This window comes from Tiliqua scincoides, chromosome 9 (assembly GCF_035046505.1).
Source record: "Tiliqua scincoides isolate rTilSci1 chromosome 9, rTilSci1.hap2, whole genome shotgun sequence".
Lineage (NCBI taxonomy): Eukaryota > Metazoa > Chordata > Lepidosauria > Squamata > Scincidae > Tiliqua > Tiliqua scincoides.
This window is the reverse complement of record NC_089829.1, coordinates 712,910-854,882: the sequence shown is the minus strand read 5'-3', so window position 1 is coordinate 854,882 and position 141,973 is coordinate 712,910. Positions and strand designations below refer to the sequence as shown.

Here is a 141,973-nt window from a genome sequence, read left to right as displayed (position 1 = left end):
ATCCTGGAGTTCAATTTCGGGACTCCAGTCACACATAGTAGGAACACTTGTTGCATGTGCAGTGCCCCACAATGGCAGCGTGTTCATGTGGGGAGGGGGAACCAATGGCTGAGCCCCAGATTTTGCTGTGGGAGTGGGAGTCAAAAGCACCGACCTGGACGGACCAACAAATGGTCATCCCTGGCCTGATTGCAGAAACAAAGGATTCTCTCCCCTACGCTGGTGGAGATGCACTTCACAAGCAGCAGCAGCTCCAGCTGATGAGCAGGACTTGGAAGTGTCACCACACAGCCTCCGTTGCGGCCTCAGGTTGTGGCCTCAGGGCTGCCGCCGCAACCACCACTCTGAGTTTTGAAGCTCAGGACTGGGCTGGCGGCCTGTGCGAGATGAACCCCATCAGAAACGTGGACTTCCATTGTTTGGCCAGGTCCCCTAAACCAGGATGGGTCCCCCCACCGCGGCACTCCCACTTTCTTGGCCTCCCCTCATGGCCCCCCCTCACAGAACTCAGGACAGACTTTTCCCAGCCCCCCACCCCTGGGTGCCCCTCCTCCTCTTCCAGGTGGCCTTGAAGGAAAGAGTGAGCAGGAGACACGTGAGCAGCACAGAACCTGAGGCCACGGACCTGCCTGCCCCTTTCCCACTGGAAGGTGAGTACCCTGTTCCAAGTGGAGGTGTGCGCTGCTTCCTGACAAGACCAGGCAGTGTGCTGGATTCGAGCCAAAACCTGGAGGTGTCTGGGGGCAGGGCTGGACCACACCAGGTGACATGGGGGGGTGACACCTCTAGTGGCCAAAATTGTGGAAACCTTTTGGAAAATTTGTATGTATTGTATTGGCAACCTTCAGTCTTGAAAGACTCTGGTATCGCGCTCTGAAAGGTGGTTCCGGCACAGCGTCTAGTGTGGTTGAAAAGGCCAATCCGGGAGTGACAATCCCTTCCACCCCTGGAGCAAGTGCAGTCTGACCCTGGTCTGTCTCCCTGGCTGTGGGCCTTCCTTCTTTGCCTCTTTGCCTCAGACTGTTGGCCAAGTGTCTCTTCAAACTGGGAAAGGCCATGCTGCACAGCCTGCCTCCAAGCGGGCCGCTCAGAGGCCAGGGTTTCCCACTTGTTGAGGTCCACTCCTAAGGCCTTCAGATCCCTCTTGCAGATGTCCTTGTATCGCAGCTGTGGTCTACCTGTAGGGCGCTTTCCTTGCACGAGTTCTCCATAGAGGAGATCCTTTGGGATCCGGCCATCATCCATTCTCACGACATGACCGAGCCAACGCAGGCGTCTCTGTTTCAGCAGTGCATACATGCTAGGGATTCCAGCTCGTTCCAGGACTGTGTTGTTAGGAACTTTGTCCTGCCAGGTGATGCCGAGGATGCGTCGGAGGCAGCGCATGTGGAAAGCAATTGGTTTCCTCTCCTGTTGTGAGCAGAGAGTCCATGACTCGCTGCAGTACAGAAGTGTATTCAGGATGTTTTACAGGAGGATCATTAGAAAGGCAATTTAATGCAGAATGTAGTGAAAGAAACTGGAATGCAGTGGGGTAGCCCAGGTCACACGGATGCCGCCCCCCCCCCCAGCTGCCCTGCAAGTAATTGCGGTGATGTGGTAACGTCACTGCAGTCACTTCCAGAACGCTTAGAGTGAGGGCTTTGCTCCGAGCATGACCATGGGGTGGTGGACAGGAGAACCTGCCTGTTGCCTCCGCAGACAGTCGTCTCACTGGGAGCGAAGACAGCCGTTTTGGAAGGCGCAGCCACCTTCACTCCCAGCAACAACACCTCAGAGCAATGCAGCCACTTCTTCTGAAGCAGGCAGTGTCGCTTCCAGGGCGACCGTGCTGAGACTGGCTGTAGCAGAGGAGGAAGCTGCAGCTGGTCTTGGGGCAATTGTGCACCTCGCAGCTATGCTGCCCACTTTCTCGGAAGCGGGCAGCATAATTCCAAGCAACTGCCTGCGGGACAGGAGGCAGACAGATCCCATCGCCTGCTGCTCAGTGACCAAAGGTTCAGTGGGCCAAAATGCTGGGGGTGGGGGCGGTGGGAGGGAGAACCTGCCATCCCGCCAGAAGAGACCCAATGTGCCACCTGATACCATGTGGTACCGTGCAGCTCTATGAAGCTACGCCACTGGTTGAACTGTGTTCTATCAAAAGCTATAGCCAATTAACCAGAAAAGAAAACACAACTGCCTTATGTAACAAAAAGTGGATTTGCTTAACTCAAAAATGACCAATGAGACTAATTGTTAAAATATGCAACTTGTCCTTCAAAATGGCCACAGTGCCAGAAGAGTGGAGGACAGCAAATGTCACACCAATCTTTAAAAAGGGAAGGAGGGGGGACCCGGGAAACTAGAGGCCAGTCAGCCTAACATCTATACCGGGTAAGATGGTGGAATGCCTCATCAAAAATAGAATCTCAAAACACATAGGCCTTGCTAAGGGAGAATCAGCCTGGCTTCTGTAAGGGCAAGTCTTGCCTCACAAACCTTACAGAATTCTTTGAAAAGGTCAACAGGCATGTGGATGCGGGAGAACCCATGGACATTATATATCTGGACTTTCAGAAGGCGTTTGACACGGTCCCTCACCAAAGGCTACTGAAAAAACTCCACAGTCAGGGAATTAGAGGACAGGTCCTCTCATGGATTGGAAACTGGTTGAAGACCAGGAAACAGAGAGTGGGTGTCAATGGACAATTTTCACAATGGAGAGAGGTGAAAAGCAGAGTGCCCCAAGGATCTGTCCTGGGACCTGTACTTTTCAACCTCTTCATAACTGACCTGGAGACAGGGTTGAGCAGTGAAGTGGCTAAGTTTGCAGACGACACCAAACTTTTCCAAGTGGTGAAGACCAGAAGTAATTGTGAGATTACTGGAGATCTCTCCAGACTGGCAGAATTCTGGAGATCTCTCCAGACTGGCAGAATGGGCAGCAAAATGGCAGATGCGCTTCAATGTCAGTAAGTGTAAAGTCATGCACATTGGGGCAAAAAATCAAAACTTTAGATATAGGCTGATGGGTTCTGAGCTGTCTGTGACAGATCAGGAGAGAGATCTTGGGGTGGTGGACAGGTCGATGGAAGTGTCGACCCAATGTGCGGCGGCAGTGAAGAAGGCCAATTCTATGCTTGGGATCATTAGGAAGGGTATTGAGAACAAAACGGCTAGTATTATAATGCCATTGTACAAATCTATGGTAAGGCCACCCCTGGAGTATTGTGTCCAGTTCTGGTTGCCGCATCTCAAAAAAGACATAGTGGAAATGGAAAAGGTGCAAAAGAGAGCGACTAAGATGATTATGGGGCTGGGGCACCTTCCTTATGAGGAAAGGCTACGGCGTTTGGGCCTCTTCAGCCTAGAAAAGAGACGCCTGAGGGGGGACATGATTGAGACATACAAAATTATGCATGGGATGGACAGAGTGGTTAGGGAGATGCTCTTTACACTCTCACATAATACCAGAACCAGGGGACATCCACTAAAATTGAGTGTTGGGCAGGTTAGGACAGACAAAAGAAAATATTTCTTTACTCAGCGTTTGGTCGGTCTGTGTAACTCCTTGACACAGGATGTGGTGCTGGCGTCTAGCCTAGATGCCTTTAAAAGGGGATTGGACAAGTTTCTGGAGGAAAAATCCATTATGGGGTACAAGCCATGATGTGTATGCACAACCTCCTGATTTTAGAAATGGGTTATGTCAGAATGCCAGATGCAAGGGAGGGCACCAGGATGAGGTCTCTTGTTATCTGGTGTGCTCCCTGGGGCATTTGGTGGGCTGCTGTGAGATACAGGAAGCTGGACTAGATGGGCCTGTGTCCTGATCCAGTGGGGCTGTTCTTATGTTCTTAACTACAATTCCCAGGAAGCCTTGCAGGTCTCTTGTTATCTGGTGTGCTCCCTGGGGCATTTGGTGGGCCGCTGTGAGATACAGGAAGCTGGACTAGATGGGCCTATGGCCTGATCCAGTGGGGCTGTCCTTATGTCCTTATGTTCCAAGAGCCAATGAATTGTTATTTTGACACAGCAGGGAACCAATAAGGTGTTAGTATCAGCTCTCATTTCCATGGATCAGAGTAACACGAGAACTCTTATTCAGTTGTGTGAATGTCATCAAGTTGGTCGCTGGTTTTTTGTTGGTTACTGATTTGTCGGGTGTTGGGTGAATAATAAATAAACATTTATTTATTGTAGTTATTTATTATTGTTGCATTTATGAGGAGGTCCATTGGGGGGACACCATGAGATACTGAGCAGGTGACACCAACCCTGCTCCAGAGTTGTGGTCCTCAAAGCATGCAGGGCAGAGGGACACAACCCAGGCAGACATACAACACCAATCTCTGCATAAATCAAAAGAGCCCCACGCTCCGTAGCCTGGGTTCTGACTGAGAACAAACTGACACGCGCATCTCAGACCCAGACGTCCGTGTCAACACTGATCGAATTTTAGCCTGTAATGGAGATCATAAGACCGTAAGAAAACCCTCGTGGATCAGGGCAGGTAAGGGGCCTGTCTAGTCCAGCAGCCTGTTTCCCAGAAGCCGGCCAGATGGGGCAGTCTTCTCTCCCACCTGCTCCCCTGCAACTAATAGTCAAAGGCACCAAAACCAGAGACAGCATGTAGCTATGATGGCGAGAAGCTGCACACAGATCACTAGTGGTCCTTGTGTGCAACTTGGCCAAGCTAGTGGCCATGAGCTCAGCTTGTGTCAGCAAGTTCCACAGACAAATCAGGTGCTGGGTGAAGAAACCCTTCCTTTTCTCTGTCCTGCAGTTCCCCCCAACCAGTTTCAAAGGGTGACTCCTAGGCCTAGCATTGTGCCACAGACAGAACCACTTTCCAGCTGCTGCTTCCACACTATGCAGAATGTTTACAAGCCCATCTCGTGTGCCCTATTTTGCTCAGCCTCTTTTTATTTAAATAAAAGAGCCACAAATATTGCAGCATCTCCTCGAAAGGAAGCAGAAGGCAGCCGAGGTAAGAGGCAGCGTCTTCTATCCAACCCAGGGTAAAAGGAGTGGCCTGCGAGATGTAAGCCGCCACCCCCATCTCAGAGCACTGAGCTGGGTGGATGCATGCATTGGGGAGTCAGGAAGAACTTCCTCTGAACTTCTCAAGTGTGGGCCTGGTGCAGCTCCACACAGCAGGAGGGTTTTGTTTTGCCAGCTTTCTTGCCACTTGCAGAAAGCAACCAGGCTGCCAAAGATCAGGCTGGAATACTTTTGCATTAAAGCATGCCATGATCAATTTATCTCCGTATCGACATGGAGGAGTCTATTATCGTAGGCTGTGGGCCTGCATAAAATAAAGGCATTTTTTGCGTAATAAGGAAAATGCGGCCAAGAAAGGCTGGGGGGGGGGGGAGAGCACAACAGAACTAGCTGTGTGTTTGGTTAGAAAAATATGACTGTCATCAGAAAAAAAATATCAACTTACTCAGTTGGGCAAAGTGAGATGCACCATTTCAGAGGGTGGGTTTGGGGATCAGACAGCAAAATAGTGACTCTTCAACTAGTTATTGTTTATCAATATGTACCACTGAAATTCTTTTGCCCCCAGCACCAAAATGCCTTGAACCATCTCCAGGCAATTCAAAAGCTCCAAATCAGGCTCAAGCCCTGGCCTCCCCACATGGTTTAGCCCTGCAAGTGCCTTCACTTGCCAAAGACCTTTGAGCCTCCAATGGTGAAAGATCCGGCCTCAAAAAGTCACCGAGGGGCAACTGGGACAAATATTTGTAAGCAGGAAAAAATCTGCAGCAGGGACTGCCCCCTTCACGCACACCCAAATGAAGTGCCGCTTAATAATGTGGGGACTGGTGTTGTCACAAGGCAGGCAAACCTTGAAGAACAAGAAAAACCTTGGCATATGTTGGGCAGAAAAGGGACAAAAGTGATCATTAAAGGGGCAGTGCCAACAGGAAAGAGGTGGAGTTCAGCTTTGGCAGAACAAGGGCCTACCAGTGGCATAATTAAGGGGGCACGGGGTACATTGCCCTGGGTACCATGTCTTGAGAGTATGTAAACCCCACCCCCAGTTGTGGACCTGAGGTGAAAAAGTGGTCTTATGAGGCTCAGGGGGACCATGCGCAGTCTCCCCAAACCTCAGAAGGCCTCCTAGAGGTCTTAGAAAGGTACTTCTGGTTTTTGTGAAAATCGGAAGTGCCTTTCTAAGGCCTCCAGAAGTACTTCTGGCGGTTTGGTAGGCGATTTGACTCCGGGGGCTACATTGGCTGCCCATTCGTTTCCAGGCCCAATTCAAGGTGCTGGTTTTGACCTTTAAAGCCCTATACTGCTCTGGGCCAGGGTATCTTAGAGACTGCCTACTCCCGTACAATCCGGCTCGCCCTCTCAGGTCATCAGAGAAGGCCTTTTTGCAAGTGCCGCCACCCAAGGAGGTCCGGGGGGCGGCTGCAAGAAATAGGGCCTTCTCGGTAGTGGCACCAACGCTATGGAACTCCCTTTCCCTTGACTTGAGAATGGCTTCCTCTCTTGAGAGTTTTCGGCGAGGCCTGAAAACACTGCTGTTTATACAAGCCTTTTGATTTTTGGCCTTCTTAACATTTTTATACATCTTTTAGTTTTTTACAGGCTTGATTCCTCTGTGACTTGCTCTTTTTATTCTGTCTTTTAATCTGACTACTGTTTTTATGGCCTCTGTTAATGTGTTTTTAAATGTTTTTATCTGCTATTGTGTTAATTTATTTTTTTTTACATGTTGTTAGCTGCCCTGGGTCCCTTTAGGGAGAAGGGCGGGATACAAATAAAGTTTATTATTATTATTATTCTGGTTTTCACAAAACCTGGATGTGGGATTTCGCAAAAACCACCTCCTGGATGCGTGTGTGTGTGTGTGTGTGTGTGTGTGTGTGTGTGTGTGTGTGTGTGTGTGAGAAACACCCTGGAGGTATTAACATGGGGGTGTTAAATATTTTTGTACCCCTGGGTGCAGATGGCTCAGTTGCCCCAGTACAACTCATCTTTTTTACCCACTTCAAGCTGGAGAAAGAGGTCCTGGGTGGCCAGCATGCAACCCTGACCACACGCTCCCTCCTCCGGTGGCTAACCCAATACTGTCAGGAGCCCCCAGGGTGATGGGTGGGAGCCCTCGTCCAACTGTCTTGCATCTTGAGTCACCGGCACTGTCAGCTGGAACCTACCTGAACAGTGAATGCTCCTTTGGCTCCAGGCTGCCCCTGTCCACCCAGGCTGCTCAGGCAGGAAGAGCTGCGGAGGGCTTCCCCTGCGCATAGTCAGCCCACCATCAATTCCCTTGGCAATCTGTTCCACTGCGGAACCACCCTCGCCATCAAGAATTTTTTCCTGATGTCCAATCGGATTCAGATTTCAGATTCAGGAACATTTTATTGGCATCAATGTCCAATCGGAATCTCTTCCCTTGCAGTCTGTACCCGTTGGTTGTAGTTCTACTTTCAGAGGCAGCTGAGAATAAATTTGTCCTTTCCTCCATATGACATCCCCTTAGAAGAGCACTGCCATATCAACTCTCACCCTTCTCTTCTAGCTGAACGTACCAAATTCCCTCAACCTTTCTTCATAGGGCTTGTCCAACAGCCCCCTGATCATCCTCATCGCCCTCCTCTGAACCTGCTCCAGTCTGGCTGCATCTTTCTTAAAGTGAGGCACAGTAGTCCAGGTGAGGTCTAACCAGTTCTTAGGTGCTTCCAAAATTATTACTTTTGTATCCATCGTGTTGTGTTGGAAACTGGATGCTAGAAGCTGGACTAGATGATGATGATGATGATGATGATGATGATGATGATGATGATGATAATAATAATAACAATAATAATAACAATAACAATAACGATAACAATAATAACAGGTATTTATATACTGCCTTTCTTGGTCTTTATTCAAGATTTTATTCAAGGCGGTTTACATAGGCAGGCTTTATTTAAATCCCTTATTATATAGGGATTTTTACAATTTGAAAGAAGGTTCTTTCTTTCAAGAACCACTACATTCAGGTGTTTCATTCCGATCTGGCTTCACATTCTGGCCTCCATCCTCCCACGCTCAGAGCAGATGGAATAGCTCGGCTTCAGCTTGTCAGCTGCTTCAAGGTCGCACGGTGCCGGTGGCCTCGAACTGGCGACCTTGTGGATGTTATCTTCAGGCAGACGGAGGTTCTACCCTCTAGACCAGGGGTGCTCAAACTTTCAACTTTAGGGATGCTGGACCTTTAACAAGTGTATAGAAGAGAGAATTTCAGCAGGTGCAGCTTGTCATCTGCTGCAGTCATGGGATGACATGACTGCACCTGCTGAAATTCTCTCTTCTATACACTTGTTAAAGGTCCAACATCCCTAAAGTTGAAAGTTTGAGCATCCCTGCTCTAGACCAGACCTCCTGCCAAAGATGGCTTCTTCTCTTTCTTTCCTCATTTACCATAATTGTTGGAAGCAGAACTTCCATGTACAGAAGCAGCCTACCTCAGAACACTGGGTGGTGGAGATGCAACAGCAGAAGAAAACTATTACCTTCAAGCTCCCCAGGGGTACCTGATTCTTTTTTTAGAAAGCAGCGGGCTGAGACACTTGGTTCGACTCAGAATCTCACGCTTCTGTGACAGATCAGTGGAACTCACTGTGTCCAGAGGTCATTGCCTTGGCGCGTACAGTCCTGGGAGCAAACAGCAGAAGGCAATGATCATTGGTGCCCTGTCTCTGACAGCATTTGGCTGGACACTGCTGGAAACAGAAAGCTGGGTTAGATCTTTGGGCCTCTGATGTTCTCAGAGAGAATCGCTGCCGGGTGCTGTGCAAGTCTGCTTTCAGGGCCCTCATCCCATTGGCTTTGCTATCCGTAACAAGACTTCACGAAGAGGGGCTTTCTGTACTGCCCAGCCCCTGATTCAGTTTCCAATTGTCTTCAAAATGCATCCCGACTAATTACTTGTATTAGCAGATATGGGTTTACCACGAAATAACCAAGAGGAGGAGGAGGAGGTAGAAGGGGGAGAGAAGAGGAAGAGGGAGCGAGAGAAAGAAAGAAAGTGTGTGTGGGAGGGGAGAAGGAACACAAACGAAAACCACAAGAAACTCCCCACATTTCCCGAGATGTCCACAAAGCTTTTATGAATATAACTGCATTTGCAACAAGCTATTGCAGGCTGATAGAAGGCACTCAGACAAGGAGACAATTTTACTAGATAATAGCCTATCACGCAGGATACAATTTAAATTAAAAAATGCAATTTTCACCTTGAAATGAACAAATGATTACAATTTCTATACAAATTAAGGCATTCAGACTTTCTTTCAGTAGTGGCACCAGCCCATGAAATATGACATAATTGCCATGAAATACATTTTCAAATATTTTCGTTTTCTTTGTGTGTGCGCGTATGTGTGCCGCTTTTTTAAACACACACACGCACACCGAAAGAAAGAAAGAAAGAAGACAAACACAGTCCTGCTTGTGTGTATATGCAGTTCCTGAATCATCCCACTTTCTGGGGGGGAAAAAACCACATTAAGAAGAAAAGGAAACTACCCAAAGATTAAGCTCCATTCTCGGTCTCCATTCTCCCCTCCTCCCCTCACTCTTCTCCCTCCCACCTCTTCTCAACTTGCAAGATAAAAATGAAAATATATATATATATATATTTCAGACCGACAGAAAGGGGCTGTGCGGAGCTTGGTAATGCCTCCAGATTTATCTAATCTAAATTACTACGCTTATCTGCAAAAATCACATCTGTTGGTTATCTACCAGCTCCGCAGATCTCCCTCCTCATCCCCCCTCCCCTCGTCTTCAAAATGATTATATTTTTTTTTCTGTCCCTCAGTCTTTTATTTTTTAATTATTTTTCCATTATGTCCTTTTTCATATAAAGCCGGAGTTACAAGGCTAATCGAGGGGATTATTACACAAGGATCAGAAAGGCGAAAAAACTTTTTGTAAAAAAAAAAAAGAAGAAGAAGAAGAAAGAAAAAAGAAAGAAAAGAAAAAAATACATTATCTGTTGGGAAACAAGGAGAGAGAGAGAGAGAGAGCAATGTGGCAGCCATCTTGCAGAGCCATATTGAACCCCCCCACCTCCACACACACACACACACACACACACACACACACACTGTTTGGGTTCTGTGCTGGTTCATGCCCCCACTCTTATTTCAAGGATCTCACATTGGGCAGCCAGCTTTTTCACAGGGTCTTGCTCCTGGGCTGTGAATTGGTGCAGACCAAGGTGCTGTTTACAGGCTTAGGAGCAGTTGAGTTCACTTTTTGCCCATGCCAGGCTTGTTCCAGATATGGCTCCCCCTGTTCCTGCCTGACACAGCACAAGTCCGAATCAGGGAATCAGTAGCAACCCTCCCAGCCTCTCTGGCTGATACGAACAGAGAAAGCATCTGTCTGCTGAGTCCAGCCAGTGGACCATCCAGCCCAGTGGTCTCCATGGACTGGTGGTTGCCCTCTAGGGCTTCCAACAGAGAAGGGCCATTCCCAGTTGAGATACCCAGGGTGCTGCCTGTCGTGAATATGTACAGTTTAGGCCTAGTAGCATGTAGAGCCTGAACCAAACTAAACCAGGAACAGAGAAGTGGCTTGCAGTTCCTAGCTGCAAGGGTGTGAGTAACAACAGCCAATGAAATTAACAACTCAATGGAAGGTGATAATGTAGCACCTATGCAGACAGAAAGGTGCCCATCAAGGATGGAATGCAGGTGGCTCTCCAGTGGGGAGGGAAAGAACTAAGAGGGCTAGCATCCAGCCCCACTTCAGGAAGATTCTGTCCCCAAGAGCTTCTGATTGGACAGTTTAAATAAGTACAGAGTCATCTCCATCCTGTTAGCCTGAGAAGTATAAGAACAAAGCCCAAGGGGTGTGTCTGAGTCTTTGGTGGAAAAGGTTGTGGGTGCAACATCCTGCAGGTGGAGAGCCTGGTCCACCTGGGCCATGTGGCCTCAGAGGTAACCTGGAGCTGAAAGATCTACAAAAGAAAGCTGACCCAGGTGAGAGTTAGGGAATAATAGAGATAGCCAGTTAGCTTTGTTATTTCAATGCCGAGACGTTTGCTAGATGTTTTGTGCCTCTAGTATTTGCTGCCTTCTGTAACTTTATGTACTTAATGAAGTAAAAATCATTTTATTAAGTTGTTTCATTGTCTGTTGGGGACAAGGTTCAGAATCCTGCCTAGCCATTCAGCAAACTACCAAATACTCATTGAGGACTAGTAACTTGAGGACTGAGGCTTTAATTAAAGAAAGTGCTCAGTGCCTGCAAGGGATAGAATTAAGCCTAGAGGGTCTCAGTGTCCCTGGACTGAGACACTGGCACATACAGGGTGGTGGCAGTACTACCAAACCTTGAGTCCTTGAGGGCTCTAGGGTTCGAGAACCAAGAACTCTGAGCACCCCAAACCCCTGGAGTTTACGGCACTGCCAGGGATGGAGTTTGGGACCTTCTTCTTCTTGTTGGCATCCTTCAGTCTCGGAAGACTATGGTATCGCACTCTGAACAGTGTTCTGGAACAGAGTGTCCTCTCCAGTGCGCGATGCCTGGGTAAGGTAGATATGGAGGATAGACTGTTACCCATGCAGCAAATCCCCCCTCTCCACATCGCTGAAATGGTCCAATGGAAAGGCAGAAGCCAATACAGTTGGTTCCAGCGACGTTGCAGGAGTTGCCAGAACGTGACTGTGTTCAGCCGTGAACTGCCTCAGCGGCTCCGGATTTTGCCCCGAGGTTGACTCCTGAAGCCTTTTCCATAACTGGATGTAGCCACAAGGCAGTGGAGGTTTGGGGTCAGAGTTTTCCTTCTCTCAGATGAGCTGCCTTCCCAGGCTGACGAGTCCCATCTACCTTCTACAGACACAACATGAGCTGCTCTGCCTTCCACAAACAGGATGACTCTGTCAGGAAAGAAATCCTCCTCCCCAGCACCTCTGGATTACAACCTGCCTTTCTAGAGAGCACTCCACTCTCTGGACTGCTGAAGCTGTCAGGAGGCCTCCCAGAGGTGCCTTCCATTGGCCTCCTAGTGGTTCCCAACAGGTGGGGGCAGACTCAGAAGTGGGTCATGCCCCGGATCAGAGGCTGCAGCCCTTTGTGTTGAGGTTCAGAATGATAATGGTTTGAATAAGGAAACGAGGATATTCCTGGTGCTGGGGAAGCAGAGAACAGCTCCAGTTCCCCAATGCCATTTTCATGTTGTGGCGGCAACCACTTCATGAACTTCACTGCTGAAAAGTGGCCTACAGAGATCTTTAATAATAGTATGTGTTCTTTTGAAACCATCAAGAAGGGGAATACTCTTCAGAGCAGGGACATGCAGTGGGAAGGAGGGAGGTGGGAGTAGTAACTTTTCACCTCTCTCAACAAATACAACTTGGGTCATGGCAAATTAGACTTTGAAATTTGATTAGCCCAGCCTTTGCAGCGCAGCGCAGTACCTGCCCCTCCCCACCACACTGGAGACTGTCAAGGAGAGGCGATAGATGGACACACGGACAGTTGTGCTTTTCCCAACACTGATATGTGGAGGCAGAAGGGAGCCTGGCTGAGAATGAAAGAAGATCCCTGCTGGGCTCAGAGCACACCAGCAGACGGTTTCCAGTGTGGCCAAGTCCGTACTTTCAGGAAGCCCATTTGAGACAGTTGCCCTGCACCACTGTTGACCCCAAAAACCAGTTTTCAGAGGCATCCTGCTCCTGAACCTGGAGGCTCGACCTTTATAGACTTCTCTGCCTTTATCTGACCCCCTCTTAAGGCCATCTAAGGTAGCAGCTGTCACCTGTTCATAAGACTGCAAATTCTATAACTCAAATTGCACTGTATGAAAAAGAATTGTCTTTCATTGTTCCTGAAACTCCTGCCAATCATTTCACCTGGGTATGGGGTTCCTCATACCACAAGAGATATGCATTGCTCCCTTTCTGCTTTGTCCACATTGTACATGGTTTTAGAGGCTTCGGTCAGCATCACAGATGCACACACATTGGTGTCTCACCACGAACACCTGATTTGTTTATTTAAATAAAGGATTTCTACCTCACCTTTCTACCCAAGGCAGCTTACGGCAATAAAAACCATACAAGGTAAAAGATTAAGGGCGCAATCCAAAGTGCGTCTTATTCTGGCCCAAGTCCTTTGGGCCGGCATAAGAGGGTTGCAAACGTGCCATAAAGCACGTTTGCATCTCCTCGCAGGGAAGCCAGGCTGGCGCTCCGAGAAGCGCCGGCCTGCGGATGCTGGCAGAAGCCTCCGTCGCGGCTTCCCTGCAGCCAGCAGCCACTTGTGTCAGCGTGCTCACGCCGGCACAAGCAGCAAAGGTAGGCCTGGGGGGGCAAGAAGGAGTAGGGAAGAAGGTGTTTCTGGGTGGGGGAGGGCGGGTGATGGGCGGCCCCGGGGGCGGGCATGCGGGGAGCCAGAGGCGGGGCTGGGACCCGGATCCCAACCCCTGTCCCCGTGGAGAACGGAGCGGCTTCAAGCCAGCGGCTTCACCTTCAGAGGTGGCGCGGGTCTGAGGAGACCCATTGGGGCCAGCAGCCCTTACCCAGGGGTAAGGGGAAGAGTTTCCCCTTGCCTCTGACTGAGCCGCTGCTGGCCAGAAACCTGCCTTGGATGCAGCGCAAGCCTCCTGGCTTGCCTGCTCCAGCTCAGGTTTGGATTGCTCCCTAAGGCTGCAATCCTAACCACAGTGTCCTGAGAGTAAGCCCCACTAAACAAAATAGGACTTACTTCTGAGTAGACCTGGTTAGGATTGTGCCCTAAGGGTGCAATCCTAACCAACTTTCCAGCACTGGCATAGTTATGCCAGTGGGGCATGTGCTGCACCCTGCAGTTGGGGGGGCAGTTACGGAGGCCTCCCCAAGGTATGGCATTGTTTGTTCCCTTACCTCGAAGTAGCATTGCCCTTATGTCCGTGTGGGAAAATGGGTTAGGATTGCACCCTAAAACAATTCTAAACTGTTAAAACAAGAGAATTAAAACAATAAAACAGATCAGACTCCAATGGATCACACAACCATTAAAATTGCATTCATTTAAAAGTACCAGCCTGTCATGTCAACAATTATTATATTGGCAACCTTCAGTCTCGAAAGACTCTGGTATCGCTCCAACCACGATCCAACCACGCTCTGAAAGGTGGTTCTGGCACAGCGTCTAGTGTGGCTGAAAAGGCCGATTCGGGAGTGACAATCCCTTCCACACCAGGAGCAAGTGCAGTCTGACCCTGGTCTGTCTCCCTGGCTATGGGCCTTCCTTCTTTGCCTCTTTGCCTCAGTCTGTTGGCCAAGTATCTCTTCAAACTGGGAAAGGCCATGCTGCACAGCCTGCCTCCAAGCAGGCCGCTCAGAGGCCAGGGTTTCCCACCTGTTGAGGTCCATCCCTAAGGCCTTCAGATCCCTCTTGCAGATGTCCTTGTATCGCAGCTGTGGTCTACCTGTAGGACGCTTTCCTTGCACGAGTTCTCCATAGAGGAGATCCTTTGGGATCCGGCCATCATCCATTCTCACAACATGACCGAGCAAAAAAGTCTTAATGCCCTGCCAAAAGGTCTCCAGAAAGGGAAGTGTTCTTAATTCCAGGCGGAGGGAATTTCACAACCAAGGAGCCACCACCAAGAAGGCCCTATTTCTGGTGGTGGCACAGTCAGAAGGGCCTCCTCTGATGACCAGAGAGCACAGGTAGGATTATGTGGAAGCCGATGTGACCCTACAGTTGCACTAAGCTCCCCGAGAGATTGTGATCCCTTCAGGTACTCCCTTTGAGGAGGACATATCGCATCTGTTTCATGGCACCATATAGATAGGGCTGTATGGATTAAATATAATTGCTGAAAGTGAAATCCAACGGAAATTTGAAATCTCTTCCTCAAAGGGAGCACTTTAAGAATCAGAATCATTTCTCTGCCCTTTTTCCCAGGGGGATCAATACCCTCAGATATGACTTAATCCAAGGAAAATGTAGAACCCCCTTCACAACTTTTGCTTCAACACTTTAGGTCTTTAACACTTTAGGTCACACACTTCAGGTCCCCTCAAAACCTTCTGCAGATTTTTCATCTGAGGTGGAACTGCCGTTTTGCATTGAAGAGGGCTTGGAGCAAAGTTTTGACGACGCATTGCCAAACTCTGGAGACCCCTCCCCCCCCCAGCAAAAAGCCTCACCTTCAAGATGACATCAGGCAGCATGGAGACTAGGTCTGTAACACATGTCCTGCATCAATCATTCTGGGCCTGCAGCTTCCCGCTCAGTGTGGAAGTCACCAAATGCTGGAGGTGCCTTGTGAACTTGTCCTTGTACTCAGCTCTGACCAGGGCCACTCCACGCTTCTTGGGCTCCTAGTTCAGCGCCTTCAGGCTGCGACTGGGCCTCAGCCCAGACCCCTCCTCACTGACCCGTGTCGTTGGCCATAACTAATTCAGTGGGACCAAAAAAAAGAAAGAAAGAAATGGAAAACAACAAGGTAAAGGAGGCATATGGAATAAGTTACCGGCACAAGCGAGTGGAGCAGGGGACACAAATGAATTCAAGAGACACCTCGATTTCTTTCCCGCTCTGCCCCCACCTTCTCCCCAAATAAAAGTATTGAAGGAGACTGGTGCAGAAAAGGAAAAAAGCAGGAATTCAGGATTACGATCAGCCTGACGGACACTTCCTGTTCTTATCGGAGTGCGAGGAATTACCGAATTCGTTCTAGCAAAAAGTCCCGCTGGAGCCCAGTTCACGCAGGTCACCAAGAGACCCCTTGGAGCAGTCCACTTCCCCAAGGGAGATGCGGTTCCCTTGCAATGGGTGCTTAGCCCTTTCCGACAAGGTGGCTTAGCCCTAAGGGTCCAGGGGGATTATTCCCACTTGGGGGTGCAAGAGGTCACTGGTTTGGGGGTGCCATAGCCCCAAGGGGTGGCATAGGACTGCTTTGCATGAGGAAATTTGCAGGTTCAATCACTTGCCGTATCTCCTGTTCAGATAATCTCCAGCAGCAAAGCTGGGAAAGGCCTTGAGCAAGACAAACCCATGAGCAGACTCGACGTGTGGAAGCTTCATGTGTTTGCACTTAAGGTAGCTGGGCTATGAAAGAGTCTCTTGAAGAATCCTGGCTAACAGATAATACAGGGTGATCTTAATCCAGTGGCATAGCTAAGGGGAGCAGGGGGTGCATGCCTTGAGGAGTCGCACCCCTGCCAGGGGTCTGAGGCAAAAAAAATGTCTAAGGAAACAGGAAGTGCCTTTCTAAGGCCTCCTGGAGGCCTTTCTAAAAGGCTTCCGGCACCTGGGTGAAAACCTTTTGTGCCTTAGCTACCCCACTGTCTTGACCAGGGGTGTCAAATATAAGACCCACACGTCAGAGGCGGCCCTCAGAAGCAATTTCTCCAGTCCCCATTAAAATTGGGCTCTCCCAATTTGATAATTAGGCTCCCTCATATCTTGAAATTTTGAACAGGATTTGCACATTTTCTCTTCTGTCATTTGCAGCTAATGAGTTTCTGTGTGAGAACAAAGTGCTTATTTCTGGCCATCATCTGCTTCATAGTGTCACTTCTGGCCCTCAGCAGAAGTGAGGGTGCCCATTATATGAAATGCCTTTGACACCCTTGGTTTGGACCAATGGCGCTTTGTAAAGTTCCTTTGTACATTCATGCCCCTTTTTACTGCATGCAGGGCAACCTCTTTTAGGAGAGGCATTCCCACTTCACTCTCACGTGGAACCACTCCAAGATGCCTAGGCTGCAGCAGATCCAGGCACCAAAATCAACTCGCTTTTCTCTTCCCATCTACCAATGTAATTATTTGATGAGCCAAGTGTTCCCTTCAGTTGTGCAATTAAAGAAAAAAACAACCCCTGTGAGAATGTCTCTACTAAGACAGCCACCTGCAGCTAGAGTAGCTACAACACAATGGAAAATTTGTGTGTGTGTTGCCCAATTAATGGGGGATCTTTTTCAGTTATGAATAAAGGTTTTTAATCAATTCATCAATGAAAGGCTGCAGCCCTTGACTTTTCATGCACAGCATTCAAAGCAATTCCTATGACTGTTCATCAGAACGTATTTGACTCGATAACTGGCCAACAGTGTCAAACATCTGGATGCCAAAACAGCCCCCTTTTTGCTGCCAAAACAGCATTCTGTATTAGTAACATCCCTGCAGGCAGGGCAAGTGCCAACTTGCTGAGGTCTGAGCAAAAGCCCTGCCCCACAGCACCTGCAAATGTCCCCTGATGGTGCATTGGGGCCTAACCACTATCACCACTATTGGAGCTTCAGAGTTGGCCCAGTCAGGTGGGCCCTCTGATGGTTGGGGAGGGGGGGCCTCAACCAGTTCCCAACCTGCCCAACCCCTAATTGCATCCTGCTTGCATGCCAGGGGGTTCACCTCTGTGGAAGTGCCTTTGCATACTGGGAGGGTCTGTGCTGCTGAAACCTGAAACAGAGTTACTCAGAAGGTGTCCCATGGACTATTGCAGAGTTTACTTCCTGGTAAATGGCCTTTCTTCCTGCCACACAATTAGAGCAAAGGGGGGGGGGTACCAATTTCAACAGATTCCTTCAGAGTTGACCCCAGCTGGGGTTGCCAAGGGGTAGTTAAGACGCGGCCAAATTGAGCTCCTGCCGCCGGCCCAGATGCCGAGCAAAGCAGCATCTTATGTATTCATGAGCCTCACGGAAGAGAAATAAAAGCATTCATTACCACACAAAACTGTTACTAATGACATCTACCTGGCGCCAGCACCTCTGGAAATCTAATGTGACACACTTGGGGAGAAAATGTATTCGCTTATTCAGGGGACCGGCTGCGAATGGAAAATTTCCCTTCCTTGGCCCAGCCTCATTCTGCATTCACTCAAAGAAACATTTACAATTCTTCTGCCATTATGTCCTACCAAGCCCTCTGTGCTGCTGCCACGACCTTGATATTAGCTGAAAATTGGAAATTCGATGGCGTGGCGGAGGGAGGGGGAGAGGGCGGGAATGCTCACTCCTCCCTCCCGGTTAGCCCTGCCAAAGAAGGGGAGAGAGAGAGAGAGAGAGATCTTCATGCGTACCAAGCAAAAACTGTGGCCTAACATAGATCTCGACACGTAATTCATCCTGCATTAATTATGCTTCTCATTTGTATAAAACTTTTGGAACGATATTGCACAGGTATCACCTTGATGTGGCCCTTACCCCAACTCTGCAAGTGCAAGCCGAGGCATGTTTACTTTGAAGCGGTTCCCACGGCCACCAATAGCACAAGAAGATTGCGCAGCCAGTATCAGTGCCTCCACGTTGCAGGTCGAAGGACTGAGGCCAAGAGGGGCGGGCTGGAGAGCCCAGCTGGGCCAGGTGCCATCCAACGGTCATCCTAAATCAGTTCAGGAATCTGAATCAAGCCATTCCAAGGGGACTGACTTTTGCAGGACTTTTGTATCCAGAGACTCAAGTTCACAATATTGCTGCAGACTTAGCAGTTTTCAGCCGTTTGCAAATTACCACCTTCCCATCTCTCACTTTCAAAAGAGCCAATCTCTGCTCCAAACGCAAACCTTGACTCTCAAAAGTTATTTTCTTTCCTCCCTTATTTCTGATCTGTGATCTTTCCTCCCTTGACGTGACTGTGTGTGGCTGCCCTTTCTGTCGCTGCTTCTTGCACTTGAAACTGCCTCTCAGAGCTCCTGCGCCTTTAAATGACTGCCTTTTCCCCTTTGAACACCTTGGAAGAGGCCTTCCCCGTCCTTCTTGCATGAGAAGGAATTCCAATCACGGAAGAGACATTCCCCTTTCCCACACAGAGCGGAATTCTCTTCTGAGGTGCCCCCTGCAATTTTTAGAAAGACTTGCATTTTACAAAACAAACTACAAATAAATAAATACAAGTTACAAAACAAAAATATTTGTTTTTCAAACTGCTACTACCTTTCTAAGTTGGTAGTAGAGGTCATGGAGTGCTGCCTGGAGGCAGTGGAGATCTGGATGAGGGCTAAAAAGCTGAGATTAAATCCAGACAAGCGAGAAGTTCTTCTGGTTCAAAATCTATGAGCATCATCCTGCACTGAATGGGCTCGCACTCCCTCGGAGGGAGAAGGTCTGCAGCTTGGGGGGTCTGCCTGGACTCACAGCTGCTCCTGGATATCCAGGTGGTGGCTGTGGCCATCGGGGACTTTGTTCAGCTTTGGCTGATGCGCCAGCTGTGGTCGTACTTGGATTGTGCAGACCTGGTCATGGTGAGGCATGCCAAGGTGACATTGTGGTTAGATGATTGTAATGGGCTCTATGTGGGCCTGCCCTTGAAGACAATTCAGAAACTGAAAGTAGTGCAGAATGCAGCAGCCTGTGTAGTCACTCTGATCCCAAACCTCCACTGCCTTGTGGCTACATCCAATTATGGCTTCAGGAGTCAACCTTGAGGCAAAATCCAGAGCCGGAGTCCCTGAAGCAGTTCATGGCTGAACATAGTCACATTCTGGCAACTCCTGCGATGCCACTGGAACCAACCGTATTGGCTTCTGCCTTTCCACTGGACCATTCCAGCAACGTGGAGAGGGGGGATTTGCTGCATGGGAAACAGTCTATCCTCCATATCTACTTTACCCAGGCTTCACGCACTAGAGAGGACACTCTGTTCCAGAACCACTATTCAGAGCGTGATACCATAGTCTTCCAAGACTGAAGGATGCCAACAACCGTGTAGTCACTGGAAGTAGACAGTTCAACTTCTCCAACTGCTCCACTGGCTGCCAATTCATTTCTGGGCCCAATTCAAGGTGCTGGTTTTGCTCTTTAAAGCTCTATGGTTCAGGGCCAGGATATCTGAGAACTGCATTCTTCCAAATAATCCAGTTCATCCCCTCAAGTCATTGGAGAAGGCCCTTTTATGAGTGCTGCTACTTAGGGAGGTGTGAGAGGTGGTGGAGAGAAATAGGGACTTCTCAGTAGTGGCACCAACTTTATGGAACTCAGTTCCTCTTGATTTACGAATTGCAGTGGCGTCACTAGGATTTGCATCACCCGGTGCGGGAGGCCTGCACAGCACCCCATGCAGTGGGCGGGGCAACACCCCAGGTGGTGGGCGTGGTGATGTACCATTGCCCCACCCCCACTGATTTTTTTGGCTAGATAGAACAAAGATAGAGCACATTCTGCATGAAATTACGCATTGATTGATGTATAACATGATGGTATTTTCCTCCAAACTCTGATTTTAGTGATTTTGAAAACTTGTAGAGTCTCTCTCACACACACACGCCTGTGTCAACTTACTAATACTTTATTGCAGCAGTTCTCAGACTTTTAGCACCGGGACCCACTTTTTAGAATGACAATCTGTCCAGGACCCATTGGAAATGATGTCATGGCCAGAAGTGACAACGTCAAGTAAATTAAAATAAATAATTATAAATAATTAAATTTAAATAATTAAATAAGGAGGAGCCAGTTCTGTTCCACCAAGTGAATTTTCTCTGTAGTCTACCTGCAATGACACCCCCCCCCAAAAGAATCAATGAGATTTTCAACCCTCGCCAGTGCCCAGTTTAACGTTCTTCTATTTCAAGCATATCAAGATAAAGACCCACCTGGTTTTACAAGTGCAAAATAGAAAACATTCCCCTTGCCAGTTCAAGTCTCTGTTTTGATCCTTTTTAGTAGGGGGGGGGAGGCTGCCTTCTGGAGCATTTGTTGCGCTCCAGTTCCATCGGATCGTGACCATTCTGGTGTCCTCACATTCCCTTTTGCCTGGCCTGATCACAAGCCAAGGCATGTCTGCCTACTCATGAGTAAATGCGATTGTGAGACTGTTTTGCTTTCCATAGGGCTCAATACACTCACAGCTGGGAGGGAGGGACCTCCTTCTTGGGTGTTTTTGGGGGGCTGCATTCATTGGATCAGGACCATTCTGTTGTTGTTGGAGTCCTCTCAGCCTGCCCTTTCTGACAGACTATGGCAAATACGCCTACTTGCAAGTAAACGCGCGATACGGCTCGGCTTCACTTTCCATAGGGCTCCATGCATTTTTTCTTTCCGGTTTTTTTGGCCATAACTTTTGAAAGAAAGGAGCTATTTCACTCTGGTTTTTTGCATTGCATTCCACTGGAGATTCCACATTCAACGGTGTATGGCATGATGGGGTTGCTCCTAAACTCGCAATTTTAGCATGTCATCCCCCCAGTGGGTGTCACGCCACCTGTTGCGGCCTCCACTCCCCGCACCGCCCTAGCAAGGCCACTGATGAACTGCTCCCTCCTTAGAGACTTTCCAGCAAGGCCTGAAGACTTTTCTTTTCAGACAAGCCTTCTGAGTTCTTGGCCTTTTTAACAACATCTGGCTTTTATAGGCTTGGGGTTAGGATAAGATGCTGCTGCTGCTCTCATGTTTTATTGTATGAATGTTTTATTGCTGCTTTAAGATGTTCTTAATTGTTATGGGGCTTTAATGTATAATTTATGTTTTAAGTGTGATTTTATGCTGTATTTTTTGTAAATGTTTTGTAAGCTGCCTTTGGGGAGAAAGATGGGGTAGAAATAGTGTAAATAAATTAATAAATATAGGTCATATATATATGAGTAAAAAATAGTTTCACTCCATTCACCTAAGCAAGTAAATAGATGAAATAGCCGTAAATAAATTCTTCTTCGTGAATTGATTCTTCTTACTATGGTTAGCAAAGCTGAAAGTGATCAATACTAATGTTCAGCAAAGTTATCATCTTGCAAAGCAGCTGAGGTCTTGCAAGGCGCTTCATTCTGACCAAGCCACTCAGGATCCTTCACAAGTATGGCAAAACCGAGACCAGAAGGGTAAGCCCAGGCTCCTGTCAACTGCATACGCCTGCTCTCAGATTCTGCAGCTGAACCACATCGCAACCTCCTTGGCAGCGTCACAACTGCAACTCACGGAAAGGGGTGGTCCCTCCAGCCCCTGAACCATATCTGCAGGTTTCCCAGGACCACCATTTTGTGCCAGGCACTTTATGACCCCTCCACACCTGGTGTGTGGCACACTCCAGAGCCAGGACTGCGACGGTGCCGGATGACAAACAAGGCAGAACAGCGTATCTGACATCCTACGAATTAATGAAGAGCGCGGGGGCCCCAGTGCCAGGCAAACAAGGAGTAAAGTGGTGTCTTTCCAGCCTTGATTAAATTAGAAGGTTCTCCAACTAATACAAAAACCAACCCTCGGTAAACAAGCAGGAACAGGCCTAATGAAGTGGAGATGAGATGGGCTGACAAAACGCTGCTGGCTGGATAGAGGAGAAAGGGAGGGGGAAACTACCTAGAGCAGGGGGGGGGGAGAGAAGCGCTGGTGCCCAGCAAGAGAAAAGGGGCAGGCAAGGAAATAAGGGGGTGGGAGGAAGGCAAAAGGGGTGCACCCGAGTGACACACCTACCCACCTGTCCTCCGATCTGTTCACTCTGCACAGATGCAAAATGAAGCCCGCAGAAAAAGAAGAGATACCGAATGCACCACCTTTGGCAAAGAATTCCCCCTACACAGTCTAGAGGTGTTGGAGGTGTTATGACCAAGGCGGGGGGGGCGTATTTGGGGATTCTGCAGCAGCACAGAATTGCACCCCAGGTTCAGAACAGAACCAACTCCCTGGCCGTTCTTTCTTCAAAGCCCAGCTTTGTGGCTTTCAGAGTTTGTTTTTTTTCCAGAAAGTCTGGCATGCAGCAGGTAGCAAAAACCTGAGGATTTTTGTGCATCTTGTGGGGAATCTACCAGGCCCCACTTCAGTTTCATTGGTTGGCCCAGTTTGGTTTTTGTGTTGCCGGTGACAGGAAAAGTCTGTTCTCCGTCCACTGTTGGTTCTCCCTGTCTCCTTTTCCCCACATCTCAACCTCAAAAAGGCTGCCCACTCTGGAAATTATGCCATGGGATATGGTAACCTTTCAATGCAACATGATTTCCTCCTCCTGCAGATTGCTTCCTCCCCCGCCGTCCCCCCGCGGTGCTCCCAAGGAAACCTAAAACCAATTTTGATTTCACTTTCTAGAGGGCCTATTCTAATGTTTGGTGGGCCCAAGAGAAACACAGGGCTTCTGCTACTGTTCCTGATTCTTTGGTGTAAATTCAATTAGCTGGGATGTGTGAAAAGGAAGAGCATGAAGCCTTTTCTACCCGAATCACCTTTCCAAGCGGGGCTGGGGGGACATCAGAGCTCCAGTTTCCCCTGACATATTTCACACCTTCTTAACTGATGGGGAAGCAGCAGGAAGGAGAGAGGGGAAAAAACTGGTCAGGACAAGAGAAGAAACCTGCCCGTTTTAAATCCCTCATCTGCACAGATCATGCCAGGTTGCCGAGGGCTTTGTTTAAAACATTTACACTTCAATTTTCACCAAGACAAGCCTGAGAAATAGCCATGTGTCACAGATTAAAATAGGGATGTGTATAAGATCCTGATTCTCATAGCCTGACGTGCTGCCCAAAGCCTCCTCCTCCAAGTTTTTTTTTGGGGGGGAGGGTGGAACTACAAGTGGGGAGCCACGACTGAGAAGGCCCCGTTGCCACCCACATAAACCTCCCAGGGCATGTGGCAAACTGTGTCCTACTGAGTCAAGCCCTGGGTCTGTCTTGCTGAGCTTGGTCCATCTAGCCAACTTTATTATCACCAAAGATATTCCTGAACCCCTGTGTGGTGACTCACCGCATTGTGCACTGAGATGGGGGGTTTCCATTCTACAGCCAGAGGGCTCCCTCTGTTGAATCCCACTCTTTTGACAATTAGCCTCCAGGCAAGCAGAGAAACAAAAAATAAATAATATAATAAAATTTGATTGTATTATAAGGTCCTTGAGGCTGAGATCTTAATTATCTCATCAAGTACCTCCCAGAGACTTGGTGTCTAAGGATACCAGTAAGAAAACCCTGTTGTGAATAGATACCAACATTCAGAAGGATTCCTGAAACAGTTGGACTCTGCCATCTGCTCAGTGCTCTGCCCCTTCCCGGGCTCCACTCCAGCACCAGAATTGTTGATTTCTGGGGCAGGGGGGCTCCCTATCAACAATCCAGCAGGTCCTGTGCTGGCTATAGCTCTTCCAGACCCCTACCCAATGATTATTTGTGGGTCACTTGCAACCTTGCACACTCCTTCACCAACAGGCATTGATGGAAAGAGGGGGAGCTCCCTATTTTGGGAAAAGGGGCCAAGATGACACCGCTTCACAAGGAGATGTTGCCTCACAGCTTGGCCCGCAACGAAGATGAGGAAACATCCCAAGAACACCAACTGCACAGCACCCGACACAGGCAAAGAGGATGTTTGACAAGACCCTGACCCCCTCTCTGTGCCACTCACTGCCCAGCCCTGCCCAGCCATTTTTCAAATCAGCCACCGGCAGTGCAGGAGGGACCAGACCCGAACGAAGCCTCTCAGTCAGAGACAATGACAAGGAACAGCCCACCACGTCTTGTAGCCACAATATTGGGCTGCAGTGCAACATTTCTCCAAATTTCCCTTCCCAGAAAGCATCTCTCCATTGCCTTCCATTCAGTGACACTCAGGCAGAGACGAGGCAGCACTCCTTTTCTGGGTATGCCTGTCCACAAGCCCATGCAATCCAAGCAGTGGACACTTGGACCCCCTGAGCTCTCCCCCAGATCTCTCCTGGGCACCCATCCAATGACAGCAAAGAAGCAACTGGAAGGAAACATTTCATTAATCCCATCCAAAAGGCCTGTGCCAAGCGCCCCCCCCCCCCATGCAAGGTACCAGCTGGAGACTGTTGGAGGCAGTCCCGGCCTGGCTGCTCCTTGCCATGGCCAGATGTGCCGTTCCGAGAAGCTCCAGCTCAGATCTGAGCAACTTTCTTTGCCAGGAAAACGAGGGGGAGGAAGAAGATTTCCTGGGATCAAACCCACTTTGGCAAGGGTAGCATGAAAGACTGACCCCCTCTGCAGGCCGCTCCTTCCTTCCTGGTGCCCCTGCTGAGGCTGTGGAAAAAAGAGGGGGGGCCCTGATGAAAGTGGGAGGCTTCACACCAGGGAGGTGCTGCTTCCTCCCTCCACCCCCTTGTTTAACAAGTGGATTTGCCAAACAGACCCACCATGCCCACAAGAGCCCTTCACCGAATAGTTGTCAGCTGGAAACAAGCCCAGACCCCCTTCCCCGTGCCCCCTTCAGGCCAAACAAGGCTTGACCCTGAAGATTCCACCCATGCAGAGTTGCAAGCAAAGCGGCCTGGTGCCCTCCTTCCAAGGCAGCCCTCTGCACTTCCAAGCAGACTGACAGCACCTCCCAGAACATCAGGCTCAGGGTTGCAGTTCCCTCCTTAAACATGGCCAGGTCCTGTGCACTGGTGGGTTTGAGGGGCTCATATCTGGATTGGGTCCACAGCATGGGGGACATGCAGATTTAAGCTTTTCCCCAACATGATTCCGGTCCATTCCTGGGACCGGTGTGGGGGCTTACATCATGCTTACATGGTGTGCAGCAATTGCAGCATAGAGGGAACAGCCTCAACGGGGGGGGGGGGCTGCCACTCTCATGGATACTTATAATTCATTTAAAAGATTTAAACCCAGGGACACTCAGGGCAGCTGACAATGTTCATTAAAATACAAAGGTAAAGCATAAGGCAGTAAAAAAGAATAGGCCCTCAATTTGGCTGTACTTGTCGTTGGAGGTGACTAAACAGCCGCCAGGTAGATGGGACTCGTCAGCCTGGGAAGGCAGCTCCTCTGAGAGAAGGAAAACTCTGATCCCAAACCTCCACTGCCCTGTGGCTACATCCAGTTAAGGAAAAGGCTTCAGGAGTCAACCTGGAGGCAAAATCCGGAGCCGGAGTCCCTGAGGCAGTTCATGGCTGCACACAGTCACGTTCTGGCAACTCCTGCGACGCCGCTGGAACCAACCGTATTGGCCTTTCCATTGGACCATTTCAGCGACGTGGAGAGGGGGGATTTGCTGCATGGGTAACAGCCTATCCTCCATACCTACTTTACCCAGGCTTCGCGCACTGGAGAGGACACTCTGTTCCAGAACCACCATTCAGAGCGCAGTACCCTAGTCTTCCAAGACTGAAGGATGCCAACAGTAAAAAAGAAAAGAAAAACATAAATAAGAAGACAAGTATATTTTTAAAAATTGTGATAAATTATGACCATTTCTTTGAAACTGCACCATATATCTACATGTATATACCTAGTGACTTTGCAGAGGGGTAATCACATCAATTGTTACCCTGCAGATGCCTGATCTTGTCTGATCTAGGAAGCTAAGCAGGGTTAGGCCTGGTTAGTACTTGGATGGGAGACCGCTTGGGAATACCAGGTGCTGTAGGTGTATACCATAGTCTTTCGAGACTGAAGGTTGCCAACCAATCACATCAATCTGTTGCAGCAAAAAAGAACTTAGAATCTTGTGACACCAAAAGAAAAAGAATTCTGGTCGCAGAAACATTTTTCATTTACTAGAATATTGGAAGAGGTGAGTTTTGGTTCATAAGGTTTACACAACAACCAGAATTCTTTAAGGTGCCACAAGGCATGTACAGAGAGAGAGAGAGAGAGAGAGAGAGAGAGAGAGAGAGAGAGAGAGAGAGAGAGAGAGCAGCCCCTTTACCAAATTTTCATTTCTCTTGCAGCCTAAGTGGCTTTGAGAGTGTTTTGTTGTATCGAAAAGTACTTTTTAGCTTACTATTGCTATATTAACATAGTATAAATAATTCATATTTATCATAAAAATGATGCTTATGATCATTGTTTGGCAAATTCAAAACAGAGAAAAAAACAGGCAGCTAAACTAGACCACCTTTTCTTGTGGCAATGAATTCCATAAGTTACGTTGTTGCAAAGCAGCAGATTGTGATTACACAGAGACTTTGCATCTCTTTTTGTCTTTAGAACCCTTTGAAGATCCCACTAACAGGAATCTCAAAACAGTTGGGGAAGTGTGTGTGTGTGTGTGTGTGTTTGTGTGTGTGTGTGTGTGTGTGTGTGTGTGTGTCTGAGAGAGAGAGAGAGAGAGAGAGAGAGAGAGAGGCTGGCCACTCCAATTTCAGTATCTGGTGGGGTGGGGTGGGGTGGGCTGAGCATGAGTCCCAGAGTATTTTCCCAGGCTGCGCAAAAGCCTCGCAGCTGGCTCTCATCCCACCCGGGAAGGCGTGGAACCCTGAAGCCTCGCCAAAAGTGCTGGGTGTTTTGTAATGAAGATAAGGAGGGGTTGGGAGGTGAGCAAAGGGGGTCTCCCGGCCTGGGCGAGAAAGACGAAACTTTCCCCCTGTGCAGCTGCTGTCCACATTGGCAACTAAAGGAGCAATGCTGGAGGCAGCAGAGCCTGCCCTCCCCACGGCTGAGCTCTGAGCTACAAGGAAGGAAAGGGCAGCAGTTGGAAGGGGCAGAAACAGTGCTCCCTGGTGAGCCCCCCACACAGGTGTCACAAAGGAATGAGCACCAGTTCCTGGGTGTGAATAATGGAGGCTGCATCCGCAGTGGCAGGAAGGAATGTTCCAGAAAGAGAAAAGGTGGTCGACCTCTGGGTGGAAGCCAGCAGCAGCCAACAGGCAGGCCTTGCTCGCAACTGCAGGCCTCCCCAGAACCCACATCAGGCACATCCCATGTCCCTGCTATTGGTCCCCAGCCCAAACCACTTCAGAGGGTTGCTAAAATGATAAATGGGGGGGGGGGCACACAGTCTGCTCCAGGCTCCTTGGAGGATGCAAGTACTTGGGATTCAATATACAAGGAAGATCCACAAAGTGTCAGGCAGACAATTCTCACCTAGTCCTCCATTGTATTGGCAACCTTCAGTCTCGAAAGACTCTGGTATCGCGCTCTGAAAGGTGGTTCTGGCACAGCGTCTAGTGTGGCTGAAAAGGCCAATCCGGGAGTGACAATCCCTTCCACAACGGGAGCAAGTGCAGTCTGTCCCTGGTCTGTCTCCCTGGCTATGGGCCTTCCTTCTTCGCCTCTTTGCCTCAGACTGTTGGCCAAGTGTCTCTTCAAACTGGGAAAGGCCATGCTGCACAGCCTGCCTCCAAGCGGGCTGCTCAGAGACCTTGGGTTTCCCACTTGTTGAGGTCCACTCCTAAGGCCTTCAGATCCCTCTTGCAGATGTCCTTGTATCGCAGCTGTGGTCTACCTGTAGGGCGCTTTCCTTGCACGAGTTCTCCATAGAGGAGATCCTTTGGGATCCGGCCATCATCCATTCTCACGACATGACCAAGCCAACGCAGGCGTCTCTGTTTCAGCAGTGAATACATGCTAGGGATTCCAGCACGTTCCAGGACTGTGTTGTTTGGAACTTTGTCCTGCCAGGTGATGCCGAGGATGCATCGGAGGCAGCGCATGTGGAAAGCGCTCAGTTTCCTCTCCTGTTGTGAGCGAAGAGTCCATGACTCGCTGCAGTACAGAAGTGTACTCAGGATGCAAGCTCTGTAGACCTGGATCTTGGTATGTTCCATCAGCTTCTTGTTGGACCAGACTCTCTTTGTGAGTCTGGAAAACGTGGTAGCTGCTTTACCGATGCGCTTGTTTAGCTCGGTATCGAGAGAAAGAGTGTCGGAGATCGTTGAGCCAAGGTACACAAAGTCATGGACAACCTCCAGTTCATGCTCAGAGATTGTAATGCAGGGAGGTGAGTCCACATCCTGAACCATGACCTGTGTTTTCTTCAGGCTGATTGTCAGTCCAAAATCTTGGCAGGCCTTGCTAAAACGATCCATGAGCTGCTGGAGATCCTCCATTGACTCATCGCCATTTCCCTCCCTTTCCTCTGCTGATTCTCTCATGTGCGATTTTCTAGACTGTAAGCATGTTTGGGCAGTGACCCACACTCTCATGCTTTGTAAATGGTGCACTATAAATTAACATCAGCACATCAGGCACTTTCTTGCATGACTGCACGTGCCTGATCTCGTCTGATCTCGGAAGCTAAGCAGGGTCAGGCCTGGTTAGTACTTGGATGGGAGACCGCCTGGGAAAATGGTGCTGTAGGCTTATGCCACAGTCTTTCGAGACTGAAGGTTGCCAACCTTTTTCCAGGGCCACACGCTAAGCAAGTGAGGGAGTGCTGTTCAGTGAGTGTGGCAGGCAAGACTCACTCACATTTCACTAGCATGAAGAGGAGGAAGGAGATGATCCCCATAGGCTACTGTTACGGTCATTAGACATTCTTGCTGGATGAATGAAGAAATTGTTTTTGCTGGAGAATGTTCTGCTGGTTGCCTGATGTCAAACACTGAATACAAGATGCCCTAAAGATGATCACTGATGGCTGAATGGCACTGAATAAGCCCCAGACGATCAGGATGACTTTACTGATTACCTTTAAGGAGTTGGCAGGTTAGGAGAACTCTGAGACTTGGTTGAGGGTCACCAGGAGCAGCGGGTGACCTTCTGAAACAACCTGAATCCAAGGCGATCTCACTTGGACCTTCTGTCTATGCCCTCACCAGTTGATTGAAAGTCTCTCTCTTAGATCTGTTCTTCGTCCACAACTGCACATCCTCGCTGTGACTGAAGGATGCTTGTGGGCTTCCAGGGCACCAGGGCCAGCTGGAGAGGGGATGCTGGACCAGACAAGCCCCTCTGAGCTGAGCCAGCAGCCCCTTCTTATGTTCTTTCTCAAAGTCCCCCATCTGCTTGAATTTCGCAACCAACGTGAGGAGTCTTCAGCTTGTCAAGGACTGAGACACACCTCAGACCCCAACCTGCAACCTGGGACCTGCCAATAAAGCCAGGCAGGTGGGAGACATGGGCAGAGACTGCCCCCTCTTTCCTTCCAAGTCAGCTAGCAGGAGAGGAGGGGCAGAGCATGGAAGAGCAAGACATGTGCGCTCAGCTTGGAAGGTGGACAGAAAGGAAGAGCCAGGCAGAGAGCAGGGGGTGTGGCCTGGCAAGGGGCAACAGGCAGGTGGGTAGGAGGCCAAGGGGGTGTGTGTGGAAGATGGGAGGCTTGGCCAAAGTTTCCAGTGGGATTTGCCTCTTCCATGATCCCCAGCCCTGGATGCTCTTCCAGTATTGCAGGCCTGGAGCCCCAGAACAAGATGGCAGCTTCTGCACTGCCACAGCCCCGCCGAAGTTAGGCTGAGACCCACTTCTGAATCCTGGCCCAGCTGCCAGAGGCTGCTGGCTTAGCCAACCTGTGGCAGGCAAGTGCACAAACGCAACTTGTTCAAGACCTGCAACCTTCACAAAGATGCAGAATCAAATCAGTCCAGAGGACAGAAGAGTCGAGTTACTTCCCCCCAGATGAGAGGCTGCTGATTTCATCTGTGGGCTCCCACCTCCTGATAGCGCAGCAACGGCTCAATTTCATTCCACCGCGCCTGTTCAATTTATTCAGCTGGTGGATTTTATTATTCATTTCTAAATCTGCTGTTTACTGGCAAATGCAGATGGTCTGCTGGTCAGGTCAGGCAGCCCACAGAAGCAAGCCAGACAAGGAAGGGTATTCTGCAAGAGCTCAAAGCGGGAGTCAACATCAGTGTTCCAGCGCAAGAGGATTCCTCTTTCAGGTAAGGTTGCAGAGGGGCTTCTTCCAAGCTGAAGATGCAGCAGAAACATCCACCTGAATCCCAACCCTTCAAACAACTGTGTACACTCAGCATTACTTTACTCCCTACTTTGCAGTTGTGGAGCTGAGGCTGGGAAACTTTCCTAAGGCTACCTAGTGAGTCAGAGGGAGAGGTAAGATTCAGCCAGGGAAGTTCTGATTCATAGTTCAGTCTGCCTCCACTTATAAATCCCCAGTCAATTAACCCACTTTGAAAGGCCAACATATGTGTGAGCACAGATGCGGCCTCCAAGTCCACAGAGCAGAGTCACCTGCAACCCGGCACCTCTCCCTGACAAGGTGCAGTGCCAGGATACTGCAGTGGTGGAAAGGATCCCCCAGGCCCGGAAGCAGCAAGATGTTCTCCAGTTGCTCGGTTCTTCAGCCTACGGGGTCAGCAGGGAGCACAGAAGAGACGCAAGGCAGATGTCCCAGCGAAGCATTGCAAAGTCTTGAAGCACTGCCAGGTGGCTGGAATGCGCAGCAAGGAGGTAGGCCAGGCCTCTGTGCTTCCCCTTGCTCCGGAGCCACAGCTGCCTTCTCGTGCGAGGGCCAGGCGGGATCCATTCGTAGCGTGTGCCCACTGCATACCCACGGAATTTGTCACAGCCAGGCAGCTTCTCAGCTGGCAGGCACAAGATGGCAGGAGGCTGAGAACAAGGGAACAGAAAGGGAACAGGAGGAAGCAGAGCCAGGACACAGGGGTCTTCCAACTAAATTGATGGGGGGCGGACTCCACGTGGGCAGAAGACCCTCCTAACACATTCACTGGGGAACTTCATTGTCCCCAGAGGTGATGACAGCCACAAATGCAGATAGCCTGAAAAAAAGGATGAGACCAATTTATGGAAGAGGAGAGGGCTGTCAAAGAACATTAGAACCTCCATGTGCAGAAGCTCTCTACCACTGAGTAGCAGCAAAGGAGGGCTGTTGCTTTTGTGACCTCCTTAAAGGCTACCCAGGGGCATTTGAATGGTCCACTATGGGAGAAGCATAGGCTGGCACCTCACCAGGCAGCGGGAGGAGGGGCAGCGTTTGTCCTAGTGCCTCAAGTGCCAAGAGGGGCCAGCCCTGCCTGGGTCCTGTCCACACCGAAGATACTTCAAACCCATTTCAAATCACAAACCGGGAGTGGGGTGCGATTGCAGAGGGTTGCGCAGGGCTTCCTGCACCCTTGGGAGGCTGCTGCAGGCACTGGTAAGCGTATGCCAGCTCCTGTGCTCCCCTTAGCGACGCAGTCCTGGGGGTCGCAGTGGTGCCTTCCCCCTGCCCCCGTCCCTTAAGTGGGCAGAGTCCAGGGTCCTCAGGCTGGGGCGTCACGACACCCCGGTTTGAGAACCACTGATGTAGACTGATTTTATGCTGCTATGTCTGCTTACCTATGCATTTATATTCCACAGTTTCTACAGTTGCAAGGGCAGGACAACACAACACAGTCCCCCAAACATCCAGAGGAGCAGGTTCATTTCATCTCCTTTCTATCCTGCTTCTCACCAAAGAGTCTCCAGACAGCAGGCAGATGAGAACGACGGTGGCAACAAACCAGTCAATCATTGACAGCACAGGTTGGAGCCAGAGATAGATCGTCCTGCGCATGGGCTGGCCAAGCCTTGCTCAGTGTTGGTCCACAGACCAGAACATAGCCTGGCCATCTCGGCATCCAGGGCAGAAGGTGACTCTTCTCAAACCATGCAGAGCTCTGAATTGGAGCCTGAAAGAGATGGAAAGCCAGTTTCATCTGTGCAGGAGTGGGGGGAACTGCTCTCCCTATGTGGCCTCCATTAGCACCAGTCTGCCCCCATTGCAGTCACAAGCTCCTGCCAATTGCCCGGAGGACACCTCAAAATTTAGATCCACACCTGCAGCTTGCTGTTCAGTAGCCAGAGACATTGGAAGTCCACATGCGGCACCCTTGGTCAAACCCTGGATCTCACTGCTGACACTGATCAGCAACTCTAGGAAGATCAGGTCCCTTGGTCATTTTGTTGGTAACCACTGCCTCCTCCCCCACAAGGTGCCTAGTGCAATGTTCTTTCAGGGCATTGAGGGGCTAAACAGTAGCCCCTCCCCCATACTTTCCCCCTCTCCCAATACTTTGAAATGACACCGACATTGGAGGGCATGTTCCAGAAGTATTGGCAACCTTCAGTCTCGAAAGACTATGGTATCGCGCTCTGAAAGGTGGTTCTGGCACAGCGTCTAGTGTGGCTGAAAAGGCCAATCCGGGAGTGACAATCCCTTCCACACCGGGAGCAAGTGCAGTCTGTCCCTGGTCTGTCTCCCCGGCTATGGGCCTTCCTTCTTTGTCTCTTAGCCTCAGACTGTTGGCCAAGTGTCTCTTCAAACTGGGAAAGGCCATGCTGCACAGCCTGCCTCCAAGCGGGACGCTCAGAGGCCAGGGTTTCCCACTTGTTGAGGTCCACTCCTAAGGCCTTCAGATCCCTCTTGCAGATGTCCTTGTATCGCAGCTGTGGTCTACCTGTAGGGCACTTTCCTTGCACGAGTTCTCCATAGAGGAGATCCTTTGGGATCCGGCCATCATCCATTCTCACGACATGACCGAGCCAACGCAGGCATCTCTGTTTCAGCAGTGAATACATGCTAGGGATTCCAGCACGTTCCAGGACTGTGTTGTTTGGAACCAGAAGGACCCCCCTCTATTCTGAGAAGTTCTCAAGACCCTTGGGGGGACAGCCATAGAGGAGTGGTGGTCTGCTGGAAAGCAGAATGCCCAGGTCCTCAAAACCTGGGCGGTGTAATTGATACACGTTTAGCATTTTCAATTGAGTATTATTTATTTGGTTCATTCTTGAAAGTGCTTTCTTGTTCAATTGCTGTTATTAATTTCCATTTTATAGCAACATTATTATGGACAACTGTGGATAAATTTGACCACCAAGCTGCTCACAAATGTTGCAAGCAAATAAAATGACTTTTTAAAAGTTCTTTCTCATCCCTTGACAATGGTGAATCTGAGTGTGTGTGTGTGTGTGTGTGTGTGTGTGTGTGTGTGTGTGTGTGTGTACCTTTTTAAAAGGAGTGCACTCCTTGCTGCAGTGGGTTCCTGGACTTCATAGCTGGTTTCTGAAGTCAGGGGAGATCGGAAGATGAACAGCTGCCTCCAGGCGTCCCATTACTGCCGTGGGATTGCAGGACAGGGCGGGAGGGGGGCTCAGAACACATTCCTTGGCAAAGTACGTCAGTTTGGCACTGGCTTCCTTCGTTTCCAGATATGCCTTTTGTGCTTCTCATTTGTTTGCTTCCTTTTGCAACCGCAATGCTCTCCCTCACCCCCCTTCTCCAGTGTCAGCTGCAGCATTAGGGAGCCCTGGGTCAAAAGCCCCCCCCCCTGTGTGCACCAACTACCCTCCCCAAGGTGCCCAGGAACCGGGCATGTTGACTAGTGCCGTCTGCTGCTGCTGCCACCCACTAGCCATCCTGCCTTGACAAGCCTCCCCATGGAGCCCCAAACCCTTAGCCGGTTTTCTGGGGAATGAAGGGGGGGCAACCTTGGCACAGAATGTGTAAAACTGCATTGAGGGAAGAAGAGAACTACTGCTTCATGGCAAGTCCAATGGGGAGGGAGAGGCATGGCCAAGCCACAGACTCACCCTGGCAAGACCTTATATATGCTTCCCGGCCAATCAGGAGCCTGGGCAGGCTGGCCAATCAGCAAATGCCAATTGCCTGCCTCAGAGATAGCCATGCAAACCAGGAACCTCCTTGCTACAGCATCTCCTACTGGCCTGAACCTACTATGATACAATGGAGCCCGCAACAGCCTGGCTGGGGGGCATAGTGACACCCAGCATTTCTGACCGAGTCTCCCTGAGCATCTGTCAAGCTGTTTTTCCCTTGCTGATGGCAAGACTGGCTGTGTTGGAAGTCTGGGTCTTTCTCCGCCTTGTTAATACCACAGTAATTCTCAGTAAGCATCACGAGGAAGAGAGCTCTCTTCCCGTGCTCAGGGACCTCGCTCAGAGACGGGGAGGGCGAGACAATTAAACAGGTCCACTCCAACCTCGATAAAATCTTAATTGGTTTTGTTCGTTCATTATTGTCCATTAAAGAAGTCTGTGTAAACCCAGAACGGAAAAGCGATAAAACATGCCGATGCAAGTGTTATTTTTGCCAGAGCATGAACAGATCCTGCACAGAATGCAATGAGACCCACTCGGGATTACAGCACTCGAGAAGAGCGGGAAGGACTGGGGGTGTTAAGAAAACCATTTCAGGAAAGCTTTGCCGGGAATGTGTGTCTTGCATTCAAAGACACAAGGCGTGGGGGAAGGGGCAACACTCTGGCACAAGAGGAGGATTCTGGGGGGTGGCATCGTCTCCTTCTTGTTCTTCTTGCACACTTTGGAGCCAGACTGAGACAACCATCTGGGAATTGCAAATGCAAAATTCCAATTTATCATCACTTCAATTTTTAATTCACTGTTTCTTCATTGTTAGACAAGAAAAAAAGAAAAGGAAAAGAAAAACGGGTCTCCCAGAGCTGATGAAACTTGTATACTTATTAAATGACGGTCCAGTATATGCGTTGCAGGGCACTGTTCATTTCCTTTTGTCAGTTGTAGAAGAGTATGGAAAGAGACTGGAGTAATGTTTATTTGTATGGTCTGTTTGCATTTTAACCTTAAAATTTGTGTGACCTTTATTTTATTTTATTTTCAGTTCTTTATTTCTTTTTATTTTACATCTTGTTCTACTTTGATGACTCATTTGTTGGAACATGAATTAATGCCAATAAAGATTTCTAAATCTAAAGAAAAACAGGCAGGTACTGAATTTCTATATACCCCAGACAGGATTGGCCCACCTGTGAGGTCATCTGAGTATAGTTGCCTCAGGCAAAAGCTTGGCTGGTGCACCTATTGCCCTATCTGGCTGCTGAGTAGTTTCCCTCCTCCCCTTCCTGAGCAGGATAAGAAAGAGGAGGCAAGGAGAAGGGAGGGTTTCTTAACTCTAGGGCAGGGGTGCCCAAATCCCGGCCTGTGAGCCATTTGCAGCCCTCGGGGATGCTGAATCAGGCCCGCAGGAAGCCCCCAGTCTCCAACGAGCCTCTGGCCTGCTGGAGACATGCTGGAGCCTACACTGGCCTGACGTGACTGCCCAGGGCAAGCGGCGGGCTGAGTTTTCTCTCTGTTGCTGCAGAGAAAGCCTGGCCTTGGTTTGTGCAAGGCCTTTTACAGGGCTTGAGCTAGTGTGTTTTTTTAACCCCCCCCCATGTCCCACGTACATCATTGCCTCTGAACAATTTACGTCTCCATATGTTTTATTTCTGGACCAGAGGTGTGTGGTCAGGCCCCCCCCCCTTTTCTGGCTTGGTCCCTATTTTTGGTAAAAGCACACCCCCGATTTTCCCATGTGCATCATTGCCTCAATAATTTTATTCATTCATTCATACAAGTTCTGTCTCTAATGTATTCATTGTACATTTTGTAACGTAAATTTTGAATGTAAATTGATTTTTTTTTTCCTTGCGCCCAACACAGTGTCAGAGAGATGATGTGGCTCTCCTGCCAGAACGTTTGGGCACCCCTGCTCTAGAACGCCACTCACCTCTCCTCCACACCTCCACTGCAATCTCTGCTTCCTTTTCCAGTCCAAGAAGGAGGAGGAGGAGGATCAATTGGGGGCAGCGGGTGGATGGAGATGGGGGCACCCCTCAGCCCCACCAATCAGTGGGGTAAGAGTTCAATGGAGCACTGACTGGTGGGAAAGGGTTTCTGGTAGAAGCAGGCAACAGAGAAATAGTAGGGCAATTAAGGGGCAAGAAGATTGTGGGGTGCTGGGAGGGGGCTCTAGACAGAAGGGGATCAAGGGGAAGTCCCTTGGTCAGACATCAGGCCCTCAGTCCAGCTATGCCAGAACAGCCATCCCAGACTCTGCCCCCTCCCCAAGATTCAGGCCTCTCCCCTGTGGTGCTGCTGGGGAGTCAATCTTCCGTGCAGCTTCCATCCTCCCTCCCTGGCAAGCTGCAGATCTTGTAAATCCCCAATTCTCTCTGTTGAAGGCCCAGGTCGAGAAGAGCTCTGTGGTCTCCCTTCCTTTTCTCCCAATGCTCTGGGGGGAGAAGAAAGCAAAGAAAGACCTGCCACAAGTGCACTTTTTGTGAAACAAGAACAGTTTTGGGGGCCAAAGCTCAGATTTCTCTTTGGCTGAGTTTTGGTCCAGGGGCGAGGAAAACCGGCGACACAGAAGGAGGGAGCGCGGAGCACGAGGAGGGCCAATCTGGAGCCGACCTTACCGACCTGGAAGCCAGAAGGCATGCGTCGAATGTTGGCTTTGGGATCTTAACCACAACCCTGCAGAAGGTCGGGGAGAGAACGAAGAGAGGATTGAGAGGACACGGGGAAGGGGCAGGAGTCCCCGCAAGCAGCAGGTTGAAGGCTGCCATCATCTGCATAATGGAGACCCAAAAATGGAATGAAGGTAGCTGCTGCCGCCTGGAAAAGGAAAAGGAGGGTGCTGCATTTAGTCACGCTTGCAGAGATGACTTATCTCTGGTAATGGAAAACAAGCCCTGAGATGGAACTCCAGATACATTCTAAGTACTCAAAAAAAACAAAAAAAAACAGGACAGGAAAGGGCTGGAGTGACATCTGGAAAAGAGACCAGTTTTGCCAGGGATGCTGCAACCCTGCGGTGTCTCTGGGGTGGCATCACCCAGTACAGAGCTCGGCAGCCCGGAAGCTGACGGTGTCATCATATCGCGCGTCACTGCCAGGTTGCTGAGCTTTCACTGTCAAAGGAGGAGAATCCAGCTGTGGTGTGCCGGGCGCGGGTGCAAGTGTGTGTCAGCTCCGGCCACAGTGAGGGCCACTGGCCCTCCTGCCCTCTACTCTTTGGTGACAACTGAGCCTCTTGCCAACTGGGCTGTGGCATGTCTGAGGCTGGTGCGGCTGCAGCAGGAGCCACACTGGCACCCCCTTGGCACCCACAAATGGCTGGTACTGGGGCGGACCACAGCCTCCGTCCTCCCGTTGCTGTGCCACTGTTTAAACCAGGTTCCTGCTGCCCACCAGTATGTCATCTTGGAGGGGCTGTAGCTTAGTGGCAGAGCCCCTGCTTTGCATGCAGAAGGGCCCAGCAGGTTCAGTCATATGAAGGAGCTGCCCGCAGAGTCAAGCGTTTGGCCTGTTTAACTTGCGATGGCGGATTCTGACAGGTAGCGCCCCTCCCAGTCCTCTCTCATCCCTGCAGTGTCTGCCAATAATTCTATTCTTGGGAGTGTATTTACTTCATCCAGACCATGACTTTACATATGGCCAGTGCTACCTTCCCAGGGCAGACATGGGCTATCAGTTCCCAAGCCAGCTGCTGCCGTGTCAAATGGAGCCCAAAAACTGGTGAGTTCTGAGGAAGAGCCTGGAAATCTCACAAGGGGAGGGGGGGTTGGCACCTGCATAGAGATCAGCGCTAAAGGAGTGGGGTTCAAGTGGGGTCCCCCTCCAGTGAGCTAAAATCATCCTTGCCATCCTCTTCACCACCAGAGGAAATAAATGGAAACCTAAACCATTTTAAGTACTCAAAAAAAAAAAAAAAAAACCAAAACCAGGACAGGAAAGGTCATTTTCGGCTCGCTGGCCGCCATCACTCATGCCCTCCGTCGAGGCCAAGAGCCATGTCCCAGTGCATTGTGGGCTTCTTCCTAGCATGCTGTTCAGGTGCAACCTCAAGGGCATCCTGCAGCCATGCTGACAGAGTGGCCATTTCCAGAGTGGCCAGCCACCTTCCCTTGGATATGTTTTTGGTCTGGCCAGGAGAGGCATCCCTGTCCACTGCCTCCACATCCAGGTCCCCACTGAGCATGAAACCCACTTCAACACGTTAAGGAGTGCAACCAACGCACAGCTGGTGCAGCAAATGCCTTTACGGGGGAACGACACACAGAGGCTTTGACCACTGCGAGGCTTTCTTCTCTAGTCCGAGAAAGCCTGGGCCAGTTTTCCAGCGGTTTCCTTGCCAGTCAGAAGTAGCAACTAGTTCTCCTCCCATCCCTCCCTGCTCCCCCCACACACACACACATGGTTCTGCCATGTGAACCAACCATGAGGACTTGAGACAATCGCAAATAATTTATCTCTTGGGGGGTTTCCCCGGAGAGCCATAAGAGGCCCGCTCTTGAATGTGGAATCTGCAGACAGCAGCACCAACGCCGCTCACCTGTTGTTCTCCTCAAACTTTCCTGGCACCAAATCACGAGTCTCCGGACAAGGCCTCCCTGGAGTACCCTGAGAAATGTGGGGGTAGGTCTGTTCCCTTGCCCCCCCCTCCTTTCCCACTCGCTGTACCACCACGTTTGCACTGAGAAACTTCAGATCTCCGTTCCGGTGGCTGGCACAGAATTGCCTCCCTTGCCCTCAGCCTTTGGTCACCCACCCCGGCTTTTTGGAGGCACAAAATCCCTCACACCACAAACACGTGTCCTGGGTTCACTTCAAATAATGGCCGAGGAGCTTCAAACACAGCCCCTTAGACTCCCAGCACACCAAATGTCATTCCACACGGGGGGGGGGGGGAATTGAGGGCTCAAAATGACAAAAGAACCCATTTCAAAGGCTGCACTACTCCACCTGGCAGGCAGTGAAATCACATGACAGAATGAGCAGATTTTGGTTTCAATCCCCACACATAGGAAACCAGCACCTCAGGAAGAGAATTGGAGTCTAACTCCTCCATCTGACATAATCCTCCACATCTGAACAGTGTTTCATATGTTTTATCCCTACTATTGGCCTGGCAACAACCCTGTAAAGAAAGCAACAGTGCAATCCTTGCATGTTTACTTAGAAGTAAGTCCTATTGAGCTCAATATGCATATCAGTGCATGTAGGACTGCAGCCTATTATTTCTCCCCATATTGCAGGTGGGGAAGTCTGAGGCTGAAAGGTAGCAACTTACCCAAGGCCACTGAGGGCCCAATCCTAGTCTTCGCATGCTGGCGCACACTCTCGCAAATGTGCCATAAGGCACATATGTGGGCCCGAGCACTGGTGCTGGGCTAGCGCCAGTGGACCACTGGAGCTCCGCCACTCAGCAGTTGCATGGATGACTGAGCAGCGGAGAGGTAGGTGGGGGCGTTCTGGGGCGGGGGGGAATTGGAGGGACAGTGGGGAGGTGGTGCAAGGGGAGGGAGCAAGGCGGGAGGGAGGCGGGACCGGTGGAGCTTCACCCCGCTAGATCCAAGACCTCCGTGTCAGGGTGGCCTCCCAACATGGAGGCTCTGAATTCTACGACGACCTTCAGATTTACCCTGCTGGGTTTCCCCGGGTGAAGGGGACAAAAGGAGATGGCAGCGGTGGCTGCCTGGAGCGTGCAGGATGTGGCGGCAGACATTTTTGGTCCGCAGCGGGCAGCTCAGGATTGGGCCGCGAGTCAGTTCATTGCAGAAGTGAGCTTTGGACCAGGGAGGTCTCGAGTCACAGCTCAGTGTCTCGGCCATGACTCCTTGACAGGATTTACTTCTGAGTAGAAAAGATTAGGCTTACTCACGTCACGTAAGGCTGAGCATACCTTGCATAAGCTCCCTCGGCTTCGGCCCTTCCTCTACAACAGGGACAAAGTGGCCTACTTTACATTGTGAGTTTCCAATTTATTGGATTGTTCCATGCTGCAATAGAGAGTTATCCGAATGCAGCAGGCAAGACCTTCCGGAGGTTCACTCTTACCTCTGTCACGGCCTCACTCAGTGGCCTTAGGTGAGTCTCGACAGTCTTTCCTGCCTGCAATAGGGGGACAATCATGTGATTTACTCTTGCCCGTTTGTTGGAAGGGCAACATCACGATTATAACAGCGTAAAATACTTTACACCTTAGAGGAAGGCAAACGTTCAGCTGTGCTTCCATGAGACTGCGGCAGGACGCTGGACACAGGCTGGACTCCTTCTCCAGAACACCCCGGCAGGGGCACAGGAGCCTGGCCTCTCTCTGTAGGCACCTACAGCCTGCCTCTCTCTGCCGAAAACAGCAGACAACCAAACCGTGCCAAGCCGACTGGAGGGTGGGTGAAAGAGCACCATCTGCCGCCTGATTGCAGGACTGACACTCTGCAGCCAAAGCATCCCACCACTGGGGGGTTTTGCCCCCACACGCAGCTGGGGGGGAGCAGGGGCACTGCTGGAATCCAGAGAATATTCCAAGAGCCTCACCAAAAAGGGGGAAAGAGGCAACCAGGCAGAGCTGGGTGGTGGAAGGAGACGGTCCCTTGCACTGTTGGTTAATTGGAAAAGTCAAGGGCCTGACATGGATGGTGCAAAAATGGGTAGCCTTATCTAGTGGTTGGGGAAAACGTTTCCCCCAATTCAGAGTCTATGGATTCTGTGCTATGTCTAAAATAAGGATTAGGGGGGTGGGGGGGTCAAGAAGCGGGAAGTGCATATTTTAGTCATAATAATAGCAGTTGAAGTAATTAAAATCTTTAGCATTGCAAATACGAGGTCTGGCCCATATTGCCCAGGTCTGGCTTCCTGACGTCTCATGGGACCCACGAGTCCAATCAGTGCTCGAGACAGAACACAATCACTGCTAGTGTCACTATTTTCCCCCAGGATTCTTCGATGCAGCCCAAGAGCTGGAGCCCAGGTCTATCAGCAGCACCTAGAAGGACTGGCACATAAATGGCTGTTAGCTGTGATGTTGAAGGGGACCCTGCAAGTAGGGACAGTACACCTCTCTGAGTGTCAGTCCTTGGGGGGGCAAACAACACCAAGTGCTCTTGAATTCCTGCCAGCTGGTGGGCATCTCCTGGGGCACCTGGCTGACCACGATTGGAAACAGGTTACCAGGCCAGCTACACTGCTTGTTCAGTCCAATAGGATTCTGCTTCCATTTTTCTGACCTGGATCTTCCAGCAACTGTTATACATGAGGGACAGGTGAAACCTCCAAACCCCTGAGTATGAGGCACTGGGGGGAGGGACAGGCTAGAGTCAAAGGTCATCAGCTTTGCTCTAAATACTGAGCAGGATGGTCCCAACTGGGTCTGATCCAGCAGGTGCCACTCACATTCCATTCATGTGTACGGGTGCCAGCAGCAGCAGGTCTGACTTGGCAGATGCTGGAGACCAGCATTTCTCAAACTGTAGGTCGAGACCCAATTTCAGGTAGGGCACAAGCCAATTTCAGGTGGGTCTCCATTCATTTCAATGTGTTTTATTTTTAATATATTAGACTTGATGCTACCATGGAATATGGTTGCATTTGGGGAAATGTTACAGATCTGTACTTTTAACAGGCTACTGTGTATATGCTTTTAACAATGATAGTCAATGGGGCTTACCCCCAAGTAACTGTGGATAGGATTGCAGCCTTCGGGGTGTTTGGGGATTTTTTAAAAAACAGATCAGCAACTGCTTGGGAGGGCTCTTCCTTATTTTTAATAAATAATTTTTTTAATGTATATTTATTGTAAACTTTAAATTTACTTGATTGATTGATTGGTTTGATTTTGTTGTATGGGGGGGTGCTAAAAGGTTTGAGAGCCACTGCTGGAGATAAACAGCAGGGGGGGGGGGAATTAGCTTCCTCAGTGTCCTTTCTGGGGGCAGTTACCCACTGTTGGGAAACAGGATGGCAAGGCTAGGTGAATCCATCTTGCTCAGGTTCATTCATTCACTCACACTTTTTATTCTGTTTATCCACAAAGCCGTTCACAGTAAAAGGCTTTAAACAACATTAAAGCAAAGCAGGGAGAGGCGTATGTTCTTCTTGGCCACGACAGTTTGAAACCGAACTTCCACATATGACCTCAATGTCTACCTGGACACCAGGGGCCAAACCACCAGGGAAGGGTATTCTTTCCGTGCCTGCTGGAGCACTTCCCAGAGATATCTGGTTGTGCACTGTGGGGAACTCAATACTGGGCAAGGTGGATTTTCTGTGCTAGCCAGCAGGGCACCTTGTCTTAAATCTTAGAAGTTTGTCTTATGGGACACGTCCCTCCCCCCACCATCGAATCTGTTTTGGTGCAAAGCATGTAAGGAGAAACTCGGCCAACAGGCAGGAAGGCTCAGAGTACTTTGACACTTGTCTGCGTCTCCCACCCGGACAATGGCCACCGCCCAGCGTTGCCAACCAGCTTCTGCGTCCCCCCATGTGGTTCCCATTACCACTTCCAGCAACGTCGTTGACAGGAGGGGCGGAGGGAGAACAGAAACCCCAACTTTGGGCTCCATCCAAGCCATGTCACACATCATCATCTGGCCTGTAATAATAGCTACTTATCTAACAAGGGGCCGTCAGACAGTTTGATTTGCCAATTAGCCTCTCGCAGAGCTGCTAACCGAAAGCAGATGGACTGATCTATTATCGCAGTGTCTCCCCAAAGGAAATTTCTCCTTCTTATGCTAACGTGCCCAAAAAAAGTGGATGTTGGTTTTTTGACCGCAGTAAGTCTTAGTTGGAAGCCCCCTGGAACCTTTCTCCACACAAGTCTCTGTTCTGGGCAAGATCACAGCAGCTACTCATGAAGAGATGCGATAGGCACCCTCCACCTCTATCTAAGCACGGGAGGATTGTTCCACTGCGTCTCTGTGTCAGGAGTGATCAAAGGACGCTTGCAGGACGCTTGCAGAGGATGTTTGAGAAGAAGGAAACAGAGTGAAGGAACCTCGTTCCTGCAAAACCCACAGAGAACAAGTAGATGGTCTCAGGTGCGCAGGCAGTGCAATGCCCTCCAGAGTTCTGCAGGTGCTGCTGCTTCCGGATTCCAACAGGGGCAATGAGGGAGCAAACCAGGGCTGCCATGTTTGGAAGCCAACAAGGGCCTTGCCCCCCCACCCCTTCTCACAGACATTTCAGAAAGTGATTCCTCTAAGTTCACGGCTGCCCACAATACAGCACCCCTGCTCGTTTGACACGTACTTAAATCATCCACTTTATTTGTAAGCAAGCATTTTCAGTACCCATCTGCTCTGGGATGCAGCCTCAACTCTGGGACAGCTGGGCCATTCCAACCACCCTCACAAGGACCCTCTGCCTGGAGCTACAGGGAAGTCTGCACACTTCATCCTTCAGCTATATCTAAATAGCAACATTAATGTTAATGAAAATGAAAACAAAAATCAGAAGCCAGGAAGCAGGTTGTGGAGGCAAGAGCCCCAGGAGCTCCTGTTCACAGATAGACTGCCTCTATAACCTGGAGGTTTTGCCTGGCTCGCATGACTAGTATGCCCCAAGAGACCTTTCCCATTCATAGACGAGCCTAACTACGTTTTGAGAGGCTGCCACCAATTCTTGCCTCAGGAAATATGACAGATCTGCCCTGCTGTCCAAAAGCACAGGAGCTCAGTCCTGACTCAAGTTTGCATGGGGTTGGGGGTCCAGTCCTCCAGGATGAGATGAATCTAAGCAGGTGAGCCGGGAGCAAGTGACAGAAAAATGGCAAGCAGGAACTCACAGGGACTGCTGCAAAGCCATTTTTCTCCACCCATCTCACTTCCCTCCTCTCCCACCATCCCCCCTCCCTCTCTAGCCTTCACACACACATGCAGAATGGCGTTTGCCATCTTCAGGAAAGTAAGAAGGAACTGTTTCAATAGCATTAAGGGGCTGATTTGAAGTTACAAAAGCCATAAAAAATTCAGAGTTGGGTCTCCAAAATCCTCTTGACAGTCTGGCCTCAACTTACAGGAGGAGCATCTGAGCGTGTTAGCCACGCATCCATCCGCCTTGCTGCCTCAAACACGGCTGAGGCTGGGCAAGGTGGCAGGCAGGAGAGGGAGGCCCAGGCCGATGCAGAATATCTGGGCTCTGGGTGAGAATTCTGCTGCAGTTCCATACCCATGTGTCTGGACATGAGTTCCAGTGAACTGCTTCTGAGCAGAGACACATAGGACTGTGCAGCTGGAGGAGCAGGCCTGAGAAAGATCCACACTCACCATGACCATTCAGGAAGGGCTTCTTTCCATAAAGACCATTCTCTCCCTAACAAAGTATGGCTTGGTGATTAAAGCACTGAACAGCGTGGTCTCAAGTTCGCTCGAATCCCTGTCAGACTCCCTTAGCTCAACCTGCCTTGCAGGATCGTTGTCAGAATAAGACAAGATTCACTCCTCCCTACCATGTCCTCTCCTTCAATGTTTGCCTTTGAGGAAGGGTGGAAAATTAGAACAATCAATAACATAAAATAAATAGTAACAGTTACAAATGACTCATAGTGAATATCAAAGCTCTGTAGCTTAGTAGCCAACTGTGAGTGAGTGTTTCTGGTCACCCTGATCTCAGAGAACAAGGTAACTAGTGGGACTCCAAGAGGTGAAATCCCCAAGTGCCCTGCATGCATACAGGACACTCCAGCCATGAAGTGAAGTGATGCAGGTTGCAGCAGCAGCAGCAGATGCAGGGGAGGGCAGCGGGTCTTTGCTCTGCATGTGCTGCTGCTTCCCTTGAGCATGCAGCAGATGCAACCCACACTGCCACAAGCAAGCAGAAAGTGGGTTGCAGGCCCCTTCCCTTGCTCCGGGAGCAGTTCCTTCCAGCACAGAGCGGCAGGACTTCTGGCTTGACTTACAGGGACTGTGCGAACACAGGAGCTCCTGCACTTGCTTGGCCCTTTCCAACCAATTCTACAACTGGAGAGAGAGCAGGAAGCAGCTGCTGGTGGTGTTGTTTTCCCAGAGCTGTGCAGGTGTGGTGGGCCGAAGGAGGCTTTGGGTGGTGTCGGAGTCACACGGCCACTGCAAGCATGGAAATGTTGACCTCTAGCCACTGACTCCCCAGGTTGCAGACAGCGCAGGCACTGCAGGCCTCAGGCAGGGGGGTTGCGCAGGTGCAGAAGCACTGGGCTTTGCTTCCGTTTATGCACATTTTGACTCACGTGCAGACCCCTGGGACCTAAACTGTGCAGGTGCAGTGGAAGCACAAACTGCCATTATTATTAAGTATTAGTGGTGGTAGTATTAACAATACTAATATGCTACAAATCATTGGTAATACTTAACAACATTCATTATAAATTATAATTGTTAAGTAAATATTAATACTTAAGAACAATGGCACTGCAACCCAATTATATGGAACAACCTATCCATGCATGTACTTTCTCCATTCCACTACTAGCTGCTTTGCTCTTTCTGAGATGAGAAGAGGTACACCACGTACACACATATGGTTGGCACCAGAGACTAAGGGAACAAGAGATGGGGTGACAACTCTTGCAAAGTCACACAATCTGGTTCTGTGCAGCAAACAGAAGAAGTCCTTGATTTCTGTCTTTGTTCCCGGTTTGAATTCCCCTCTTCAGAAGATCCATCATGTTTCATTCTCCAGGGCCAACATCCCAATGAGCAGAGTCCAACCGAGTCTGCCTTTCTTGGTGGGGCCTCCAGGTCACTCCTGCCTCATGGTGTAGCTCTGGATGGCGGTCTGGAAGAAGGCAGCCGTGTTGCGCTCCGGGTGGAAGAAGATCACATAGCACTTGGAGCCAAAGTAGCCCAGCAAGATGCCAAACAGATTGGACAGGACAACGGCCGCGTCAACGATGGTCACAATCATCCCCTCAAAGACTGACATGACAAGGATGAGGCCAACCCAGGAGGCGAAATAGGAGGTCATGCAGAGCGTGATGTACTTGGCCTCGTTGTAGTTCTTCGGGAAGGCCCTCCCCATGTAGGCAAAGCAGAAGCAAAGGAAGGACAGGCACATGTCAAAGACTTTGTTCATAACCATGCTGGATCGGTAGCTCTTGTTGCATATCATGATGAGCTCTGCTGGGTCTGTGCCAACCATGTACTCGACTGGTGCGGGATGGTTGGCAGCAATGTCGATGGCCACCAAGAGGACCTTGGCAATGGAGACAGTGGCCACAAAGGCCCGCTGGCCGTGATACTTCATCCAGAACTTGTAGGCCCCGGGCAGGCGGCTGGCCACCTTGAAGACAAAGATGATCTGGAAAGAGCGGACGGTGATGCAGGAAATGCAGACGGAGAAGCAGATGCTGAAGACTGCCTGGCGACAGATGCACTTCAGCTCCGACGGCTGGCCGATGTAGAAGGGAATGCTGCAGAAGCCGACAAGCAGGGAGGTAATCATGAGGAAGCAGAGGCTTCCGCCTGCAGACTTCACCACCGGTGTGTCAGAGTGACGGATGAAGGTGGCCAACACCCCCAGGGAGGCCAAGCAGCCCAGGGCATAGCAGACCAAGAGGACAAAGGAGACAGGCTCTTCCCAGCTCAGGTAGATCACCTGTCGCATAAAACACTCTTCTCGGCCTGGGTGAGACCACATGTCTGGCGGGCATCTCTGGCAGGTGTAATTGTCTGCAAAACAAGACCGTTTGGACCTTTTGCAGGCAAAGTATGAGCTCTAACCACTGAGCTGAGCTGCACCCCCTTTTCACCATTATAAGGTTTGAGGCAGTCACACGCTATTTGTTTTCCACTTGGGATGCGCCCCAGTTCCACTCACCCCTGCTTGCTACAGTGAAAAGCCGCTGCTCTCACTTACACCAGGGGTTCTCAAACCTTTTTGAGGCTCTAGAGCAGTGGCCCCCAAATTGTGAGATGTGGCTCCCCAGGAAGCCACATAAACCAGCCAGGGGAGCTGCAGAATCTTAATGAAAAACCCTGTACAATGTATAGGATTGTTGCCCTAATGGGGAGTCACAGCCAACTGCCCAGTAGGTCAAGAGAGCCACCAGTCAAAAAAAGTTTGGAAACCACTGCTTTACACAATCATTTTGGCACATGGTGAAAAGGGAGCTAGACCCAGAGCCCCTTAACTATTCAGGGGCTCTTCACTTCAAGCTGAACTTTGACTTCTGTTTCACTCATTCATTGCACAAACTCATTCATTGCACAAGACTGAAATGGCCAGATATAGGGTTACAATGTAAGTTTCTTGAAATACACGTGTCGGGGAGAACGACACGTGGTTTTTGCTCTGGGGCAAATGGAAAACAAGACCAACCTTACCACTTTTATTGAGAAAGGTCCCAGCTGCACATTTCACACACTCAAAACAGCAGGGGATCAGGCCAATGGATTTCTTCATTTCCCCTGGTTGACATTGTTCAGAGCAGGTTGACTTCGGGGCCTAAGAAGGAGAAGCGCAAATCATCCTCAAGGACTCCTCTTTGCTCATGGGCCCAAATTGCCCCCCATCAGGCTCCTCCGTGCCTTAATTTGTTCTTCCAGAGGTCAGCGTGCTGCATGTCCAAAACAAAGCTCCTTTCCTCCACAACATGCTTCGTTCGCATTGTTCATTGGTGCCACAAGGTGTTGTTTAAAAAATGAAATAAAATGAAATGCACCCATATGGGGAAACTTTCTGAGAAACAAGGGTCAAGACCTATGCGTGACCAAAGGAGTCAGAGGCCAAGGGCCACTGGGAGTGCTGCCACCAGAGGGCAGGCTTCTCTCCTGCCTGTTCCTTTGCCAAACCCCATTGCAGTTCCAGGCAGACACCAGGTGGCAGCCTGGCACCAGCGCCAGTGGGTCCAGGGACCCGTCTGAAATAGAGCACCAGCTGCCTGAAGATTTGTTTGCACCCTCTCAACCATCAGAAGGCCATTTAAATTTCCAGTTATGGAAAACGACTGACTTTGTTGACTGCACAAATAGACAGTTTGGAGCTGCTCAAGGGATTATAGAATCATAGAGTTGGAAGGGGTCTAATAGGTCATCTAGTCCAACCCACTGCCTTAGGCAGGAAATCCTCTTAAGAGCATCTCCAACAGGTGCTTGTCGAGCCTCTGCTTGAAGGGGACAGGACAGATTCACAAATTGGTGGTTCCCTTCACAAGCTCTCCAAACCCTGGTCTGAATGTGCCTCGTATTATTGATGTGGTGGAAGGGAGGCATCAGTGGGACAAACTGACTGGGAATTTTCTCCTCCACTATCTGTACCTCCCTGGAAGGGGTAGGTGGGGTGTGTTTGCTTTTTGTTTTTCTCACTGGATCCTATTGTTTTCCTGCTGGTTGCAACTGCAAATGTACAACATCTAAATTTAAAAAAATGAAGTTTAAAGGAAGTTAGAGCATTTTTTAGGGGGAAATGCAGTAACAAGAAAACAAGCCCTCCAAGGATTGAAAAGTTACGCTTGGAGAAGGAAAACAGCCTTTGCACTGCATGGTGTTTTGGCAACACCGCAGCTGCCATCCAGAGAACAACACCGTAAAGTAAGTGAGCAATTTTCTCCCCATGCTGCGGATGAGAAAGAACAAGGCCAGGAGAGAGTGGCTGGCCTCAGGTCACCTAGAGAGGGTTCATGGCAGATTAGTCCTTTGGGCAGGATGCTACAGCATGCATGCTCTTCATTTGCTGGGGGGGCAAGGCCTGGGAGCACACACACTCTGCAGCGCATGGGGATTCCGTGTCGGAGCTTGAGCCACCTGGCTCAGCACTGTCTGCACAGACTGGCAGTGGCTGTCTGGGGCCCCTTCTCAGACCTGGTCAGAGGTGCTGCAGAGACCGAAGCTGGGACCCTGCATGCAGAAGAGGCGCTGTGCCCTGGAGCTCACTGGCAGAGAAGCCAATGGAAAAGCAGCCCGCTGACTGGAGAAAGTTTGCGAGGCATAAACCACACACGCTTCATTTTCATTTACTCCGCATGGGGGAGGGGGCCTGTGGGAACTGCTGCTTCTTCTCCTGGGGCAGCTTCCCTATGAAGAAAGGCTACAGTGTTTGGGCCTCTTTAGTCTAGAAAAGAGGCGCCTGAGGGGGGTGACATGATTGCTGGACGAGAAGTTCATTATGGGTTACAAGTCACAGTAGGTCTGTGCAAGCTCTTGGTTTTAGAGGCAGGCTGCCTCTGATTGCCAGATGCAGGGGAGGGCACAGGTTGTGTCTGTTGTCTGGTGTGCTCCCTGGGGCATTTGGTGGGCCACTGTGAGATACAGGAAGCTGGACTAGATAGGCCCTTGGCCTGATCCAGTGGGGCTATTCTTATGTTCTTATGGCAGCCCCCAAAAACACCTGAGAAGGAAGTCCCTCCCTCCAAGCAAACAAATGTATTGAGCCCTATGGTAAGTGAAACTAAGCCTCATGGTCACACTTACTCACGGGTAAGCAAACATGCCTTGGCTGGTGGTCAGGCCAAGCAAAGGGGAAAGTGAAGCCACCAGAATGGTCCTGATCTGATGGAACTGGAGCTCAACAAATGCTCTCCCCCCCCCCCCCACTAAAAAGGATGAAAACAGAGGCATCAGCTGATAAGGTGAACTTTTCGGAGACTTGCAAAGCCAGGTGGACCCTGACAGTGATTTGCTTTAAATAGAAGTTCTTAAATTGAACTGGGCACTGGGTAGGGCTGAAAACCTTTCTGATTTTGGGGGGGGGGGGGTGTTATTGCAGGCAGGCTACAGAGGAAATTCACTTGGTGGAACAGGGCTGCATTCGGCTTATTTAATTATATGTTTTTCTTTAATTATTTATACTTATTTATTTTAATTTGCTTGATGATGTCACTTCCACCATGGCATCACTTCTGGTGGGTCTTGCACAGATTGTCATTCTAAAAAGTGGGTCCCAGTGCTAAAAGTTTGAGAACTGCTGCGATAAGGTGTTAGTAAGTTGACACCCTGGTGGGTGTGTGACACCACTAGTGACCAAAATAACTAAAATCAGTTTGGAGGAATAATACCAGCATGTTATATATCAATCAATGTGTCATCTCATGCAGAATGTGTTCTAGCTTTGTTCTATCGAAAGGTACAGCCAAAAAACTAGTAAGGGTGGAGTGATGGTACCATGCCCACCACCTGGGTGTTGCCCCGCCCACTGCATGGGGGGGTGATGTGCTGGCATCCCGCACCAGGTGATGTGCACCCGAATGACGCCACTGATTCCAATGTTTGCCTCAGTGGTCCGTGGGCTCCTAAAGGTTGGGAACCACTGATCTAAGCTAAGTATTGCCCACCCCAATTAGCAGCAGCTCTCAGGCTTTGAGGGAGGGATCTTCCCCAGACCTCTGTGCCAATGGTAGGACCTGAAGCAAGGCCTCTCTGCACTTGGTTTCCTGGAGATACAGCCCTGTCCTCTATGAACTGTTTGGTGGCCCCATTTCTGCACTCTGAGGGCTCCCAGCTCTGCCAGCAGCTTCCCCCTCAAAAAAACACTAAAACATCCTTACCATGTTATCTGGCGTGTGCCAGACAATGCTTTTCTCATAGACAAGGAGTTTCTTGGTCAGTGAGTCATAGGTTGCAATTCTCTGGAAAGGTTCTTTGGGGACATCCCAGCGCCATTGGATGACTTCGAAGCCATTTGGAGGGTCTCCCTTGTCGTTGAAGTTGATGGTGGTGTTCAGGAGGGTGAAGTTGACCTGGCGCACCTCCTCCAGCAGCTGTGGAACAAAGAGACTTGCTGTGGCACAGACCCCATTGCAAATAGCAAACCTGCCACAGGGTCACTTTTGCAACCCACGTTCAGGTCTGGTTGCCCCATTTCAAAAGGGAGAGTTCCACAGCCAGAAGAGAGAGTGGCTAGCCCTTTTGTCGGTTCACAGGAACGCTGGAGACTCTCTCACTACAGTGCCAGCAGAAGGTCAAGAGCTGCCCCACCCCCCAAGTCACAGACATTGCGGTCTTAATGTGGAACTCACCTGCCAGGGGTAAATAGGTTGCTTGTGGCACCCAGAGTGGCCACAGCGCAGCAGCCGGTGCAAGGCGTGAGCCACCACATAGACTGCCGAGTACACATTGAAGTCGATGCGATGGCCAGTTCCCCGCAAGCTCTTGTCGTACTCCTGAGCCCTTGCAAGGCACTGGTCGCAGTCCTGGTTGCAGGTCTTCCCAAGAGCCTGAGCTCTGGCTTCTTCTGGCTGGCCGGAGGGCATCCTGATTCGGAAGTCATTCAGCCCTGGGATTGGGACGTTCCGCACAGCCACCCCAAAAATGGTGCCCACACTTGATAGGTTGGCAATGCTGTGCACAGACGGGTCGCTAGCCCAGGCTTCGGCCCCGATCCACACTAGGCCTGACACGTTCTGCCGCATGACCTCCCGGAAGAAGCTGAAAAGGGGCAGCTCCAGGCTGAGGACAATCACCACCTGTGCTGTACTCCGGGTGATCTTGCCAACGATGTCCTGGAGCTGTGTGCTGTTTGAATCTTGGCTGATACGCTGGACCGGGATGATCTCCTGGAAGGCGATGCAAGCCCACGAGGCCTGGGCCCGCAACAGCTGCAGGTTCTGCTGGCCGTAGTCGTCGTCGCTGGAGAGGACAATGACCCAGTTCCACCGGAACCATCGCAGCAGGCTCAGCATGACGGTCACCTGCTGCTCAGTGCTTGGGATCGTGCGGAAGGCAGAAGGGAAGAGCCTGGGATTGCTCAGTGCCTCTGTGGTGGCACTATAGGTGATCTGGAGGCAAGGAGAGGTGCACTCGCATGGTCAGATGTGGAGCAGAGAAGCCATAGCAATGAACTAGAGGGTCATGGCCCTGAAATGCAGGCTCCCAGACAAAGGCTCACCTCAATGCAGAAGCACACACAGGGGAGAGAGTTGGCTCTCATGCAACTTAATTACTTCCCAGTTAGATGACAGTAGTGTGTTCCATGGGAGGCTGCCCATGAATGTCTCCTCTAGCCCCTCCTCAAAAACTCTGGTCTTCTCTCATCTTGACCACCAAAATATTCTCTCCTCTGGCCTCCCAATGTCCCACCTTGGCCCCCTCCCCAATACTCAGTACTCTGCTGCCCCCAAATACAATTTGCCTCTCCCATCTCCTACTTCAGCCAGCCCTAAGTCTCCACTTTGGGACCATGCACCCCAAAGAGAGGTGCCAGCTTACCTGTGGAACAAGGAACTGGCTCAAGATGTACGCCGTGGTGACTGAAGCCGGCGATGAGTCCGGGCCGATCACTGCCACCACTTGAGGCTGGTAGCTGGTCCAGTTTGCCCAGATCTTTATCTGGGAGTGGTTGTCAGACAGAAAGTAGAGGATGGGGAGGATTGTGTTTGTGAGGTAACAGACATCTTCCATCTCATAGCCCAATGAAACCCCTGGCAAGAGGACACTGGAGTTGTTGATCTCCTCCACAGCAAAGCGCATGGCCTGGAAATAGCTGTAGCCGACGACTTTTAGAGTATACCTGAGAGAAGGGGAGATGGGTGTCAGCTTTGGGTGGAGGAGACTGGGCAAAGCTGGGGAATTTTGTTTCTTAAATGTCCATGCCCCCTCTCAGGCCATGGGTAAGGGCTCTTGCTCAGCAGAAGGTCCCCCTGGCTGGGCTGATCCTCAGCTGCCCAGAAGCATGACTTGGCCAGAAGTCAACTATGGGGTTGATCAGCACAGTCCCTCAAGTGCACGGACGTATGCCCAGGTAGACCCGCCTGTTGATGCCTCCCCCTCAGGCCCCCAAAAGCTGCTCCCATTTGGCAAGTGGGGAGAGGCTGGGGGGGGTGGGATTCTGGAAAAACCAGAAAGGCATTTTCTGTAACCTACGGCATCTTGGCCGCAGCATGGCCCCCTTCCCATTAAAAAAAGAAATGATCCAAAGCCTTCGCACACAAATTATAGCAGAAATAGTCATCAACCATCGATCGTTATATCTCTTTCTGCTCCACTTTTCATACAAAAATGCCAAGGTCTGATTTTACTTTTCAAAAATAAGACAATATGTTAGTGCAAACAAGAAAAAAAGGTACGCTTTGCATTACTTATGTTGCGGTTATGGTTTAAACGCCTCCCATTACAGTGATGTCATTTACTTCTCTTGCTGTGGGTTACAGGAAAGAGGAAACACAGCCCTTTGAACTCCTAATTGCAGGGGAGGGGGTGGAGAAATAAGTATAACAATAGCAGTTGCAGAATTAGTGCTAAAAGATCTTGGCCCTGAACTATTATCAAAGAACTGCACAGGTGGCGGGGGGACATACGGATCCCATTAACAGTTTACACCCTTGATTTTGCTCCCCCCCCCCGTACTTACTCTTTACAGAGGGGGGCCTCTGAGTAATGGAGGTGGGGCTTGCCCACCACTTCAGCATGCAGAGAGAAGAGGCCCCCCAGGATGTAGTCTCCTGCCAAGTGGAACTGGGACAGGGGTGTTATCAGGGAGACGGCCATGGCTGCAGCCACCAGAGCGCAGACACAAGCAGTCACTAGCCGGGCAAACCTCATGGTTCTATGCTGTCCTCATAGCGGCCAGGTGTGGAGATGGGGGAGCCCTCCAAGCCACCTGTCATCACCTGCCCACAGCTTCTGCCTGTTCATTTGCGTAGGATTCAGGGACCGACCTGCAAGGGGCACACGTCTTCTATTTGTGTGCATTTACATGCCCTTCGCGGTCTACTGCAGCAAAAAGACGCTGGCAGGATGGGCTCAGGTCACAGGCCCCAAAGCACACTCTTCTCCTGCAGCAAAGGTTCAACCTCAATTCCCTCCTGTTCAGGGGCACCTGCCGTTTCCAGGGAGCTATTTTAGCAGGACAAGACCCCTTCCCTGCACACCATGGTTCTGCTCAGAATCAGGGCCCCCTCATGTCAACTTGGGGGTCTGGAGTAGAAGAGTCCTCTGACCCTTACTGTCAACCAGATAACTCCAAAGTGGGGGGGCTGTTTTACATTTTTATTGTCAACCTCCTGGCAAATCCTTTGGATCAAAAAATGGAGGCCAGCAAATAAACTTTACATAAACTAAGAGGCCTCCAGTTTTAATGTCACCTCTCACTGAGGTGACTTGCAATGTGCCTGGTTTGACCCAAAGATAGAAAACCAAGGACAGAGGGAGGAGCAGACAACCTGTCCGTCTGCCAGGAAATCAGGTGCAAGGGGGCATTTGGTGGGCCACTGTGAGATACAGGAAGCTGGACTAGATGGGCCTATGGCCTGATCCAGTGGGGCTGTTCTGATGTTCTTAACTACAATTCCCAGGAAGCCTTGCAGGTCTCTTGTTATCTGGCGTGCTCCCTGGAGCATTTGGTGGGCCGCTGTGAGATACAGGAAGCTGGACTAGATGGGCCTCTGGCCTGATCCAGTGGGGCTGTTCTTATGTTCTTAACTACAATTCCCAGGAGGCCTTGCAGGTCTCTTGTTATCTGGCGTGCTCCCTGGGGCATTTGGTGGGCCGCTGTGAGATACAGGAAGCTGGACGAGATGGGCCTCTGGCCTGTTCCAGTGGGGCTGTTCTTATGTTCTTAACTACAATTCCCAGGAGGCCTTGCAGGTCTCTTGTTATCTGGTGTGCTCCCTGGGGCATTTGGTGGGCCGCTGTGAGATACAGGAAGCTGGACGAGATGGGCCTCTGGCCTGTTCCAGTGGGGCTGTTCTTATGTTCTTAACTACAATTCCCAGGAAGCCTTGCAAGTCTCTTGTTATCTGGTGTGCTCCCTGGGGCATTTGGTGGGCCGCTGTGAGATACAGGAAGCTGGACGAGATGGGCCTCTGGCCTGTTCCAGTGGGGCTGTTCTTATGTTCTTAACTACAATTCCCAGGAAGCCTTGCAGGTCTCTTGTTATCTGGTGTGCTCCCTGGGGCATTTGGTGGGCCGCTGTGAGATACAGGAAGCTGGACGAGATGGGCCTCTGGCCTGTTCCAGTGGGGCTGTTCTTATGTTCTTAACTACAATTCCCAGGAAGCCTTGCAAGTCTCTTGTTATCTGGTGTGCTCCCTGGGGCATTTGGTGGGCCGCTGTGAGATACAGGAAGCTGGACGAGATGGGCCTCTGGCCTGTTCCAGTGGGGCTGTTCTTATGTTCTTAACTACAATTCCCAGGAAGCCTTGCAAGTCTCTTGTTATCTGGTGTGCTCCCTGGGGCATTTGGTGGGCCGCTGTGAGATACAGGAAGCTGGACGAGATGGGCCTCTGGCCTGTTCCAGTGGGGCTGTTCTTATGTTCTTAACTACAATTCCCAGGAAGCCTTGCAGGTCTCTTGTTATCTGGTGTGCTCCCTGGGGCATTTGGTGGGCCGCTGTGAGATACAGGAAGCTGGACGAGATGGGCCTCTGGCCTGTTCCAGTGGGGCTGTTCTTATGTTCTTAACTACAATTCCCAGGAAGCCTTGCAAGTCTCTTGTTATCTGGTGTGCTCCCTGGGGCATTTGGTGGGCCGCTGTGAGATACAGGAAGCTGGACGAGATGGGCCTCTGGCCTGTTCCAGTGGGGCTGTTCTTATGTTCTTAACTACAATTCCCAGGAAGCCTTGCAGGTCTCTTGTTATCTGGTGTGCTCCCTGGGGCATTTGGTGGGCCGCTGTGAGATACAGGAAGCTGGACGAGATGGGCCTCTGGCCTGTTCCAGTGGGGCTGTTCTTATGTTCTTAACTACAATTCCCAGGAAGCCTTGCAGGTCTCTTGTTATCTGGTGTGCTCCCTGGGGCATTTGGTGGGCCGCTGTGAGATACAGGAAGCTGGACGAGATGGGCCTCTGGCCTGTTCCAGTGGGGCTGTTCTTATGTTCTTAACTACAATTCCCAGGAAGCCTTGCAAGTCTCTTGTTATCTGGTGTGCTCCCTGGGGCATTTGGTGGGCCGCTGTGAGATACAGGAAGCTGGACGAGATGGGCCTCTGGCCTGTTCCAGTGGGGCTGTTCTTATGTTCTTAACTACAATTCCCAGGAAGCCTTGCAGGTCTCTTGTTATCTGGTGTGCTCCCTGGGGCATTTGGTGGGCCGCTGTGAGATACAGGAAGCTGGACTAGGTGGGCCTATGGCCTGATCCACTGGGGCTGTTCTTATGCTCTTAAAGTGGACTTGCTTCCACAGATCTTCCTATCAGGAGTTTGGTGCAGCAGAGCAATACCAGCACCCATATGGAGGCATATCACTTCTCAAGGAGTTCATTCCAGAAACCTCAGAACCTTGTGGCCTCTTCAGGTTGCAGCATCAACCCTTCTGAGCAAGACCTTTTCTCCCATGGATGCAAAGCTCTGGGCTGCTCAGGCAAATTGGGCTATGCCTCACATTTGCATGGAACTCCGTTTGCATTTAATGTTAGTACATCCCTCTGTTATGGAAACAGCTTTGTATTGGGGGGGGGGGATTTGACAGACAAGCCAGCATGTAAACTAAGCTTGGTAACATCAGGCATTGGGAAAAATTTGTAGCCAAAACTCCAGGCCCCTTGCTTTGATCCAGCAGGGCTCTCTTCCATGTCTTTGTCTATCAATGGCTATTAGCTAGGATAGTGAATGGAACCTGCAGGTTCTGGGGCAGTCTATGTCTGAATGTTGTGGGATCCCCTCACTGGGGTGGGGCAGCAGAGATGCTCACAATGTTCCTGTTGGCTGTGAGGATGGGGCATAATGAGATTGTGGGGACAGTCCCCAGGACCAAAGGCAGAAGGCTCATCAGCTTGTCCTGCCAATTGGGGTTCACTGTGCCATCTTGGTTGCAGCCAAGGTAGGGCTTCTGCAAGAGGAGGGCATCCCTGCCACACATATAGGCACTTCATTTAAGGATGGGGGGGGAGAAGGAGACAACACAAGGTAGCGTTTGGAGCAGCTCCAGCCAAGAACACTGGAGACCAGGAGGAAATGGGGGGGGGGATAGGTTATAACCACCTCCCCCCAATGTCATCTGAAGGCCAGGGATGGCAACATCACACTTCAATACTGGAGAGTTCCCCAGAAGCCAACTGAAGGGGAAAGGACAAGGAGTCCACATGGACAGCTTCTTAACGGAAATTTTATTTTCTGTCACTGGAATGAGGACTCCGCAGGTGCCAAGAAAGGTACAGAGAACTGCTGGGTTTTTCCATCAACCTCAAAGCAGGAATCTGGCCCATTTGCATGTATTTTCCCTCCTCATCAGCATCCAACCTTCACGTGGAATTGAGAATTTGGAAAGAGAGAGGCAGCAGGTGGCTCACCTTGGAGTCCTTCCATGGGAGACAGGGATGGGCAGAAGGAACCCTACCACACGGCCAGCTCCAGTGAGCCCACGTCTCTGGGGTACCACACACCAGGAGGCCACACACTGGACCACAACACTGGGCTGGATGGACCAGTGGCCAAGGGCTAGACATCTCCCCCAAGCAGCTTCCTAGCCCCCTCGGAGATTTCGGAAAGAGAGCCTGCATGCCAGTTAAGATCTTAATTCCCCTCCCAAGCCCCATGACTCAGTAGAAAATGTGGAGGAGGTAAAAATTACCCACCTCACACTCCAAGAACCAGCTCCAAAAGGACAGACCACAGGAGACAGCCGGTTTTTTTAGAATCTTTTATTAGCAATAAGTAACTCATGAACTGTAACTTCTCCAACCAGCGACAACATCCTTCCTCCATCCACTCACTCCACATTCTCCCAGTGGGACTGTCAAGAGTCACCCATTCAAAACCCCTTCGCATTACAAGGATATGTCCACAGACCAGCAGCATAAAGGGACACATTGTGCAGAGGCAGCAGCATCCAAAGGGCAGAAGGCAGGCCACCGTTTCTCAGCTGTTCTGTGCAATTAAAGTATTCCAAGTGTCTAAAAACACTGAGTGTCAGGGAACAGCTTTTCCCCCTGACATCCTAGCTTTCAATGGGTGGAGAGTTTCAATCAAACAAATGAGCCCCGACTTGTAGTCTGAAACAGTAATGTCCAGACAGAGGGTTACAAGCCCACACTTCGGAAACCAGTGCACTAAGCACTAAAATGGATCAGGGTGACTGGGCAGCAATCCCAAGCCCCCTTGGTTCCCAAGGCACTCAGATATCCTACTGTATCTTTACGCCTTGTACCAAACAACCCCAGATCTTGTACTATTGCTCCACTCAGGGCTGGTCTTAGGAAGTGTGGGGCCAAATTCCGGATGGCCCTTGCAGCCCCCCCATTTGTTTTGTGGGGGGGCTCTGCTGCAAGGCCTCCGACTTACCACGAGTCAAGTGGTGGCAGTCTGAGCCACAAGGTGCCAGTATAGCAACTGGAAGTAGATAGGTAATGACACACTAACACCATCGCATCACCACCAACTGCTTCTGGAGTGGCCTGATTTCAGGGGCAGGTGGCTGTGCCCAATGAGAACTCCACCCACTGCATTGGCTTCCCTCCACATAGAGTGGCAGCTGCAGTTGTGGCAGCCCACCGTGTGGTGCAGTGCAGGACCCCCTTTGACCAAATTGGCCTAAAGCCAGCCCCGGCTCCGCTTTTACATGTTCAAGTAAATTCTTCCTTACTGTAGTTTTAGTTTTCTACGCCAACACAGGTTGATGTCTCATTTCCGTCCTACCAAGACAAATTCTCTGACACTTGACCTGCCCACACTTGAATGTTGAAATCTACAACAGATCCGGGTTAAAAAGCAAGACATCATTGTCCAGAGCTAGAACAGCGAATGCCACATCTGGTCAAAAGAACTGAGTATGGGAAATGCTAGTACCCAGAATTCCACAGGACTTGGAAAAGGAGAAGAAGGTTGTTGTGGGGGGTGGTGTTGCCAAGTGCTGATCTGATGATGTCTGAAATTATTTCTGAATTTGCAGACTCTTTGCCATTCTTTGTTCTACTTGGGGCATTTTCAATGGCTGCAGAGCGAACACTCACTCAGCGCAAAACTCACAGCAAACCCCAAGAAGTGCCTCTCCACAAACCTAAATTTCCTAAGTGTAAGTGCCAGGGAAAAAAAAAATTGTTCCTTGCTCCCCACTCCTAAAGGGGCACAATTTAGGATAAAAAAAGGGTACACTGTATCTTATGAACTTAAATCTGCATTAAAAGTCTTTAGTCCAGCCTTATTTGAAAGCTCACTAGTTTCCTTGACGTGTTAAGATTTGGGGAGGAGGGAAAAAGAGATAGTTTGAGGGGTTTTAAAAAATTAGGATATTTATTTTAGGCAAAACAATTAGTTTGGAGTCAGTTCCCCACCCAAGAGATCCTGTTGGCAAAGCCAACTCCTAGACATGTTTGAGCACTGCGAGAGACGGCAGTTCAGTGATCCCCAGCTTTGTGCATCGGTGACTCAGTGGCGGCTCCGAGTTCAAAGGCACCTCCGCATCTTGTCACTGCATGTACGGGTACCTCCAGTCCCCCAGGGGTGTGTGGGTTTCTTTGATGGCCTGGGGGGACGTCCAGCGCAGGAGGTACTGTGGGCTTCCGGGCTTGTCGTTTGTGCCTGTTTCAAAGGGAAGGAAAAGCTCAGGGCAGTCTGAGAATGAGTCTCCTTTCGAAAAAAAGAACATGCACCAGACAAGTCCCAGACCTCACTGCTGAAGGAGAACACTGTGGAAACCTGGTGTTAAATGGAAGTCACTAACTCAACCTAGCAAGAGCAGAAATGGTGGAGATTGAAAAATGGGGCTTAGTTTCTGCCCTCAAAGGCTACTGCCCTGCATGTCTGTGAAACTACTTCCCTTTCCTTCAAGAAAGTGACCACATAACAAAGAAGTGGGGCGGCAAATTCCACTGAGGAGGCATTTTGCCACTCCTGAATCTTCCCAAATCACCTTCACTGAGTTATATCCTGGCATCTGCACAGGAATAACAGCCTCTCCTGTCTTTGTTCCCTGCATTTGGCATACAGAGAGGAGAACCTGGCATTACGAGTGAAGGAGAAAACTGTTCTCCCCCACTTCCCTCCCTCTGTGGTCTTCCCTTGTGTTAACATCTCAAATGCAAGTTTCTCAGGGCAGCGATCTGGCCTTTCATTCTTGCACATCATAAAAATAATAATCTTGCAGAAATTAACTTCCCTGGCTCCCAGCACAACGTTCTGGTAGGATCTGCTTCCACACACCTGAGATACGGGCACCACCAAACGGCTGCTGTGCCACGACAGAGCCGGTCGATTTGTCGTTGATGTAGAAATTGCCTGCTGCGTTCCTTAGGAGTTTTGTCGCTTCGGCAATGACAGACCTACGAGAGAGAGGCAGAGGCAAAAAATTAAGCAATTTAAAGCCGGGGATGGGATTAAATGCAGATTCTGAGTCTGGAAGAGGTGAGAGGCCCAACACACAAACTCCCTCAGAAACATGCACACAAATTCCAGATCTTTGCGAACAATCATTCACACATGCACCCCACATGTACCCAGCCCCACAGCTGGGGAGAGACCAGGGAGCAAAGAGGCCAGGGCGTACTTATCCTGGGCAAACACTGCCCCCGTGAGGCCATACAGAGAAGTGCTGTCGATCAGCTGGAGGACATCTTTGTACTGCTTCTCAGGGTAGACGTACACTGTGAGGACGGGGCCAAAAATTTCCTGCATGAGGGGAAAAATGAACCAGCAACAGGAAGGAGGGTTAGGAAGTTGATCTGGGAACACTCAAGGGCTGTCTAAGGTGCTGCAGAGCCTGGGGAGATGCTTGTCAGAGATGCGAAGGGATGGGGGGAAAAGACTCTACCTTTCACACTAGTGGAGCCCCTCTGGAGTCAAGCACTGGTTGGCAGCAGACTCCAGGCTTCCTACTGCAGTCTTTCCCAGGCCTGGATGAAGAAGCTGCCAGGGCCTGAATATAGGGTTTTCCACATGCAAAGGAACGCTGAGCTACACTCCCAGCCTGAAGACATACAAACATTCCGACTGGCAGGTGGGTGATGTGGATAGGGCCTTTCCGAAGGCAAGAGCCAGGCAGCAGAACTCCCTGGACTCAGAGGCCCATTCAGCTCCTTCACTGTTGGCATTTTGGTGCCTGGAAAAGATCTTCTCGTTGCAGTGAGCTGACTTGTGCTTCCCTGCTGCTTTTGGTCCTCCTTTAAGCATCATTAAGATTTTGCAATACTTGGTAACTGTTTTTTTAAATTTACTGAGATATAAAAATTGTCTTACATTGTTGTTTGTGAACCAACTTGGGGGCCCCTCTAGGGGTTAAATAAAAATCCTAATAAATACATGATGTTGCTGCCTTGCAGAGTCTGACTCTGTAAGGCAGAACTCTAACTGCATTGTCAACACTGACTAGCAGCAGCTCTCCAGGGCTTTTTTTATAGGGGGGTGGGGTCACTCTTCCCCAGCCTTACCTGGTGATATTAAAGTTTCAACCCACGGTCTTCAACATGCAAAGAATGCGATCTATCACCCAGTTACAGCCTGTCTATTTGTATTGTCTATCCAGACTTAACAGCACAGTTACCAGCTTCTACATGTCTGTGCCCAGCTTGCTTCTCACTTCCTAGAAGGGCCCATCTATAAGCCTACTATGTAAACACCAGAATATCAGTCACAAACAAATCATGTGACATGTGTCAAGTTTGCTTTTGCACCTTTTCAGGATTGCACACATCTGCAGCGCAGCTCTTAACCTCCCGAGGACCCCAGCACAAGTCCCAGAAGGTACCCAACATCCCATTGTGCATTGCAGGGGAAGAGCAGCGATGAAGTTTGAACAGTTCAAAATTCAACAGCGCCTCCCTGACATTGGCTGGAAAGGGTCCTGCAACTTGTCAGACCAGGAGACCTGAGCAGCCAAGAGGGACTTTTCTAGCCCGACATAATTACTGCCTTGAGCCAACAAGCTATGTTCCAAGACTCACCTCTTGCATGATGGGATCTTTGGGGTCTTTGGTCTCAATGATGCACGGCTCGACAAAGTACCCGACTTTATCCTCGCATCTGCCCCCGGCAAGGATGCTGAGGATGGGCGACGTCTCAGCATGTTTGATCCACTTCTTGATGCGCCCAAAAGCCTGGAGGAGGCAAAGAAAGCAGTGTTCCTGTTAATGCCAGACCAGGATGCCTCACACCTGAAAATCTGGCTCCTATGCACACCAATGTCAACTCAACAGAAGAGTAGATTCAGTCCTAGGAGCCTAGCCACACTGTCCAGATACTCTCCAAAAGCAGCCTCATTCACGGCATGTCCAGTCATCCAAGCCCAATGTCAACAAGGCACGGGGAATTGGAAGACCCAGCACCTTTCCTCTTTTGCACCTTAGCCAAACCATCTTAAGAGCCTTGTGTGTCTACTGAAACTGCCCCACTTTTTCGTTCTTTCAAAAAGGCTGATTCAAGCCTATAAGATCTGAACCCTCCTGCTTCAGCTGCAGGATGCTAGACCTGCTACAACACACCCCTCTTCCACTCCCCTCCAGTCTTTCACATCTGCCTGATGAAGGGTTCTGTATAACTCCGAAGCCTGCTAGTTGATGTTTGGTCCTTTTTCTATTTATTCATTCAATTTTTACCCCTCCTTTCTTCTTGTTGGTCCTAATGACTGTTTTAGCTGACTTTGGACTGTGGATTTTTTCTTCCACTGCAGCCACCATACTGTGATGCTGGTAATGTAGGAGGTTAAGAAATTGTAGCACAATGATGGTGAAGTTTCTTGGCTTGGTGTGTCAAAAATTCAGAAAATGCCCAACTTGACTCTGCTGGCATGTCACACACACCCCAAACAAAAGAGAAAATTCTTTACATATTCATTAATTTAAAAAAAAATGCAGTCCAATCCTGTGCAGTGCTATGTATTTTATAAAGAAACATCAAATTATTACAAGAATGAAATACAGGCAGAACAAACTTGGTGGTTGTTGGTGAATGCCAGTGTATTGCCCAAAACATCATGGTGTGTCATCTTGACATGCATGTTATACGTTTGCCATCACTGCAGTAGCAGCTAACAAGTCACTGGGTATATGAGGGTGAGTTTGGTCTAAGTGGGAAAGCTGGAAGAATTGGACACCTATATAGTTTGGCCTGCCTCATGGGGAGGCCAGAGAAAGGACTCTCCAAAGGGACCTCACCATGTCACAAGAAATTTCTCAGGGCAGCAAGGCCAAGCGCACCTCCTCGCCTTCACTGCATTTTGCTATACTGGGCTGGGAGCCCCATTATGTGCATAGAGAGCAATGGATGCTGGGAGCTGAAAGATGGCCAGTGCTTGGTCCCCAAACCCACTGGGCGTGACGGCAAGACAGCAGCTCAATTCAACAGGAGAAGCAGAGAGAAAGACTTCAAAGAAGTCCCAGTTCTGGTCAGGAAGTGTATAGAGGGGACTTGGGGGGGGGGAGAGAGGAGGAGAGACGGAGGTGGTAGCAGAGGGGTTATCATTATTGACAGATGCCTGCTCTTAAGCTGTGAAAATGCGTTCTTAAAGAAAGCATTTGGAGGCTCAGCTGTAATCTCAGCAGGGTTTCTCTCCGCACTGGGAAGCAGCGGAAGCCGAGCTCCTGGGAGGTGGAGATAGCAAGCGATGGGAGAGGAAGAGCCGGTAATATGGAACAGAAAGGCAGGAACCAGGTGGAACGGCACAAGGTGTGGGGGCGCTCGCAGGAGCTGCATTTTGGGCCAGAGGGCCCCTCTACCTGTGTGACAGTTCAGTGTTAGAAAAATCAGTCCCATGTTCTGGGCTGAAATTCTTCAGCAACGGGAAGCCTCAACACCTGCGCGTTTTCCAAAAGCAGAACCACCAGGACTGCCTGCCCTCAACTTCTCACTCAAGAATGAAATCCTGGAATCCCCCTTCAAACTGACACCAGCTTCTGCAAAGCAAATTATTGAATTTTCATTCAAAGTTATATGGAATTGATATTCATTTCAGTTTTACTTTAATGACAGAAAGGCTGAACTAGAGATGGGCATGAAACCTGGGCATGAAACCGTTCAGTATATTCCCTGCAGCTCAGCAGCAGACCAAGGGCCCAATCCTAGCCAACTTTCCAGCACTGATGCAGCCACAAGGTAAGGGAACAAACGTTCCCTTACCTTGAGGAGGCCTCCATGACTGCTCCTCCATGGCAAGATGCAGCACACACCCCATTGGCACAGCTGCATGGGGTGTGCCATGCAGTTGTGCCAACTTATCTTAACAAAATCTTAACAAAAGAGATGGCAACATGCAAAGTGTTCCTCAACATAGGAGCAGATCACTGAGATCAGGTCCACTTGTCTGGAACAAGAACTCAGGCCAGAGCCAGTCCTTCTCACGGGACATTTTTGTCCAAGCTCGTGTGACTAATGGGATGCCAACCGGATAGCACATCTCTGCATTGCCACCGCCTTCCAATTTCTGTTCCAAGCAGGTATGTGCGTATGTTTACACACATACCCCCGAAGCAGAGAGGACTAGTGTGTCGATGCATCTGTGGGTAGGTGTGATGGGGCAGGCCTGACCCTTCAGAAGAGGCCAGGAGAAGAGGAGGGCGCAAGGTGGAGCTCACCGGCAACCACTGAAGAAGCCGTTCTCTTGTGACCAGAACAACTACCTGGAAGTCACCCAGCTCCTGCACACAGCAGAGCTCCCTGGAGGCAGATGGGTCTGCAAAGGGGCTGCCCCAAGGATGCAGAGCCCTGCCTGAGGCAAGCCACTCTCCCGCAGCCTCAGTCTTCACCAGCTGTGGCATGAGGACAGTAGCATGCTGGCCTCACAGGCATCCAGACAGCGCATTGTGGCACACAAAGAAAATGCTACACAAGTTATTGCACACTGTTATTGCGCGTGGGCACTCAGGAATGGCCCTGCGGACAAGTATCTTGAGGAAGCCTGAGGAAGAGAGGGCAGGACTCTCTTGGGGTCAGCAGCCAAGCGGTCAGCAGTGGGGTGCAGGGGGCATGAAGGGCAGAGAGAGTGAGGGCTGTACCTTGTCGTCGATCACAGCAGAAAAGAATGTCCCAAAATCTTCGGCAGGCTGGAGAGAGAAGCAGGGGAGGAAATATGAAAGCAGTGGCATTGCACAGGCCCCCAGCTCCCCCCACATAACAAAGACGCAACTGATGAGCCCAGCTGCGCATGCAGGGGGTCAAACACCGGCAGCGTCTCCAGGTGCAGAATCTCAGGCAATGGAAAAGACCCGTTGCTGCCTCTGCCCCCTGGAGAGCTGCTACAGATACCCGGAGGACACCTCCTTGGTCTCTGGATGGGACACTCAGAAGCAGAACACATTAGAAACGAGCAGAGACAAGAGCCTAGTGGTTAGAGCACCTGCTCTGCACACAGATAGTCCAGGGCTCCATCCCTGGCACCTCCAGTTTCCCATCTTTCCAGGACTGGGAAAGAACTTAGAGGGCTGCTGCCAGAATTGGATCAACAGACTTCCCTTTTGGGGCCACGGATAGGGCTGGATCAAAGTTTCTTGGAGGAGGGATGCCAAATTCTGCCCCCTTATCTGGCAATGTGCCAGCCTCTGCTCCTTCCACTGCCTGCAAGGAAGAGGGGGACGGTTAGAAGTGTGGAGGAGAGGGGTGGGATCAAGGGTCTCTGATCTGGAGGGTCCCACCAGCCTCCTCTTTTCTCCTCCATCCTCCTTGTCCTTTTCCCATCTTCCGCCTGAGGCAATCACCTCAGTTGGCCTCATGGGTGGGCCGATCCCCACCAATCAGTAGGAACAGCAGCTGTTTCACATTGCAGGACAAGGCCAGTTCAATGGCCAGCAGTAAGAGGACCTTGGGCTGCAGGGCTGGAAAGATCCCCCTGCCTAAGAGGCTGGAGATCCCCCCCCCCCCGGCGTTCACAGAGTAGTGGGCCAGGGAGACCAAGAGAAAAAGGGCAGCATTTTAACTCTCAGGGAGCTGTTTCCTGGCCACTTTGGTCACGTGCAACAGGTGGAAGAGCACAAGGAGCGGAAGGCAGTTTTCAGTCAGTCCTCCACCACAGCCCTTTGACGCCACTGTTTCCGGAGCTGCACCAGCTACAAGTTAATTTAGACTCCACCAGATGAGAAGCAAAGCAGTACAAGAACGCGAGAGAGGAATGGTGGCTGGGGGGGCGCTCACGGGGAGGCACAGCAACTGGGTGGAGAGGGGCCTTCGACAGGCATTAGCAGCCAGCCAGCGCAGCTCCTAATCCCATCAGCCACCCGCTGAGCCGCAAAGCTCCTTCAGCAGGCGAGCCGGTTCCACTCACATCGCCCACTTTGATCTTCTGGTGCTGCTCCAGGAGCTCGCCTTTGATGCGGGGCCACAGCACGTCGGGGGCATAGAGGCGGGAGCAGGCCGAGCACTTCTGCCCTCCGTACTCGAAGGCCGAGCGCAGCGTCCCGTTCACCACGCTGGGCACGTCGGCCGAGGAGTGGACAAAGTGGAAGTTCTTCCCACCACACTCTGGGGACAAAGCAAAGGCACGTGGAAGGGAAGCTGCCTGGGTGCCTGCGTGTGCAAGATGAGCTCCTTCCAGTGTTCATATTCTACGGCAATACTCTCTTCCACAACCCTTTTAGCCGTTGGAATCGCTGCTCCCTCTTCTCCAGGGTGTGCCAGGGAAATCTAGACTGCAAGCTTTGTGGGGCAGGGATCTAATGACACTTTGTAAAGGGTTGTGCATTTTGCTCAGGACAGATGGATGGACGCACTGCCAACTACGTGCTATTCCACAGATCAGTGGTTCTCACATATTTTAGCACCAGGACTCAGTTTTTAGAATGAGAATCTGTCAGGACCCACCAGAAGTGATGTCATGACCAGAAGTGACATCATCAAGCAGGAAAATGTTTAACAATCCTAGGCTGCAATTTTACCCACAGTTACCCAGGAGTCCCACTTACTATCATTGTTAAAAGATTATACACAGTAGCTTGTTAAAAGTTCAGGTCTGCAACATTTCCCCAAATGCAGTCACATACCATGACCATGACCATCAAGTCTAATATATCAAAAATAAAATATTGAAATGAATGGAGCCTGAACTTGGCTTATGACCCACCTAGTGGGTCCTGACCACAGTTTGAGAAACACTGCCATAGATCAGTTTGAAACAGCTTTTATCGGGTGGAGACATCTCAGGGATGCAATGAACTCTTGTTCCTTTCCAACCCCCACAGAGAAAGGAAAAAAACTCAGACTTTACCTCCAGCCAGTCGTGGGAAGGTGTGGTACCGATCCAGGTTCTCAGAGACCTGTTTCCAGAGGCGTTTGAAGGTTCTAGCAAAGGGGGAAGAGGGAAGAGGAAGCGGTGAAATACCCCTCCAAGAAACATCTACATCAGGACAGCCAGAGGGGGCCACAACTGGACCGGCTCAAATATCTCCAGATCTCTAAACTGGCAACTGTCCCTTACTGCCGCCTGCCCCGCATTCTGGAACCACTGCCCTTGTTGATCACAGTCTGCATGCTGCCTCTTAAGCTCACCTTCTTTTTGGCCTTTGGGAGGGATGCCTTGTTACAAGCGTGTGAACCTACGAAGCAAAAAGTGGTCTGCTTCCTGCTCAGAGTGTCTAGGAGTTAAACCTCAGGGCACATTTCATCTATGTTGTGCGTCCCTCTCAATGCCTTGCTTATGTGCCTTGCACTTACGTGCCTTGCAGTACTCAGCCTGCCACAGTGCAGACTGCGGCCACTGAGGTCTGTTGGAGGCCATCAATCAGATGCAGGAGAGCAGCTTATTTAAAAAACAACCTCTCATCCCAAGAAAGCCACCTGGATTAACATGGGACAGGAGACTGCAGAGGCAACGGGCTTAGCTTATATTTATGTACAGCACTAGGAAGAGAAGCTGGGGAGGGAGGGGGGACAGGCAGCAGTCCCTGCTACAAGAATAGGGTTTTCATCTGTCAAATACTCCTGGTTAGATGGGAATCTCCCTCCGTAATGCGATGCAACTTCCCCCCACCACCTTCCTCCAAAGCTTCCTCTCCATTCAACTCTGGCTTGACCCTTTAACCTTCACTTCAGCCGAAGCCCACGCGAACCTGTAAGTACATCTGTTCACGCTCATATCTCATCTCTCTTCCCTTGCTCTCCACCTATAGTCAAACAATTGTAAGCTCCTTGGGGCAGCAACCCATTTCAGATTTAAACTCCCCCCCCCCCTTGCAGTGCTCCCACCTACCCCTTCACTGCACAAGGGATCACAGCAGAGGTAGGTTTTTGGAAGGTTTTTGGTAGGAAGCAGTGAGGATCTGGATGGGGGCTAATAAGCTGAAATTAAATCCGGATAAGACAGAGGCTCTCCTGGTCCGGAAATCCTCGATGCAGGTGCTGGATTATCAGCTTGCTCTGAATGGGGTTGCACTCCCTCTGAAGGAGCAGGTCCGCAGCTTGGGGGTCCACCTGGACTCGCAGCTGCTCCTGGATTCCCAGGTGGCGGCTGTGGCTAGGGGGGCCTTTGCTCAGCTTCGGCTGGTGCGCCAGCTGCGGCTGTACTTGGATCGTGCAGACCTGGCCACGGTGATCCATGCTACAGTGACATCGAGGTTAGATTATTGTAACGCGCTTTATGTGGGTCTGCCCCTGAAGACGGCTCGGAAACTGCAATTAGTGCAGAATGCGGCGGCCCGTGTGGTCACTGGAACTAGGCGGTTTGACTCTGTCAGCCCGCTTCTCCGGGGGCTACATTGGCTGCCCATTCGTTTCCGGGCCCAATTCAAGGTGCTGGTTTTGACCTTTAAAGCCCTATACTGCTCTGGGCCAGGTTATCTTAGAGATCGCCTATTCCCATACAATCCGGCTCGTCCTCTCAGGTCATCAGAGAAGGCCTTTTTACAAGTGTCGCCGCCTAAGGAGGTACGTGGGGCAGCGGCAAGAAATAGGGCCTTCTCAGTAGTGGCACCAACGTTGTGGAACTCCCTTCCCCTTGACTTGAGAATGGCTCCCTCTCTTGAGACCTTTCAGCGAGGCCTGAAGACCTTGTTGTTCAACCAAGCCTTCTGACGTTATGGCCTTTTTAACATCTTTTATATATCTTTTAGTTGCTTTTTTACAGGCCCGATTCCTCTAAGAACTGCTGTTTTATGCTCTTTTATTCTGACTCTTCTGACTACTGTTTTTATGGGTTCTGCTAATGTGTTTTTTAATATGTTTTTATCTGTTTGTGAAATTATGTTTTAAACTGTTTTATATGTTGTTAGCCGCCCTGGGTCCCTTTTTGGGAGAAGGGCGGGATAAAAATAAAGTTTTATTATTTTATTATTATTAGGTTTTTTAAAAAAAAAAGTTCAGTCTGAAACTTTCAAAATTCTTTGCCCTCTCCCTCATGCCACATTAGAACAGGGTTCTGCGAATCAAACTAATGGCGGGAGGTTAATACAAAGAGAAGGAGGACCCACACAGTCCGTGGATTTCAAAGCTTGGGTGGCTTTAAAAGGAGGCTGAATACACTGGTGGAAGGCCAAAGGTCTACCACCGGCCACTGGCCAGAATAGCTATGCACAACCTCCAGATTCAGAGGCAGCCTATCTCTGACTCCCAGTTGCAGGAGAGCAATGGAGGGAGAGGGGTGAGCCTTTCTGACCTGCTTGTGGGCTTCCCAGAGGCAACCGGTGGGCCACTGGAGGGACAGTCTTTGGCCTCATCCAGCAGCAAATCTCCTATTCTCTTAGCAGGTCTTCCTCTCTTTTGATACATCTCTATTTGGGGGGGGACCATTTCCACCCACAAGATCCCGCCTGTCTCGCTCTCTCTGATTCCCAAAGACTATTAAAACCACTGTGGGCTCTGCTAAACCTCCAAACGCCACGGTCAGATGCGCCCTGCTCCTTAAAGGTGGTGAGCTCATAAATTAGCGTCAGCGAGTGGGACTCCTGGTGAGAGGCGATTAGCATTTTTATTGTTTTGGAAAGCAAGAGTTTGGTCACACTTGAAATCAAAAAGAAGAGGCTCAGGAGAAGGGGGAATAAAAACAAACTGAGGCACTTCTCTCCTAGATTCTCCTGCATTGCTACGGGCAGGAAGCAGCAACCCCATGACAGGAAGTCAAGCAACTTGCAAGCTTTTAAATATGGCCTCTGAGAAAGAGGAGCAAATAAACTGGAAGTCAGGCAATCCATGAGCTTGTTTGCTGTGGACCAGGAAGCTGACCAACCCATGAGACTGTAAAGGCAGCTTACAGGAAGCGGCAATCTCCAGACAGGAAGCCAAGCAGCCTACATGTCTCAAAATGTGGCTTCCAACACAGAATCTTTCATAACTTGTAGAATCTCATCCTTGGTTTTCTAAAGAGAGGGTCATGTATTTTGAGAGCACCTGGCCCCAGATGCGACCACCAGTATCTCCACTTAGGACAGGGTGCTATCACAGGAACTAAGGCCAGGTAAAGGGTCTTGGCCTTCAGGCTGAGATTTTTGAGGAACAGGTCACAGTGAAGACAGACCATAAAGTCTGCATCACAGATTCAGCACTCTGTACAGTTTCAATGACAGAATCTGATCCCACCCCCCACCATTCAAGTAAATGAATGAGGACAGGTTGCTCAGCAAGGCTGGAACTTGGATCCCACCTACTTCACAAAGAAGGGCAGGTGGGTCGCATTTTCAGCAGGTTCCAACATTGTGGTTTCCAGTGACATATGAGAACGCAAATTACTACTGGAAAACTGTAACTGGGAGCCATGGTCAGAATATGCAATCTCTCAAAGTCATCAGTTACTGTTTGTGCCGTGGTGGTTTCTAAGGCTGGAGTTTAGAAAAACATTCAGCGAGGAATTTCTCCATTCTGACCTCCACCCACTTCTGTTCCGCTACAGTTTGCAAAGTTCAGATCAGGAGGGTTTGAGGAAAATATCCAGTATGATCTCTTTGCAACTCCTCAGTCTTCCTCACCTGACTAAATCCACCCTTCCTCTAAAGAGGCGCCCGCCCCCCCGGCATCAGTTGGTAGGAACCACTCCCTCAGCTGGCTTCCAGTCGCCCCTACTCACGGCACACTGCCGGTGAAATTCAGTCCACAGAAGTACTCCGAGGCAGTAACCGTGTCGCCAAAAATGGGGCCATCAGCTGGAACAAACTGGATGATGTTGGGAGGGAGCCCTGCTTCCAAGAGGATCTTGTAAACGGCATAGCTAGACAGCAAGGCTGTGTCGCTGGGTTTCCAGAGAACAACATTCCCCTGGAAGGGGCAGAACACAGTCCAGGACAAGGCGGGTCAAGAAAAAGAAAAGAAAGACACAGGTCTTTTCTACTAGCTCTCTCATTAGATTCCGGTGAAAACCACACAACAAAGTTCTAGTCCTCAGAATTGGAGAGGAATTTCTGAACATTTGACCGCTAATGCTAACAAATGCGACTACTCCATGGCTAAAGGCCTGTGATATGGGAGGGGGTTAGGAACAGAGTTCCAAATCTTTCCCATTTTCTTCTCAATTCCTATCATCTCAGATTTCCTAGCAGGGCGTAGCGGGTTCTGACCTTTATGAAACTTTCTAATTACCACTTAAATGTCCTTGACGTTCAGGAAAGTTTCAGAACTGGAATCTGCTTTTTAGATTCCAAGCGGTGCTCTCAGCAGGACAGACCCCCTAGTGCTCAAAAACTGGCTGTGACAACAGGCAGGAGCTGTTCTCCGTAACACACCACTTGGAGGCGCGAGGCTCTGTCCCAGGCACGGATGCTCACCATCAAAGCTGGAGCCCCCGCCAGGTTGCCCCCGATGGCGGTGAAGTTGAAGGGAGAGACAGCAGCCACAAAACCCTGCAGGAGTGGGGAGAAAAGGATGAATTACAGCGTGCGATTGGCAGCCACAGAACACTTCTCAGGGAATGACGCGGCCAAGCTGGCAGCTGTTTGGGCAGCTTTTGTATTTCAAAACAGGGGGGATATCCCCAGTCCCTAACAGGAATCATTTAAGGAAATCTACAGGGCTTGAGGAGGGTGCTCCTGGCAAAAGGAGCTCTAGGGGAGGAAGACGGTTAAATTAGCGGTGGACCCCTGGATGTTTTAAATGGTGAACTTAGAGTAGCAAATGTCACAGAGACAGTTCCCAACCTAGACACAACTCCCAGTTTTGTGAAACTGAGCCTGGCAATGGGGTGGAGGGGGGGCTGTAAGGGAATAGAATCTGGAGAAAAGTAGTAGACAGCAACGTTTCATTGTCTCTTGAGCCAAATTCCAGTGTGGGGAAAATGTCCAAGATTCTAGCACAGCTCCAGACCAAAGAGCTCGACTGTGCAAGTATTTGGCTCCATTTACTTAGGGTGCATTTCTAATACCTTCAGTCAGCAAGTGAGCACCCCTTATCTACCAAAGTCCAGCAACTTTCCTGTCTGTGCTTTGGGGCTGCATGGGGAAAGAGTCAAAACAGGCTCTCTGACCAATTCAAAGAGAGAACCCCATCTTGGGCTTGCTCCTTGATGTACCTCTAGCCCCCGATAGACCATGCTGTTGGTGCTGGGGGGAACACTAAGGGGTTGCTGGCCCTCCAATTCCACGGCGTATTTGGCATTGAATCGGAAGAAGTCGATCAGCTCCGCGGCTGCATCAATCTCTGCCTGGATGACTGTTTTTGCCTACACAAGAGGGAAGCAAGGAAGGATCACAACACTGTTAGAGAGAGGAAGAACTTTTCTGCCTGCAAGGTCAGCAACCAGTGATCCTTGGACAACCTTCTGCCCTGGAATTCTGGGCCCTTAACTCAGGTGAGCCCATGGGCTCCTTGTGCATGTGAGTCCTTACACACCAATGACAGTGCTTTATAGGGAGACTTGGGGCACACCACACAGGATGCTTAAGCAGTTTTTTTTAGATCCATCTGCCTGTTTTGCTTTAGTAAATAGCAGTAGATCTGGGCTCCCTGTGGATCAGAATTGCAGAGATATAGGAGAGCTTTAATCTTCCCCAACAATGTGGGTCAAATCCACTGGGGGGCAGGGCAGGTCCGAGCCTGCTACCATGAAGGGTCATAAAGATGACATGAAGCGGTAGGATTGCAATACCAGACGTTGCACAAATCACCTTGGCTTCGGCCCACAAAAAAACATACCTGTCCAATCATGGTTTTGGCCAAGACTTCTGCTCTCCTGGGCCCACTCAACATGTCAGCTGCCTTGAAAAAGATCTCAGCACGGTCCTGGACGGGCCGGAGGTCCCACTCCCTCCGAGCAGCCAAGGCAGCCTCGATGGCGTTGTTCAGTAGTGCCTGGGTGAGTGGAAACAAATTACCACTCCAGCCATGTGGGTGTCCTCCTAGCCCCTCCCCCCAGCCATCAATTCCTGACCCTCCCATCCTCGCTTTGCCCATGAGCTACGTTGCAACAGGGACCCTGACTGAATGCTGGTGCAGAGAAAGAAGACAGAGACCAGGAGCGAGGGATGACACTGATCTGCAGAAGAGTCAGGGAAGAGTAAAGAAGGTTCTTCCCACAATGCACTGCTAATCTGTGGAACTGTCTGCCATAAGATGCAGCACCAGGCACTAGCACAGAGCATTTTAAAAGAAATTTCAGGCAATGTCATGGAGGAGCAGACCAGGGCTATGAATGGCTCTGGGGAGCCTCTGTGTATGCCTCACAACAGCAGTTACTGGGGGCAACATGCCCTGTTTGTACGTTCCCTGGAAGCACCAGGCTGACCCACTACGGCCACAGCAGAGACACTGCAGCCTTGTCAGAAGACGGGAATATTCTGCTTGGGAGAGGGTGAACGATCCAAAAGCACCGAACCACAGACGCAGCAGTTATTCACCCACAAGAGAGACTGATGGGAAGGTGGCCCAGACAGAGCCATAAAATCATGTGGAGAGGCATCAATTGTCCTCCCTAGCAGGCAGGTCCTTTTGGCTCCCCAATACTCCTAATTGTTTTACTTAATTCTCCAGGTGTGAGAGGGCTCTCACCCCCAGCATAGAGTCTGAGAGTTAAAACATTACAAAACAGCCTGGTCACGCAGGTTTTCTTGGGGGGAGGAGGGGAGAGAGAACAACTCACCTTATCTGCATAGCAGTATTTGGCCACTCTGTGCGAGTGGTTATAAGGCTGGAAAAGATAAAAGGAAACCAGACTTCACTGCAAGAGCCAAAGGACAAACACATATATTGACAGTCTGCCAACTTTTTGGTTTTAATTGGGTGAAACTTCATTCATTCTACGCCGTAACATTAACAAGCGATGTAAAAGAATAAGCACCTGCCAGCGGAACTCACCGACACTTGATACCTCACATCAGCTGTCCACACCTCCTTGCCCCCTACGATGCATGGGATTGCTTCAGTCTTGCCTTTCAGGTCACTGAGTGCCTAAATAACGAAACAGGAAAAATAACAGCATTTACATGGTCATCATACAGGCCACATGACAAACTCCCTCAAATCCCTTCACTGACTTCTAATCCCCTTCCATATCCTGTGGAAACTGCATGTTTGCTTGCATCTTCACCTTCCTCTGCCTGTGCCCTTCACTCCTCCAGGCGCCCCAGGTCTCCTGCTCCTTTAAATGACCCTAGCCTTGCCCCCTTGCTGCGCCTCATGTCTGGACACTCCCCATTGTCCCTCACAGTCTGCTAAGCCAGACCTGATACTCGTCTCACACTTATTCTGATCCAACTAACATTTGCCCACATTAAATCCTCATAGAGTCAAGTGTCCTTAAGAGAAGACGCCCAGGCCTCCTTTGAGAGGTTCAAGCCAGAGGAGTATCTCTGAGCCCACACCTGCCTCTGCCTCCTCTTCAGACTTGGCATGGATATGAAAGGCCCAGTTCAGGGAGCAGGAGAAAACAAAGACCCCTCCCCAGCAGCCTGGTACCTTCTGGAGAGCAGCTCGCTCGGGGCTGCCAGCCATGAACTGCAAAACAGGCTCATTGACCACCTCAACAGGTGCCCGGTGCTGCCATCGCAGCCTGGAGGGGGCAGAGAGAGAGAGAGAGAGAGAGAGCGCTAGGCATTAGCTGGATTAACATGAGTATCTCATTTGGACCCACCTGCTTACCGTAGTTATTTAATTTTGTCTGTAAACCGCTTTGTGAACTTTTTTTATGGGAAGTGGTATATAAATACTCTTAATATTTGCTACTTCCACAGACTAGTTTCAGCTGATCACACAAAATTCTGTGTCCTGCCAGCAGGTCAAAGATGCAGTGCTGCTGCCCCCCAGAAGAGGGCTGTACCGAACAAAGATGCAAAAAAAAAAAATCTTTACTGCAATGTTGTTAAATCAACGCAATTCAAACTGGAAGTGCTCTTACTTCAGGAACTCGGTTACAACAATTACTGAAAACAATTAATTGACAAATCAATTTGAAGACTATTGGTAGATTTAAAAATGTCCTTTAGGGCCGAGTCAGAATTTGCACCTGGATCTCATCCAACACTCCTGTTGATTTGCACTGAGCTGGCCCATTAGTCTGCCTAGCCGAGTGTTGTAACGTACACCGTGAGCTGCAGAAGTTTTTCAGGGGCTTTTCCAGCCCGTGCAGATGCAAGTCAGAGGCCCTACCCATGGAGCTCTGGCACCTCCACTTTACAACATAATCCACACATGTTTACTCCAAAGCAAGTCCCTCTATGTTCAGTGAGGCTTACTCTCAGCTAAGCGTGTATAAGATCTTGGAAGACCAGTAGAAACGGCCTCATTTATGCAACCCTCTTATCAAGTACTGAAGACTTTATTGCAACTGTGTGTACACAGCCAGGCCAAAGTAGGCCAGGGCACATGAGAACGCATGACAGAGTAACAGCAGCATTAGCAAGATGAGGGTCTCGCTCACAAGAGCCTTTTCAATGAACAATCAAACCCCTTTGCAGCCTGCCAAACTCCTGCTTTAAGTTCAAAGAATACAAGTTTGGTCAGCAAACTGCATGCTTCACCAAGTTGCTAGACCCCTGCGTTTGGGTACAAAGTCTGCAGTTTCTCTGTCCAGCAGCACATTCTGGTGCCACTCGGTCATCACCTGATGTGCGGTGCAAATTTGAAGACTTCTGGCATGTTCGGGGGAAAGATTCAGAAGGGCAGCTGGGTGGAAAAGACCAGCTGTGTGTGTTTGCTCTCTTGGGGTGGCGGCTTTGCTTATTGCACAGAGCTGCCTATCTCCTATCTTCAGCAATGCTGATAAGTCCAAGCCCTCATTACTTCCGATAACTAGAAGGAAAGGTGTGGGACAGATAACAGAGCACAGGCCGGAGGGACCTGTTGCAATTATGGACTGGCAAGGAAAGTGAGTTAACAGCAGAGATAATTCCATCCTTAGGAGACAGCACCAAAGACATGGAGGGGGTGGTGTTACTTCGCAGCACCTTCTCCTTGCCGCTGGGCCCCCCCCGGCCGTACACACACTGTGGCTGATCTCCAGAACAAACCCCATAAAAATTAATGTGGTTATGCAGGATGATTAGCATTCCGGTTGTCATGCCAGCAGGTTGCTGTTATTTAAAGCAATTAACAGAGACAGTTACTTATTTTTTTCCAAATTTAGACCCACTGCCTTGAAGCCTGGCTAGTCAGGCTTCTCTTAGACCTGCTCCTAATATTGATTTATTTTGCTCTCTAAACACACTTGGTTAACTTTTTTGCTGAAAAGTGGCTCCACTCTGTCCCTTCTCCTTTTGCTGCCCCTCGTGCCTGAAACATCTTCCCAGATCCCCGTGGGGTGCCCCTCCTTGCTTCCCTCTCATCCCTCCTCCATGCCCACCTTTCCCAGGAAGTCTTTGGTGTTTATTCCCTTGTCCTCTTGCTCTGCTGCTGCTAAGTTTAAGTACATGAAATATCCTATGGACTTCCCTTGTTTACTTCTGCCTCTCCTTTTTTCTGTCAATTCCCTTGTGTCATTATAGATTGTAAGCTCTTCGGGGCGGAGCTCATTGAGACGATAGATTGTAAGCTCTTGTGTCTATTCTTCTGTTGGAAACCACCATGCACTATATCAGGGGTCTCCAAACCCCGGCCCGGGGGCCAGATGCGGCCTACAGGGAGCCTCTATCCGGCCCGCAGCCAGCCTCTGGTCCCCTGAAAGCCTCTGGCCCACTCAACTGAATATGACCAGAGCTGTGCTCTGATTGCATCTGGAGGGTGTTCTGAGGGCCGGAGAGGCTGAGTGAATGAGCCCACTCATTCATTTATTCATTCATCTAAGTTCCATCTCTAATTTATTTATTTAAATTTTTTTCCAGACCTTAGCAATTTGCCAGATATTTCATGTGGCCCTCTGGCCAAAAAGTTTGGAGAACCCTGCACTATATAAACAATACCAATAATGAATAACAGTGAGGCTGGTTGGCAACCTTCAGTCTCGAAAGACTATGGTATAAGCCTACAGCCCCCAGTATTCCCAGGCGGTCTCCCATCCAAGTACTAACCAGGCCTGACCCTGCTTAGCTTCCGAGATCAGACAAGATCAGGCATGTGCAGGGTAACAGTGAGGCTTGTAAGGCACTTTCAAGGCCTGTTGCGACTGAACCGAAACATTTGAAACAAAATTCACAAAGAATAAGTCTAACAAGAACAACAAAAATTAAATCCCACTGGTATGTTTGAGAGCAGGGCCTTGTTTAACCTGCCAATTCATGTGTTTGTGGGAAAGGGAAAAAAGGAAAGAAAGTTTCCACTGGCTGGGAGAGGCCACAAAAGTTCATCAGAAGGCGAGGCTGCCTCTCCCAAAACTCTCCCCCGCCCCAGGCACCTTGCAAAATACTGGCTGACACCTTGCCTGCCTGCTCCAGGAGGGAAGGAAGTGTGCAAAGACAGACAGCACTGTTTTTTTCCAAGCTCAAAGTATCTGTGCTTGGGGGAAACTGCGTTTTTCCAGCTTTGGGCTAAAACCTCAAACCCAAAGGGCTGCCAGAGGTCAAGATGGGACCTGGACAGTTTTTCCAAGCTACCCACTGCAACTGTTTTAAAAACCTCCCACCAGCACCCACTTTCTGCTGACTGGTGTGCCTGGGTGCAGCTGACAAATACAACTCCTTGCGACAGCACAAGAGAAGGAGAATGAATCCCCCTCCCAGCAAGGGCTGGCCTGAGGAGGGCTCCAAGCACAGACAAGCAACCGGAGTGGGGCACAGCCCCGCATAATCAGAAACGTGCCTGACCCTGCAGAAGTTACCTGTGTGCTGTGATGGGATATCACTGGGGAGGGGGATTGAGGGGAAAGGACTTCCGCGGTACATTCCGGGGGAGGGGCACTACTTCAGGCACACGTGCCCCAGCATGAGGGGCTTGTGGCCAGGAGGAGCCCCTTCCCAAGATGCCCGCAGCCTGCAAGGGAAAGCCCTGACTCAGAGAATCCTCACGGGTGGGGGGAAGCCACCCCCTCCCCCTCTAGAGAACAAGCGCTGGGGGGCTCAATCCCTGCATGCCCCGGGGGGTCCCAGCTGGAGCACTCTCCCCACTCTCCAGCAGGGACATGCGACGGGTGGGGAGGCGGGGGAGGCAGTGCCTCCCCGCTGGAGTCCCGAGGCGCCCGCAACCCACGCGCTCCGCGACGCTCTTCACAGGGCTCCAGCGGGGAGGCACTGCCTCCCCCGCCCCGCCTGTCCCCGTGCTTTCGGAGGACTCTGGTGGGGTGGCTCTGCGCCCCCAGCCGGGCCACACTCACCCCGCCCTGGGCAGCGCTCTGCGCAGCGCCGGCAGCAGCATGGTCACCGTCTCCGGCTGGCGAGTGGGACGGAGCGCGCCTGCCTCGGCCTGGACTGAACCACCGCCGAGGCGGGGGGGGCTCTGCGCCCCTCTTCCCAAGGGCGGGGCCGGCCTCTGCGCGCGTGCCCTGCGGGCGCCTGGGAAACCCTCCCCCGGCGCTCCCCCCCAAGGGCAACAAATGGTCCGGTCCTCTTCGGGGAAGGGGCGGGGGCCGCCGCAGCCACTCGGAGCGCCCCTCCGCCACGCTCCGACCAATCGGGTGGCGGGGCCCGCTGAAGGGAGCCCGAGCGCTCGCGGCCCCGCCCCCGGTGACGTCAGAGGCGCCCGAGGGGCGTGGTCCGCCGAGGCTGCCGCGGGAGCCGTGGCCGGTCTGGGGCGGGGCGGGGCGGGGCGGGGCAGAGGCTGAGCCGGTGCGGCGGGGTGACTCCCGCCTCCCCTCCCCTCCCCTGGAGCAGCCGCAGCCTCCCCCGGGGACCTCCTGCCCCGCCAGGGGCGCCCTCCCTTCGTGTGACGGGGCGGGACTGGGGCTCTCGGAGCTCCGCACCGGGGCGCTGCCCAGTGGCTGCGCCCGCAGGTGCCTCGAGATGCGCTCCTCCTGCGTGGAAGCCGGTGGCGTCGCTGCAGGGGGGAGCGCTCAGCCTGGCAGGGAGGCGGGGGCGACACGCCCTCCCGCGCCAGGAGTGCAGTCGGACAGAGGCGGAGAGAGACGGTGCTGCAGCCCAAGCGGCAGGTGGAAGGTCAGTCCGAGTCGCCAAGGAGCGAAGCTGCTGCTCTCTGGACCAAGGCGTGCAGCTCGCCTGCAGGACAGCGACGGGCAGCCAGGAATCTCTCTCTGAAAGAGAACCTGCAGGCCAGCCTCAGTCTGTCTGGGAAGGTGGTGGATGCCTCACCAGAGAAACCCTGGTTGGCAGCCTTCAGTCTGGAAAGACTATGGTACGAGCCTCCAGCACCAGGTATTCCCAGGCAGTCTCCCATCCAAGTACTGATCAGGCCTGACCCTGCTTAGCTTCCAAGATCAGATGAGATCAGGCACGTGCAGGGTAACAGTTGCTAGACAAAGCCTAAAGACCCTGAAACCCTCACTGACCCTAGAAAGGGAAAGAGGGGGGACCTGGGAAACTATAGGCCGGTCAGCCTAACATCCATACCGGGTAAGATGGTGGAATGCCTCATCAAAGGTAGGATCTCAAAACACATAGACGAACAGGCCTTGCTGAGGGAGAGTCAGCATGGCTTCTGTAAGGGCAAGTCTTGCCTCATGAACCTTATAGAATTCTTTGAAAAGGTCAACAGGCATGTGGATGTGGGAGAACCCGTGGACATTATATATCTGGACTTTCAGAAGGCGTTTGACACGGTCCCTCACCAAAGGCTACTGAAAAACTCCACAGTCAGGGAATTAGAGGGCAGGTCCTCTCCTGGATTGAGAACTGGTTGGAGGCCAGGAAGCAGAGAGTGGGTGTCAATGGGCAATTTTCACAATGGAGAGAGGTGAAAAGCGGTGTGCCCCAAGGATCTGTCCTGGGACCGGTGCTCTTCAACCTCTTCATAAATGACCTGGAGACAGGGTTGAGCAGTGAGGTGGCTAAGTTTGCAGACGACACCAAACTTTTCCAAGTGGTGAAGACCAGAAGTGGTTGTGAGGAGGTCCAGAAGGTTCTCTCCAGACTGGCAGAATGAGCAGCAAAATGGCAGATGCGCTTCAATGTCAGTAAGTGTAAAGTCATGCACATTGGGGCAAAAAATCAAAACTTCACATATAGGCTGATGGGTTCTGAGCTGTCTGTGACAGATCAGGAGAGAGATCTTGGGGTAGTGGTGGGCAGGTCGATGAAAGTGTCAACCCAATGTGTGGCGGCAGTGAAGAAGGCCAATTCTATGCTGGGGATCATTAGAAAAGGTATTGAGAACAAAACGGCTAATATTATAATGCTGATGTACAAATCGATGGTAAGGCCGCACATAGTGTATTGTGTCCAGTTCTGGTCACCGCATCTCAAAAAAGACATAGTGGAAATGGAAAAGGTGCAAAAGAGAGCGACTAAGGGCTCTCTTACTGGGCTGGGGCACCTGCCTTATGAGGAAAGGCTACGACATTTGGGCCTCTTTAGCCTAGAAAAGAGGGGGGAAATAATTGATACATACAAAATTATGCAAGGGATAGACAGAGTGGATAGGGAGATGCTCTTTACACTCTCACATAACACCAGAACCAGGGGACATCCACTAAAATTGAGTGTTGGGCGGGTTAGGACAGACAAAAGAAAATATTTCTTTACTCAGCGTGTGGTCGGTCTGTGGAACTCCTTGCCACAGCATGTGGTGATGGCATCTAGCCTAGATGCCTTTAAAAGGGGATTGGACAAGTTTCTGGAGGAAAAATCCATTATGGGGTACAAGCCTTGATGTGTATGCGCAACCTCCTGATTTTAAAAATGGGTTATGTCAGAATGCCAGATGCAAGGGAGGGCACCAGGATGAGGTCTCTTATTATCTGGTGTGCTCCCTGGGGCATTTGGTGGGCCGCTGTGAGATACAGGAAGCTGGACTAGATGGGCCTATGGCCTGATCCAGTGGGGCTGTTCTTATGTTCTTATGTTAAAGGCTACGGCGTTTGGGCCTCTTCAGCCTAGAAAAGAGACACCTGAGGGGGGGGACATGATTGAGACATACAAAATCATGCAGGAGATGGATAGAGAGGATAGAGAAATGCTCTTTTCCCTCTCACATAACTTTTGTGGATGTTTCCTGCTTTTGGTGTTAAGTGCTGGGAGAGTTAGAACAGACAGAAGAAATATTTCTTTACCCAGCATGTAATTAGTTTGTGGAACTCTTTGCCACAAGAAGTAGTGATGGCATCTTGCCTTTAAGAGGGGATTGGACAAATTTCTGGAGAAGTTCATTACCAGTTACAAGTCATAGTAGGTATGTGCAGGCTCCTGGTTTTAGAGGCAGGCTGCCTCTGATTGCCAGATGCAGCGGATGGCACCAGGTCACAGGTTGTGTCTGTCTTGTGAGCTCCCTCAGGTATTTGGTGGGCCACTGTGAGATATAGGAAGCTGGACTAGATGGGCCCTTGGCCTGATCCAATGGGGCTATTCTTATGTTCTTAAGGGAGGAGCAGCTCGCCCACCTCCTTGCCAGGCTAAGTGCTCCACCCCCCTCCAGCTACGCCACTGGTGGAAGCTCCACTCTATGCTGGGGCCCAGTGACTGACTGGAACTCCCATTGTAGAGCAGTGTGGGGAGAGTGCAGCACCAGGCCTTCAACGCTCCAGTGCAGCCTTTGACACTTTTTCCAAAAGGACCTTGGCCAAAAAAAGCATCCAGTTCAGCAGCAGGCCAACTGAGACACTTGCCTAGCTAGACATGTTGCTGTCTAAGCCAGTAGTTCCCAGACTTTTTAGCACCAGGACCCACTTTTTAAAATCAAGACAAACTTCACTTTACAAGACTTTTAAAAAACATCTAGAAAGAGAATAATGAGGAAAAAAGACTCAAACATTTTAGCTCCCTATATTTATGCAAGCGTGCTGAGTTCCTTACAAACTGCAGGAACTGAGGTGCTTGCAGGGCAATTAGCAACTGTCTGGTTTTTGAATAGCTTCAGGGCTTGAGGCAATTAGTTACTTAATAATAATAATAATAATAATAATGGCATTTATATACCGCCTAATAATAATAATAATAATGGCATTTATATACCGCCTTTCTTGGTCGTCAGATTTCTCCTCAGACTAATTCAAGGCGGTTTACATGGGCAGGCTGTTCTAAATCCCCGTAGGGATTTTTACAATTGAAGAAAGGTTCTATCTTTCAAGAACCACAACATTTCAGATGGATCTTTTATGGTCTGTTATCACTTTCTGGCCTCCAGATTCCCCCCACACAGGCTGACAAGCAGCTCCTTCATCTCTCCAAGAGCAGGTGGAATAACTGTGCTGGACTTGTCAGCTGCATTCAAGGTCTCGCCATTCACGGTGGTGGTGGCCTCGGACTGGTGACCTTCGGATGTTATCTTCAGGCAAACGGAGGCTCAACCCTCTAGACCAGACTTCCTGCCCATAACTTAATAGATAAGGTAAGATAACTGATATAAGATAACCAGACCTCCTGCCAGATAACTTGATCTTATCTTTCCATCTCCAGCTTGGGGGCTTTGCAACCCACCAAAATTCAGTTTGCGACCCACCACACCCAGATTGGGAACCTCTGGTCTAAGCCATCATCTTTCCTCAAGGGCTATCTGACAGTATGTAGCTCTGGTTATATTAAACAGTCCTATGCACATTTACCTTGGGGTTAAGTCCCATTGAACATGACGAAACTCACTTCCAAATGACTCTAAGAATCTGGAATTAAATGAGCTACATTATCACATTGCTGCGATATATTCTTCTTGATGAAGTAGCCAGAGGGGGGCCCCCCATTTGAATTGGGGTCACTCCTTCCTGCTGCGGGTTTCTGGACTTAAGTTCCTCCCCCTCCCCAGCTATTAGCCATAGGGAATAAAGCACTTATAGTTTCTCCCTCCATGGCAGAGATGTGGCTAAATGGATGGTGGTGAAAACAGTGAGAAGACAACAGACAGACACAAAAACATGCAATAACCAGGAAGTTTGGCATTTATTGTAAGGGTTTTTTTTCCTTTTAAACAAAGAATTACCATAACCCGTTTTCCCCACCAACAAGCTCCAGAGCATTCCCCTTTCACAGAGAAGCCCGTTTGGTACATGAAATATGAAAAAAAAAACCAAACACCCCCCCCCCCCCGTAACATTCTTTAGCTAGAATCTGACAGCTGAGGATGAACCAAATATCTGAGCTTCTCTCCTAGGAGTGCCAATTGCACAGGACGGCTAAGCAGAGATGGACATGGCCGTGAGGTGTTCCCTTTTTTAAAAAAAACACGAAAGGAAACAAAGGGGTAGGATTCCACACTGTATCATGAGGAGAGGGACTGGAGATAGACTGGCTTTTGGTTTGTTCAAATATTTGCAGCACATGCCCTGTCCAATTTCTGAGTGCCCTTTTCAAAGTGGAAGCCTTAGAACAATGTTGGTAATCGGAACATATAGCTTTGGGCCAGGCCACATCTGGTCCCCTATTCAGCTAAGAACGCTGTACCGCAAAATGAGGGAGAAATCCTCCTTCCATATTTTGTGATTGCAAATGTGCCCCTTCCCACCTGAGGAGCCCCTCTAGGGTCAGCTTCAGAAATAGTCCACCCTCGGGGACCTTCCTCCCAACCAGAGTGCAAATACTTTGATCTGGTTATATCCCCTCCCACAGTCCCCTTAAAATAATGCTAATATACAGACTATAAAGCACAGTATCTACAACAATCTGGTAAACTGTTTTCATTCCCTCTTAAGTAGTCAGCTTTGCAACTGGACAAGGAAGTGACTTCGGTCATGAGGGGAAAGGACGGAAGAGGAGTGGGAAGGCTCACCTACACAAACTGCCCTTTTTGTCATTGCCCCCCCCCCCCACAGAGCCACAAGTACCAGCATTTGGAGGACAGGACACCTTTCTCCTAGTGAAGCTGTACTGTTTGGGAAAGACCACCTGGACCCATGTTTAGCCACAAGCTCCTACACCGTGCTGAACAGGCTTGGCGCAGGTTCCACACTTGTTGCGGCAGAGTGGGATCTGCACACTCCCCATGCAGGAATTGTGCTGGCCATCAGGTGCCAACTTTAAAAAACAACAGAAACAAGTTTTTCCAGCAGAATGAGGGAAGCACAGCAATTAGATGCCATGCCATTTTCACACTGCCACCCTAAAAACATCCAGAGGCGTCCTCCTTAGAACCTTGCCTAGCAAAGCCTGCTTGCTTGAGGATTTCCAAGGGCAGCGTGGCAAGTATGGCCACAAAGATATACTACCAAATATGACACCACAAAAGTCTTGAGTAGCCAGCCTGCCCACATATACCGAGCACTGCTGTACCTGGGGAGGGGCCAGGGGCAGTGCCACACTGCCATCCACTCTCCTGCGTCGCCCTGTACAAAAGCCTCCCTGCATGCCCTGTACTGAGGCCTCTGGAGTGCCCCCCAGGTACAAAGATAGGGGTGGGGGGCAACATTCTGCAAGCCTGGCCCCAGGCAGCTCAGGGGCCATGGTTGCAAGTGTCACCTAGGCAAGCACTCTGGTGCAGCTTTCCTCACATGGCTGCTTGAAGATAGTTCTGCTTGCCCCAGCATCCAAATTACAAATCTGTCCAAGGGTCATGGCTGTGAGTGAGATCAAATAGCAGTGCCCTCTAAAGAAAGGAATGCCGGACTATCTTTTCACTCTGCTTCTTCAAAACAGACAGATTCACAGAGACTGGAACATCCCAGCCAAGCACAAATGCTGAGAACTCCTTTTGCTCTGCTCGCTTTTAAGGGACGTTGCTTGGCCCCATAAAACTGACTCACCCAACCAATAACACTTCTACAGCTGTGAACATTTCAAGTATTTCCCCCACCCCAACCAAGCAATTGAGATCAAAGCAGAAAAAGCAAGGCAGAGCCTTATTCAATAGCCCGTTCTTTAAAAATAACTGGGCATGGATTCCAACACTGTTTGGCCAAAGAGCATCACCATCCTGGGCTGCTCAAGGAAGAGCGAGGCTGCCCTTGGAGGCCTCTAATTTGGATTCTAGTTTGCCAAATGCTTAAAAGCAAAAAAATTAAAAAGATGCCCACAAATATCATGCCTCCATTCATCATCATCCCTCCCCCTTGAAACGTGGATGTGAGCTAACCAAGGTGCTTAAGCCATTTCTGCTTAACGTTGTATATACACAAAGGGGACCAAATGTATACGCCCGGGGCCCAGGCAAAAATGGGTTAAAGCTTTGAATCCAGTTAATTTTCCAATTTGTCCTTTTCTGTAAAAATGGCATGTGACCTGTTTTACTTACAAACACACACACACAGGAACACCAGACTCTTATTGCAGGTGATGCTCCTGACTGACACATGCTAGAGGAAAGCAACATCCTGGGCTTCTTGAGTGATGCACTTAGAGCTGTCCAGGAGAGAGATGGTAGCCACGTGCTTTCCTCTAGTGAAGTGATCATAGTGCCCTTCTTTTGCAGCAGCCTCTTTTTCCTGGCTCTCCCAGGCACCGCCGTACTGGATCGTGCAAGTTCTTGTGCAATTCAAGATGGCAGGAACCTGGACAGCCAGGAAGAGGTGGCAACTGGGACATCCTACAACACCCCTGTGAGTTTGCCGTGATGCCCTTAGGTGCTGCAGCACAGAGATTGGGAATCACTGCTCTGTTGGGAGGTGAGAACTTTGGCCAAGATCCTGCTTTTTTTTTTTTTTTTTTTTAACTGAGGGGGAAAGGTTCTTTTTCTAGCCACAGCAATTTCTTCCAAGATACCAAGCCATGAGGATTCTTGTCTTAACACATTGACAGTCCAGCACTTTCACTAAAGAGTCCACTGCTGTTAATTGTGGTACTGTTCTATCCTCAGCATCTGTTTTGAAACAGCTTTGCTTTCTTCCCTGTGCTTTGGACCAAAGGTGAAATGACAAAACACCTAGAATAGTTCTACATTGTGGTTCTTTGGATACCTTTTTAAAAAAAAAAAAGACAGGCACCCCCAAAGTGGATGCAGGGGCTGTCCACTGAAGGCAGCCCGTTTGTGTACAAACCCAGGAGTTGGACTGATCGCATTTGCTCAGCAGCAAGTGGAAACTGTTGGCTTCAAACCCCCCCTTAGAAAACGATGAGAAAGATAACCCCCCCACAGACACACCCCCTTGGCTTTACGTCTTTAAAAAAAGGTGTCAATATGACACTGCCTTATTGATAAAAAATAAAGTATTTACACAGCTTTACAGAAAAAAATGGTCATCAAAATTATGTCCAGCATTTTCACAATTTTTTTGTTTCCTGACAAGCTCCAGATCCAACTGCTACAGAAATACTAAAATGGGAGCCCAAAGGAGCCAGCGTCTACTAAGTCAGCAGCATCAGCTGAAAGACTATACAAAAACAGGAGAAAAACCATCCTGGATGCAACCAGCAGCTCTTAACCATAATTTCTTATCCATCCATTCCTTATGCTCCCTTAGACAACAAAACCCCAAATCCAGAAGATGAACACAAAGCATTTAAACACGTCCTGCATCTTCTATGAGAAGGCTGCAGCCACCATCTTCCCTGCTAGTCCCACCCCGCTCACTCTTCCTATTCCCCCACCTACTTCTACACATGCACAAAATGCATCTCTGACTTTGGAAGTGCCCCCTAGTCATAGCTACGAGGTGAACCCTCTTATGACGAAGCCCACCCCCACTGTGTCAGCATCGACCAACACAGTCCCATCTACCCACTTACACAACTCTACAAGAAACTGTCCCCCACCATCCCTAGCCACTAGTCCTCTACCTTGACATGCCAGCCATTCAAGGCAAACTCATGCTCCTGAAAAAGACACATTTCTCCTTTAAAACTACAAACAACGTTTTAGCAGCAATGAAATAGGACGGCTGTTGAAAACTGCTCCGTTGTCCCACTGTAGAGGGGGCAATTCCATGGTGTCAGGACAGCTGGACAAGCTGTGTGTCTGTCAAACTCCACAGCTGCACATTGGACACTACCACGGAGCCCCAGCATTTTTCAAAAAGGTGCTTTAAGCAGCCAAAATCCAGCCTGGGCTTTGGAACCTGCAACATGAGGCTTTGCAAGAATACTAGATTCTGATCCCTCAGAAGGGACAAGGCTGCCAGTCGGTCGTCACCAAGCCCAGAAGCTTACACATGGAAAAAGGGTCTAGCTTCAGTTAGACCAAGGATGCAAGGAATACAGGGTTTGGAATCAAAGCTTCCTTCTTCTAAGGAAAAGAAATGGAGTAAGAGGTGGGGGGGGAGTTACAGAAGAAGCTTTCAGGAAGGTAGCCAAGCCCCAGGATAAAGCTCCAAACCAGAGAGCAGCAGCAGCAGCAAACCAGGACCCATTGCTGTGCTGAAGCTCTTGCGTGGACAAGCAGAATGGGACTCTCCTTTGGAGCCTACACATTTTTCCCCGAGGCTGTTTGCCCAAGCAGGGGTGGCACAGAAAATCCAGGCTTGCTGCATTGTCCAGCTCACACAGCCAAGTTCAGCCCAACTCAATAAGGAGCCCTCGAGCTTCGTCTTGACAGTAGGGTTAATCTGCAGAGCCACATGGGAAAAATTTCAACTCATTTCAAGTTAGCAGAAAGGATTTTTACAGGGGAGGTAAAATCTCTTCCCCCCCCCCCCCAAAAAAAAAGAAACTCAACAGCTTGAAGCCCAGAGCCTGGCTCTGCCTCCAAACCCAGGATCCCCCCCCCTTAGTGAGGACTTTTCTGGTTAAGGTACAACTACTGAGGAGGGCCCAAGGCTTTCCTCTGTCACCTGCCCAAGACATTTGGCAAATACACTTCAGATGCTCTGGTTCCGGCATCAGGAGATGGGCCTGGTGTGACCAAGTCCTGCTGTCTTCCTCGGAGAGAAAGCACAAGGCTGTTCTGCCTCCCCTCCACAGGCTACAGTAATACTCTTGGATTCAGGAGGGTGAGAATCTCCACCACGTAAATAACACTTTTCAGCATTCCTGAATACGGGGCACAGGACTGCCGGAACGCCAGGCTTCTAGTCTACTCCCAGAACAAGAGAGCTCGGCAATTACCCTGAGAGCTAGGGATGCAGGACAGCCCCACCCACCCCGTGCCTTGCTCTCTCCATGATGCACCCAACACTGATCCCAAGGACGGCATGCTAGTCTATCCTGCCACAACGGCTGTCACATTCCAAGTTTAGGAAAGCAGCACAGAAAATGCAGCTCTTCCTTGACAGTAACACTTGTAGAAAAATAAATTTTTCTGGCTAAGCATAAAAGACCCTTAAAAAGAAAAAGGGAAAAACAAAAATGGACATTCAGGAAGTGAAGAACTGCTGGAAACAGATTGCAACAGGAGGCCCTTGCCCCACAGTCAGATAACACGTGCAGAGTAAGTGCTCGCTTTTCCTTTCAACAAGAGATACAGAAGCCCCGCAGGGACAAAACACCCCACAGAAATAAGGCGAGCGCTTTGCCTTTTTTTTTTTTTTTTTTTTGCATAGTAGTTAAAAACAGTGATATTCCCACCCCACTGTACCTTTGCCCACTTGCTTTGCCCCCAAGCTAAGAGCCACTTCTTGGAATTCTGGACAACTGAAGGAAAAAAGATGCACCCCACTTTTTGTGCAGATCTCACCAGGGCCCAAGAGGTCTTTGGGTAGATCCCTTACAACTGCACAAGGCAAAAGAGCGCAACACTCAGGGGTTGATGATGATGGTGGTGTTTCTACTTGACTTGGGCAGACACCCCCGTCCTTGTTGTCTCCTAAGTCTTTGATGTTTGCTCCTCCGTTGACATCCATTCATTCAGTCCTCCAATTTTACAGCCACGTATTCGTCTGCTCCCAGCAGTTTCTTGAACTATACATGATATAAAGCACTATTTTATTCTGGTGGAGCTGAAAGTGGCTCAGCTTGGGGCAAAGGCACAATTAGAACACCATGTTGTTCTCTTGCAGAACTCCACACTTGTAGAAGTTCTGGCAGCACCAATCCTCAGGATGGGGTGGGATCGTGCCCCAAGTCCTAGTCTTCAGGAGGCCAGGGCTAGAAGTCCCTACAGTCCCTCTCTCCTTTTGCTAGGTTTTCCATTTCTCAATCCCTCTCCCCCTTCGCCTGAATCTTCTGGTGTATCAGCTGACCATGGGCTCCACATCTGCCTCTTTGTCGAATTCATCCTGGATCTCATCTGTGTTTCCTGAGTCACTGCTGGCCAAGGAACTGGGCGATGGAGAATTTCTGCAGGCAACAAAGAGGAGTAAGGTCAGGTGATGGTCAGGGTTCCAAGCGCTGCAGAACGGCCAGTGGCCACTGCCAGGACCCACCCAGGAAGGCTTTCCGCTCTTCCAGAATAGTCCAGGGCAAGGCTGGCTTCAGCGTTACCTTTCAGCAGAGCCTTTGATCAGCCTTCGGCAGGTTTCCATCTGGACATCCAGGCCCCGCTTCATGCTGCACATTTCCATGTACTCGTGGAGGTGACGGTTCATGTCGCTCTTGGCGGTGGCCAGCTCCAGCTGTGGAAAAGCCGAAGGAGATAGGCAGTCAAGGGGTGGGTGGAAAAACTCTTGGCACTGGTCCCTTCCCCCTCTCCCGCACCACACTGGGGTGCGCAGAGAACACAAGGCTCAGTGAAGCCACACCACAATTGAGCTACTCGTGGAGGTGGGTGTTTACATCACTGAGAACCTGTGGCCTCCTCATTCAGCCAGGCAAGAATTGTGTGCAACATAACATAGAGACACTATGGGGAAAGCAGAATTGGCACACAGACTTTCTCCAAGTCACACACAAGCCTTCCAAGAAATGCTGCTCTGTCTGGGGCTCTGTTTTCACCCTTCTACCACCACCCAAGTGGCCCCACACAGGTCATCTGTAGTTAATTCCTCAAGCACATGGTCTAAGCCACAGCTCTTGCTAGCAGCCAGTGGAGACTGAGAAGCTGGCCTTCACTGGGGCCCTTCTTCAGCAATGAGACTGCAGAAGACTGGCTTTCTGATTGGTGTCCAGCCTGCACAGCCCCCTGACCACCCCTGGGATTCCACACCTCTGCTGTGCTGATCATCAACAGGGTGGGCTGTCAGCTTGCTGCCTTTTGTGAAGCACAAGGGGACCATCAACCCTCAAGTGGCAGCATTTCCCCTGCCCTCTTCCCTTACCTCAATCTGCCCAATCGTTTCCTGGTATTCTTTGTCTCGTGTTTTGAAGAATGACTCAGTTTCATGAATCAGATTGCCCAGGTTCTCCTCTGGCTGCTGTAAAAGGAACATTGGGAATGAGTGAGCGAGGAAGTGAGTTTTCCAGAGCTGACCAGACCAGGCATGTCCCAGGCATGCAAAAATATGTCACTGGTGTGTGCAGCCTGCCCTTCCATCACCAGTGTCTACAGTAACAAGAATCTGAAATTAATCCAAGTGACCCTTTTTACCCATCAGGGAAAAAGCAGCATCCCACAAAGCCCACAGGACTATAGTCCGCTCCACAAGCTTTCTCCCAGTGTCCCAGCAGATGGATCGCAGAGCGCCCGTACGGTCATGTGCCACTGGACGGCGACAAGTAAGGAGAAGAGTCCTGACTGGCTGCTGAAGGGGGAGCAGGGGCAAGGGGGACCTCTCTCACGCCAGCCACCTATATAGCCAACTAGCAGGGGAGCTCAGAACCAGGCCTCCGGTGAGTCACCTGTGCTTCAGCATCACTGCAGCCTGAATGACTAAGTCTGGTTTTGCATCCTGCAAGCACTGTCCTCTCTCTTCTCCCCTCCCTTCGTATATTTGATGACAGTCAACATGGCACAGCAGTTGGAGCACCACACTAGAAATGGGTAGGCTTTGAATCAAAGCCCTGCTCAGTCATAAAGCCCACTCGGTGACCTTGGGGTAGTCTCTTTCTCTCTGCTACAAAGAGAGGGGAAAGATTTTTATATGCCACCCTGAACTAAGGAAGGGATATAAAATGTCACAGATGTATTCTGTTGCCTGGACTACCTGAGTTCATCCTTCCTGGACTACTGGTCCGCCAGCCCAGAAACAAGAGTGGCAGTTCTCACCAAGCCTTCCAGCCAATCCTGGATGAACCAGAGCCTCCAGCTGCTGGGAAGAGCTGAAAAGGTCTAGCTCCATCTGAACAGCCCGAGGCCTGGAGATAAGGAGCTGCAGAGCTCAGAGCCTGAGAAGAGTTTTCCACAAGGCAATTAGCCTTTATTCCCAGGCTCCATCTACAAGGCAAATCTACCCTTTTTGTTGTGTAATTTTCAGTTAGGAAGGATTTAAGCCTCTTAAAACCTTGAGAACTGCAGACTGGTAGGCCTGAAGACTGTAATTCTCCACTGATAGCTGTACTTCTCCACACGCACACAGGGCTGTATGCAAATAATCTGCCACTAATTCCAGCCTCTCGCTAAACTACTTTCATCATCCCAGCCTTTGCAGCAGCTCACTGGAAGACGCCTTGCTTCTGAAAGAGGCTGTTTTGCAGTCTCAGTGCTTTGGAGTAATCTCTCACCACAAGGCCCAGTTCACCAATGGAAATGCAGCAGGCTGACAAGTGCTCCTGGCCTGCAGCACCAGACAAGGTTCGGGAGGAAGAGAAGAAGCTGCGGTCACATTGCCGCCCTTTGCTCCATTCACTGGACGGGGATGGACTGAGGCACCTTTTACCACTCAGCAGGAGCTGCCGAGCACTCGGAGATCGCCCACTGCCAGTTCAAAGTGTGCCAGAGGGCAGCTTGGAGGTAAATCCGCAATTCAAAAGCAGGATGCCCATCTAACACAGCACACTGACTTCCCCCACCCCCATAGGTTTGGCAACTAAGACAGGTATGTAGGTGTTGCTTTGCCCAAAGGCACTGTGAGTACTAGTGAAAGGAGATTTTAAAAATGGGCTATGTCAGAATGCCAGATGCAAGGAAGGGCACCAAGATGCAGGTCTCTTGTTGTCTGGTGTGCTCCTGAGGCATTTGGTGGGCCACTGTCAGATACAGGAAGCTGATCCAGCAGGGCTGCTCTTATGAGAGGCCTTAGCTTTTGTACACCCAGCACACCAGAAGGAGAATCCGAGACTGGCTGACCAGACCTTAGAGTAAGCCAATGTCACTCCTATTTGGGCTCAAAAATATCTATACACTCAGCCCAGAAGTCCCATTAATCCAAACCAAGGAGACTTCAACATGCTTAAGGTTGGCTGCTTTTTGGTCACTAACTTCCTGTGTTGCCTCTAGCACGTCTGTTTAGCCCTGCACTCCTGTGCCCCGGATTCATTCCTGGCACAACAAACCATGATTTGCTGGATCAAGAACAAGCAGCAAAATGGAGGCACTCCTTTCTCCTCTCGTGCACCTTTCATCCTAGAAGATTTCATTTGTGAAACCAGTTTGCTGCGATTTCCAAACTGGCTTGTACACTGTGGACAAACCAAGATTCAACCACAGTTTGTTCAGGCTACAATTTACTGGCTCAGACCACACATCAACTATGGTTCAAAAAAGTCTGAAAGTTTTCTAGTGTTAAGTCAGGTGCAGAAGGCGAAAAGGGAGCATCCAGCTGCCACTCTCTACCAATCCAACAAACCATGGTAGGTTTTGCTCCAAGCATCACATCTGAACCAGGCTATAATCTCAGAATGATTATGGCTGTCAATCATAATTGGATGGGGGAAGAGCCTCAATTCAGTGGCAGAGGCCTGAATAGGAGGCAGTGCAGGCCTCCTATATTTGATCCATGACAGAACCTTCACATAGGGCTGGGAAAGACCCCAAGCCTGATTCCTCAAAGAACTCCTGACAATCAGTGCAGCTCCTATCTAGACAAAGGTTGAATCTCTAAAAGTCTGGACTGCTTGCCACGTGAGGTTCAGTATTTAGAGTGTGACTGTATTTCCCACATCCGTACTCAGTTCTGTTTTGTGCAAGGTCTCCTCATGCCAGGTCCCAGTGGTTCAACTAATTCTCAGTAAGGGACAAATCAAGGCCACAATGGGATATGAAGCAATCCCAGACAGCAGCAACTGCAAAATGGAAGTTATTCATCCATGCAGGCCACGATGGGCCACCCCTTGAAGGAACTGAATCCAAGACTCACCTCTCCCTGGAGCTCAACGCTGGGGTTACAGTTGGTGAAGTCCTCCCAGAGCAGCAGTGTGTCCTCATTCTCCTCCCATGCTAAACTGTCACAGTCATCATCAAAATCAAAGGTCTCGCGCCTGTTGGAAAAGAGAATTTTTTTGCATTGAAAATCCTTGTAATCCTCCTTCAGAACAAATTCAGAAGGCTAAACTAGCTCCAGGAGACACACATGCCCTCCAGACAAGCTGCACAGCAGAACTCTGCAGGATGGGGGCAGTCAACGTTCCAACATGAAGTGTTGGTTCAGCCCTCCCCCTCCAGATGGCGCTGTGCATTAAGCCTTAGTGCAAGAGACTACGCTCTCCGTCAGTCCCCAGAAAGAGCAGTATTCAAAAGAAGAATGCAACAGACCTAAAATATGCAGATGAAACTAAACAGTGTTGGTTTTTTAGGGAAAGAAAAATCCAAAAGCCAGAGCAAAGCTTTTCCTTTGTAAACTGGCTTCCAGATTCTCCAGAATAGGCTGGGAGGAGGGTTTAATTCTGCACAACTGAAAGTCTGCCCCCCACTTGGTGACATTTCACCCAGTCCCCATATAGGTATTACCTTACGAGCCTGTAGCAACCTGCCATACAGGTATGATATGTTCTGTATGGGCATCTCTCGGCTCACAGTCCAGCACTCAGTGGAGAGCACCTGCTTTGCATGGAGGAGGCCCTCAGGTTCAATCCTTGATGAGGTTAGGAAAGACCCCTGCTTGAAACTCTGCAGAGCCACTGCCAGGCAGGGCTGAGCTGGATGGGCCAAGGCAGCAGAATCTTCTCTTTAGCTTCACGTGCCTTTAAACTTGTGAACTTTAGAATTGTGTTCAGTTCTGGGCACCCCAGATGAGAGAGATGCAGCCAAACTGGAGCAGGTTCAGAGGAGAGCGACAAGGATGATCAGAGGGCTGGAGGACCAGCCCCACGAGGAAAGGTTGAGGGAACTTGGCATGTTCAGCCTGGAGAAGAGAAGGCTGAGGGGGGATATGAGAGCTCTCTTCAAATACCTAAAGGGCTGTTATATGGAAAAAGGGAATAATTTATTCTCAGCTGTCTCTGAAAGTAGAACTAGAACCAAGGGGTACAAACTGCAAGATTTCGATTAGACATCAGGAAAAGATTCCTGACGGTCAGGACGGTTGGGCAGTGGAACAGATTGCCGAGGGAGGTTGGAGATGCTCTCAGAAGATTTCCTGCCTAAGGCAGGGGGTTGGACTAGATGACCTAAGAGGCCCCTTCCAGCTCTATGATTCTAAACATGCTATGTCCATTTTCAGATACTGGGTGCTGCCAAGAGGTTATCACAAACCCCACACTCTTCCAAGATTCATGAGAAACCCCACTACCCCACCTCCAGTGCTTTCAAAGGAGCTAAGCGCAAGAGCTGTACTGAAAAGCAAGCATTCCAGAGCAATGGGAGAGCTTGTGGATTAAAAGATTGAAATTTACTTTGAATGTAAACCTTAAAGAGAACTTTTATAAAATGATGTATAGATGGTATTTAACTCCAGGTAGATTGGCAAAAATGTATGAAAATGTACCGAATAGATGTTGGAAGTGTAAAAGACAAGAAAGAACGTTCTATCACATGTGGTGGACCTGAACAAAAGCGAAAAAATATTGGACTTCAATACACCAGCAAATGCAGTTGATACCTCTTGCTAACTGAGTAAGAGGCACTTTTTCAAGTGGGTGCTCCTCTTTTTTTTAGCAGGGGAAGAGTAACTGGCCCCCCTCACCCCAGCAGTGTCTTTTCTAGTAGCTGTCTGCTGGTGTTTTGTATCTTTTTAGATTGTGAGCCCTTTTGGGACAGGGAGCCGTTAGTTGTTTGATTTTTCTCTGTAAACCGCTTTGTGAACTTTTTGTTGAAAAGCGGTATATAAATACTGTTAATAATAATAAAATAATAATATTGAAGGTAAATTTACAAATGAAACCAGAAGCTTTTTTATTGGGAATTCAGAAAGACTATGAAACTATGTTTTTATATATGACAACTGCTGCAAGAATACTGTATGCCAAGTACTGGAAAGTTCCAGAGATACCTGTATTGGAAGAGTGGTGGTTAAAGGTATTGGATTTGGCAGAAATTGACAAACTTACAATTCTTCTTAAAGACAAGTCAGTAAAAACTTTTATGGACAATTGGAAACCATTCATGGACTTCCTGTGCATTGATGGAAAAGTGGGCCAAGTGATCTATGGATTTGGTGAGTAGATAGGAGTTAACTTTTACGTTTTTTTATTTGTGGGGAAAATGTACTCTATAAAAGGTGTAGACTGTTTAAAGATTTGATAATTTTTTTGTATGATTTTGTAGAACAAAGAAATGTAGTCAAGATCTCCACACTTGTCATATAACTTGTAATGTCTTTTTAATGTGAATGTGTGTGTGCTTTTATTAAAAGTAAAAAGTAAAAAAAAGAAAGCATTCCAGAAATTCATGAAAACAGAGAAAAATCTTGCCCAGCCCTGCCTTCTGCAGCTATACTGTGTTGTGCTTTTGTGTGGCCAAAGACTCACAATCAGTTCAATACCAAAAACCAAGAAAACAACACAGCTCTCTTCCCCTGGGGTTACGCCTCTGTTAGTCAGAGGAGACAAGTGGCCCCAGACGTGATGCTTACTAAAGGAAGGGAACACTGTGACCCTTGAACAGTCACCCAAGTCAAGGCAACAATTTCTGCTTTATTTCCGGCTAAAATAATGACTTATTGAAGGTTAAAGAAGGGCAAGGGAAGAGCCAGAGCTCAGTAGCAGAGCACATGTGAAGCGCATCGCAGCTCCCAGGCAGAACTCCTGGCATCTCCCATGGGGCAGATTCCTGCTTTCGGCCATGGGGAGCCACTGCCAGTCAGAATGCCAAGCTCTGCATCCCAGCAGTCTCAGCACCTTCGTACTTGCTCAACAAGAATTCTTCACAAGCGTCAGAGTCTTGAGCCGGTTTTTCAGCTGCTTTTTTGTCTCCCAAGTTCACTTCCTTTCAGCAGAGCACACTCAAAGCAGGAAGTTGAGGTCAGCACTCAGGATGAGTGGGCAGTAACCTCAAAGAGGCAGTCTGCGGTGCACACTTGCAGTGGACCTTTTAAGAATCTGCTACTCTGCCTAATCTTCAACGGGGGACACTCGTGTGAAAGTTATGAAGACCTCACAGCTGAACCTGCTCCCACTGCAGCTGTGCTTAGTTTTCCGGTGCACGGCTACTTGCTTCAGCTGAACGACTTGAGCGCATCAATACAGGATCACTCATGAGGAAGCGAAAGGGAATTCCTTTGCGCTTTCAGCGTTGCAGGAAACCGGCCCGTCTGCAGGGGCGTAGCAGATGCCTCAACAGCCGGGGCAGGGTGGTCACATGACGCCACATTATGTCCAGGTTTTCTCCAGAGGGCAGGGCACTCACTGCCACAGCTTCACACGCCCCTTCCCTTTCCCCTTGGAGGCTGGGAGCAGCAGCAGCACCCGCCATCTGGGGAGAACCCGAGTCCGAGGTGACTGGACGTAGCCTGGGGCAGTCATGTGCCCACCCGTGTGATGCCAGGGCACATGCCCCTCAGGCTTCACCCAAGATACACCTCTGCCCCAAAGGATATTTGTGGAGTGCTCTGCCAAAGGAACCAGCCCTCAGGAAGGATTGACAGAAGCCATTTTCAAAAAGAGCAGCAGGATTTCTGGGCGAGTGCATTAAATAAGCACAGAAAGGAGACTGCTTAAGAAAAACCCTCCACTGCCAACAGGCTGAGCAAAAGGGGTGAGGCGGGGTTGCAACACGATCAAGGGCAGTGTAAAGCAACTTCCTCTGGAGTAGGACACATGCGTCACGGCCTGCGCAATTCATCTACTGATGGAGGAACAGTGGACCTATAAAAACAGGCATTAGGAGTCCAGGATTTTGATGACTGAAGCGTGTGCCTCGTTCTGGTCACAATCCGGAAGGGACATTTGCTGAGTGATCAATGCCAATCAAAGAGCCTTTGCAAAGAGGACTGCGGATTGAAGTCTTGGAGTTTAGCTGCCTTCAGCCCACTCCTTTCAAGGCACATTTCCTTAATGTGGACAACCAGCAGGGTGAGAAATACACCCCACAGTAAGTACTTGTGGGGGAGGCACAACACATGATCTCTGTGCCACTCTCACATCCGTGAAGCTCTCAGCAGGGAGGAGGCAGGCATCGCAGCGACCCCCCCACAGCCCTACCCAAGGATCTCTGCTCCCACTCTTTGTTCCTTCAGAACCAAGCCGCCAGCCTGGTTTCTGCAAGCAGGTGTTTGAAAGCAGGCACACAGTTCCACAGCAACCTCAGGGATTTACTAGGCAAGATTTCCAGGGACGGGGTGGGGCTTCCATGCCCTGCCCCCGTGACATGATGGCCAAGGGCTTAGATGGCTTTAACAAGGGGATTATGAGACACACTCATGGAGGTTAGCAATCAGCTATCACGGCTGAACAGAGCCTCCACGTTCAGGGAGAGTACACCACTGATTACCAATTCCCAGGGGCCCATCTCTGATTTGCATAGCCCTGCCAACTAGAGTGAGTGGGAGGTGCAACTCAGTTAAGGACACCCTTCTTTGTCTGCACAAAAGATGGTTGTTGCCTGTGTGTTCCAAGCTTTCCAGAGGCACCGCACTGCAGGACTCAATAGTCCATCGATCTGATCCAGCAGGGCTCCCAAGTTCTTCGAGCAGAAACGACTTATGCACAATAAGATCTACTTATGTGCATTTGGTTTACAGGGTTTACAAAATTCTGCTCATCTTGTAGGAAGAATATAAGTGGGGCAGAATTTTGTTCAGCAGTCCAGATTGCACAACAGTCCTTGTGGCATTTTCCTCAGAACTGTGACTGAAAGAGACCAAGACCCTCCCCCAAGGCTCTGGGATACTCACAGCTGGTTAAACATCCTCTTCATTTCATCGGTGATGTTCAGAGAACAGCTGACTTCATCGTCTGAGAACCGGCTGTTGTCGGCCTCTTGCTCAGAGAGGTCATCTTCTGGGGCCAGCTTCCGCTCTTTCTTCTTGGAAGCCACCTTAATCGGAGAGAAGGGGAGTGACTACAAGGTCCAGTGGAACCTCTCTTATTTTGAAGGACACAGGAATTAGGCGGAGGAGAAACTGTAGGTTGTCAGCCTCCCGCTTCCCCACCGCACCTTCTGATTTCAGTGCAAAAGTGACAGTTCACATGAAGGTTCATTAAAAATCACAGCTGTTACAGGTAGTGGAAGACAGAGCACAAGAAAAGCAGGTCAAGATGGCACACAGCAAAGCAAGCTGCTGGACAGGGCATGCCTCGGTGGCCCACCCGTGTGGGCTCCGGCCAGCCATGCGAGGGCTCAGCAGGATGGCACACAAGCAGCTGGAGGTGCTCCTAAGTGCTCAGCACAGGTAAATAGCAACAGAAAGGAACTAGGCTGGGGGGACAATCCCAGTTCCTCTGCTGTTTCCACCCAGAAGCAGAGCTGGCCAGTTCCCAGCTTGAGAGGAAAAGGGCAGTACAGAATAAAACTGGAAAGTAGCTGAGAAATTGCAAGGAAGTGAATTTCAAATGGCCAAAGCACCACCCCCATCAAAGGAAGAGAGGATCAGTCTTAACAGCACTCCTAAACACAGATTACAGGAGGTCTGGTCTAGAGAGCAGAGCCTCCATTAGCCTAAAGCTAACATCAGAAGGTCGCCAGTTCGAGGACACCGGCAGCTCCCTGAACGGCTGAGAATGGCGAGACCTTGAAGCAGCTGACAAGCCCAGCTGAGTGATTCCGCCTGCTCTTAGTGTGAGCAAGAAGCTTCTTGGCTGCCCTCCGTGTGAGAGATGGAGCTGCTTGTCAGCCTGCTGGGAGAACTGGAGGCCAGAAGTGAGACCAAACCAGGAAGATCCATTCTGAAATCTTGTTGGTTCTTGAGATAACCTCTATGATTGTAAAAATCCCCTGGAGGGATTTAGAAATGCCTGCCTATGTAAACCGCCTTGAATAACGTCAGAGGAGTAATCCGATGACCAGAAAGGCGGTATATAAATACTGAGTTATTATTACTACTACTACTACTTGTTAGCTGGCTGCCAAACTAGGACCCAAGTCACTAGGATTATTTTATGCATTGTGTATTTTATGTGGCAAAATCTGCACGAGATGCCAGGCCCCCGGAGACTGCAAAGCTCACAGCACGGAATATCAATGTGAGCTGCCTCTTATGCCCTGACAAAACTTAAGCCCTACCTGTGGATGCAGATTTTAGCAGTTGCCCACACACCTGCAATGCTTAGTGTTTCCACTGTGAGGACTACATGCTTACCCTATCATCTCAGCTTCTGTAGGGGGACACAGGGTGTTCTCAGGATCAGGGATGAACCAACGGATGTTATGCTACCAGCACAAAAGATCATGTGAAACCTCATAGTGCCTTGTTGTGCAGTCCCAAGACTGCCAGCACAGACATGGACCTAGCCCAAAAGTGACATCTTACAATGGGACGGCTTCTTTGACAAAGACTACAATCCCAGGGCCGAGGTCTGTGTGCGCACCTGGAGCCTCCAGCTATCATTTCTGCAGGCCTTTGCAGATGTAGGATCTGACCCTGGACAAGATTCCAACTTCCAGCTTTCCAATAGAGAAGCAATAGAGCGCATGAAATGGGAACTCAACTGTCATCTGCAGAGGCCTGCAAGCCTCCCCGTGTCTTACTAGTGGAAACCATGATAGTAACTCCAGATTCAACACACACTGTTCTTTGGCTCTTCCTGACACAGCCATGTTCGACAGGACCGGACCCAATCACCTGAAATATCTTGGAAACATCTTCAGAGTTGCGCTGCTGCGCTACATCACACAGCTTGGCTGTGATATCGATTCGCCGGCAGATGTCCATGTCCACCTTCATGGCTTTTTCTTGGATCTTTGTGTCCAGGTCTGTCATAGGCTGCAGGAAGGACAGCAGTGGATTATCTTCCATTAATACAGTTCAGAGGAGGAGGAGGAGAGGAAGAAGAAGAGATATCCTACAGGATCTCTATCAAATGCAGACTACACCAGCCTCAGCATAAACACTGTTTGCTTCTTATGCAGTGCCCAGCAGCACCCAAGGACCTGCAGTACTCAAGGTGGGCAATAAGGTCACTGCCAGTGGAACACCAAGTTCAACACCCACAAGCGTTCAAGGAGGACTACAACATCCAACCCAGAACCTCCCATCTACAACACTCTTTCTTTGTGAAACCAGCACTGAAGCCTAATCTGAAAATTCCCCAAGAAGCCTGCATGGGAGGCAGCTTCATCTGGAAGCTACAAGGTAGGCCTTAAGTGTCAGAAATGGCATCTAGATGTTTCATACCAAAAATAGCTTCCTTCTTGCAAGACGACTTGAATTCTAGCTCCCTTTTTCAGAAGCTAGAAGATAAAGTTTAGCACGTTGGGGCAGATTGAACAGATTAGCCTTTCCTCAGGCAATCAACTTCAAAAAAAAAACAACTGGAAACTGAAAAGAGGGGACAGTTTGCGGAGTGGAAATTTGTATTGGCAGAACTTGAGCACCAAGTGAGTGCAGACTGCAAAGAGCTACTTGGCCCTCAGAAGTCCCAAGTATATTTTTTTTAAAATCTCCAAAGCAAAGAATCAAGATTCTTAGCACTGGAATCTCTCAGTCTCTCAGCGGGAACTCTGCATGCACTAAACTGATACAGGAAACATTGCACTCTTCTCCATCCCACTTGTGCCCATCAGGACAGCAATATTTTGCAAACAGCCCATCAGAAAGAGTGCCTCACGGATGAGTTCAGCAAACATTCTTTCTTAAAAATATTCACACCAGTTTTCATTCAGTACGTCTACCCCAGGCACACAGTTTTCTGAGTACTTTTTTCCCCATGACAGAATGTGAATCTGCTTTGACTTTGTTCTAAAGCTTCTCTGTGCGCACTAGAAGTATATTAACACTGTTAATCTTATCAGCCCCATAACTGTACACTCTTACACAAAAGATAAACAGCCTTGCCAACTACTTATATATACAATGAATGTTGCACGCTGGAATCCTGCCACCATTTTTACAGGTTTCCTGACCTCCACGCCGCTCCACTAAAGAGCCACTTTGGGCCCACTCTTCCTTGGCTTTCTCTGTCAGAACACAGCATGCAGACCTTGTGCCCCTAGAGCTGGTCTTTGGAGCCTGGGTTGAAGGGCTGCTACGTGCCCCGATTGGGGGGGGGGGAAAACACACCTTGGGCTGTCTCGCGTTTCTCTCCCACTGAAGCAGCACACTTCTGACTTGTCCTAGGGCAATGCTTAATGTAAAACAAAGCTGCAGGCAGGCCTGCGCCTACAATCTCTGCACTCCAAGTCAACTCCCTCGCTGCTCTGTCAGTGAAGCCAGATGATCCCTCTCTTGACCAGCAGCATTTCTCAAGCAGGCAGCCACCTTCCATCCCTCCCTAACTGGCACAGGACAGCTCCACATGTAAACTCAGTTTAAAGGCAGAGTGCACCACCAATCCAGGCTGCAAGCGAAGAGGCCTGGCAAGGATGGCCTGACTGTTGAGACACAGGCCCCAAGGAGGCCGCACGGCCTTCCTGACAGGCAGCGCCTGCACAGCTTCCCAAATCCTACACCTAATCAGTCTTCTGCAGAACCTGGGCATCCTCCACTGCACACTTGCCAGAGGCTGCGGCCTGGGCGGGGAGGCCAGCACTGCTAGCTGGTGTGAAGGTATCGGGGCAGTCAGGGTTGTGTGATAAGCAACAAGTTAATGCATCTACACAGACCAGACGGGAAGCAAGGGAAGGGCAAGGGCAATTGGTCTGATGCATTAGATCATATCAGGCAGCCATAATACTCACTGCAAGCAGCACTCACTGAAATCATAACTCCCCACCCCCAACCCCATTCATGAAGCCATGAAAACGATTTAAATTAAAAAAAGATGACAGCCAAGCTGGGCACTGCTCAAGTTGCTGCCCACTTACGTCACTCATCAGACCTTTGAAGACAACCAGTTCTGCTTTCAGCCTCTCAATCTTCTCATTTAGCTCTTCCTGGAGAGCTTCGGCTTCTTGCGCCTCCTGCAGGACAGAAACACACCAGATTGTGGAAGGGGAGCCACAGCCTGAAGAACACAGTGCAGAGCCAAGGAGGGCAGCAGGCCAAGACCGGAGCAGAAGTCTCCTTCCCCAGAATAACACATCTCCAAAACAGGCAGCAGTTTGAGGAGCAACATCCTGGTTAGCTGCACGTGAGGCAGGTTTCAGTCCCCCTTCAGGTCAAACACACCACACAAAAACCCAGCCCAACTCCAGTGACCAAGAACTCCTAGCCATCAGCAACCAGAGTCACGAGTGACCCAGCCAAGTTCACATCAGCCTCTAAAGCAGTGGTTTTCAACCGCGGTGTCGCGGCACACTAGTGGCAGCCTCAGGTGTGCCACGGGGCCAGAGGAGGCAGGCAGCAGCATGCGGGAGGAGCAGCTGCTTTGACCCTGCTTTGCATCTCCTGCTGTGAGCAAGAGGAAGGCTGCAACCCGATCCTCCTTTACCTGGGAGTAAGCCCTGTTGACTATTATGGGGCTTACTTCTGAGTGGACACGCCTAGGATTGGGTATCAAGTCCCTTGTCTGCCCTGCGTGCTGACTGGGCAACCAGAAAAGCCTGGAGGAGGTCTGGGCGGAGGGAGAAGGAGGAAGCCAGGGGCAGGCAAGCAGGCAGGAAGCCAGCCAGTCTGCGGAGGCCAGCAGCCTAAGAGTGGGCTGGCTGAGGGTCCAGGAAAGTCCCTTTTCCTTGCCACAGTTGCCTGCAGCTCCCCAAAGCGCCCCTCCCTGCCTTGCCTTTGCCTTTCAGAGGAGGTGCTTTGGGCCACAATGCTATCCACACTTTCCTGGGAGTAAGCCCCATTGCCTAGGATTGGGCTTTTGGTCACACCTTTTTTTTTTTTAAATACAGGAGCAGGCAATTGGTGGGGGTGGGGAGATGTGAGGCAAGTGATTCAAGGGAAGGGACAGCAGGACTGAGATGAGGGGGGAATGGGGGAGGGGAGGAGAGAGAAGTGCCAATTGCCTGCTCCTGTATTTGAGAAAAAAAGAGTGCAACCAAAAGCCCAATCCTAGGCATGTCTACTCAGGAGTAAGTCCCACAGGCACATGTCCCCCTCCCCATAGTCTCTGGCTGCAATCCTAACCACACTTTCCTGAGAATAAGCCCCAATGAACAAACTAGGACTTACTTCTGAGTAGATCTGGTTTGGATTGTGCCCTTTGTCATGTAATGATTTAATTGACTTATATTAATTAAAAATTGTAATGTAATAATTTATGGTAAGTAAAAAACTGGGAGTGTGCCTTGACCTTTTTAGTGCCTTGACAGTGTGCTGTGAGCTGAAAAAGGATGAAATGCGGCAGTTAGGGTGTCATTCAAAGCCTACCTCTTGGAGAGTCTCGACCATGGATTCGAGGGTCATTCGCTTTCCCAGTTCCTCTTCCCATCTGAAAAAAAGAATTGAGAGGACTAAGAGAAAAGGATGCAATACACAGTCTCAGAGCATCTTCACACTTACTGCAGAACACAAGCCAGAAGGAGACTTGCCAGGAGTCTGAAAACAGCACTACTGGGAATTCTGCATCCCATGATGCACCCAGCTTGCCTGCACACCGCTAGTTCTCCTTCCTGCCTACAGATCTGTGCAAGGCAGAACTCACAAATGCAGAAAGACCACAGCTGCTGTAGAGATTTTAGGAGGACTGCATTTGCTCTGGATTTAAGCTTTCACTTTGGGGAGATGGGACACACTGTTCCTTTGAGGGCAAGAGTTGTGCCACACACAGTCTAAGATGTCATAAACGTGCCCTCATGCCCAAATTTAAAAACAAACACTAAAACTTCATTGAGTGGCAAAGTCCGTTAACACCTTGGCTTCAGAGAACTGCTTTTCATCAAAACACTGTCCTACTGGGCAGTAAGAGGCTCCCTTTCCAAGCCACATGAGAACAGACATGCCTGTTACGCCCAGGCCCTGGCACTGCGGGCTGCTGCCAACTCTGTCAGCTAAACATTTTGCTGAAAGTTTGCTTTAAATAAGCCTCAAGAACGCACCAGGTCACATTTGCAGAGACCGTTCACTCCACAAATCCCTGAGCAGAGAGAGAGAGAACTCAAAAGCTTGGTTACAAAACTGTGATTGATGACTGCCATTAGACTTTTGTAATCCAGTAAAGAGCATCTACACAAGGCCAGTTTAAATGCTCCCAATAGCCTAATTATAACAAGGTATGAAAGGGAAGTTGCGCTTGCTGCTGATTCAATTGGCCAATATTAATGCCATTACCAAGTGGAAGAGCAAGAAACACACACCCAGAGCCCAGCTCTAGTCATCTCAGCCCAGTTACACAAAAGAGGAGGGCTGTTCTAGTGACAAGGAAACACACTTGCTGGTGGATTCATGGGGCGCTTTGCCAGCATTCCCATTTCAAAAAAAAGTGGCAATGCTCGAGTTTCCTACCCAGCCACAGACCCCGGGTGGTTTCCAGAAGTACCTCCTGCATGGATCCAGCATGTGCAGGCCTCCCAGACCACCCCCAAAGGGCTGCATTTAGATGGCAGCCACATGCCAAGGGGATCATCTCGGAAGGAAAGACCAAGGCAGCTGCTGCGTTGTCAGTTGCGACCGCAATCCTCCATGAACCACCCCGAGCACAGCAGCGGAGGCAGGAATGCTGGTGTGATGCAACAGGTTAGAGGCTTGCGAGGACTCTTTCCACTCTGACATCCTGCAGGAGCAGGAAGCAAACCCTCCTCAATAAGCAACGACAGACTCGAGCAGAAGTATTTCAAGCCTCACTTTTCATGACCAGCCATTTATAGGCCAGACTGAAATCAGGCCTGGACTTTGGTTTCAGCATCAGCATTTTTAGACTCCCACTCAAGTGACCCGACTGGATATCTGCAGACATGTGAGGGGGCAGGGCCATGGCCCCCAGTCCTTCTCCACCTTTGGTAGGATGTACCTCTGCAGCGGCAGGAAGTGCTTGGAGCAAAGTAGCTGCTGCCTTTGTCCGAGAGATGCATCTTGGCGAGCCATGTGGGCCTCAGTGGGTCAGGAGCCAGGGCCCAACTTCAGGAGCCCAGTGGGCAAGTGCATGGCTCTGGCTCTTCTTCCAGTCCGCATGTGCTGCTGCACCTTTCTGCCCCTTCTCTCCCCCCCTTCCCAAGCCAACTGGAAGGAGAGGAGGGGCGGAGAGTGATAACAGCAGTAGCGAAGAGAGAGAAAAGGTATGAGGCAAGGCAGCGCATAGGGATGGCAGGGAAGAGCCAGGGGAAGACTGGGGGGAGGGGGTGGGACAGACAGCAAAGCACCCTCCCTGAAGCCAGCGTTGTTGGTGGGATACACCTCAGCCAGGAACTCTTAGCCTTGGCTACTGTTCACACTGCATGGGCCTGAGCCACAGAGGTGGCAAAATTGCAACCAGGCTACAGTTGGTTGCAGGTCCTGATCCACTTGTTGAAAACCTCTGGGTTATCCCACCAACTGGAACTGGAAGCAAGGCAAATAGGAGAAGAAAACTCATTCCAGGTGCAGTTACAGAGGGGGCAGGTCTCTGGGATGTAAATGGAGGTGGCCAGGGGCAGTTGGCAGAGATTCCGCCCAGCAACGCCAACCACTTGCAGGGCACAAGGCAGGCGGCTAGTGGGTGAAAAAGCAAAAGACTCGGGGGAGGTGCCTTCCTCAGCACTTCTTAAGTCATCCTGACCCAATGCCAGATACAAGATACTTGTCCCAGCATGGTCTGGCCCGCAGGATGCCTGCCCGCCTCCGTCACACCAGTGACTGCATTTCCAGTCCCTGCAGGCTCAGGCAACTGGCTTTCTGAGGAGGGGAGAAAACAGCCCCAAGTCACCTCACCTCACCCCACCCTTTCTAGGGGAGATTGTGGCCGAAAGTGGCAGGAGTCGGACTAATACATAGACAATCTAAAATGGCGACTGGCTACGATCTCCCCGTCATACCCTCCTTTCCCATCTTCTCAATTGTTTATGGGAGATATTGTGAGTTTCCTTTTTCTTAATTTTTAAAATTTAATCCTAATTATTTACTGATAAGGTACTTTTGGCAGCTTTGTGGCCTTTTGTTTTAATTCTTATGGGACAGCTCGTCAGATATTAGTGACTACGCGGGAGGTTTAGTTTCTCCCGAGTACCTCTGTGCTGGCGGAAACCTTCCTGGCACCTCTGACATTGGCTGTTTTGCTCCTGTGGTGTGTCTGTTTTCAAGGATTGTTTTGGATTTTAATCATGGGCAGGAGGAGGAAAAGGCTGTGAGCAGGCAGTGCTTCTCCCATGAAGGTCTCCAAACAACTGCAGCTTGACAGGAGCCAGGTGGATGCTACACAGGCCAGACCATTTAATCCACACCCTAACCCAAAGGCTTTTCACCAGGGAGGATGGCTGGTCAAGCCAGGCAGGCATTTTTTCATCTGAAGATGACTTTCCCCTCCAAGGAGAGCCAGCCGCCGCATTCCACTCATGGCAAGTCAGGTTCCCCATCATAAGCCATCAGAAAAGCTTGATCTTGCAAGAAGCCTTCCTCAAAACCCATCAATTTCCACGCATCCCCAACAACACAGTGAAGAGCCCCGTCTCACCAGCATAAACCGATGAGGGCAACCTAGAGATGTAATAAGAAGGCAGAGAAATCCCTCAGCCTGCCCCTTTAAGATTCACATGTTGAAACAGGCAAGCCTGGTTATGATCCAGTGTGTGTGCACACCGAGAACAAATACTTGGGCTCCACATCCAAGAGAAGCACCATAAGCAATGCAAAGGCAGTGCTGAGAAAACGCTTCTAGCTCCTGGCTCCACAGCCAGCCCTCTGCCTCCTTCCAAGGCTCCGTCTGCCAAGAGATCTCGAGGGCCGCAAGTCTCTGCTGCAGAAGGTTTCCACTGCTATTAAGCAGTGCTTGACTTTGAGGCAGCTCAAGAGACTCTGGATGGAAATGGTACGACCATGAAAAACCCAGGAAGACCTGCTGAGGCGGCAATTCTTGATCACGCCTCCTCCAAAGCAGAGGAAACCGCTTGCTGGACTGCTTCATTAGGATCCAGGAGTCTGGGGTTTATGGATGGCCTGGGGTGGGGAAGGGAAAGACAGGCCCACCTCCAGCCAGAGGGAGGACTGCACACTGCTGTGCAGGAAGGAGCAGCAGTTCTCACACTTGTGCTGCCGACAGCTGCCGGTGGTATTTCCACATTATTCTTCCTGGCTCAAGCTGCAGTTCCCACACTGCCCAGCTGCAGCTGGGTCTGGATATTCACACATACAATTTAAAGAGCCACAACACTGCCAAGCCAAATTTATGACCTGCACAAATGCCATGAGCAGGTTAATCACGGACAACAGACTATTTTTAAAAGTATCAGTCCCCAAACACTGAGATGCCACACAGCATGATCAGAGCTCCCTTCCTCTCCAAGGGAAGATGGCTTAGAAGTGCTCTGATGAGGACCAGCCATTCATGGCCTCATGTTATAGTTACAGGGGAAATAATGGCCCAGGCAAGCCAGAGCTGGGAATCCACTTCTTTCCATCTCCCTGCTGCATTCCAGAGGTACTGAGTCACTGCAGCCACAGACCTCAAACTACCTGCAACATCATGTGCTTTGACATAGCCTGAGACAGAAGGGAGGGGGATTGTGGGGGGGGGAGCAGAAGAGAACAGTTTCTGGAGATCTTACAGTATTGAACATGAAGGCAGGGAGGTAAAGGAGCACTCTGGAATGAAAGCAGCCTTGACTGGGAAAGCAGCGAGTCAGAGTTGAAGTACGTACTTTCGCCTTAGAAAAGTATTGTCCCTTAGCTGAGTTGCCATTCTAAAGGAAATGGGTGAAGCAGAATTAAAGAGGGGAGGCCACTGCAGTAATGTTTTTCTTGCTCAGGAGTTTCCTTAAGCCTTCGCTTCCTATTGAATGAGTCTGAACTATTCTACATCACAACCTTGCAGTATGGGGGCGCGCGGGGGACCATCCCAGAAACAGAAAAGCCAAACTGCTGAGTGTGATCACATGACACTGAGCCACTCCTGTCAGAAAGAGGAATGTGGGGACCGCAGAAGTCCACTGCTTGGCCGGAGAGGGGGTGTGCTGTGGGTTTGGGGCTGATGCAGACTGGCACAAGCCCCCACAAGTGGGGCGCCCCCTCCCTCCCTCCCTCCCTCACACACACACTCCCTCCCTCCCTTGAGCACTTGGCACTACACAGTATCAAGGAAAGGGGGAAAGGGAATCTCTCCTCCCTCCCCCCACACTCTCATCCCTCCTGAAATCTCAGAGTACATGGAAGGGAATGTTTTGAAGGGATGCACCCACTTAAGTTACAGACCCCACTAATGCACCCCTCCAGGAGACTGCAAGATGTTAAGGGCTCTGGCAGGCTCAATCCACTTCTGTCTGGGACCCCTGGTCTATGCCTGTGGTGGGATCCCAACCCTCAGTTCCAGGGCCATCAGCACCACTCACCCATGAGAAAAACACACAAGGAAAGCTCCAGGACACAAGCAAGGAATGCTGGAGGGGGGCAGCTCAGGACAAAGAGAGGAGCCCTCCCTGGCTCCAGCCAGGGTGGTTTGCTGTGCTCTGTCCTCCAGCTACAAGAGAGATGGGCCATCGATAAAGGGAGCCAGCAGCCAGGCTCAGGACACAGACAGTGGTGGACACAGCCAGCAAAGAAAATGAGCAGGGAGTACTGAAAATTCCCTTCACTCTCCTCTGCTGGAGGCAGGCAAGTCTCTTGCAGGATCAGGACCAGTTTTAAGGTGGCCCCAACAGAGCCCAACCCAACAACTAGTCCCTTTTTTATTTTTGAAAGACACACTCAGCATTCCAGGACACAATGGCTCTCAACTCTTCATGGGCCTCAGAAGCCACCAAGCACAGGTCCTGCCAAGAAGAAAAGAGGAGCAGCCTTTTTTGAACTTACAAATATACCTCTGCATACCTAGAGATTACCATGACCTGATTTGGGGGGGGAGGTCCCTTTGACTTCCAAACCAATACGAACGAGATAATGCAAGTTTAGCATTCAATCTCTGCTGCTTCCTGGAGTCCTCACCAGCACCTCAAGATGCGTCTGCATAGGGTGGGGTTTTTTACTCTATCCCAGTCTTCCTCCAGCTCTGGGTACCAGTTGGCCACCTGAACTCCTGGGAGAGTGGTCTCCAACCCACTTTTCTCCTTGGCATCCTTTGGCACCATTCACATATGGCCAACTTTCTCTGCAAGGTTTTGGCAGCTTGAGGTATGAGAAACAGAAGAGAGTTAGCCAGTCACCCTCTTATCGCTGCCTCACCCGTGCAACTTTCCCTTTTTGTGTGCTGCCAGGTGAGTTTGGGGGAATGTCTCAGGCCTTCTTTTCCTTGCCATAGCAGCCCCAGCAGGACTGGAGAATCTGGATCCGTCCACTTTGTTGCCTGGTCCAAACATCATGATAATCTCCAGTGGCAAATATACATAAAGCACTGGCACAATTTTAGAACACACTTTAATTTCATATATAATGAGCCAGAGAGTATGAGATAATTCATTTGCCTCTACCATGAATTATGGAGCCCTCCTACCATCACCAAGTCCTAGGTCACGAAGTGCCCATGGACAGCTTCAACAAGCTCCCACCCCAAAGTCACCATGAACACTCAACCTGGGCTGCAAAACATGCTGGGGTGCCTGTGTTGAAATTAATGATTCATTTCGAGTGAGCAAGCAGGAGGGAGTGCAACAATGGGAGATGCGCATTTCTCATGTGGGCATGAAGGCTACACCCAGCTTGGCTAATCTTTTCAATGGCCCTGTCATGAGCCCCATCAGCTAGGCACAGAATATCTGGTGCCAGGCACAAATGATGGCACTCCGGGTGGTGCTGCCTGCTCAGCTTGTTTGTAATCACCGCCTGAGGCACCTCCTTCCGCTTGCTGCCCTTCTGACAACATGGTTTGCACAGTTTCTAACAGGTCTTTCGATGGCCATGCTTTCCCTAGGTGTTCCCTGGACAGCTGGGTGTGTTTCACATGTTGCCAAATCCGGCAAGAGATCAGGTGTTCTGCCTGCCTAAACACAGCAAGTTTACTTTCTTGGAGGCAACTCAGGGCAGCCTCCTGTGTGGGTCTGCAGAACACGCCCACCAACTCTACCTCCTTACATCGATTGAAGAGCAACAGCAACACACCAGCCACCAAGCTGGCACCAATGGTTAACTGGCATGCTGCTCTGACTGGCTGTGCTCCTCTTGGGGATCCACAGCTCTTGGCCTCATGGACGCCATTTGAAAAGAGCACAAGACTTCTCATGAAGCCTCACAGACAACATTCTGCAGACCTCAGCAAGAGAGTTTCTAGCCAACAAAAATGCCACTGATGCTCCATTTCATCCCTGGAGGCTGGACAGTGGCAGGAGAGCTCTGGGCATGCAAAACCTTCTAAATCCACACCCTGCCTGCCTGTCAACCCAGTCATATGCACGCCTGCTCAAAAGTCAGCCCCACCAACTTCCAAAGGGTCTGCTGCCAGGTAGGCAGTCTAAATGCACAACAGTAACTGTGGTGAAACCCCCTAATTTTCCTCTGGGCCTTTCTAGCTCCCTAGAGAGGCTATTCTGATGGCTGGAAGGGGCTGCCGAGTCATTTGAGGACAGACACAGCAACTGCCCTGTTACGGAAGTGTTCATGTTTGAGCATCTTCTTCCCCAACTGACTAACCGAAGGACCTGGCGCTGAGTCAGTTTAGGGGGAGCACAAAGTCCACCTGATTCCCCCAAGTGGGAATTCAAGGTGACACCCCACCCATACCTAACACCACAGGTGAAACCTGATCAATGCCTTTAGGGTGTGGAAGGATCCTGCACATCTCACTTGCACATTTGCCCAGGTCTGGTGTTAAAAGCACCTGAAGCTTCATGGGGCTCACGTTGCGAGTGTAGGTGCCAGGATAGGAACACTGAACAACAGAAGTAGGGTACACATTGTAATCAGAGAATCAGTTGCTACTTGTATGTTAACATCTTTGCCAACCTCTGCCATCCCTCTTTCTCTCTCCTTTCACAAGCTGATCTTTATCCATTAACATTCTCATTTTCAACCTTTTAATACACTTTCCTCCTCATTTACTGTTTACCTGCCTACCCTTGGTCCATGTGGAAGGAAGTAGGTTGCCACATCTATCCGACCACCCATATTCTGCTCAGCTGGTTTCAGGGGAGGGGGAGTGAATTTTTGGGGCTACTAACCTGGAAAGATTTCCCTTCTGGGCTTCTGGGCTCTCTAGTTTTGGTGGCGGCAGCAAGACTTCTTTCCCCAGTCCAATCCCAGTTTACACAGTAAAGAGTGGTGCGGAAGGCGGGTCATTGCTAACCAATGCACCCGTTTTGCTCTACACTGTTCCCTTACAGTAACAAACTTTAGAAGTGCATGAATCCATGAGAAAGCTGACAAGGATGCTGTAGGGAACCCTTGCACAGGGGCCACAGCTTAATGGGCAGAGCACCTGCTCTGCAGGCAACAAATCCAAGTTTAAATCCCTGTCATTGCCAGTACAAAAGTATCAGATAACTAGAGATGGGAAAAACCTGAGAAAGCTGCCAGTCAGAGTCAACAACACGCGGACCCTGGCAGCAGTGTCATACATTCCTATGCTAAAAATCCCACCTTAATAAATAAGTACAGGGCAGTTGAATTCCACAAGTCTACACAAGTACAATTAAATAAAGTGTAGCACATTGAGAATTTGTTTCCTTTAAAAAAACAAACAAACCAGACACACACACAACGCGTTTCCACCACAAACTAAGAATTCCATGCTCTGCGTCATTCCTTGCCTACCCTACCTCAAATGACGAGGTAGGAACAAGACTGTGCACAGCAGGCAAATTCTTAATGTGCATACATTTCCCAGAATGTAAACTTGTCTAGGAGCAGAATTCTGGCTACCTAGAAGCAGCACCTTGAGTTACAGCTCTAAGTACGCTGGCGTCCTCTTTGCTGCTCTCAAACTTTCGTCATGAGAAAACATTATTCCATGGACAGAACAGGAGTTAGTTAACATTCCGTGAACAGAGGCAGTGCTTGGTAGGTATGGTGGGGCATCGGGTGAGCAGAGAAACAGCTGCAAGGAACTGGAATAACCCATGTGCATTTTAGCAAGATTCTGTTTATGTTAAGACTCCACGTTTATTCCAAGGACACAGCATTTTAGCCTCTGAGCGTCTTGGGTTCTTAGTAAAACACAAAATTAAAAGCTTACTGAACTGCATCACACAGAACGTTTTCATTTTTTTTTTTAATGGGAAGATCCAATTCCATTAAGTCCTGGCTCAAATGCAACAGCAATCCCAAGTGAAGCTGTCCGGGGCTTGCAGCTTGGAAATGGCAGCCTGCCTCCCATTTACCCCACCCCACAAAATCTCCTGCAAATGAATGTGTCAGGCCACTAGTATCCATGTCCTATATCTAGAAGACGTCAATAAACCATTTTCTAAACAAATGAAGATAAGCCATATAAACCAGGAGGTCGACACTAACAGCGCAACTCCAAATTTGCTCAGGTCCAGTTGAACTCCATGATGTTACTCCCTAGTTGGTTATTTCTGATTGTGTTATTACTTGTGGATTACAAAGCATGATCCATTTCCCTTTATTCATTTGGGGAAGAGTGGGGGGGGAAGAGACAGTTGCTCACCATTCTAAAGTTTGCTGGCACATTCCCCCCCCCCCAGTCCATTTCTTGTTCCTATATCCTTGCTAATTATGCCCCCACAGGAAATGCTGCTGCTCCTGATGATTTGCAAGAGATTTCAAGGGCATGGTATGTGCACATTAGAACAATGGCAATGCCTTGGAGGTGAGCTAGTTCTTTGTAAGCACTGAATAATTATGCATGGTGATTAAATTCACCTGGAAAGAAAAAAGGGAAAGATGCAGCGCACACACCCAACACACACACACACACACACACACACACACACACACACACACGCTGTAGTCATTCCCAGCTTGGTAATAGCAGAACTCCTCCATACTTAAGTTTACACAAGAGCTCACAGGAATGTGCTGGATTGTGGTTTTGGCGCATACTTTAAAAGCTCTGCCTACTTCAAGCGGAACACACCCCTTACACAGCTCCTGTGCAGTATTCCAAACTAATTAAAAATATTTCAGCCCACTACGGACTATGTACTAGGCTCAACCCAGGACCTTGTTGCAGTCCTTTCCCACAAAAGCCCACTCCTGGTTTACCCCATGCCTAACTAAGAAGTGCCTTTTTACCATGAACAACACAGTCACCATATGTCTTGTTGTTTACCATGTGTTGTTACCATGTGTTTACCATGTGTTGTTGTTTACCATATGTGTTGTTTACCATGAACACAGTTCACCATATGTCTTGCTGACATATGGTGAACTGCCCAGAGGCCCACCAGCAGAGCTTCTGCCTGCTGCCCCTCTGCCACCCTCCTGAGACACATGACTCCAAAGGCCACCCTGTTACTACTTCCAGGAAGACCAAATATTCTGGAAATCCCAAGCAATGGACAGTTTAACTGCAATGGCTGACGGAACACAACAATCTTACTGTATTTCGAAGATTCCTGCAAAATCAGTCCGTCCTTCACAAAAGGGTCTGTGCCTTTCTGTACCTGAACAGGCCTCAGCAAAAGGGATACAAGCTTCCCAAGACTAAGATGAAGCGAGGAAAAATCCTCTGCTTAGTAGCATGAAAGAACAAAGAATGTTTGTAATGATGAGTTGTCCCAAAGTTGCCAAAGAGCGAACAAATGCATCTGAATCACCTCAGTAGGTCTGCTGCGGGGCATGCTGGAGCACAGCAGAACTGTAAGGAGAGCCACCACAAGGTCCTCTGCACTGCCGACCTCCCAATTCGGCAGAATTTGGCACTCGGGGCCAGCAGGCAGGAAATCACCACACAGACAAGCCAAGATCGAGAGCATGTGCTTGTCTCCACCAGTTTTCCCAAAACTGGTCCAACAGACCATGCTTAGTGCAGCTGCTACTACGTCAGTCACATCCGGTGGCTGAAACAAAGAAGGAATCTCTAGAATGACAGTTGGGACAAACTGTGTGAAAAACAGTTAAAAGCTCCTCTGCTGGTGTTTGCAAAGAGGCACAGAGGCGGAGGTGGTTGCAGTCGGTTCACAGAGTGGACTCCCCATAAACACATTTTTTTAACTTGGAAAGTAGTTTCCAGAATGCCTTTTATCATACATCAAGAGTGTCAAGCAAGGCAGTTTGCCTGGGCAAGGCCAGTGCTTTTGCCATTCAAAAAGCTTCTTTATCAGGGACAATAGAATTTTCCTCCTGGAAATTTATATGACATTTTCCTCTCCATATAAGGTGCCTCCCCCCCCCCCCGGTGTGAATGTGGCCACCAAGGCCTTGTCAGTGCAATGCAATGTGCCCGCTTCCTTGCAAGAGCCTCCTTTTACACACTCAGTCTACCCTACATGGATATGCAGAGGTCAACACCAGCCCCCATCTGACCCAAACAGGCTTAAGACGTTGCAGCAAAGCCCTTCTTTCAACAGACTAATTGTGTGGCAAATTTTTTTATTCCAAAAATATCCCTTAGCAAACTGAACGTTAACTGTTCTCATATGATCCGAGTCCTCCTGGAAAAAACAATTAGCAGCAAAGCTTGTGAAACATCTGGGGCAAAAAAGAAGGGGGGGGCTTTCTTGGCTTTCTGCAGAACTGTAGTTACGATAACTGGAGGTAAAAACAGGGTTCTTTTGGCTCATGTTTGAAAGAGGCAATTATTTTGGCAATCTGAAGAGCAGAGGATTTGCTAACTGAAAAGAGCTCCGGGGTGCAAGATAATTGAATACAGAAGTTATGTTTCAGAGAGCATTTCCTTGCCTGAGCAATATCTCTATCGCCACATTGTAAACTACCTGTCAGACTAGCTGCGTTACATTAATGCTCAAGCATATACTGAATGTTAAGTAACATTTCAGCGTGTTGGGAGAAAAACCAGTGTGGGAAGAGAGTCACATACTACATGTATGTTACTGGCAAATGTCACCATTTGAAGATGATCCAGGGAAGAGAGGGCAGGATGGTTTCATTCATGCCTTTTGTGTAATTCAGTAAACACAATGTGAATATTTGTTTGACTGTCACAGAATGCGAGGGTGGGAGGGTCCTGGAGCCCATCTAGCCCATCCCCCTGCTCAGGGCAGGCAGCTGGGATAGCATCCCTGCCAGGTGGCCATCCAGCCTCTGCTTGAAAACCACCAACCACAACTGCCTGAGGCAGGCTGCTCCAGCCCAAATCTACTTCCCTGTGATTTCTGTTCATTTGTTCTCGTCCTGTCCTGGGAGCCACAAAGCGCCCCCACCCCTCTGCCTGACAGTCCTTCGAATGCTTGAAGATGGCTCTCCTACCCCCACCCCAGACTTTTCTTCTCCAAGTGAAATGTTTCTTTTAAGCGTTCCTCTTAGGAGCTGGTTACCAAATCCCTCACCAACCTTGCTGTCCTCCTCTTATCAACGTTCTTCTGAAAATGTGGGGGGCACAGTATGGTTGTAGGGGGCATCTTTTGCATACAGAGGGTTGCCGCTTCAATCCCTGGCAGCATCTCCAGTTGCAAGAATCAGGCCATTAATGACAGGAAATGCCTCTGCCTCAGACTGTGGAGAACTTCTGGGGGTCAGACTAGGCTAAATGAATCACTTAAGGCTGGCTCCAGGAAAAGCAGAATGGAGGCACCGTCACTGATGCTTTGTTTGACTGAAATGTTACAACCTCTCACCCACGTTAGTCATTACCACTGGTTGCGGAGCAGGACAGCAAGCAAGGGTTTCAACAATAAGGAAAAAACAAATGCCATTCCAGCAGACAGGTCCATATATAGTGCATTTTTTCTCCTCAATGAAGGCTCGTGCATATTACGACCAACTTGGAAGCATTACAAATAGTTTCTTAATGAAATGTTTGCTTTTGAAAACCGTGGGAGCTTGTTTTGGTGCAGCAAGTAGGTGCCAGGGAACTAATGTCAGCAGAGCCAGGAGCAGCACTGCAAGCTTCTGTGGGAGGAGGCAGCAGGTGGAAGATCAAGAAGCCCCATCAAAAAGGGAGCTTCCCTCCCCACTGGCCCTGGAACAAAGGTTACCTGTGGGAGAAAGCAGCCCTAAGCTGACCTCCCCAGTTTGACAAGCACAGTCTTCAGCTCCCTCTTCAATTTGCTCCTTGAACCCCCAGGGCAATGCACTCTTTTCTTTAGTACTAGTTGCATGTTGAGAAAGGGGCTCTCTCTTGTATTTCTCTCGCCTGCCAACCTTTCAAATAGCGGGTAGAGCTTACATGAGTCACAAGGAACACACACACACACCTCAAGGTAAGGCAAGTCATACACAGCAATGCTTCAGCACCTCCCGCATGCCATCCATTTAGCATCCCTTGCCGGCTTCATTTTCACTAGGAACAATGGTCATTTAACTAACAGGCATGCAAAAGCACGGAACTGCAGGAGGAATTAAGACCTTGCCAAACATTACAGACCAGGTGCCCTTTGTTTTCATACAAAGAACCTAGTCACGGAGAACAGGCTGGCAGACATCGTGACCTCATTCCCGTGTCTTCGGAGCCACAAGCAAATCTGGGGCATGCCATGGATCCACATCCCCTTGATATCACACAAGAAGACCCAGCAAATGGGAGAGCTGAGTTATCAGGCAGAAAACAAACCTACAGTCACCTCTACAGTACAAGGAGGTTGAGAACAGAGGAAAAGCAGTTACGTGCATTGTGAGTCCTCCTGGGAACAGAGACAACCGCCATACCCAAAAGCACAGCAGAAAGTGAGAATCGCAGCAGCAAATGACAACTTACAACCACACAGAGGTAGCTCACTTGTAAGTATCTCTCCCGACAGCCCTCAGCCTATGTCTAGATGCTTCTAAGTGCATATTAATGAGGCCATCACTAGCCCAGCATCCTAGCACTCAGTGGGTTGGGCCAGAGAAGAACAGTGTCCCTTACAACATCAGAACGTCAACAAAGAACAAGCAACTAACTACCAAAAGTGGGTGGAACTCTTAGCTCTAAACCCTACATGGCATTCATCAGGATCAACCCTGCCACGTGGCTCTGTCAATGTACTTCTGGAAAAACCAGCCTATTCCAACACACTAAACACTCCATCTATGCAATATCCAAGTACCAACAGCAAAAAGCTGACAGATGCCACATTTCCTAACTAAATCCTGGTTGACCACTTCATATTGCAGGTCAAGACGCTCCACCAGCACTCCTCTGGGTCAGCTGGCCCATCCTAGGCATTCTGGCAGAGAGCCTCAAGAGAGCTTCCAAGAGCAAACCTACTAGACGTTGCCATGACCAATTCAAACCCATTTTCTGACCAGTACTGTATTTGCTCCTCTTTAAAGAGAATCACTGCTGACAGATACAGAAGCAAGGTACTAGAACCAAGGGTTTTGGACTAATAGATAACCTCTATCATGCATCAGCCCCAGGACCAACTGCTGACTGAAGAAAAAATAACCTCTGAAGGTAGCAAGCTTTCCCTACCAATTTATACATCTTTGGCCTCAAGAGTGAGTTTGTTCTCAAATACAGGTTGTCTTAAATAATTCTGCCGACACAGGAAGTCTTTAATGACTTTAATGACTTTTGTCTTTAATGACTTTTGGCCATTTAACAAGGCCATCACAAAGAGAGAAGGCATGGAAGTCTGCAACTGATGGTGGTTTGGGTTTCAGTTACAATATCCCAATCCCATATTGCAATAATCTCAATCCAAAATGTTCCATTATGATGCCAAAGCACTTTGACTCTTCCCCTCCCATTCCCACACAGGCCAGGTACCTTAGAGGTTTTAAGGACATATGCAAGAATTTTTCTACTCTTCATGACAATCATTTCCCATTAAAATTTTTTGGGTTTACTCGAAATCCAGACCTCCAAGAAACTTGCAGCACAATTGCAGATGCACAGGACATACCACAATCTTCCAAAACCTCCACAAAAGAGAAACACTCCTCTTGGTTCATTTCTACCAAGTTCCCATATTAACTTTCAAACAACCTTTCAAGAAACACAAAGATTCAAGAGATCCCCTTTCCCTTTCCATCACACGTACGCATTAAATTCTCCATCTAGACCAGTGTTTCTCAAACTGTGGGTCGGGACCCACTAGGTGGGTTGTGAGCCAATTTCAGGTGGGTCCCCATTCATTACAATATTTTATTTTTAATATATTAGACTTGATGCTACCAAGGTATGTGACTGCATTTGGGGAAATGTTACAGACCTGTACTTTTAACAAGCTACTATGTATATGCTTTTAACAACAGTAAATGGGACTTACTCCTGGGTAAGTGTGGGTAGGATTACAGCCTAGGATTGTTAAAAATTTTCCTGTTTGATGACGGCACTTCCGGTCATGACATCACTTCCAGTGGGTCCTGACAGATTCTCATTCTAAAAAGTGGGTCCCAGAGCTAAATGTGTGAGAACCACTGATCTAGACAATTAATGTGAAATCTGGCAGGACCAGTAGATAAATGTCTGTCACAAGAGGGCAAACTGCCTTTTGATAGACAGGCCCACACTTAAATGCATCCTCTACAATTCAGTTTCACACAGCAAATCAACTAGAGTGCAGATCTGTGGTGTTTGCTTTTTGTTTTTAAACAAGCAGGGCACATCATTATTGGACACAAAACACCATTCTCTCAGCTATCCCAATGTTCTTGTTTGTGAAGGAGATTTAGGGACAGGGCTGATGTAATAGGCTGTAGATGAAACAACTCAGTTCGTGGGGTAGTTATTCTTCCCCACAGAGATTAAGGGAAAACATTCCCACACAGTTTAAAGTGATGAGGAAAAGAACACTCAAGGTAGCATTACAAATGACTAACTTTTGAGAACATAAACGTTGCCAATTAATGGGTTTTACTGGGCATGTTGTGCTCCACATCCAAAGGAAAGGAGTTCAAACACAGGAGAAAGACATGCAGAGCTGAGGCTTCAGTGCAGTGGTTTCAAAGCCATAGCTACTGTGGCTTGCCTCTTCAGCAATGGAATCTGCTGCAGTGGAGTGTGGGAGTCCAACTCTGGCCACATGAGCCTTCTCCTGAGTGGGAACATTCCCTCCTTTGAGATGGAAATCAGCATAATCTTTCCCTCCTGATTTCTGGGAATATTTAAAAATCTCAATGAGGATTCCACAGAGGAGACAGGATGTTTAAATTATTAAACGCCTGTGAGTTCCATTCAGGAGGGTGACACAACCCAAAGAAGCAAGGGGCCTCTCAAAGTCAGCTTACATCTTTCATTAAGACAACATAAGGAACGGCTGCTGAAATGCCCGTGTTGCTACAGCCACCTACACATTTATTTCAAATATTAAAACACTGCATCAGCGAGGCAGTGAAGCAGCCAGGGGAGCCAGCTTGGTACACATGGCACTGAGTTTGGGCTTTTCATAAGACAGCCAAGGACAGGAGAAGAATCCATCAAATCAGAGAAAGCTGTTCTGACCAGCAACGGTTGCAAAGAACTTAAAGTGACCTTGAGATGGACTAGAATCTGCGGTCAGAGAGCTAAACCTCCTAATGCTGAAATGGTTTCGTTTATTGAGATCTGGACAGTCAAGCAGCTTGTGCCACAGACTCTCCTGCTAAAAGATACAGACTCGGTTTCATTGTTGATTTTAAAGTGAATGTGTAAGAGACCACTAAAGCAACACTAAGACTTCAGTCAGCGGCATTCCAGTTACACATCTGCAGTTTCACCATCTACGGAACACAACGTGTGCTCCATACTTCTCTCACACTCACACAGACGCAGCCCACAGATGAGTCAACAGCCCTGGGGAAAAAATAAAACTGCACAGAAGTCAGAAGGCAAAATTGCTGGCAGTGACTTCGAAGCCTGAACCACAGTAAAAAAAGCAGCTGCTGACTTCACCTACATCAGCCTCAGTCTTACTTTAGCTACAGATACTTGGCTGGCACTAGACAGCCATTTAAGCCTATGATTACAGATCATGAAGAGCTCAAAATATCCTGCACCCAAGTGTCCATTTGCGCCACTTCCATGCTCATGCCTTCAGATGCTACCAGAGCTGAAGCTTTTAAAACCTGCCTCATTTGCAGTTGTCCAGAATTCACAAAGCAAAGAAGCAGAAAAGAGAGCAGAGCTGGCTTGAAGAAAGAAACATCCCAACATTCAGTCAGCAGATACACCAGCCATTTAAGGGATGCCTCAACCATAAACAGGCTGACACAAATAATCACCGATTTATGCATCTAGCACATAAGAACACAAGAACAGCCCCACTGGATAAGGCCATAGGCCCATCTAGTCCAGCTTCCTGTATCTCACAGCAGCCCACCAAATGCCCCAGGGAGCACACCAGATAACAAGAAACCTCATCCTGGTGCCCTCCCCTACATCTGGCATTCTGACTTAACCCATTTCTAAAATCAGGAGGTGGCGCATACACATCATGGCTTGTACCCCATAATGGATTTTTCCTCCAGAAACTTGTCCAATCCCCTTTTAAAGGCGTCCAGGCTAGACACCATCACCACATTCTGTGGCAAGGAGTTCCACAGACCGACCACACGCTGAGTAAAGAAATATTTTCTTTTGTCTGTCCTAACCCGCCCAACACTCAATTTTAGTGGATGTCCCCTGGTTCTGGTATTATGTGAGAGTGTAAAGAGCATCTCTCTATCCACTCTGTCCATCCCCTGCATAATTTTGTATGTCTCCATCATGTTCCCCCTCAGGCGTCTCTTTTCTAGGCTGAAGAGGCCCAAACGCCGTAGCCTTTCCTCATAAAGAAGGTGCCCCAGCACCGTAATCATCTTAGTTGCTCTCTTTTGCACCTTTTCCATTTCCACTATGTCTTTTGTGAGATGTGGCGACCAGACCTGGACACAATACTCCAGGTGTGGCCTTACCATAGATTTGTACAACGGCATTATAATACTAGTCGTTTTGTTCTCAATACCCTTCCTAATGATCCCAAGCATAGAATTGGCCTTCTTCACTGCCGCCGCACATTGGGTCGACACTTTCATCGACCTGTCCACCACCACCCCAAGATCTCTCTCCTGATCTGTCACAGACAGCTCAGAACCCATCAGCCTATATCTAAAGTTTTGATTTTTTTGCCCCAATGTGCATGACTTTACACTTACTGACATTGAAGCACATCTGCCATTTTGCTGCCCATTCTGCCAGTCTGGAGAGATCCTTCTGGAGCTCCTCACAATCACTTCTAGTCTTCACCACTCATAAAAGTTTGGTGTCGTCTGCAAACTTAGCCACTTCACTGCTCAACCCTGTCTCCAGGTCATTTATGAAGAGGTTGAAAAGCTCCGGTCCCAGGACAGATCCTTGGGGCACACCGCTTTTCACCTCTCTCCATTGTGAAAATTGCCCATTGACACCCACTCTCTGCTTCCTGGCCTCCAACCAGTTCTCAATCCACGAGAGGACCTGTCCTCTAATTCCCTGACTGTGGAGTTTTTTCAGTAGCCTTTGGTGAGGGACCGTGTCAAACGCCTTCTGAAAGTCCAGATATATAATGTCCACGGGTTCTCCCGCATCCACATGCCTGTTGACCTTTTCAAAGAATTCTATAAGGTTCGTGAGGCAAGACTTACCCTTACAGAAGCCATGCTGACTCTCCCTCAGCAAGGCCTGTTCGTCTATGTGTTTTGAGATCCTATCTTTGATGAGGCATTCCACCATCTTACCCGGTATGGATGTTAGGCTGACCGGCCTATAGTTTCCCGGGTCCCCCCTCTTTCCCTTTTTAAAAATAGGCGTGACATTTGCTATCCTCCAATCTTCTGGCACTGTGGCCGTTTTGAGGGACAAGTTGCATACCTTAGTCAAGAGATCTGCAACTTCATTCTTCAATTCCTTAATAACCCTTGGGTGTATGCCATCAGGGCCCGGTGACTTATTGATCTTTAATTTATCAATGAGGTCTGAAACATCTTCTCTTTTAACCTCTATCTGACTTAACTCCTCGGTTAGGAGGGGCCGTTCGGGCAGCGGTATCTGCCCGAGGTCTTCTGCTGTGAAGACAGATGCAAAGAACTCATTTAATTTCTCTGCCATCTCTAAGTCTCCTTTTATCTCCCCTTTCCCTCCCTCACCATCCAGAGGGCCAACCGCTTCTCTGGCCGGTTTCCTGCTTCTAACATATTTGAAGAAGCTTTTATTATTCCCCTTAATGATGCTGGCCATGCGTTCCTCATAGTCTCGCTTGCCCTCCCATATCACCTTCTTACATTTCTTTTGCCACAGTTTATGTTCCTTTTTATTCTCTTCATTAGGGCAAGACTTCCATTTACGGAAGGAAGCTTCCTTGCCCTTCACAGCCTCTCTAACTTGGCTGGTTAGCCATGCGGGCACCCTCCTGGATTTAGTGGAACCCTTCTTTCTTTGCGGTATACATCTCTGCTGGGCCTCTATTACTGTTGTTTTAAGCAGCCTCCATGCCCTCTGGAGAGATTGGACTCTTTTTACCCTCCCTTTCAACCTCCTTCTAACCAGCCTCCTCATTTGAAGGAAGTCCACCCGTCGGAAGTCAAGGGTTTTTGTTAGAGATTTGCCTGGTATTCTTCCCCCAATGTGCACGTCAAAACGGATCGCAGCATGATCACTGTTCCCCAATGGCTCAGTAACGTTTACATCTCTAACCAGGTCCTGCGTACCGCACAATATTAAATCCAGAGTCACCTGTCCTCTGGTGGGCTCCGTGACTAGCTGATCTAAGCCACAGTCATTTAGCACGTCAAGAAATCCGGTTTCCTTATCGTGACCAGAACACAAATTGACCCAGTCAATATGAGGATAATTGAAGTCCCCCATGATTACAACCCTGTCCCTCCTTGTCACCTCCCTGATCTGTTTCCTCATTTCAAGGTCCCCATCCGATTTCTGGTCTGGAGGACAATAGCACGCCCCCAGTATTACATCGCTGCACAAGCCTGGTAATTTAACCCACAGAGATTCTACGGTGGAGTCGGACCCACCTTCAGTCTCTACTTTGCTGGATTCTATCCCTTCCTTAACATAAAGGGCCACCCCACCTCCAACACACCCCTCCCCGTCCCTCCTGTAGAGTTTATAGCCCGGGATTGCGGTATCCCACTGATTCTCCGCATTCCACCAGGTTTCCATTATTCCGTTAGCACCATCGCCCATGTACAGACAGCAGAAAAGGTCCCTGCCCTGAGGGGATGACAATCCAGAAATAGACACAATGGAGGAAAGCGGAGGTAGGATAGACAGAAGAATAACTACAACGGCTCTTTCTACTCACTGTAGCTCAAGAGAGTCCTGTAGCACCTGAAATTACTAAACTAGCTTGTTTTGCCAGTATCTTGAAAGGTCAAAAAAACCTTGTCCAAATGGGTGCCACCTATCAAGCAACACAGTCACGCCTTTCCCAAGTCTTGGCTCACTCCACAGAGCTTATCTGCACCTTAATGCAAACTTATCTTTATAACTACTGTTTACTACCCGCCAGCAGATAAGCCCAAGTGAAATAAGGAAGACTAACCCTCGAAAGCCAGAGAATGATCAGAAGAAACACCTGTTCTGGGTTCTATGGAGTCACTATTACTTTTCAAGCTTCCTAAGGCAGTTGAGCTCACCCAATCTTGACCAAGATCTTGATGAAAATGCCACAGGCAAAAGTGTGGGGGGCAGGGGAGAAAGGAAATTTGCCTTTATGCACCAGAGTCTCCTTAACTTATCACTACTTCAACTTAAAAACCCACATTCACTGCATATTCTCTCACCTTGAGGAAGCCTCTGTGATTGCCACCCAATTGCAGGATGCAGCACATGACCCATTGGCACAGTTGTGCCAGTACAGGAAAGTTGGTTAGGATTGGGGCCTCAGAAGTTTAGTATTTAAGATGTCTATTAGCAAACTTCCAACACCAATCCTATGCCCACTTAATCAAAAGGAGGTCCCATTGTGTAACAAGGAGCTTGCTTTTGAGTAAGCACACATAAGGCTGCAATCTTAAGCTTTAAAACAAATTTTTGCCATGCTGAATGTTGGAACTCCTCAACTGGTGGCATCTCCTCCTAAAATGAAAATGCTTAATTTAATGGGGGCAGGCTGGGAAGTGGTAAACATTTTCTCCTTTGGAAACAAAGATCCAAAGCAGGCGGTCAGAAATGCAAAGCGGTTACAAAGAACTGTTAGGAGAAGGGAGCCCAAAACCTGGCCAGGCAAGGGTTACTGCTGTGCTGCCAGAATTCCTTCCCATATCCAAAATCATTTGTTTTCGATTGGTCTCTGCTAGTATAACATTTGCATCTTGTTACCATGATATTTTAACTTAAAAGTTGATTTAGACATTCCTCCCAGATTGCTTTTAAGCACGCTTTTATTAAGTTCTTTATTTTTGAAAAACAAGAGTTTGTTAGTTTGGTCACGCTTTCCCTTTGGCAATCAAACCTTTACCCTTCCCAGCTGCTGCAAATTTGAAATAATCCCTATCCTCAACTGGACTTTATTAATCTGCCAAGTCAAAGACCAACCTGAGGAAAAGCAATTATTTCCAGCTCAACCATTATGAACAGTTGGTTTCTCTCCACTGGTGCAAGGAAGGCCCAACCACCTGATAAACACTCAGCGTCTGGACCAATTAAAGACAGTTTTGGAACCACAATACATAAATCTATCCAAGCGCTGGAACTAAAGTTCCAGACGGGCTGATCAACAGGCTCTCTCCGGAAAACTTGAGAAAGAAAAAAGCGTCTGCAGAAGTGAGAAGGCAGAGCACTCCTAAAGGGATTGCCACCAACTAAGCTGTCTTTTTTCGGGCCACACAGAACTATGATGCAAACCACACACCAGGATCTTATTGCAGTATTTACCAACACCCTCTGCAATACCACAAAGATGAGACGCCAAGCAGTTTTATGAAAGGCACATCCACATACCACTAACAGTGCAATACTATGCATGTCAGATGCATATCGGATGCAAGTTCCGCCAAGCTTTTTCCCAGGTAAGGGCCCAATCCTAGCCAATTTTCCAGCACCGGTGCAGCCACAATGCAACCCCAAGGTAAGGGAACAAATGTTCCCATACCTCGAGGAGGCCTCTGTGACTGCCCCCCACCACAGGATGCAGTGCACGCCCCATTGGCACAGCTGCTTCGGCACTGGAAAACTGGATAGGATTGGGTCCTCAGTCTGCTTGGGACTGCAGCCTGAAACATGTTTTCAGCATGCAGGCACTTCAGACCAAATGACACATTCAAAACAACAAAGACCAATTACTTGAAGCAGAGCTGAGCATGGCAAAAATTCAAATCCAACAGGATTCTTTATCAGGAATTCGTGGCCAAAACAAAGACCAATAAATGGTGGTTCCATTAAATTGCACTTTACACAATTAAACCGCACAGGGCACCCTCTAACTCAGTGTTCTTCAACCTTGGGGTCAGAACCCCAATGGGGTAGCGAAGTCTCTGTTGTGACATCACAGCAACTTACAGGAATGAAATAGGTTGAAGACTACTGGACTAGAAGCACTACCAGCTAAAGGGGGGAAGCATCTGGTGTACCGCTTCAGATACCAGGAGACTGTGCCCCAAACCTGCTCAGGTTCTTAGCAATTGTGCTAAAATAGCTTCCACTAGTGCCAGGCTTCATGGTCACTTTTTCTGCTCTTTCCAGGATTTGGCCGCAGTGAACAGTGCTAAGAGGGTGTAATGGAGGCAGGGAGTGGGCAGATAGGGTCGGGGTGGGGGGAGGAGTCTTTATTTCTTTCTTGGGGCTGTGGCACAAAAAAGGTTGAAGACAACTGCTCCAACACAAAACTGTAAATGTTGGGACTAACCAGCTGGTCATACAAGGTACATTTGACCTCTGTATTCCTTACAATATACAGTTTACAAGCAAGTCCCACAAATATCCACTTTTAAATTTCAACAATGGAATCACAGTAATGCACTGACCAGAGAAACTCTGGGCCCTCCTAGAGTTGTTTGCAGCCATCTGTTAAAAGCCTTGATGGTGCCTTGAAACTGTACTTAGAATTTTAGCCTAACCAGCCTGCCTCCCTTCTACAGCAAATGTGCACAGGATTGGGCTGAAGGGATGTTCACATACCTACAAGACAAAATCCTAATCTGCACTGGAACAGGCAAGCCAGGAGACTTGCGCTGTATCCCGCGCAGGATGAGACCAGTTCTCCTCTTCCTCTTCACTTTGAACTGTGGGCTCTCACGCGACATCAAACTGCTTTTGAAACTGCCCCAAGTGTGACAAGTCACTTGCCCTGAAGGAAGGGCAGCTGCTACTCAAGCAACACACAGGCCTGGAGTTCTCTTGGGCACACTGAAATAGTTGCAACCATTCTGGAGATGCTGGCTGGCACTCTGCCAGTCAGGTTCTCTTTGTTGGCGAGGCAAGATACAGCTGCAGCAAACAGGATCAGAGAAGTGACAAAAAATAAAGTCAGCTATATTCGGGTTTCCTGTTTCGAAACTACAATTTGAAGCTGATGTTGGTCTAAGACTCTGCTGCTTGTTCATGCTGTCAGCAGAGATCACAGAACAGTGTTGCTCTGTATCTCCATGATACCAAGACAAACAACCTACTAAAATACCCAAGCAGCTTCAGCACATCCTCACCCAATGTGTCAGCTTCCTAAGCCTAATCACATACTGGGCAGTCCACAACAGTTGCTAACCTGTCCTCACACACACTTACCCAACCCACTGTCAATTTTTTGTGGCCCACTGGCAGTCTGAAAAAAGGAAGAAGAGAAACAAACTCTTCTATTTTCAAAATCATCAGTTCTTACCTACCAAGAGGCAGGTAGTGGAGGCAGCAGTCTGGTGTAGTGGGTAGTGTTAGGCCAGGGAGAGCCAGGATCAGTTTCCTGCTTAGCTGTGAGGCTTACTGAGGGACTTTTGGCCAATTGCCACCTCTCATATACAGGTTTGTTGTGAAAATAAAAAGGTGGGGGTGACCATGACCCTGAACTCCTTGGAGAAAGGTTGGGATCAACATTTATTTATAAAGATGATCAGGCAAGCGGTAGTTTGCAAGCCAGTACCAAGAAAAAATCTCTCTCATGTTACAGCTTTAAGAAGTTACACTGCAGTGCCAAAAGAACAATAGAAATACAGAGAACACACATTTTTAGCTCCTGGCCTCGAACAAAAAGACCAGAAGGTGCCCCAAAACTCTCAAGATACATTACAAAGTGGTTCTCAAACTTTTAGCACCAGGACCCACTTTTTAGAATGAGAATCCGTCAGAATCCACAAAAAGTGATGTCATGACCGGAAGTGACATCATCAAGCAGGAAATTTTTTAACAATCCGAGGCTGCAATCCTACCCACGCTTACCTAGGAGCAAGTCACATTTACTATCATTGTTACAAGCATAGACAGAGTAGCATGTTCAAAATACAGATGTGCAATATTTCTCCAATGCCTTCACATGCCATGGTAGCATCAAGTCTAATATATTAAAAATAAAATATTGAAATGAATCTCCACCTAAAATCGGCTCTCAACCCATCTAGTGGGTCCCAACCCACAGTTTGAGAAACACTGCGTTACAAAATTCCTTATAACGTAGAATTTTAGAGCAGTTTTTATTTTACCTTTTTATTACGAATGTTGACCTCAGAAACATCCATTTAGAAACACACATGCAATGAGCTTCACGTTTGTTCCCGTGAGCATCAGGCAGGATACAATTTTCCTCCCACCAGGAGTTACCAAGGTACCCAGTGGTTACTCAGGAATTCCATCAAGTGGGGCTGCATTTTAGAAGCCCATTCTGCCTGCAGAGGTCTTTAAGTTCTGCAGTCAAGCTGGCTTCAAGAGACAGGATTTTTATTAGGAGACCAGTAATGACGCCAAGCCTTGGCAACACATCTCTCTGAATGAGTTATTAGAAAAGGGGCCATGGGGCTGCTGCTATGACCCACAACGGGGGCCACCTAGTTACGGGGTTTTTTCCTAAGTCTCCGGTTTCAGTGCAGGTTCCTCAGTTGTATCAGGGCACTCTACACTCTACGGGACACGGTTTTAAAAAATCATCGCTCTAATTTATTGTTTTTGAAAAAGTGTTATAAAGTCAGCCTGGCAATAAGAACGACTAGAAAATGCTTCTTTCTCATTGGACAACAGGATTCTGAGGTCATTGTTTAGTTTTTGCAAGAATCAAGCTCAGCTGACATGCACACGGCATGAGCTTCCCATTTCCGACAGCTCTGCCGTCATCTGCTAGCCCCCCAAATCTTATCAGGTCTTTCAACTTGCAGTCTTTTAGGTGTATTGAAGGAAGATGGGAGCTCGGGTTTCCTCCAGCTTCTGGGACTCACTCTGCCTCTCTCTCTCTCTCTCTCTAGCTGCCTTTCTTGATGAATGTGCTGCTACCAGCCAGGCATCAAAAGCCTTTCCTTGACACAGCAAGCCACTCAGGAAACCATCAATGTGTGAATGCGTGTGTGGTAGCCTGTCTCTTTGCTGGGAAAGCAGGGAGTCTTGCCCCAAGTCCTGAAAGAACAGAGCAGTGACCCCATAATCCTGTCAGCCAATGGAAGGCATCTGCAGTTCCTCAGGACCGAATTTCTTGAGCCAACTCTAACTGCAGCTAGAGAAATAATTCTTTCTTCTGTAGGTTTTGACTGAGACACTCTTTACAAAACATTAAATTCTGAAATTTGGCAAAAAAAAATCCCCAGCTCAATCTCAGTTCAGTTCCCAATTTGTTAACGTAACAATTTTTCCCTTTAAGGATTTCCCCTTTGAAAAAAAAGAAGAGAGAAAAGAAATGTGTATTTGCTTTGGGGTAAAAGACCACCAATATAGGCTGGGTCACCTAGTGACACCTTCACACCCCACAATGGCACTTTAGGGCCAACAAGTGCTGGAACATGTTTGAAGCAGTCCCCCGAAATCCAGTGAATACTCCCCATTTACAATGCAACTCAGTCAGGAAGGTTAGCAACCAAGGGAAGCAACTTTCCACATCCAGCTAAAACCAAGTGTTGGGTAAGCAACTTAAGAATGAAGAATTCATGATGCCTAGAAAGCAGGCACACCACTCCTCCTTATAGAAAATAAATTGAGCATTTGATGCAGATACCGCTGCCCGAACGGCCCCTCCTGACCAAGGAGTTAAGTCAGACAGAGGTTAAAAGAGAAGATGTTTCAGACCTCATTGATAAATTAAAGATCAATAAGTCACCGGGCCCTGATGGCATCCACCCAAGAGTTATTAAGGAATTGAAGAACGAAGTTGCAGACCTCTTGACTAAGGTATGCAACTTGTCCCTCAAAACGGCCATGGTGCCAGAAGATTGGAGGATAGCAAATGTCACGCCTATTTTTAAAAAGGGAAAGAGGGGGGACCCGGGAAACTATAGGCCAGTCAGCCTAACATCCATAACGGGTAAGATGGTGGAATGCCTCATCAAAGATAGGATCTCAAAACACATAGACGAACAGGCCTTGCTGAGGGAGAGTCAGCATGGCTTCTGTAAGGGTAAGTCTTGCCTCACGAACCTTATAGAATTCTTTGAAAAGGTCAACAGGCATGTGGATGCGGGAGAACCCATGGACATTATATATCTGGACTTTCAGAAGGCGTTTGACACGGTCCCTCACCAAAGGCTACTGAAAAAACTCCACAGTCAGGGAATTAGAGGACAGGTCCTCTCGTGGACTGAGAACTGGTTGGAGGCCAGGAAGCAGAGAGTGGGTGTCAATGGGCAATTTTCACAATGGAGAGAGGTGAAAAGCGGTGTGCCCCAAGGATCTGTCCTGGGACCGGTGCTTTTCAACCTCTTCATAAATGACCTGGAGACAGGGTTGAGCAGTGAAGTGGCTAAGTTTGCAGACGACACCAAACTTTTCCGAGTGGTAAAGACCAGAAGTGATTGTGAGGAGCTCCAGAAGGATCTCTCCAGACTGGCAGAATGGGCAGCAAAATGGCAGATGCGCTTCAATGTCAGTAAGTGTCAAGTCATGCACATTGGGGCAAAAAATCAAAACTTCACATATAGGCTGATGGGTTCTGAGCTGTCTGTGACAGATCAGGAGAGAGATCTTGGGGTGGTGGTGGACAGGTCGATGAAAGTGTCGACCCAATGTGCGGCGGCAGTGAAGAAGGCCAATTCTATGCTTGGGATCATTAGGAAGGGTATTGAGAACAAAACGACTAGTATTATAATGCCGTTGTACAAATCTATGGTCACACCTGGAGTATTGTGTCCAGGTCTGGTCGCCACATCTCACAAAAGACATAGTGGAAATGGAAAAGGTGCAAAAGAGAGCAACTAAGATGATTACGGTGCTGGGGCACCTTCTTTATGAGGAAAGGCTACGGCGTTTGGGCCTCTTCAGCCTAGAAAAGAGACGCCTGAGGGGGGACATGATGGAGACATACAAAATTATGCAGGGGATGGACAGAGTGGATAGGGAGATGCTCTTTACACTCTCACATAATACCAGAACCAGGGGACATCCACTAAAATTGAGTGTTGGTACAAGCCATGATGTGTATGCGCAACCTCCTGATTTTAGAAATGGGTTATGTCAGAATGCCAGATGCAAGGGAGGGCACCAGGATGAGGTCTCTTGTTATCTGGTGTGCTCCTTGGGGCATCTGGTGGGCCGCTGTGAGATATAGGAAGCTGGACTAGATGGGCCTATGGCCTGATCCAGTGGGGCTGTTCTTATGTTCTTATGCTTTTGATGAAATGCTAAAAAGTGGGAAAGTTTGTGTATTTAAAAGACCACTTTTCCAAACACTCAAAGCAGTATACAACATAACAAAGTTTTGCTTAACACTTTCCATATCAAATTTCAAAACAGGAAGAGTGTAGAAAACCTCATTTCTGTTGAGGCAGTAAACATAGCCAACGCTATGTGAAACCCACTTTCATATTAGCTATTCTTTGAGCTAACCCTTCAACAGTCTCTCTGCCCTGAATCCCATTTGGCAGTGGTCCAGGCCTGGGGGATACAGAATTAACGATCAGATGGGAGAGTGGGCATTTTCAAAGTGGACCCCCAGGGGAACAAATTTTTCTGGGGCAGAAAATTCTTGGAGGGCAACACTGAGCAACTTTCTCATACCAAGAGTCACTCTTGCCTTTTTCTTTTGCTTAACAGAAGAACTGACAACGGCAGTCTCTCTGTATCATTTTATAACCACCAATTATTCTCAAAAGTCTTACGAGTTAGGAGCAAAATTGTCCTTTAGGGGAATGAGAAAAGCAACAACATAGTTTGGGGGTTATGCCAGAAGAAAGAGCAAGATCCTTTAAAACGCTTGTGATTCTCACTGCATTACCAGTTAAGGCCAGTCTGAACTTTAACTGCTGAAGAGAATTCAGGCAACCATTTTCCAACATTTCTGTGCATGTCATCAGAAATTGTTCAAGGTGGCCAGAAGGAAACTGACAAAACTATTTGTTGGAGATCAACAGAAGCACAGGCTATGGTGGGTGCTGAGACCGTCTGCAATATTTTCACCCCAAAGCCAGCTTCTACTAAATGCTGTAAAACCAAGTATTTTCAGGAGGAAGCCACATGTTTATAGGGGCCCTGCAGCCTGACGCAGAATGCTAGGGCAAAATCTCCATGCTATGGTGGAGGGGGAAGAGGATTCTTCCCCACTGAAAGGCCAACACCTCCTATCAAGGCAACAGAAGACTTGTTTTAACAAAGGTTGCCTTCTCACAAGACAGCAGTTAGTGACAGATGCAGCCATTTTCCCTCAGACTCCCTGTGCACCTTCACAGAAATGTATACACAACTGTTTAAGAAGGAGAAACCACAGCAGGTCCAGCAGCTCAAAATTTACTCAGGTACAAAGAATAAGGCTGCACAGGTGAGATCTCTAATCATTGAACACACAGGCATATTAAAGCAGCGGTGTTTGGATGCAATTCTTCCCCTGCAGTGCTCTCAGCCCAAATACTGCACCAGCAAGCCAAGGCACGAAAGCCAGAAAGCAGAACCAGCCAAGGAATCCCAAGTCGGCTCTCGCTCCCAAACAGCAAACAGAAGAAGAAAGCAGATGCCTGCGGATTGTCCTTGCCAGGGTTGTCTTTGTGATCAGACAGCACCTCCCCCCAAAGCAAGCTGCAGAAACTCAAGCAGATTCTCTGTCTGACAGAGCCACCAGAGTGTTGGGGCACCTTCCCCATTTCAACTCCAGCTGTACCCCAAATTCTATGCACACGTTTTCTTCTCCCTGTCCTCTCCTTCACAAGGAAGAACACAAGTGCCCAGACGCCCTGGTCTGTGTGACAGTGAGCCTGTTGGTTGCTCATTCAAGGGGGCATCTCCTGTCAGGAAACCCTTGCACCAACTCTACCCCACTCACTTTCTGCTGATCATCAGGAATCCCAGACGCAAGACAATACCTGACCCACACACCCCAACGCCTCATTCTGAGCAGGGGAAGGGCCACTTTTGCTACAACAGTCAAACACCCACCCCATAGAAACTGTTCTCCCCGCCCAAGTCTCTTAGGAGTCTTGTAAATGCAACTCCCCAGGGCCTTATTGCCATATACACTGGTGTGTGCAGTTCATTTTCCAGGATTTTCATGTGATCATCACCATCGGCTGTCAGCCACATGGTTCTAACCACATGCACCCCCATGAGAATCCCATACCATCTCATCCTCTCCCTTTCCCCTGCAGGGTCTATACAGAAGAGAGAAAAACACAGTCAGAACTCATCTATTATGTGCCAAACTAGCAGTTCTCATAGAGCCAGCTGCTTGACCAATTCCTGTGAAATGCAGCAACTATTCATCCATGCTGTCTTTTGGCTCCCTCTGCCCCCTTAGGAGTGCCAGGTCACACTGCTGCAGTCAGGGCAAAAGTCAGGACTGATGGAATTTCCTTTCTGTGAAACTCAAGAGGGAAGTAGGCAAAACCATTCTCCCTCACCCCCCCATCTCCCAGTCTCTTCTTGCCTCAGGCCTCTGTTCCATCAGTCCTTCCTCTCCTGTCCACTGGTTATTCTCCTTCCCACTAGCCCCTCTGCCTTCATGTCTCTATTCCCTGTCCTGAGTCTTCCCCCAAAAACTCATCTTTCCACAGTGTCTGTGGCAAGTTTTTATCCCAGCCTGACTACTCCCCCTGTACTGCAAACATTGTGTGGCCTACACAATAAGCATGACTCTGGAGCACAGCTCAACCCACCAGCATGAAAACCTCACTACTGCAAGCACAAGATAAATCAGTTGCCCCAACCCAATGCGCACATCTAATGCCTCCAAAGTCATCAACTTCCCTTAGTGCGCAACAGCCATGCAAGTTCCAGCATCCCACTGTTGCCACCTCCTCCGTCCTTCCTGATGCAGGTCAAACTGCTCCCAAACTTAGACAATTCATATCTCAGGGGTAGAAAGTTGTTATGCTGGTCTACTGACAGCCCCTCGTTCTGAGACCTGCACCCACGACCCACCTGTTCTCTAGGAAGTGAGTGCCTGGATACCTTAAGTGCAGGCACATTTGAGGATGGTGAGGAGGGCAAGTTGTACCACCCTAGCACACTTTTAGTCCTTTCCCCACCTAATGTACTCCTCCTCCCCCTACTGATGAGGGGAGGAAACAGATATTTACATACCAAAAACCCAGATCACCATCTGCCAGCCCAAAGGCCTTCCATTCCACACTGCCTCCAGCCCAGCCCATTCCTGGCTCTCTCCACACCCCCTCATTTCTCCTAAAATAACCCAGCAAACAAAGCACTGACAAGGATAACTATCCAGCATGGCCTTCCAAAGACTACTTAGTACCAGAAGGTCCAAAGTTTTTCACTGCCTCCTGTTATCTATGGCAAGCAGTGGATTGCAGCTCACTCTCTGGAGAGACTCAGCAGGGCTGAACTCCCTCCTCACAGGCAAGCTCCAGGCATCTGAATCAGCCACAGGGGCCATCACCTGCCCACACCCAATGATTTCTTTGCTCCTTCACCTTCATTCATTCACCTCCACTCCCTACTCCAAGGCACCTCTGAAAATCAGGGACAGACACCTGCCTCATGCCATAGCAAGCAGTCAGCAGCCTGCAAGGGAAATGGCTAAAGAAGGTAGGAGGACGTTAATGTAACCATGTAAAATCAGTCCAAGTCCTCCTCTGGTTGCTGCGTGTGGAGGCTGCAGCCCTGTCTAGGGGGCCCTGGTCTGATTTCACACATGCCCGTTACTCTTTCTCACCCATTCGTGCTCAAGAGCAGGGGTCTCCAAACCACGGCCCAGGGGCCAGATGCGGCCCATGGCCAGTCTCTTGGCCCCTGAAAGCCCCTGGCCCACTTTGCCAAACATGACTGGAACTGTGCTCTGGTTGCATCTGGAGGGTGTTCTGAGAGTCAGAGAGGTTGAATGAATGAGCCCATTTGTTCACTAATTCACACATCTGAGTTCCATCTCTAATTTATTTATTTAAATTTTATATTTAAATATTTTTTTCGGCCCTCAATACTGTGCCAGACATTTGATGTGGCCCTCTGGTCAAAGAGTTTAGAGACCCCTGCTCAAGAGGATTCACCTCCCCCTGCAGATATCTGGCCTCCTGCATCCACTCCTTACCCGCATTCACTAGTTTCTTCTCTCCTAAGCAATTCCAAGGCACTCATCAGCACTCCCATTTCATCAGCCCTTCTTCTCCCAAACCCCTCACGCCTGCCTCTTCTCCAGGCCGATCCCACCTCCAGCCTCCCTGTCCCTGCTCTCCTTCCCCCTCTGTTCTCACTTCCTGTCCTGCAGATTCCCACCATCCATTCCATCCTCTCAGCTGCTCTTTCCCTGCTCTTTCCACCTCAGTGACCTGCTCACTCCATCCTCATCCACTCCCTTCCCCCTCAGGGACCCACTTCCAAGGTGCCACGTCTTCTCCACCTTCCCACTCAAGCAATGCCCTTCCCTCCCTCCGCACACAACCCCCAGAACCCCGCCTGTGGCAGAGAACGCAGGTTCCATCAGGTCCCCCCACACAAGGCTCCAGAGTATCAGTCGGAGGAAGCCACCACTTCCTGCTCCTGTGCCTGACACTCTGCTGTGGCTGCCCCGGGCGAGGGGAGCACAAGTCTCACAAAGAAATGGGGCCAGGCTGGCTGACAGACAGGCCGAGGGACCCCCCTTCCCCTACTCGCCCGTCCTCTGCAACAGGCGGCCCCAGTCACGGGGAATCAGAAGCGAGCCCCACTGACCCTCCCAGCCCGAGCTCTGGGAAGACCAGGCAGGACGGCTGGTGCCTGCAGAATCATGGGTGGACCACCCAGTGAACAAAGCACCAGCGCTTCAGAAAGAACCAGGCAAGGCTCTTTACGCAGCACATCAGTCTGCGGGACTCCCTGCCACAAGATGTGGCAGCTGCCACTGCCTGGACTGCTTTCAAAGGGGACCAGCCAGACTGAAGGGGCCAGCCAGAAGATGCAGGCAAAGTCCCCCCCCCCACCCAGTCACCGCCCCTCCCCCAGGAGCTCTTCAGGCTGCATGCAAATCAGCCCCACCCCGCCCCCAGAGCGCTTCTGATGGCCGCCTGGAGCAGACCAATAGAGAGGCGATATGCAAATCAGCCCAGCCCCACGGCCGCCTGGAGCGGGCCAATAGAGAGGCAGCATGCAAATCAGCAGAGCCCCGCCCCAGAGTGCTTTTGACAGCCGCCTGGAGCGGGCCAATAGAGAGGCGGTATGCAAATCAGCCCCGCCCCCAGAGCACTTCTGAAGGCCGCCTGGAGCAGACCAAGAGGCGGCATGCAAATCAGCCCCACCCCGCCCCCAGAGCGCTTCTGACAGCCGCCTGGAGCGGGCCAATAGAGAGGCGGTATGCAAATCAGCCCAGCCCCACGGCCGCCAGGAGCGGGCCAATAGAGAGGCAGCATGCAAATCAGCAGAGCCCCGCCCCAGAGTTCTTTTGACAGCCGCCTGGAGTGGGCCAATAGAGAGGCGGTATGCAAATCTGCCCCGCCCCCAGAGCACTTCTGAAGGCCGCCTGGAGCAGACCAACAGAGGCGGCATGCAAATCAGCCCCACCCCGCCCCCAGAGCGCTTCTGACAGCCGCCTGGAGCGGGCCAACAGAGAGGCGGTATGCAAATCAGCCCCGCCCCCAGAGCACTTCTGACGGCCGCCTGGAGCGGACCAACAGAAGCGTCATGCAAATCAGCCTCGCCCCGCCCCCAGAGTGCTTTTGACGGCCGCCTGGAGCGGACCAACAGAGGCGGCTTGCAAATCAACCCCGCCCGGCCCGGCCCGGCCCCGGAGCACCTCCGCCCAGCAGCAGCTCACCGGCGCTTGTAGTCGTCGCGCTCGCGCTTGACTTTGGCCAGGACGTTGTAGAGGGCGCGGATCTCGGGCGTGATGGTGTCGATCTGGACGCCGACGCCGTCGGGGTGCACCCAGGAGACGCCGGGGCCCTGCAGGGTCTCGAGGCCGCCGCCGCCGGTGCGCCGCACCTGCGTGTAGCTCCAGATGGTGCCGGGCAGGCGGCTGCAGTGCGGCGGCGGCGGCGGGTGGGAGAGCGAGTGCGGCAGCTGCGGGGCGGGCGCGGGCGGCGCGGGGTCGGTCTGCACGGCCTGGTGCCGCGGGAAGCGCTTGTAGCGCAGGCGGCGCTCGCGCTCGCCCAGCTGCTGCGCCTGCAGCTGCTTCTCCAGCAGGCGGTTGCGGCGCTCCAGCTCGTGCACCTTGGCCAGGAAGCAGCGGAAGCGCACGTTCAGCCCCTTCAGCAGGTGGATGTTCGAGCCCAGGTCGTCCCGCAGCGCCGCCGTCACCGGGGGCGCCCCCTCGCCGCCGCCCCCGCCCGGGCACTGGGCCGCCGCCGGGGGGGGCGCGGGCGGCCCCGGCCCGAAGGCGCGCGCCGCCATCTCGCCGAAGAGCGCCGAGTTCAGCATCATCGCCGCCTCCGCCCGCGCGCTGGGGGCTCTTCGCTCCGCGGCCCTCACGGCGCGGCCTCGGGGAGGAGTTCCGGCGCCCGGACGCGCCAGGCGCCCATCCTGGTCCGCGCGGCGAAGGGAGGGGGCGGGCGGGCGGGCGGGCAGGCGGGGGCTGCGTCGCCTCTGCAGTGCTCGCCGGCAAATGTCCCTGGAGGCGGCCACTGCGCGGCTTTGCTCGGCCCGGGGGCGGGCTTCCGCGAGGCCACGCCCACCGCAGCCCCGCCTGCCCTCGCTGCTCGCGACGCCCTCCCGCTGGCAGGGCTTCCTATTGGCCGCCGCGTCCCCGTTCGTCCCACCTCCGCCGCGCGGCCACGCCTGCGCCGTCACACGGATCCCGCCCCCTCCGATCGCGCCCCTGGCTCCGCCCACCCCCTCCCCTTTGCGCCGCGGCATCCTCTGCGCCGGTGGCCCCGCCCCCTCCTGCGCCTCTGCGGGCACGCGCTGCTCCACGTGGGCTGTCCGGCTGGCCACGCGGAGCACTTCCGAAGGGCGGGTCTGCGTAGCAGTTTGCACGTGCTCAGGAGCGCTCTTCACTGTCGCTGCAGGAGGACCGCTTTGTTTAGCAGGCTGCTCAGTTCTGGCGAGTGCATTTCGCACAAGCTCAGGGGCGCTCTTCACTGCCACTGCAGAAGGGCAAGTTTGCGTAGTAGTGGAAAGTGCACTTAGTTCATGCTCAGAGACACTCTTCACTGCCACATGCATTTCAAGCCAGTGCATGGACCGAACAGCAGCATTCCCCACCTGCAGGTTCTTGGGCAAAGCAACCACCTCCCTCGTGCTGGCTGGAGCGCTGCCTCCCCTTGGCTGAAGCTGGCTCAAGAGTCTCTCTGGAAGCGCACAGTGCGTTGTTAGACAGCAGGTGACTAGAGCGGCTTCACTGAGACTTGCGCTGTCAGGGAGCACTGCGCTTCACTAGGCACCATGCAGTATGTGGGGAGGCAGGGGAGGCAGAGCCTCCCACTGGAGTCCTTTGAAAAGTGCCACCATCGTGTGAGGTGTGCAGCACACACAACCCACACGGACAACACACTGCACACACAACAGCAGCACTCTCCAAGGACTCTGGTGGGGAGGCTCTGCCTCCCCAGCCACCACACATCCCTGCTGTGCATGGAGAGGGTAGCACTTGGGCTACATCGAGTTTCACTGGCACCTCAAATGCGGCAACCAAGCTGTTTGGGTGATGCTGCAGGACCAGACTCCGTGCTTGCTTATGAATGGCAAGAAACATGAGCACATACTATGTGTACTATGTACATCTCTCTCTCCAGTGGCCAACCCCACGAACACGTGAAAGCACGATGGCCGCCGTTCACAAGCCGGCAGACCTTTCAGTTTAGTAAGCAGAATCTTCTCCATGTAATCCTAACATCTCAATAAGCAGGGCAACTGGAGGACGAATCAGCCCCTCGTTTCCAGGGGCATAATTTCAAAGTGACGCAGGAGAGGTCAAGAGCATCATTTAAATGCAGCGGGGTGCCATCAACATCTGTCCTTGTAGAGAAGGGAGGACTGCCCAGGAAGGAGGCCTGAATAACATGCATCCTGCTCACTCAGCCCGCCAGGCGTGGATTGGGACACCCATCTGTCTCCTTGCCTTGCAAATCAGGGTTTTGTTCGAAGCCACCAATGGCTGCTGGTGGGCTGTGTTTGGGGTGATGGGTGGCGAGTGGGAAAGCCTGCGTTGCAACCACCAGGCCATCTCTGGTGGGGGGCCGGGTTTCGCAACCAGCCTGCAGCCATCCGTCACCACATTCTTTGTCGGCTTCCCTTTCCCCCAGTTGCACAGAGGGAGCATTGTGTTCCGCGGAGAGCCTGCCCCTTGCTTCTGGCCGGTCTGAAGTCTCCCGCAGCAGCCACGGCTGGCGGGCATATGGAGAGTTGGACAGCTTGCATATTGTGTGGCTTGCACAGGATGTTGGAGGGTGGAGGGAGAAGGGGCTGAAGAGGGCACTTGTTTTGCTGCTTCTTCAAAGCCTGCCTGGCCTGCTATGGTTCACTGCAAAAGAGAGCTGCAGTTGATCTGACCTCTGTTAAGAGGTTGCTTTGGCGCTCATTAAAATCCACATGGTTCATTCCTCCAGCTGCAAACACACACACACTAGCCCTGCTCACAACATAAACATTGCCCCTCCTCCATTATTTGCCACCATCAGTGCTAGCTTCTCTCTGCCTTCTTTGCTTCTCTCACATGTCCCTTTTCATGGAATTATTGCCTACAACTAATACAGAAATGGGGTGGCAAAACAGCTAAATAATGCTGCCTTCCATGAGGCTTGTGATCCTTAGGAAGATCACAGAAACGTTTTGTCAGTTAAGCATTTGCTTCTTGAACTTAATGCGACAATAACATTGGCTAAAGAGCCCCGGCCCTAGTCATTGGCTGTGCAGCTGTGATGTCATGGAATGCGCAGAAAGGCTTTTGCTGCTCCGAATGAAGGTGTAAGCAATAAAACATTGGTATGGACAGGAAGAGCAGCAAAAGGTCTCTTTGATTAGGAAAAAGGATTCAAGGGAGACCTACTGGCAGGAAGGTGTGTGTGCTGTGGATAGGCAAAGAAGCTCTAGGGTGGTGTTCGCCAGGAATCCAAAAGAATCGGCATTGTGGATGATTGCTAATCTCGACCCCTGCTTACGTTTCTTGCAAGGTGCATCCTGCCCCCCATCTAAGGAGGGAAGATGTTTATGGGCACTTTCCATCACCCCAATTTTAAAAGGCGAAGCATGACTGATCCTGAAAGCATGTGGGGCTTGGCCCTTTTGAGGTGTAGCACTTTCCCTCAGGTGGCCAGGCTGAGGTTTGCCTTATGTATTGTCAGCATACCTTTGGCAGGCAAGTTTTTGTCATTGCAGGGCTTGTCTCATCTGCTTGCTCAAATAATTACCAAGGGCGGGTGTGCTAATCTGAGAGGCAAACCTTGCACGGTTTCCCTGACACCACAAAGTCCTTAAATGGTTGTGCCAGCAACATCATGCCTTGTGATGCAACAGTGTTTTGGTGGATGGGCAAGGCATCCTTTCTCATCATCCATTTTCCTGACTGTTTTTCCCAATTCGTTTGCTGATTAATTAACTCTTAGGATCGAATGCGTGACACTAGAGCAGCCATGCCATTTTCACCAAAGCATGTCTGAGTGGCAATCCTAACCTGCAGTTGCACCAGCACAAATACAGGGACTGGTTGGCGCACCACGGACGCTGGCAAAAACCTCAGTCGGCTCTGGGCTGGTGCAACCCAGGAGAGACGCTGTGTCGGCATGGCAGGGCTGGCGCAAGGGGTGCGCTGGGGGCATTCTAGGGGCATGGGACAGAGCGGCACAATGGAGTCATATCCTAACCCCCATCCCCCAGACAGACATGCCACCCCCCAGACGCCTATGGTTGCATTGCCACCGACCGGAGGTGGCGCAGATTTGAGGAGACCATGGGGCTCAAGCGAGGGTTGACAGCAGAGAAAACACACAGCGGCCGCAGCCTGACTCAGCCACAGCCCCAGCCTGACGAGGTTAGGTTCATCTCTGGCAACTAACCCCGATGCACCTGCCCCCACATGAAAGCCAACCCCAGGGCCTCAGAGAACAGGGTGCATGGTGTGGCAATATATCACCCAGTCCGCTCATGGGGGGCTTAGGTGGTGAGGAGCACTTTACGCACTAAGAAACACCTCACCTAGGCACTGGGAAGGGGCTTGCACATGCATGCCGACTCATCAGACCATCACATCAGCTAACCATGCTGGTGTGCTCAGTACCTTAGAGCGGCTTCCTCCACCACCTGCTCCTGCCAGGTAAGCAGGGGAGAGTGGGGGGCGATCCACTGCAACTCCTGCCCACACAGCAGCAATCCCGGGGGTCGTAGGGGGTTGCCCAGGCTGTGCTGCTGCAGCCCCCCCTGGACAGCAGCAGGCTGGTGGGTACACAACCGCCGGCCCCCCACAACTGGGCCTCAACCATCTGCCATCCATCCCAAACCCACTCTAGCAACTGCTGGCTGTGAGCAGGTGCCCCCCCATTCCCCATCAGGGCTGGTCAAGGTCGCCTATCCCTTGTCCCAGAGTAAGCCCACTGGCCCCAATGGGACCTGCCACTGAGGGAGGCCTGCAGGGGCCTACAGGTGGGTAGAGTGCTGCTGCCCCAGCTGCAGGCCCCTCTGCTGCAGGCTGCTGCCCCACCAGGAAGGACACTGCTAGGCCGGAGACCTCCAGGCAGTGGCATAGCTAACGACTGTGTAGCCCGGTGCCAAGCTCAAAGTGTTGCCCCAGAAGCTATGTCACAACCAGAAGTGCCATCATGCCCAGGCTTTTTCAAAAGTGAAAATTGGGAGGAACCCACCTCCTCCCCCCAGCACAGCGCAGTGCCTCTCCCTGGTTGTGCTGGCCCAGGACCTTAAGGGGGGGGAGTTACACCGGCGCCTGTGGTGCGCTGGCCGGTCTCAGCTGCACTGTGCTGGCATAGCTGCAGTTGCACCAGTGCTTCTGTATTTGTGCCGGCACAACTGCAGGTTAGGATTGCGCTCTTAGCTTTTTTGGGTGTGCAAGTGGAATATATATCCTACTTCAGAAATTTCAACAACTCCTGGAGTAAGGATGGGAAATTAATCCCTTTGAATGTATATGAAGAGACAAATTAGGGAAGTAGCTCTGATATGGCAAATTGGTTTGGTGGGGGAGGGGCTGAAGCCTGGTTTTTCTCCCCCAGAAGCGATGGCTGCCTCTCATATGAAAGAGTGGCCCAGAGGCTCTTGAGTCCGTTGACTCAGTTCAAAAGCACAGCACAGGCAGGGAGGCAGTTCAGAGCCTTCGGCCAGCGGGTCACGTTTTGCACCCACTCCTCACTGCAGAACTCTGCCAGTTCATCCCT

At 49.9% G+C, this 141,973-nt stretch overlaps 3 protein-coding genes and 1 pseudogene across 3 annotated transcripts; all 4 read right to left on the bottom strand.

The window, feature by feature from the left end:
* Positions 1-45,790: 45,790 nt before the first annotated feature.
* On the bottom strand, positions 45,791-53,436 carry TAS1R2 (taste 1 receptor member 2). Its single transcript, XM_066637748.1, has 6 exons — positions 53,333-53,436; positions 52,192-52,492; positions 51,003-51,761; positions 50,532-50,744; positions 47,374-47,494; positions 45,791-46,719 (listed from the first exon to the last, which is right to left on the bottom strand). Exons 2-6 carry the CDS (start codon positions 52,450-52,452, stop codon positions 45,791-45,793), a joined length of 2,283 nt encoding a protein of 760 aa, XP_066493845.1. The 5' UTR covers positions 52,453-52,492; positions 53,333-53,436.
* A 4,112-nt stretch (positions 53,437-57,548) lies between these two features.
* ALDH4A1 (aldehyde dehydrogenase 4 family member A1) lies at positions 57,549-78,576 on the bottom strand. Its single transcript, XM_066637241.1, has 15 exons — positions 78,422-78,576; positions 74,638-74,731; positions 74,038-74,130; positions 73,823-73,870; positions 72,880-73,035; positions 72,257-72,406; positions 71,517-71,591; positions 70,823-71,010; positions 67,037-67,110; positions 66,098-66,294; positions 64,836-64,883; positions 61,791-61,943; positions 60,398-60,519; positions 60,055-60,173; positions 57,549-59,433 (listed from the first exon to the last, which is right to left on the bottom strand). The coding sequence occupies exons 1-15, from the start codon at positions 78,460-78,462 to the stop codon at positions 59,321-59,323; spliced, it is 1,671 nt and encodes a 556-aa protein (XP_066493338.1). The 5' UTR covers positions 78,463-78,576; the 3' UTR covers positions 57,549-59,320.
* An 824-nt stretch (positions 78,577-79,400) lies between these two features.
* On the bottom strand, positions 79,401-79,520 carry LOC136660924 (5S ribosomal RNA; annotated as a pseudogene).
* A 5,017-nt stretch (positions 79,521-84,537) lies between these two features.
* On the bottom strand, positions 84,538-137,072 carry IFFO2 (intermediate filament family orphan 2). The gene is made up of 9 exons (XM_066637616.1): positions 136,471-137,072; positions 103,544-103,604; positions 102,097-102,192; positions 99,917-100,057; positions 98,030-98,172; positions 93,119-93,239; positions 90,203-90,295; positions 89,430-89,560; positions 84,538-89,285 (listed from the first exon to the last, which is right to left on the bottom strand). Exons 1-9 carry the CDS (start codon positions 137,070-137,072, stop codon positions 89,180-89,182), a joined length of 1,494 nt encoding a protein of 497 aa, XP_066493713.1. The 3' UTR covers positions 84,538-89,179.
* Positions 137,073-141,973: the final 4,901 nt, after the last annotated feature.

What these genes read in the sequence shown, in the direction of transcription:
- TAS1R2 (XM_066637748.1), bottom strand. Translation starts at nt 52,452, where the DNA reads ATGCGCTTTGCTGTGGAGGAGATCAACAACTCCAGTGTCCTCTTGCCA. An exon ending in AACCTATTTACCCCTGGCAG is followed by an intron (nt 50,745 to 51,002) that starts GTGAGTTCCACA and finishes TTTGTTCCACAG; the next exon opens with CTGCTGGAGGAGGTGCGCCA. An exon ending in GGCACACGCCAGATAACATG is followed by an intron (nt 47,495 to 50,531) that starts GTAAGGATGTTT and finishes TCTCCTTCTTAG; the next exon opens with GCCCCGAAGTCAACCTGCTC.
- ALDH4A1 (XM_066637241.1), bottom strand. Translation starts at nt 78,462, where the DNA reads ATGCTGCTGCCGGCGCTGCGCAGAGCGCTGCCCAGGGCGGG. An exon ending in AGAAGATCAAAGTGGGCGAT is followed by an intron (nt 64,884 to 66,097) that starts GTGAGTGGAACC and finishes TTCTCTCTCCAG; the next exon opens with CCTGCCGAAGATTTTGGGAC. An exon ending in TGGTGGTGCCCGTATCTCAG is followed by an intron (nt 59,434 to 60,054) that starts GTGTGTGGAAGC and finishes CCTTTGAAACAG; the next exon opens with GCACAAACGACAAGCCCGGA.
- IFFO2 (XM_066637616.1), bottom strand. Translation starts at nt 137,072, where the DNA reads ATGCTGAACTCGGCGCTCTTCGGCGAGATGGCGGCGCGCGCCTTCGGG. An exon ending in AAGAGGATGTTTAACCAGCT is followed by an intron (nt 93,240 to 98,029) that starts GTGAGTATCCCA and finishes CTTTTCCAACAG; the next exon opens with GCGCGAGACCTTTGATTTTG. An exon ending in ATCAAAGGCTCTGCTGAAAG is followed by an intron (nt 89,286 to 89,429) that starts GTAACGCTGAAG and finishes TGTTGCCTGCAG; the next exon opens with AAATTCTCCATCGCCCAGTT.